Source organism: Mastacembelus armatus, chromosome 9 (assembly GCF_900324485.2).
Source record: "Mastacembelus armatus chromosome 9, fMasArm1.2, whole genome shotgun sequence".
NCBI lineage: Eukaryota > Metazoa > Chordata > Actinopteri > Synbranchiformes > Mastacembelidae > Mastacembelus > Mastacembelus armatus.
In genome coordinates this window covers 5,970,226-6,085,602 of record NC_046641.1, presented here as the reverse complement: position 1 = coordinate 6,085,602, position 115,377 = coordinate 5,970,226, and the positions used below count along the sequence as shown (strand labels likewise).

Sequence of the window (115,377 nt, the reverse complement as noted above, 5' to 3'; positions counted from 1 at the left end):
ACCAACCGGACATAGTAGTGGTGGACAAACAGCAGAAGGTCATAGTGGTAGATGTAGTGATCCCAAGTGACAGCAACATCAGAAAGAAGGAACACGAGAAGCTGGAGAAATACCAAGGGCTTAAAGAAGAGCTAGAAAAGATGTGGAAGGCGAAGGCAACAGTGGTCCCCGTGGTAATCGGCACCCTCGGGGCTGTGACCCCCAAACTGGGAGAGTGGCTCCAACAGATCCCAGGAACAACATCAGCGATCTCAGTCCAGAAGAGCGCAGTGCTAGGAACAGCTAAGATACTGCGAAGAACCCTCAAACTCCCAGGCCTCTGGTAGAGGACCAGAGATTGAGGAAGACACACAGACACCACCCATAGGGGTGAGAAGGGAAATTTTATTTATATATATATATATATATATATATATATATATATATGCATGCAGGGTACTGCTCCTTGGTGGTGGAATGTATTTTGTGGCCAAGCATCTCAAGGATCACTGCTGCCGTGGTGTATATCAGCTTGTTGGTCTCGGTGATGGTCACAGTGGGGATTGTTCGTAATGCTGCATTCACATCTTCTAGTAGACTTTCAGAGAGTACTTCACTTAGTCTTGGTAACCGGCTGCGGAGGTTCCAGGTGTTCATCTTGCCTACGATCTTCACTCTCAGGTCAGCTGCTCTTGTGTTGAGCGTGTCGGGGCTTGTCATTGGGGCTTGGTACCCAATCTCGGGTGGGGATGGTGTTGTATCCCCCCTGACCTGGCGTCCTGGCTCCCCCTTGCCGTAGCATTTGTGTTGTATTTCTTCAATCTCTAGTTGTGATAGCAGCTGCCGTTTGCGGATGTTGGAACACTGAGCTACTAGATGCTTTGGCCCTAGTGTGGATGGTGGGTTTCGGAGTTTCCATGGGTCCCACATCCTCTTCATGTAGCCCCTATGGCTGGGGTTACATGCATGTAATAGCATTCCAACAGTTCTCTGTTATCAGCCCTCGTCCACGAGTGTCTTGTTCCAGTAGCCCATTTCTCATCAGGTTGCCCTGGCCTAGCACCTGACGCGGATGGGATAGGTAGGCTAGTAGCGTTAAGGACCCATAGGGGTGAGAAGGGAATTTTTTTTTTTATATGCCTTTAGGAGCAGGGACAATTTCCTCCAGAGGATGGCAGCAGTCCAGCAGTGAGCAGTGAGACCTTCAGCTACATTAAAAGCCTCAGAGAAGAAGAATGCGCTTCTTCTCCCATAGTCCCGTGCGGTGGTAAAGTGACCTCTGTTGCTAACTGGTAGCCTCCTCTAAAGCAATGGCTCCTCCAGTGGCAGTGTCACCGCTGATTAAGGTTTGTGTTGCTGAGCAAACTGTGGAGATATGGTTGTATTAAGGTTTGTGTTGCCGAATAAACTGTGGAGATATGGGTGTATTAAGGTTTGTGTTGCTGAACAAACTGTGGAGATATGTGCTGCTTGTGTTTTCGTGCTAACTACAGCCTAGCTACCAGCTAACGTTAGCTGTGCCTTGTTAGCTCTACTAAAGCTTTTAGCGCGAACAGGAGCAGCCGAGGTGTCAGGGTTGTGTTTCATGTGGTCCTGCATCAGTGTGGTGTTGTTGAATGTTGTGTTTCAGCGTGCACTGACCAGCATCACACTTGACGTTGCTAATCGCTAAGACAATCCCACTTATCTTAGCGTGATGCTAACGGTCTGTTACAAACATAAGTGGAAACATGGACATTTGTTCAGACATTAAATTATATCGCCTCGAGTATCTCAGTAAGAAAAGGTTAGCTAACATATTGATTAACACACAAGTATCAACAAATTCATGTTTCGTCCTATGTCAATGAGTCTGTCGCCCTCTGCTGGTCGTTTTGGTGACACTTCAACCACCGTGTGGACACAATGTTGAAGTTCAGCTATTGTGTAGTTTGTTTGTCACTGCACAGTAAAACATCTTCAAAGGTTTTGCTGCAAATTTATTTACTTACATTTTTGTATTTTGGACTTGAAGCTATTCTGGACTGTGTTTAGTCTCAGTAGACTAGTTTGAGATATCACGATTGTCACTAATGTACATTCTTTTTCCACTACAGACAGCCAGGTATTCAGCTTTGATTGCTGGCATCATCTATGGCAAAAGGCGATATGGTGAGTTGTACTGAGTAACGTTAGTCATCATGCAGTGTGCAATGAATGAGCTAACTGAACTTCAAAATTACTTCAATATATTTTAAAACATAAAAAATACTATTTTGAAGCATTTTCCTTTTATAAAACAGTAAAACGTGCAGTAACATGAACTAAACGAATTGGCTTAAAAAGCCCAGTGGCTGGATTTAAGGTGTAAAAACGTTAATTGTAATTGTTACCGGAACAGAATTATCTTCATTAAACTCCTGCAGCATGTCTCACAAGGAGGATGAGACAGTTTAGTGATTTAGGCTGATGATAGATGTAGATGTGAAGCACAGCAAGATCCTGTCACTGTTAGATAATGTTACTTGAAAATGCAATGCAGACATTTAATGTAGTTTTTATTTTATTCTTATTATTTTTGAATAAATGTCTTTATTTGCTCAGATCACCTTAAGCCAATTGCAGCTGAGGAGCGGAGGATTGAGGAGGAGGAGAAAAAGGCCCGGGAGGAGCAGGAGCGTATTGCCAAGCAGCTAGCAGAAGGTTATCATCCTTTTTCACCAGTCTGATATTCAGTCTCCAGTTTGCGCACACACACACACACACACAGCAAAGAAAAATGCACAACAAAAATCGACACTTACCCTAATGATTGTGAATCATAATTGTACTGTAAAATCACACATTACTAAAACTCTAATATTTAACTTTCTTCTACAGCAAATGAAGACACCATTCTGAAGTAAAGCAACCAGTCCTGTACAAGGACATCCAGTTTCCAAACCTCTCCCTCCTTTTTCTGGAGTAACGATGGCTAAGTTGTGTTACGACCAGTGACACTCCCATGTTGTGGATGTGTTTGCTGTTATCTTGAATAATAAAAAAACTTGCCAGATTTAGTAATTTAATGTTAATTGCATTGTATGAAATAAGGCTCTTAAACTCAGCTCTGTCATTCTGCAAATCCAAGCGCACTCATAAATTATGTTCATGTTTGTATTGAAGCTGTATCAATATAGAAGTTCACAACATGTGCAGTCTTTGTCTTTGATTACCAGTGTGGGGCATTTTGGTGTAATCTGTGTTCTAGCAAATGTTACAGCACAGATGAGGCAGTTCTAAGATTACAGTGATAAAAATTTTACAATTTAAAATCTAGTTACATACAATGCAAGTTTTTCCTTTGTTGTAATGGGAAAATGCAAATAACACGTCTTATTGTGCTTGGATGATTTTTGTTTCTTGTCAGCACCCTTGTGTGTGTGACAGACCTTATTGTATCAACTTTTTTTTCAAAGCAGGTGCATAAGTATCATATGCATATGCAATGATAATGTATCAATATTTTTATGTTACTGTTACCTTTTATATTACAAATGTTAGTGTATCTGATGAAAAACATAAGATACAGTCATAACACGAGTGTCATTTCCCGTTACTGTTCTTCTTGTGGCTGTTAATTTCATTAACAGTGAATTGGGTTATAAAATGTACACAAACAGTGAAGGATGCTCATTAGAATCTCCACATTTTCAGCCCAAGCATGTTCAACCTGAACTCACATTCAAATAAGCAAGTCTGTTTCTACAGCTGGATTTTGTTTTCAGAATAAAGACATGGAATTGATAGTTCTCAGAACACTGAACAGAGGCCTTTGCCAATTCCCTCAGGATCATTGTTAGGACAATACCAGTGCCAGCTAAAAGCTTAGACCACCACAGCTAGACCTACTGACATGCTACTTATTTTTACTTAGTGTTCACTTACTGTAGTTATTAAAAATCTCTCCTCAGCACTAGGGAGGGAAACCAGAACATTATAGGAGTGATATCCTTTTTATGTGCACCACGACACAGATGACTGTTTAACAACACAGGTGAGTAAAACAGTAACTAAAAATGTTGAAAGCAAACAAGAATTGAAATGATATTAACACAAAAATAGAGTTAAAATAATAGCAAAAGGAGAGCATGAAAACAGCTATACATGTTTTTAAAAGCACAACACAATGGACTGTGTTCAACAAATAAACATCTGATTAATAAACCCAGCCAAATGTCTTAAAGTTGGCCTTTTGGAAAGTCATACATAACCTTTACACTTCTGAAACAGTGCAGCCACACTTTAGTATTGTTGCACCACTCGCTGATGTGGAAATGGTGAAAGCATCCTTTAACATGCCACAGTTGTTTCTTATATGACAGATTTTTCTTGGGATTACAGGTTGAAGCTCTGTCAGTATTTACAGACAAGATAATAATAGGTTACTTAACTGAGGAAGTGACAGCAGATGGGAACATCTGAGTCACTGCTGATATAGCAGGACAGGGGGTTTGTTACTCAGTGATACTGTCTAGACTGTTTTACAATTCAAAATGTAAAATAAATGAATTAAAATTTCCATATCAGTTTCAAAGTGAGAATGCTCCCTTTCCCTTTCTCCAGCTATCCTTAAGACCTTACAAAGCTTACAATGTAGTTCTCTTACACTTTTGCATGAAAAAAATATTTTTGTCTTTCATTCATCAATTCAAAACTTTCATTGGCTAGTCATGATCTACACAGGCTGAAAGATGACGACTTGTGTCAGGCATAATTGATGTACAGACAAATCTCAAAATCATATCATCTGTACCATATGCCCAAAATGCTTTGCTTATGTGAACACCTTTAAAATGGTTGTGTGACTGTAGGCTCAGGCTACCTCCTTCATCATGGACATCTGCTATTATGTATCCCATTACATAGTCCTGCAATTACATAAAAGCCTCTGCTGAATGCGATGGGTTCATCAGCTTACAGTGGGGGATTTCGTTAACTGGATTAGCCGTAGATTTAAAGTCTACATTTAGGTTGAAGCGGTGAATATAATCAGCGAGTCTGTCCGTGCTATAGGTATAAAAAGCTAACGCACCGTCTTCTCACCTCAGCTCAGACACTACAACAGCTCTGCACTGAAAACGTCCTGTGGCTTCACTCTACACTTCAGGTAAGCAGATGCTGCTTTATGGGGACCAGCTGAGTCATTTTTATTGACATTCTGGTGAAGCTGTATAGCCTCTTTAAACAAGTAGAAAAGTAAATGAACAGACTCGTCTTTGGTCCCAGAATGAACCTCCAAATCTTTGCCCTGGTGTTGCTGGTCCTGGTCTGCGTGGAGCAGAGCCTGGCCTCCTGTGTGGTGGAAAGCTTCACAGTCAAAGAGGACTTTGATGCTAAAAGAGTGAGTAGAGAAATGTGCCTTTCATAAATGCATTGTCAGGATGACTATTAGAAACTTAAAAAGAATGATCAACATCCCCCATTTAAACCAGGGAGTCATCCACCTACAGTGAAATTTACTGGTGTGTAATACAATCAGTATGTTCTTCATGGTTGTTTCTTACCCGCAGTATGCAGGAAAATGGTATGCACTGCAGAAGAAAGATCCTGAGGGTTTGTTCCTGCAGGACAACATCTCTGCTGAATACACTGTTGGAGACGATGGAGCCATGGTGGCCTCCTCCAAGGGGAGAGTCACTCTTTTTGGGTGGGGGTCATTTTTAAAACTCTACTTAGTAGTAGTCTGTATGTGGTGTTTAAATGACAATGTTTCCATTCCTACTTGCAAATGTGACTTTTTTTTTTTTTTTTTTTTTTAAATTTGTTTACTTGACTTCTAGATTCTGGGTTGTGTGCGCTGACATGGCTGCTCAGTACTCAGTGCCCGACCCCAGCACCCCCGGCAAGATGTTCATGAACTACCAGGGACTGGCCAGCTACCTGTCCAGTGGTGGTAAGTCTTCTCAGCTGTATTCACACACTCTCCTTCTTCACCTGACTCAGTCACACAATTGGGACTAATGTTTTGTCGTCTGCTCTTGCAGGTGACAACTACTGGGTCATTGACACAGACTATGACAACTACGCCATCACCTATGCCTGTCGTACCCTGAAGGAGGATGGAAGCTGCGAAGACGGTTATGCTCTGGTTTTCTCCCGCAACCCCCGTGGCCTCCCCCCCACCATCCAGAGAGTCGTTCGCCAAAAACAGGAGGAAATCTGCATGGGTGGGCAGTTCCAGCCTGTGCTACAGTCTGGTGTGTACTCAGTTTTTCACATTCTCACACAAACTGTGAAACAGTGCCCATGGGTGACTTGCATTTGATGGTATTTGATGATGCTCTAATGCCAAAAAACTGCTAAGAGGCCAAATGTGTAAGATTACAAGGAAACGCTTACATGTGTCTATGCCAATCCTGTACTCACTGGCTTTTTAAAGAATGTCTGTTCTTAAAATAGGGATGTTTTTTAATATTTTGTATAAACTAAATCTCTAGATTTTTACATACTAGTTTACATTTTAGTCATCTATAAAGTAAGTGTTTTAAGCTCTGTGTCACATTTAAACTAATCTAACACTTTTCTATTTGTAACAGGAGCTTGCTGAGGCTGAGCCTGCGCTGCACCGGACTGAACATCTCACCCAACATGAAGACACAAAGAGGAAAATTATATTTTGATGCTTATGATTTGGTATTTCAATGTTACAGATGAGACTTATTAGATAAATCCAATTCAACACCCAATGTAAAATTTATTTGTAACACTGATAATGGTAAAAAATATGCCAGAATGAAAATGTATTTCCAATCCAAATCCAATGAAAACTGGTCCTGGCTGAATGAATGTGATAATATAACCAACTGCACAGTTTTGTCATAGTGATGGGTAACATCTGCGCTGTGAAATTCTGTGTCTGTGACAATAAATTTTATAAAGAAACTTGTTGTCCTTGTCTTAAATGACACATTTCAAATATAAACATTGTACTTAATAAATGTAAGAATTACAGCTCACAAGATTATTCATGTATCCATTATTGTATTGTATGCATCCATCCATCTGTTGGTCTGATTGTGTAACCATGTTATCAGTTGATCTCACTGCCAGTCTCAATCATAATCTCCTTTGATTATTCCATATTGTGCAACCGTGCAGAAAATATGCAAAGCTGAAGGACAAAATGTGCATTCAGTCAGTGCTGTAAATAACAATCTTAAATAAGAGTTACATGGTTAGGCAAAATTTAAAACAAGAATATAAAAGCTGGCAGTCTTGACGTTGATGGTCTAGTGCTCCTCAGAATACCTCTCAGGCAGTGAGTAGGGCCCAGACCTTCCCCAGTAGTCCACAGCTCGAACTCTATACACACCGCCCACATCCTTGTCCACTGCAGAACACAATGTGACATGTCATAACTTCTCTGGCTGGATGTCACAATGGCAAAATATATTATGAAAATTCTGTTTTGCTGTTCACGACCATCACTCACTATTCAAGTTTTTAAGGAATTTACCACACTCTTACCAGGTGAATAGACATAAGAAGTAAAAATGGTGTCCTGTGTATTAATCCTGCTGAAATTTTCATGGTCTGTGGAGAATTCAACTTCGTATGTTTTGATACATCTGCAAATGCAAAGAAAAGTAAATGAAAATGTACTTTCATGCATACTACATATACATTTCAACATCCTGATACAGGTGTTTAGTGCTGCATTCAATATATTCTGGATAACAAACAATTCAAGCTAATAAATTGATACCTCCTTTCATGACTTAATTTCATGTAGTAACAAAATGCAAAAAGAAATAATCACATGCACTTACTTGGTGTCAACACAGTGATCAGACCAGACAATCAGGACTTGGCCATTGGTGATCCTGATGAAATGCAATCCATTGACCTGGTCATTTGTCAAAGAGAATGTAAAATATAGAGTTGCTTAAAGAGGTCTAGACATAAATATATCATTATTAAGTTAAATATAATACCATATAATAATAATGGAAGTGTTTCGCAGGCTGAATAGACTCAAGGTGGATCATTATGCTTTGTGTGGTGACACAGACCTGGCCTGGCACAGCTTTGGGCTGGGCACAAACATGGATAAGAAGCACAGAAGGCACAGACAGTTTGGCTTTTAGAGTGAGCGTGTCCCCCGCAGGAACGTCCCAGGGTCCATTAACATGAGGGTCCTGACACAGTGAAGGGAAAGGAAAGTTCCAGATAGATCAGACAAACCAGTTGTGGTTTCGGCTGGTAGCACAGGTGGTTTAATCATTCATGTAGATTTTTGTATCTAAATGTGTATATTTTACCTGCACACTCCTGAGGCGTCTGAACTGTTCTGCTGTGGGGTAGTCAGGGCTGCCCATGTCCCGCCACAACTGGTGAGGGTTGGTTACGTTATTGTCCATGTAATATGTGACATACACAACACCTGGATACAGGTAACAGAGCAGGCAGGACTGAAATAAACCACTCTCTAGTGGAAATAGAGGTTAGGATTTCAGATATGCGACAGTATTTTGATCTAGCATTAAACCTAACAGTATTTTGTTAACTCAACCCTTTTGAGCAGCCAGTCCTGTCAGGGACACAGTGACATCATCAGTTTTTGTGGAAGTGCTGTTGTCTTCACTGTTGTAGACCAGCACTGCTGCCTGCCAGCTGTCTGACCCGCCTGGTACAACAGGCTTGTGGATGCTGGCAAGAACGCCCACTGTGCTGCTGTTGGTTGCTGCGGGGCTGAAAACCTGATCCAGGACCTGGGTCTCGCCTAAAGTGAAATAATACACGGGAAAGGCAACAGCAACATTACAATATGACTGAGGAAAATGATCTCTGCTTGTACAAGAGAAATTTTAAAAGATGTACCCATATGAATTACATCAGCTCAATCATACATTTCCACTTAGCCCCCCCAAAAAAAAAAAACCTGAAGTCCGACCCCCTCTACAGTAAAAGTGTCACCTAACAAAACCAGCAGGCCCATGACAGTGAGGACAGGCTTCCTGATCAGCTGGACATGAGGTGGCTGGGTGTTGTTGACCTGGAAACGGGCGGTCAGTGTGCGCTGGGTGAAGGGGTGTGGGTGGTAGCTGAGAAAGGCATTGTCATTGCTCAGCAGGGTGAAGTTGATGGTGCTGTTCGGGTCTGCAATCAGCAGATCCTGGTGCTGGTTTATTATCTGTTGAAGAAAGGCCAGGTTTGGTCATAAATATATTAAATATAATACAAATGTCACCGTTCAAATGGGATGTCAGCTACTATGTGGGTATTATTCATGTTGCTCTTCTCACTGTACCTTAGCCACCATAGCAGCATAGGTCACATCAGCCCTCCACTCCTGCGGCCTGGACCAGCCCACCAGAGGATCAGCCTCGTCGTTGTAAACAGGGAGGCTGCGGAACCGGGGGAAACGCTCCTGGATCTCCCCCAATGTCTGGACCTCCTGCTGCAATATGGGCAACGAGTATCCTCCTCCCTAAAAAGAGCAGGCTAAATTAGGCTTTCCAAAAAGTGATTCTAATACAGCAACGTCACAATTAATTAAGCTAGTGAATGAATACAGTATTACATCACTCAGTACTAATAGGATTTGGTGTGTAAGATCCTTGTGTTTAGGCTGGAAACAGCAATGAAACAACCTTAACCATAATGTTTTAGGTGTTTCTGGGCAAGATCAGTATGAATCAGTAGAATCTTAATGTTTGACCATTTTAATAGCAATTTAAACAACAAGTTTCTTTTTAGTATCTGTATCATTTTTTTTAGGCGGGTTGGCAGCTGAAAGTATTTCAGTCAACAGGCACAAATCTAACATTCTGTATTTATTTTCTATTTCTTCCAGATATGCTTTAAGCCCAGAGAGGCTCACCTTCTTGTGCAGGGCGATGTAGTCGATCCTGACTCCAGTCTCTCCAGTGAAGTAGTTGGTGCCGTTGTAGCAGTGCTGCAGCAGGGCCCAGCAGTATGGGGAGTGTGGGGGAGAATGGCAAGAGTCTCCTGGACCTCCAAACCTGAGGAGGGTACTGGCAGCACGCAGACCCTCTGAACAGGCGTCATAGTAGTTTAAAAACCCTAAAAAAGAACCACAGCATGTAAATAATAAATGTGTACGAACTGAGAATTTAATATTTAAGAAATCCTCAAAAGAACTCAGCTTTCCTAGTTGGTGGTAATAGCCAACAAAGCTGCTGTTACTGATGTGTTTTACCAACTTACTAGACCTTACAGCAACTCATAACAAAATTCACTGGAATAAATTCTTGTACCGCTGACTAAATTTGGCAAAGCTTTCCATTAAAAACACCTGACATGACATTAAAAATGTCATCTGAATGCATCATAGGTTTACCTTGAATTGACATGGTGACATTATCAAAGTCGTGGTTGTTGGGCTCGTTCCACGTTTCAAAGTTCCACTGAGAAACACGTCCCAGGCCGTACTTGTCTGTAATTTAAGCAGATGATGACTGGAGCAAAACATGACGGTAACCACGGTGTGTAACAGCTGATTAGGTTTTAAAGTTTGCTTTAATCTACAGGATGAAATAACAAGCTTGAGTAAAATTACACAAGGAAGCAATTGTTTACAGGTTTACTGAGGATGATCCTGAATGGTCTTGACAGAAACCTGTTTAAAAACTATTCAATTCAAATCTTAGCAAATGGCAAGAATCATTTTTAAACTCTGCCTGCGTCTCACTGACACATTTTGTATTTCTTTAACTATGATTGATGACACATTATGTAGTGCACAGTATGTAATTCACTACATACAATAAGGACAATGCAATGGTATCCTGAACTTACTTACCGATGTACCTCTTGGCTATGACATAAACCAGATTTCTCCACTTGACTACTTGTGATTTGTCCTCAAAATCAGTGAAATAGTTAGAGACGCTGCCCATCAGTTCAAAACCTGAAAACCAGAAATACAGGAAATACTTTCAGACACTTCCGATACTTTACAGGATGTGAAACAGAGATAAGAAACATCACAGCCGATATGATATAAAACATATGATTTCACTGCAGTTTGAGTCCTCTGATTTAGATTGGTGGTAAAAACATTTGGGAAAATTAACTTTTTATCCAGTAAGCACCAAACTGGAAGCAGATGAGACCCTGAAGACTAGTGTGTGATTCCATTGGATAGAAGATGACTATAATGGGTGACTGTACAGTACCTGGTTGGAGTCCATTAACCCATAAGAGTCCTATAAGCTGGTCAAGATGAGTGAAGTTGTACTGGGGTTGTCCTCCAATATCTCTACAACAACAAAATTAGCCAGCTGTAATTTCCTGTAAGAAATACTCCAAAATCTTGACTTAAGTCTTAAATTGTCCTAAACATCGCACCTTCTTCACATGAAGACTTGCTGCTGATTGCCTGTGGAGAGCTCTCCACCAGCTACATCACTTACTGTGCACTGACCAGCTCCAACATCCAGTGTATCCTGACCTGCTGGATCCCCCCATGAGGGACTGAGCCGACGTAGGCCAGGTTCAGCTGCTGGTCCACGCTCAGGTCAAACTGGTGGGCCTGGGTGTGAGGGAGTGGGGGGCTGGACATAAGGAAAATATTCCTGTTTAACTCTGTGGTGATAAAATGCATTTTTATATTTACAGTATGTCTGATATTTCAGCTGGTTCACTGACTTTAAACTGACTTATGCCACATTTAGCCTGGACTGCATATTGTTGTCTCCTGAAAAAAACTAAACCAGCCTCCATTGAAAAAAACTGACATTTTAAAAATGTCTTCGATTTGTTAAAGCTGTGTACATGATGAAACATTACTTAATATCTGTAATTAATCACAAAGTCCTTCTGTTAGTTTCGGTGGAAAATTAAAACAGGTTAATTTTTCTTTTCCAATAATATCTTAACTTTCTGCGTGCTGCCCGTTCATGTGTTTTTGTAGAAAACTGCTTGTATTTTACTTGCCAGAATCCAGTGCTCCTCCAGAAGTGACTAAGTCGTCCAGTTGGCTTCCCTACATCAACTGTGATAAGATATGCACCTGAGGTTGCACAAGTGTTGACGAGAAACATAACGACAGACAAAGTTTTCCACTGCATCTCTGCGACCGAGCATGTCACATAGCCCGCTAACCCACACAGCCACAAGACGATGTGAAAGGAGCCCCGGGGTGCCAGCCTCACCCCAACACCCACTCTGTGGGTGAAATGCGTCCCTCACCACTGAGTCCTACAACATCCAAATTTCCTCTCCAGGGCGGAGCTGCAGGCGGCGTCAGCTCAGCGTGATGACGTTGATTTCACGCGACACCGTCGTAGCGTTTCATGGCTGTGTTTTTGTTTTTGTTATAAATTAAATAAATTATTCACACAAACTCCCGTAGGACAGCTCGCTACATGTGTACAAAAACACCACAAACTGCACTAACGGTAAACTGTACGGATACAAATGAGTTCAGAAAACAGTGAATCATTTAAAATGGGTTTACAGCTTTAAATGCAGTGAGGGTGAGGGGCTGCACTGTGGTCGTTGGTCATGTGTGTACGAGGCAGGACAACCTGTAACACATGTGCTGCAGGTTGAAGTTAATAAACTAGTTTGCGGACGCCATTGCAGTGAAGCCCCTCTGGCTCTCAGCATTAAAATCTCAGCACCAATCGATCTGGCACATCCATCAGAAGCTGCCGCTCCTCTTCCAGATGCCAATTGATTTCTGGGTAACATTTAGCCAGCAGCTGCGCCTGGACACTCACCATGTGCTGTCTGTTTGTAGTTAGGCGCTGGTGCAGAACTGATCTTTGATCTTTGCGTCCTGTCATGTTACACCAGCTTCACACTTCAAGCCACATAAACCATGTGCAGGGTGAAAGTGTCTACAGCAATGCTCAGGCTGACATTTTTAAATAAACTAAACAAGAAGCAGCTGTTAATGGGACATTTATTTAAAAAAAAACAACAAAAAAACAAAGGAGAATAAAGGGGGCATGTAAGGAAAAATTCAGATGTCATTTACAGTTGAACTCAAAGATACTGTTAAACAGCAACAGTTATACACAACCATTTACACAACCTGTACAAATATTTTTCCCGCAAATTTGCAATTTAAATTCAAAATAACTTAAATAGGCTTCTATGTAAAAGTGCAAATCCATAGGTGTGGGATGTCTGTGAGTAAGACCATGGTGACAAAGGGTGCTTTGATGAGTTCACTGGCTATAGGTTGATAACTTGTAAGGCATCACAAGCACATTTCCACATATTCTAACTCCACAGCTTTAAGCAGTCATATATAATGCATTTTATCCACTCCTTGTGTAATTATGATGCCTCACAGTGCACTTCAGCTACTGAGTGAAAACCCTCTCTCATACAAATCAATATCATGCCAATAACATAGTCTCAACTTTAGTGATTTAACAGAGAGCCCTTCCTCAGCCCTGAATAAAACCACTAAAAATCATTTCAGTTCAGTGTCTGTAGTGTTCTTGGGGTCAAAGTTCAGAAACTGTTTACAGCATAGCAACAATGCACTGTGTTACCTGTTTGGTAGTGTTATAAGGTTAGCCTTAAAATCACAGTTACCAGAGGCTGTTCTGTACAGGATCAGCCAGGATATGGTGGTGCAGTAGTCGTCCACAGGTTTCAGGCTTCGACAATGAGACCGTATGTGTGCATGCCGGTGTGTGCGTGTAGAAGTGAGGGGTCGGTGAGTCTCCATAGTCAAAAGGCATGAGCCGACAAAAAGTGGCAAACCGTTAATGCTATAAGTCTCTACAAGCATCCTCCTGATTGGAGGAGGGGGGAGAAGTAACCCACACACGCTATTGGGCCCTACATGCTTCTGTATTAACATGCAGCTGATGCAAAAAAAAGTGTGTCACCACAAATAGAAGAGTATTATACAGCATATTTGCTCATGAAGCACTGGTCACCATGTGTTCTACTGGACAGGAGATTGGAAATGTGTTTGGTAAATAAAAGGTGTTTAGGCATTTGCAGTTCAAAGGAGAAAATAACGTGCATCCAGTCCTTGTGTGTGTGTGTGTGTGTGTGCATGAGAAAAGTAACTACGACTTCTGTTCAGCTCCTGCAGCAGACTGGGCTGCGCTCTCTGGTTTAAGGATCTGATAGGTGATGAGGTACTCTGGGAAGGCCTGGAGGAAAAATACAGCAACAATGAGCACATAGCATAACACAGCAGGAGTTTAATGTACATTTTCTCATGTTGTAGCCCAAATATGATTTAGGAAGAGACAAGCTTTTCACTTGTGGGTATTTTTATTTACCTGCTCTCCTCTGTAGATGACATACTCAGCGTAGGCTAGGCCATTAACGCTCGGCCGCCCAATTACAGAATGATGTCCTGGGGGAGCGTGGGCCATCTTCATGGCGCTGAACTGTAGGAAGGATTTTCCCAGGGTCACTCGGCAGAACAGCATTTGCCTGCAAGTTTGGAGGAACAGAAAAAAGTCAAACAAAAACTTTTACTCTGATAACAAGAAGAGAGAAACGTTTTACAACCAAGACGTTTCTTTACCGTTGTGGCTTAGTTTAAAAAAAGCAGTTAACAGTCAGTTACCTGTGACACAGATAACAGGATCGGTCTTTGTGGGTTGGGCATCCTGTTCCTCCACCAATGCCATAAACATACTGATTGCTCTTTGAGGAGTTCTCTGCAAAGTAGATGCCTGCTCCAAACATCCCACCTATGTAGGCGTGACGCTCATCAAAGCCTTTGTGGATGATAGCGTTGATGAATGGGGACCCTAAAAGAAGACAAGACCCAATTGGCAGATTATATCAAGTATCAGACCTGTAGTGCTTTAAACAAATAAAAAATGCCCTAGAAATAAAAATCTAAAGTTAGTGGTAGTTTTTAAAGCACTAAACTCAAATGAACCAGTAACAATGCCTGATTCAGACACACAAAAACAGCTGATGAGACAGTGGATGTTACCATGGAACAACATTCGCTCATTGTGGTGGTTGTGGTTTTCATCAGCGATCTCCTTCTGCCGATGGGTGTAACGTTCCCTCAGCTTCTTGTTTACCACCTTCTGTATCTGTAGAGCAAAACATGACACACATCAAGGTGTTGGGCATCATGTCTCCTTTACACCAAGGATTAAATATGGAGTCAATTACATTTAGTTAGTTTGCTAAAATCACATTTAACACTGTCTACCAAAAAATAGTCCCTATAGAAGTTCGGTTTTCTGTTCAGTGTTCGGTGGATTATAGAAACGGTATATGTGAAGAGAGATCTTCTGGTTTAGACCTTGATGATGTTGTATCTGCTGAACACCCCACCAGCGTTGCCTCCGTCTCTGTGCTCTCTGATGGTGCTCTGCATCTACAGGTCATATGACAAAAACACTATTTTAACCTCTGCCAAACAGCATACACAATACACAGGAAAGGCTAAATACAAATCTGTGATCATTACAACACAAGGACAGCAAACTCATCTCACCTCCTCCTCCACAGACTGGTACTCCTTGTCATCTGGGGCGAGGTCGATGAGGATGGTACCCTGGTTGGCACAGTGGAATGTCAGGTAGGGGTTGGTACCTGAAAAGTAAACAGTCAAAATTAAAAGTGTGAGGTTTGACAAGGTCTGACGTTATAGTGGTACACAAAATTCCCAGCATGCCTCCTCACCCTGCTGGCCACCCAGCAGCCTCTCGACACCTTTGATAAGCTTATGTCTGTGGCCATAGGCGTTGATTCCAATCTCCTTCAGCTCCTCGTGACCCATGTCAGCCAGCACATCCAGCGTGATCTGAAAAAAGTTAACATAGGAGGTTCAGAAAATCAACTCAAGTGTGTGCTGTTTGTCGGTTTATTAATGTCTGCCAAGCACCCATCAGTAAGCAGGCTTACTTGATGGACCAATGACAAACTTTAAATGTGAAATTAATAGTTAAACTTGTGTACTGGACAAGTATATAAAAGTCTTTTTTGCTGACCTGCTCTCTCTCGAAGATGTCCCTTAGGTGCTCCAGGCCCAGGCTCTTCAGGAATTGACTTATGTTCATGTCCAGCATTGCCACTATGAAAAACAGCATATTTAGAATAAATGAAAAATAATTTCAAACAAGGTTTATGCACATTTTTCTTGTGAAAATCCCACAAATTTTCAACATCCATGTTCACCAGCTTTGACCAATATTCAGACTTACTTTCCCCTTCCTTACGTTCTGCACCTGTGGCTCCATCTGCCACTCCAGAGGTTCCGGCGGCGGCAGCAGCAGCCAGCTCAGTGAGCGGCCCGGCCAGATTGTCTATGCTGCTGGCAGCAGACAGACAGGATGGTGTGGAGGCTGGGGAGATGACTGAGGCGCTGACCACCGTGGCCTGAGGCTTAAAGCAGCTGGGTAGGGCGTCAGGTGGCATGGCGTCCATCAGCAGTGCCCGAATATCGTCAGCCTGCAATGATGGCAAAGAAAACCAACTTTAAAGGAACCTGAACATTCTTTTTTCTGTCAGTGAACAACAGTACAGAAGTCGGAGTTGGAAGCTCATGTAGTCAGAAAAACTACTGAATGAAAACAGACTTTTTCATTTTCTAATGTGTTTTAATATGCATCAGTTGCACACCACTTATCTGGTCATAAAACAGTAATTCACAAGATGCCAATGTGTGTTTGACAGAAGCTATTACCGTGGCCAGGTCCAGAGCAGTCTGTCCCTCTTGGTTCTTCATGGTGGGGTCAGCTCCGTGAGCCAGCAGCAGCGCACAGAGCTGTGTGCGACCCTTCTGGGCGGCCTCATGGAGAGGTGTGAAAGCCCATTTGTCTGTAGCATTCACGCACGTATTGTACTTGATCAGTAGGGCTGCAATGTCCACGTGCTGTGTAGAAGAGAGGGTAAGTCATTCTCAGAACCACGAAACACACAAAGAAAACTTAATCTAAAAATCCAGTTCAGTCTGGTCTTGTTCAATTTTCAGAGTAGATGAAACCACACAGGAGGTGAATCTGATAAGTAAGGTGGATGTGTTTATGCTGAAGAGACCGACCCCATAAGAAGCAGCATTATGAAGAGGGATGAGGCCTCCTTTGTCCTGGGCATTGACATCAGCCCCATGCTCCAGCAGATACTCTGCCACCTCAAGGTTGTTGTAGCCAGCTGAGGAGAAGAAGCAGGAATCAGCGCATTGAAATGTACATTTTCTAAGTACAACATTTAAAATGCTCTTCCTGCAACAAATATATAATCTTTAAATAGCAGGTACAGTATAGCAAAGACAGGTAAAAGCATAAAACAATAATAGAGACATAACTAAAGCACACGAGAGGCAAGAGAAGAGCTTATGACTTCATGGGACCAGACAGAACAAAAAAACCCCAAAAAAAACAAAAACTCCAAGACTTTCGACTTCCCTGTAAATGCCCTATCAGGTGTGTGTTAGTATTTGTATTCTTTAAAAAAGACAAAACTGAAAAGAGAAAGCAACTAGGTCTAATTACCTGCCAGGTGGAGAGGTGTGGAGTTGCGTCCCTGTGTGTCTCTGCAGTTGATATTCTCTGGGGAGCAGAGTTTCTGGACTCGGGCCAGGCAGCCCTTCTTGGCAGCGTCCAGCAGGGCAGCGTCACCCCTCAGCAGGTCCTGGATGTCTGTATCTCCATCTTTCACCATGTCCAGTGGCATGTTGCCGTCGCGGTTCTTCTTGGATGGGTCGGCTCCATGCTGTGAACAAGTTTTTTTATACTGGTTTTTTTTTTTACATAAATGTTTGGTATAAAACCATAAAAGTGATGCATTTTCCCCACATGATCTCCATCATAACAACGACACCAGATAATGTGCAACATCTCTTGTGACAGATGACAATAATGGATCCTTACTTTAAGCAGCAGTTTGCAGATCTCATATTTGCCTTTGGCTGCAGCCTCGTGAAGTGGGGTGAACTTCCACAGATCTGCCACGTTGACTGAAGCTCCATGTCTGACCAGCAGCTCAGCCACTTCATAATGGCCGTAGGAGCATGCGTTGTGAAGAGGAACCAGACCGCTGGAGGAGAAAAAGCAAAGGGAACATTAAAAATCTTCACAACAGAAGGACCCTTTGTTGTTTACCCACTAAATCCTTGTATGAATGTCTGCTGCAAAATAATATATTATAGAAGTGCAGGAATAAATCACCTTTGCATAAATAAAATCAATCATTACATGGTCTAAACATCAAAACATCTGATTCATTCATTAATATAACTTAAAGATGGCTGTGACGGCAGCTAAAGAACTCACCCCTTGTCTTTGGCATGGACGTCAGCTCCATGGTGTAGCAGGTATTCGACGACAGCCACTCTGTTGTAACCAGCAGCAAAGTGTAGAGGTGTGGAGTGGCGGCCCTCCAAGTCCCGGCAGTTCACATTCTGTGGGGTGCACAGTTGCTGCCGTACCAGAGACAATATGCTAATTAGCAACTCAACTGGGTGATGAAAATTGGGCCTTCACTGTACAGTTTACAAACCACTGCTACTAGAGAGCATATGAAATTTTAATGCTACCAATTAAAAAACATACCACCACAGGGAGCACCAAGGATTTTCTTACAACATTGCAAAAATCAGCAAATCAGAATCATCAAACCTAAATAAAAAAGGTATCATATGTGAAAAGAAAAAGTGTAGCCACTGCTGGTACGACAGCTTCAAGTGAGTCAGTGAGCTTACTTGCACTGTGTCCAGATCCCCTGCTTTGGCTGCCTCCAGGAATCTGTAGTCCACGTCAGAATTACGTGTGGGAACATTTTCTGAAAAAATAAATAAATAAATCAAAACAAATGTCTTCTCAAGACAAATTTCTCAAGAGCTTATCATCCAAAAAGAAGCACTTAAAACTCATTCAAGAGAAAAGAATAAAAAACAAACAAAAAGAAAAAAAAAAAAGCTTGGAGGGCATGATTACCATTAAGAATCTGTTGAACTGCCTCGTTGCCCATCTGAGCAGCAGTGAAACCCTGCAGGGACACGATGGAGGGGTCAGCCCCGTAGCTCAGCAGCAGCTTGCAGGTCTGGATGTGACCAGCCAGTGCAGCCCTGTGAAGAGCTGTCTGACCTAGTGTGTCCACAGCATTTACCTGTAGTCACAGGAAGTGACACTAAGTTTCAGCAACACACCTTTAATTCTCCTAGGTGACATTTTCTAATGCAGTGATACACCTGCCAGAACAGGAGTGAAAAATTAAGTGTCACAACAGACCTTTGCTCCATGTTTCTGTAGCACCTCCAGGATATCGTTGTGAGCTCTCTCAGCAGCAACATGCAAGGGAGTCATAAAGCTGAATGAAAAGACAGACCAGAGAGTTAGCATTATTTAAGAATGAGGCAGCGATGCACTACTCCTGCCCTTTTTGCCAGCATATCTTTTCCTAGTATTTCATGTGCCTAAAATACTGTTAATGTGCCAATCTTGACAATTTTATCCCATTGTTCAATGTAGAAGACTTCACTTTGTTGTCTCAGCTTACTGTCTACACAACACACCTAATGTGTAACTAAACAAAATTTCTTCATTGCAATTTCTTGTGCTTTTTGTTAATTTACCCACTATCATACGGTGCACCTCTTAGGAGTAGCTGCTCAATATCTCAGCCAGGTGCTTTGGTTTTGTGGATGCTAAAGCCTGACTGTAATCAAGTTTAGCGTTCTAGTTTTTAACACATCTAAAATATAAAAGACAAATGTTGTGAACTTACTCTTTGTTCTTCTCATTGATGTTAGCACCTTTACGCAGCAACAGCTCAGTCACTTGCTTTCTCTTCGGGTGGGGGGAAGCCACTGCACAGTGCTGAAATAGCAAAATTTGATAAGTGCACTGGACCTGCCAACACTGAACACGTTTGAGTAAACGCACAGCCAGAATTTTATCATTAGCCACACAAAGCAGCTGCCAATTTTAATTCCACAGGAGAATTTTCTTCACAATATGAAATCAGTGAATTTGCTGACGAAAACCTCATTTGTTAGGGAGCTAAGATAAGCAGCTTGATCAGTTTTAACTTTAATTTCCATGTTGCACTCTGATGTGTGAGTGACCCTAAGCTCCAACATAAGCAGTAAGGGTTTGCTTCTGACCAGAGCTGTTTCATTGGTCTGAGGATGTTTGAAGCTGATGATCTCCAGAGCCAGCGTCTTCTTTACTTTGGCCATGTCTGCCTCCCGGGCTGCTTGTAGCAGTGAGTGACCTTTAAACTCATCTACATGAGAGAGAAAGAAGAAAGTAAATATCTTGAGTGATCCCAGGTTGCTGTTGTGAGCATAGTGCTGTGTTTTGCACAGAAAAGGGTTATACTGGTTGCAGCTTTTGAAAGTTAATACTGACATTTTTAAACTGCCCACATCAAGGCCTACAACAATTGCTTATACACTGAACCTCTAATGTGTAGACGAGTGAAAGATGTACTCTGTGTACATTCCTATGTGTTAGCTGTGTGACAAGGAAAACTCACAGGTGAGCCTTTCTTTGAGCTCTGGGGTGGGGGCCATGTCCACGGCGCTCTTGCTATGACAGTTTAGCAGAGTGGGGTCGGCCCCATGGCTCAGCAACAATGAACAGACCTCCACCCGGTTCTTGGACGCGGCCTCATGGAGAGGAGTGAACTGCCACAAGTCCATGGCGTTCACACAGGCTCCATGCTGCAGAGGGAACAGCAGAATATGTCACGGCCAGAGAACTAGAACTTGAAATACCGGTGCTATTTTTTCACCAAAAACTGTGACAAAAAAGATTCGCTGAAGACCTTTTATTCAACGAAAATGAGATTAAAACTATATACAGGGTATCTGCAGGTTTCTAAGAGCTAGATTTAAGACTTTTTAAGACCTTTTTAATACCACGCTGAATGAAATTTAAGACCAATTTTGTAAAAATAAATACAACCAATTACCGTAACATACTTTTTTTGTCCCTGCCAAAATCTGTGTGTTAAATGTGTGCTGACCTAAAGTGCAACTGTTTTACAGATGGATATCTGCACAGATCAAATGCTGTCTAAATTTGATTCATTACTACTACAGTACTTCTTGTTTCAAAGGTTCCAAAAATACAATCTCGTCTAGTTAAGAACAGAAAAGTTTTGAAGGGTCTTACTTTAAGTAGAAGCTCAGTGACCTCATAGTGACCGTAGGAGCAGGCGTTATGAAGAGGAACCAGGCCGCTGAGGGGACAAGACACCCTGGTTATTGTCAAGAAGAGAAACGACAAAAGTAACACCGCAAATGTCCACAGTGACTCACCCTTTGTCTTTGGCGTGAACATCAGCTCCGTGCTGGAGAAGGAGTTGAACAATGCGGACCCGGTTGTAACCTGCAGCCAGGTGGAGGGGTGTCGACTGTAAAGAAGAACAGCCTGTCAGCATGCACACAGATCGCAGGCTGGTTTAGTGTGTACTGCCTTCAATCGCCATGGGAGCAAGCGGCTGATTAGGGCCAGAAGCAATGTGCTACGCCAGGCTATGCTCTGTGAGTTGCAGATGAATGGCGGATGTGATTGTGCAAGGTCAATGAAGTTTGTGGGCAGATCCAGCAACAAAGTATTTTACTGTCGATACTGTGTCTGGCCTGAGGGAGTGACAACAAGCAGCTTCAATCTCATAACTCGTCTACCTCGCCTTCCATTGAATACGATCAGCAAAATAAAATATTCTTTGAGGACTTAAGAGGTTTAAAAATAAGTTTTATGTAGTGAGCCAGCAAGAAAGAATCAACTAGAGTTGGAGTAAATGGCTGGGTATGAATTGCAGCTGGGATACAATAACATGCTCAATTTCTTCAGGGCCTTTGCATTTTCTTTATGAAGGGAAGAAATATTTAGGTAATTTTTTAGCTGAATAAGAATATATAAGCTGGCAAAAATGTCCTTTTTTTTTTTTTTTAAACATGTCAGTCACTGAGGTTTGGTTCTTACTTATTGCCACTGCTACTTCAAACTCCTGAAAAGTCCAGCAAAAAGCTTTCATTATAATTTAGGTTTGTCATGTAGATACTGGACTCGGATTTGATAAAATGCTATTGAACCCCAGCTGTAATAGGATGCAGTGACGCTACAATAAGCAGGGTGAGAAAGGCTCTCTGCAAGCTACTAGAACATCAAATCAAACAGCTTCATTTCAGCCAAGGAAAACAATGTTAGGCTAAGCAAAGCTGCAAATTCGCAATGAGTTGTTCAACCGTCTAGGTCAAGGTCAAGCTTACAATCAGAAAGGAGGGTCATCATTCATTTCAATTCCCGTGCAGTGATTTTAACAGAAAATCCAGACAGCCAACCGTTAGATCTCAAGCCATAGTGGTAAAAATCAGACAGACGAGACAGTCGAATCATGGAGGCATCATTCAGTGTGGGATGGCACAAGCAATCAAAAGTCATTATCATGGAGGGTTGCATAGCACTAGAATGACAGGTGAAATGTAGTTCACTCATTGCTGCATGGCAACTGATCCAACAGGGGACGTGAAGTAGACACAAATTTCACAGACACATATTCGGGATTCCGCTTTACAAAATGCAGTGACACAGACCTTCAGACATGCATGAGTGATCATTGTCAAATAAATAAATAAATAAATAAATAAATAAATGAAAATTACTTAATGATTAAATTAAAAGCCAAAACAGATACTGGCTGTAGAGCAAGTGATTGAAAGTCGGAGAGGTGTGGGTGAGTGTGCAGAGGAGAGGACAGATGCTGAAAAAAGCAGGCAGTGGACATTTTGAGCTCCTCTCCAAATCCAAAAAGATGAGTTGGCACCATGACACCAACCAAACTCACTCACTCACTCACTCACACACAACTACACACACACACTCACACACAGAGGAGCTTTAGGGTAGGATACATGAGTGACCCGTACACCCAGGTCCATGATGTGCAATTAACAGCCAGCTCATTGGTCAAAAATAAAACAATGGATTAAAAAGGAATAAAACAAACAAAAAAAATAAATAAATCACAACAGTGCATCAATCAAGTGGCCGTTATCAAAGTTAACTTACCAGCATTTTTTGGGATGTTGACTGATCGACAAATGTTGCCAGAGTCACACGGAAAACAAAATGAAACAAAAATTACAAAATGACAGCAAATCTTTTGTCCCTTCTTAAGTTAATGAAACACAAGTCTTGGTTATAAAATCACTATTCTGATCTATCAAACATGAGTGGAGATGAAATTCAACACCGGGACAGAGAGGGTAAATAGCAAGAAAGTGAGTAGTGTCGCTTCTCCTCCCTAGATTTCTGTGTGGCTTTGTGGAAAGGCAAGGACTGGTTAATGATGCTCAGACCAAATGTGCACTGGTATACTGGCTTAAATCATGCAAATGTAAAGCATAGAGAGAGCTATAGTTTTAGCTGCTGCTGAGGAAACATGGTTAGAAAAAAATGGAATAAGCCATTGCTGATATACAGTTAGTGACAAATGAAATAATTAATGTCAAGGAAAATTAAATGTAGGTAAAAAAAAATAATTAAAATCACATGCACAAAAACCAATTCAAATAAATACATGACATGGGAATGAAATGTAAGAACAATTCTACTCGTACATTGTTAAATGGTGAGGTTTGAAGTTTGCATCATGTAATTTTGTCTTCATAAAAAGCATTTACATTATAGTCTAGAGGAAAACACAAAATAAATGCCCAAAATACCATATTATGATAAAAAAAATCTGTTGACATTATAAGCAAATTCCACTATAGTGGACTGGGCTCAGAGGAGATGCTAGAAACAGAATAAATAGACTGAAGTCTTGTTTTGTGATCTGAGCGAAAGCCTGTGTATCTTCCAACAGATTTCAAGATCACAAATAGCTTCACTCCAGCATCTGGCACAGAGAAGTGATTATGGGGAAGAATAGACAATATTCCTGTTGAGACACATGCTCCAAGCATAATAGAAAAACAAAATACTGAAGTGTGCATAGAGGGATGTTCTGTGTACTTTAGTTCCAAATAACCTAACTGGCTAGATCAAAATGTTTTATGGTTAAAAAATACAAAAACAAAGAAAAAAACAAAAACAAACACTGGACAACACGCGCGCGCGCGCACACACACACACACACACACACAACAGCTGAAAAATAAAAAGCTGATCCTCCACACACTGTAGAGGATTAATAAGGTTGGTAGAGTGAACATGGTTATGATGGAAGCAAGTAGACTTCAGGAATGGCCTGATGACAACACACATGCATAATTAGAGAAAGAAAAACACCTACAGTCTTTCTTCTTACATTAACACCTTCCCACAATCCAATGACACAGATCCTCTTCATAGCACACAAACTAATCCGGCCATAATCAGACTCTAAGGCTTATTCCTTTACTCATTGTCTGACTCACAGACCTTGCTATCTTTAAAAACACAGTACAACAATTTGCAACCATGCACACGGTGAATCAAAAGTGTTGTGACCTGGTGTAACATCCTGTGGTGCTAGTGGCTCATTTACCTTGCGGCCGTCGCTGGCATGACAGTTGACATTTAATGGAGTCAGCAGTGCCATCAGCTTTTCTTCATTCCCACTCCTGTAATAACATGTTTACAGAAAAATGAAATCCTTTAATGCAAACATCATTCTACAGGCACAGCTGATAAGAAAGCAGTACTCAATGTCGGCCTAGTACTACTTTTTGTTACTTTTTTGGGGTTTTAACCGTTACGACGACACTATCCGTCACTATAGTTTACGTCTGTGGCCAAAAATGTGTGACATTATCGATCTGCTTCTCACCGCACATAACCACTTCATGTTATAGCCACAAACACTGCTCAGAATGCCCATTACAGTGAAGTGAAATGTAAACCTAGTGAGCAGAAACAAAGCATGTGAAATGGCCAGGCAGACCGACTCACCTTGCTGCCTCGAGAAGCTCATCTTTCTTGTATTCACCTAAATGAAAATAAACATTCAAATCAGAGCTGGGCATGCCAAACTCTTATACAGTAAAATAAATGAACAGCTGCAGCTCTGGTTTGAGGCAATTATTTCACAGCAGCACACTATAGGTTTGCTAGTTTTTACATTTGGGTCATCAACAAAGATATAACTCAAGGAGGTGAATGAAAGCTGACCACTGCATTTTGACTACTGGCTACATTTAATGACGAATTTTAGTTAAAAAGTCTAAAGCATAAAGGTGAGAGATAAGAGGCACTGACCGGTGAGAACGGCCTTGGCTGAAGGGTCAGCTAGATCCAGTGCAGATTTGCCATCAGTGTTGCGAATGTTTGGATCAGCTCCATGTTGGAGTAAGACTGAGTGAGAGAGGAGCAGATAAAGAAAATACCATCTAACAGTACAAGAACCAAAGCTAAACTGCAGCTAATGACTAAAAAAAGTCTCAGAAGACATTCATCACAGAATTGCCTGTGCCCTGAACACAATGGACAGGATCCGTACCAATGCACACGTCGATCTTTCCCTTGATGGCAGCCTCATGTAACGGAGTGTAGTTCCAGTTGTCTCTGGCGTTGGGGTCTGCACCCTGACACAGGAGAAGGCTGACAACCTCTGCATGGCCAAAGGAGCAGGCGTTGTGCAGGGGGATGAGTCCTCCATCATCCCTGGCATGAACATTGGCACCAGTCTGCAAGAGGTGCTCCACCACATCTTTCCTGCCAAAGCCTGAAAGAGGATTGGAGAGCATTTCAGTGTATTAATAATAATAATATGATTTCACACAACAAACAACAGTAGCATTGAGACGAAATTCCCTACAAAGTCAGTGAGCTATAATGCTTATTTAGAGGTGTTACACATGCAGCTCTCTATAGTGTTGTTTAGCTACACAGCTACAGACGTCACATCTAGTTTCTATACGAGGTAAACGCGTCGTGTTGAGGGTATCGCTGCATGTTAAACATCGCCTTTGGCTAAATGTGGGGTTGTTTTGTTTCCTGGCTCCGTGTTACGACGCGTTCAACTCGAGAAACGTCGACGATATTGTGCTATAACCAAACCGGAGAGCGTCACACTGGCCGGTTAGCACCGCCGGGCTAATAATCCAGAGGTTATCGTGGCAAATGTCTGAACCAGGACAACAACATTAGCTCGTCGTTACCCGCAGCGAAGTGGAGCGGAGTTGATTTCCGACCCGCCATGTCCTTCGCGTTTACGTTCACCGAGTCCACAAGTCTCTTGACTCGGGACACGTCTCCGTTCCTGCAGGCCTCGAACAGCTCCCTGAACGCCCCCCCGATGCCGCTGCTGCCGTCCGTGGGGCTGCTGGCTCCCGAGCCTGGGCTGGAGACGCTGCTGCCGCCGCCGGAGGTTGTCGTGGTGGAGCTCGCACTGCTCGCCAGGACTGGCGCTGGTAGATCCGGGGAGGCCAGGGCGATCTCGATCCCTCCGCTACATTCCCTCTCGGTCTCCGGGGGTCCGACGGCCGAGGTCAGCAAAGCCATCGGCGGAGAAGCCGGGGGAGCACCCGAAAGAGAGCTGTTTCGCGGCGGAGACTGTAAGCTACTCTGCTGTTGTTGCTGCTGCGAGGAGCGCCGCGACACCGCCATTACAGCAGCTCTCAGCGACAATAGAAGCTGCTGCTCCTCCTTTCCGGTGAAAGTGGCCGCGCTTCCTGTCGGCTGTTTACGCCACTGCAGGGTGCCCCTGAACGCACCACCGAGTTTTATTCCTGTCCAAGCGCTTTAACAGACTTAGGTACATTAGTATCATTGCCTAAAGACAGAGTGCGTTTTGTTATGGTACACCATTAGATTTATGCTTTATGACATCAAGGTTATTTATGCCTGTTTATCCTTTTATCTTTTTCTCTCTTCAATAAATCACTGCTGCTGTATGGACTTTTTATGTGTGGGTCCTGTGTTTTAAAACGGAATTGAAACTCTTTAGGTTGCTGTTACCATGCCATAAACATCCATAAATAATGATTCAAGTGAAATATTCCCTGCTGAGAAACTCACAAATGTCTGATGATGCTGTCGTGGTGTGTGATGTGGTCCGATAGTCGATATCGTAAGGGGCAAATATGGTGACAAAGCGGTGGCATGCCTTTTTATTTTTTATTCTTGCTTATGTATTTTTAACCTGTCTTTTATTTCTGTAAAGCACTTTGCATTACACTGTGTATGAATTGTGCTATATAAATAAACTTGCCTTGCCTGTCAATTGTAAAATGTAGTCATCACGTCACTTATGTCAGTCCACTGTGACATGACCATGACAGCACTGATCACTTTATAATGACTTTAAGGCCCCAGTTTACAGCTCCTGACTATTATACATGACCTTACAACAGCCAAAACGTTATGTTGATTTTATGTCTTCATTTGCGTCTCTCTATTTCATTTGTTACGTGTCTAAGATGCTGTATCATTTTCTTACAGTTTACAAACTAGACTTTATTTTCAGTCTTGTGAAAATGAAAACTTGTGTCCAGTGAATCAAAAGACCTCTAGTTGATTTGTTCATCATGCAATGCAGATGGACAAGGGTTACCGCTGTCCTTACCAGCAAGTCTGTAATGTTAATAGAAATACAGTAATTATTAAAACACTTAGTATAGTACCACTAAGTGGTCACTAAGTCAGTCTTCTAGTCTTATTTCCAGTCATAGTATTATCAGTGTTATCAACACATAATAAACTGCTGCATTTACATTGTTATACTAGATCACCTATGTCACAGCGTTCCCAAAGCACAACATTAAGGTAAAGTCAATTATTTCTGTATAAACAAGTATCTAATAAATGTTAGTAACTGTCAAAAATAATAGGATTGTGAGTATGGTTGTCATTATTCCTATGTGTTATTTTGAGCCATCACATTGCCACTTAACATAGTTAGTCCTTTACTGTACATGAAATACTATATACTACATTCTGTAGTAAGCTACAGTTAAAACACAATTATAAATCTTACAAAGGAACTTGTTTATACATTTTAAAAATTGCTGAGTGACCAATCTATGTGTGTATCTGTGTCCATATTTCATACACTAACCAATAAAGTTTCAAAGATACACTGCTACAAAAACAAAACAGAACAGAACAAAAAAACACTACATGTAAACTCAATGTCTAGTTTTAGTTTCAGTTTCAGTTTAAAAATTAGGGACTTCTTATTCTGTTGTTGATTGTGAAATGGAAAATGAGTTAAGCTATTTATTATCATGCTAAAATAAAACATAATATATCTTATTGATAATCAAAGTGTTTACACACATCAGGAGCTTATCCACCAGTCTGTTGTTCTTTAGCCCTACCACACCAAAAAGCACAAAATTACTGGCTGCAGTGCTCAGTGTAATGAACGTGCTGACTTTAAGTTATTTACCCTTATTAGTCCCACAATGGGGACATTACATTACAAGTGCACACACACAGCAGTGAACACACACCCAGAGCAGTGGCCACTCATTCCTGCAGCGCCCGGGGAGCAGTTGGGAGGTTCGGTGCCTTGCTCAAGGGTCTCACCTCAGTCGTGGTATGAAGGTGGAGAGAGCGCTGGCTATTCACTCCACCCCACCGACAATTCCTGCCTGAGACTCGAACTCGAACCCGCAACTTTCAGGTCACAAGTCCGACTCTCTATCATTAGGCCATGACTGCCCCACACAATGAACGCACCACACAATTTTAATTTTTATTTCACAGAAAAATGCATTTAATTGATACAGCACCTGCCATAGCTGAAATATGGATTTATAACCATTAGATGTAAAATTAACCTCAACAAGTGATGCCACAATAACTCCACACATTATTATCTCACGGCCACGCAGTAAACTATCTTGTTCCACGCGGAGCAGCCTCATGATATGAGCACTGACCCACTTGTCCATGCTCGAACCTCGCACACTTTGTTTGTATTGTATCTGTACATTAGTACATTATTAACACTGAATAGTCACTGCAGTCAGCACTGAAGTTAGACTTCTTTAGACAAAGTCTTATGTTTTACAATGATTGGTTGGGGCTGATGTTATTCAGGAGATAATGAAAGTCAATTGTACAATTATGTTTATAGTAGTTATATAGTTTACTGAGAGACTTCTTGCCTCATTACCAGTTGTAATAACAGTTCATTGTCGACCTCTGAAGAAAATAGTAAATACAATCTGAGTAACCTGCCGACTTATCTACTGATCACCTGACAGCTCATAGCTGTGCTCCCACATCTCAGCACTTAACATGGTGAGTGCAGTTTTATCAAAGCTGAGGGACATGATGACCAACACCAAGAAATCCCACGTTTTAATAAACATGAATTGTCTTAAAGGAGTAAGTACACTACAGATTTATTTGTTTGTGCAATTGAACTTTATTTAAACTTTATCAGGAACTGAATGAGGAAGAGGAGGAAAAATGAAGTGATTTGGGTGCATGTGTGAAAATCTGAGAGCTGCAAGAGTTCACTGACTGCATTCAGCCCCCGCAGGGTTTAGTTCTTTGATATCCTTTTGGAGAGAGGTGTCCTCAAAGATGCACAAAGCTGTCAGTTCCTGCATCAAGTCGTCAAATTTCTGCAAGTTCACACGTATATTTCATTAAATCAAGACAGCAATACGTGACTGAAAAAACACCAAACAACAGTTCCTCCATGATCAATGAAAGACATGCATGAAAACACTTCGAAATGACAGATGCCTAACCATGTGTTTGCGAGGAACGTTGTTCTCCGAAGTCTTCCTGACGCAACTTCTGATCTCACCAGTTGGGAGCCACGTGTCCACAGAGATGTCAAAAGCCTTCACTTTCTTCACCAACTCGTCATACACCTGACAATGACATGTTTAGTTTAACAAAACATGGCAACTGATCAGAAAATGTAAAACAACACCAGCAAATTCTCTCAGATCAAGTAAATAAAAGTATGAAATCACTGAGATAATTGAAGACCAACCTTCAAATCTCGAGATATGTCATCCTTTAAGCCCTTGATAGTGGCGTCTTTGGACACAAATAATTTCTGCAGATGAAAACGCACTTTCTGATTTCTGCTTGTACACCAGCAATACCAGATGACACTCAAGAATTCAAATGTAAATCACAAAGAATGAACAAACCCCACTAGTGACCTTTAGAGGAGGGGTGCCCAACCCTTGGACTTCAGGGGCCACTGTACTGCTTGTTTTTTTTTTTTTCAGCTATGCAGTCAATCAGGAGCTGAAAGATATCAGTTCACTTTGTCCTCCCCCAGTCGACCCTTATCTGTAATGGTGTCTTCCAGCTTCTGATTGGCTGAACAGACCTGATCCAAGTAGTCAGCAGTTGGTAAGGCAGGGATAGTTGGAAAACAAGCAGGACAGAACAAGGGTTTGCCACCCCTCCTCTAGAGGCAACAGCATTACGCCCCATTGTACAAACACCATAGTGATGGATTTCACCTTTTTAAGAATTATAAAATCTGACTGGGTTTAGTTAATGGTGTTCAGTGCTAGAGGAAATGTCACAGGCTGTCTGTCTTTTTATAAAGTTTTGAATAGGTTGAAATAAGGTACAGATATAAAAGCAAACCTTAATGTTTTCTGCAGCTGTGTGGTCTGTCTGTCCACATAAAAGCACCACCCAGAGTTTGAGCTGCTCTTTCTCCTGAATATCTGTCACAGCCTTTATCTGCTTCTCCAGCATTAAAGCCTTCAGGCCACTTTTCTGCTGCACGTCCAGAATGGCCTTGGTCTGCCTCTTCTGCATCTCGTCGTACTCCTGCTGACACTGCAGGACCCATAATTCACAGGTACAGCCACTACCCATATACGACATTCAACCTTTATAAACCAATCAAATTAATACAGTTTTAACTAGTGACATGGCATAAAGATGTGAGCAGTTCACCTGTTCGTGTTTGAGCTCCAACTGCTGGTGCTTTAAATACATGACCGATATTTCCTTGAGTATATGTGCTTTGACTTTCTTTCTCCTCTGTTGGGAATTATCAGAGATTTACCGACTTTCACAGTTTTAGCATTCCCGTCAATTTAAAAGATTTTACTTCCTACTTTCTCCATGACTTTACTGAGGGCTGGAAAGTTTGTGGTATGAGTGCAATTGTCTTTTCAGTGGTACAAATGTCTGAACTGGGGAAAGGGTTGTGTTTCAGGTTTGATCTGGTGAGTTAACTGTTGCAATAACATGAAAAGTGCTGTAAAATGGAGACTAATATTTCACATAACCTTGTCTATTGCCATCACAAAATAGTAGTATTATCACATCTAAAGAATTGATACAACTTAGACTGATGCTTTCTGATGCAGGATAACTATTCAAAATCACTTGAACTAAGCAGAGCAGTGAACCTCCTCCATGCGTTTGACACTGGCATGTCTCAAGACTTCCAGTTTCTCACGGTTCTCATCCATCTTTCGCTCCATTTCCTGCAATGACTCTGTCAGGCATTTGTTCTCCTGTATAGTCTTTGCCATCCTCACATCCATTCGTTTGCCCTTTTCTTCCAAAGCATAAATTCCATTCTACAAAATGATAACATGGAAATTTTAATCAAGAGATACCTGGATAAACAACCAATATATCATATACTTTGAAATTTGTGGAATTCTATTTTCAATTCAATTCAATTCAATTCAATTCAATTTTATTTGTATAGCGCCAAATCACAATACAAATCATCTCAAGGCACTTTACAAAAACTAAAACTAAAAACCCAACAATTCCCTTATGAGCAAGCACTTGGCGACAGTGGAGAGGAAAAAACTCCCTTTAACGGAAGAAAAAAAACCTCCAGCAGAACCGGGCTCAGTTTGGGCGGCCATCTGCCTCGACCGGTTGGGGTGAGTGGATAGAGCAGAGAGAAAAGAACAGCAAAAATAAACAACAAATAGACACTGCAAGTTGGTGGGGCCAGTAACTGCACATCAGCGATAAACAGCTCCAGGACCAGGGACACCTGCAGAAGGTACAGAGAGAGAACAGAGAGAGAGAGAGAGGGAGAGAGCACAAACTAGGGGAGAGAGAGAGCACAAGGTTAGTAACATTCAATGGTGGAATATACATGAGGTGGGAGAGAAGGGGGGGGGGGGGGGGGGTAGGGTAGGGGAGCTCAGTGCACCGATGGTCCTCGGGCAGTCTAGGCCTATAGCAGCATAACTAACTAAGGGATGGTTCAGGGTTGCCTGAAGCCAGCCCTAACTATATGCTTTGTCAAAGAGGAAGGTTTTAAGTCTAGCCTTAAAAGTACAGAGAGTGTCTGCCTCCTGAACCCAGGCTGAGAGCTGGTTCCACAGGAGAGGAGCTTGATAGCTAAAGGCTCTGCCTCCCATTCTGCTTTTGAGAACTCTGGGAACCACAAGTAGGCCTGCACTCTGAGAGCGAAGTGGTCTATTGGGATAATATGGTACTATGAGGTCTTTAAGGTATGAAGGAGCTTGATTATGAAGGGATTTGTATGTGAGAAGAAGGATTTTAAATTCTATTCTATATTTTACAGGGTTTGAATGAAACCAATTGAATGAAACCAATTGAATCTAATATAGAATTAAATGCAATGCTGAGGCTGTTATTTTCAACATCTACATGAATGTTAAAATCTCCCACTATAATGACTTTATCTGATCTAAGCACTAAATCAGACAGGAAGTCAGGGAATTCAGTTAAAAACTCTGAGTAAGGAACAGGTGGACGGTACAAAATGACAAGTAGAACTGGTTTTTGTGTTTTCCAGTTTGTATGTGAGAGACTAAGAGTGAGGCTCTCAAATGAGTTATAACTGTTCTGAGGATGAAAGTTTAATAATAAGTTTGACTGGAAGATTGCAGCTACTCAGTTTTGTTTTTAACAAAACAAACATCTTTACATCCAACTAAATTTTAATTTGCCCAGCACAACAAAAGTTGTTTTTGTATTATTCAAATTCTCAGATCTGAAACAAACAGCAGATCTTTCATGTTATTGCAACAGTTAACTCACCAGATCAAACCTGAAACACAAGACCATATAAACTGTGAGCCTGGAATAGACTCACTGGGAAGGAGCAATGTGTGGACAAATTTACGTCTTGTGTGACAGGTTTGTGGTTTTGCTTTTCCTTTTGCGTGACAGCACTGTGGTGAGTCTTAAAATCTCTTACCTCTAGCTTCCTCATCTTTGACCACATGTTATGTTTATCTTCAAGGGATCTGTTGAACTCATTCCAAGCTTTGTCAAACTCCATTGTAACACTTGTGGTGTGTTTTTTCATGTCCTCGATCACATTGAGGCCAGTTTGTGTAATCAACATGCTGCTCTCTTCAAATATTTTTTGTATTTTGTTGTTATATTGGATCTGCAGATCTATTTAAACAACAGCAAAGAGAATTCAATGTCAACAAATAAAGTTTCTGATAACACTATTTGACTTCAATTCAATTTTCTTTACCTCTGGCTTGCTTCTGATAGCTCCTATTTAGCTGCCTTAATTCTTCCTGTTGTTTCTGTTATGAATAAAAAGTGACAGGTTTGTAGCACAGACACTTAATACTTAAGACATGACTGAAAAAGTGTATAAGTGTATAAAAAATTCCAGATGTTCTGCATTCTCACCTGCTTGAGTACCATAACATGGATTTTGCTGTAGGTCCCTTTCTCTTCCTTGTCCATCTGCAAAAGACGCATTTTCTTCTGAAGCTCAACCTCTGACTGCACATGCTGCTTATGGGTCTTTGAGGTCATGGCAATGGCAGCCATCTTCAGCTCAAAGATCTCACTGTGGTGTGCAGCCTCCAGTTGGTTCAGCTTCTGCTGATGCTCCTTGGTAATAGGATTAGGTAATATGTCAAAGTACTGGATCAACTTTTAGTGGAAGATTATCTTAATGTGATTATACAGTAGTATATACAGAAAGTATCCAGATAAATAGATAGTACTTATCTGGATACTTTATCTGGGAGCACAACTATAAAATATAGTCTATTTATAGTTGTTTTTTGCAAATTTTTAAAAAATCAAAACAAATCTCTTATTTACAAAAATATTCAGATCTTTTGCTGTAGCATTTCAAACTGTGGTCAGGTGTGGACTGATAATAGTCCAGAGTCATAATAACACATGTTTTTCTGAAGAATGATTACATTTACGCCTAAAGTACATTTAGCTGAAAATACTTCTGTACCTTAACCTAAGTAAGAATTCTTAATTGTAATAGAATACTATTGCTATTATTAATTTATAGTAAAATATCTGAGTCCTTCTTCCATGAGGGGATATGTAAAGCAGGAAAATATCCAGTTTAAAGAATAAAGGTCTGCCTATGGACAGTCAAATCAACCTCTGGAGTGTGTTTGAAACCTACTTTATTTTCTGTTCTGTGGCGTTTCTCAGCCTCCTCTTGCAACTGGAGCATTTCTCTCATGCTGGCCTTGCTCTCCTCCAGGTTTCTCTTGGAGTTGCCCCAGGATTTGTGGATCTTGTCAATCTCTATTTTAAAGTGCTTCTTCTGAATCTGTAGCCTGTCGAGCTCTTCTTGTAAGCTTATACACTCTTCCCACAGCTGTTGGTAAAGATAGCTGTGTCACTGTGTCAACTGTAGAATAAAGCACTAAAGTACACTTACTGTTAGGTTGATTATTACATCAGGCCATTTTGGCCACACAACTTACATGCACATGACAGAAGGCGCATGCACCACACAATACATCACTTCTGGTTACAGACATTTACAACTTCAAAGGTTTCAGCAATACACCAGCTAATCCTCGGCAGCTATCAGCTCTGACCTCATCCTTGGACTTCTGTGCCACTGAAGGACCGTCCACCACTGCAGGCTTCTTCTCCTTGATCAAATACTCGGTTCCCTCTTTGGTCTTGGTTGGCAGGACAGACAATAGATTGAACTCAACATAAGTAAAACCTCTTTGCATTAGCTGAGATAGTTGGCTACTGTTTTGTTGATGCTAGGCTAATATTATCTGGTAACCAACTGCCTGATATGCCAGATTTCATTCACTTACCAGTATAAAATTATCATCTAATTTTAATGCTTATCCATTAAATTAATTCATACAGTATTAAAAAATGAAGATAGTGTTAATTAACCCTTCCACATATTTACAGCCACAGTTGTCAGTGTAAGCACATTTATAATTTATGTAGACAATGTAAGTTATCATTTTCTAGCCAGTTCAATATGTTATCTGTCAGCCCTGACCTCAGTGACCTGAGCCTTGGGCATCTCCTCTTTTGGCTGATTGGCCTTTCCCTGCTTCTTCCTTGTTGCCTTCGGTCTTGGGTGGCTGGACTTTAAATAAATGACAAAGTACAAGATTAATATCTTAAAACAGAGCTGATTTCTGACTGATATTTAGATACCTGGTATGCTAATTAATTTAAACCATAACAGTGGGAAAATAAGTCTTCACACCATTGTGAAATCTTGCTCAGACAGGCAGCAAAAATGTAACTTTAACTAACAGATTCAGTCTGGCTAAATGTAAATAAGATGCACTGCCATGGAAACCGTTAAACACTTAATGAATAAATAAATAAATATATAACCAAATTAATTTATGGAGACTAAATCAATGTTTTGAAAACAGAAAAATCTACAGAACAAGAACAAGAACATCAGAGAGGTGTGGAGGGAAATGAACTTCACTGGCTACAAAAAAACAGAACCAGGCATCAGTGGGTGATGTGGGCAGAGCTGATTTAACACTGCTGCAAATGCCCCAACCTGTCCAGCCATACCCCCTCATTCCTCCTGTCTCCTCTTTCAACTGCTTCTCCTCTGTGTCCTCCACTTGTGTGCATCTCCACCAATGCAGCTATGCCCCTTCCTTCACCTAGGCACGCTCCACCATCTGTCACAGGAAAAAGGGTGAGGCTGCAGCAATAGAATATACCATGGGAAGGCAGCTGGTGCAGATGGTGTATGTCCTATGCTGCTCAACGGTGTGGGCCTCTACAGAGGATCTTCAACCTGAGTCTACAGTTGGGAAGGGGTCCCGGTTTCCTGTCTGACAGAATAAACCCCAATCCCTGCTCCCTTCCAGCTTGGGATATGTTACTACAGTAAGAGTCTATATTGGTTTTATCAATACTGCTGTTCAGCAGTCCGACCAAAATAAATTTTATGTGCCTTTCAGACCTGCTTAATACTAAGGCTGTTTAAGCTGTTTTTATTTCTGGTCTAATTCCAAATCTAGGTCTTTAATGGGATATTTTAACAGGATTCCTCATCTCCACACCTGGATCCATTGATCTGTAGCACGTTATCTACAACCTTGACTTGTCCTGGAACCAAACTTCTTTTTGTGCACAGGATTGTCACTCCCAGTATTAAAAGAATTAGTTGGAAATCTCTAATTCTATAAAGAAATGTGATACACTGTCATGATTATTTCAGTTGTGCCTACTGTGGTTGAGCTAAAATGAAATCAGGACACACAGTTCATGGGAAAGTAAGTGAGACATTCATGGTCCCATCACCTGACACATCCTGGCATCATCCCTACAACTTCCACCATGCTCCCTCTGAAAACAAACTGTGTCAAAGGGTGAGCACTTAATGCCCTTCTCCAAGCTCCGAGGACTTGGCCCAGCAAATTAATGATAGCTTAGGAGTGAGTCACACGTGATTTGCATTGCCCTGCATCTTTTAAAAATTAGGGTCTTCCAAGAATAAGAAGAAATAAACACCACATAAAGTGACAAAAGACAAACTAATGGGATCTTCCCAACTTTATTAGATAAAACTTCTATACTTTACATTCTGTGATGTGTGTGAAACAATGTTTACAATGTTTAACTATTCTTATAAACATGAAGAGAACACAGCAAAAATATATAGCTGTCTCACAGAAAATGTAAAGATCTCTTATTTTTAAAGGAAGAACAGCTTGTCTGACAGTTGAATGGCTGGCTCAGAGTGGAGGTACTGGCCAGATAGAAAAGCCAGTTTGTGTGCATACTTGCACGGTGCTGGAACACGAATTGTGCCGGGCCAGTTCCAGTATAAATGGCACATCTTGAAAGTCAGCCTGATTGTGGGACAAAAGCAATAATATTATATCTGTTTTGACCAAACAAATCTTTTTTTCATCTGGCTGAAGATGTATAGTAATAACAATAGACTTGCAAGACACACTAGAAAGTCTGAGATATGTTTTCAGGCTGTATTTTGTGATTTTTAAGTGTTATGATATGATCATATATTATTTTTGTTCTACAGTATTGTTCAAAATAATAGCAGTACAATGTGACTAACCAGAATAATCCAGGTTTTTAGTATAGTTTCTATTACTACATGCCAAACAAGTTACCAGTAGGTGCAGTAGATTCTCAGAAAACAAACAAGACCCAGCATTCATGATATGCACACTCTTAAGGCTGTGCAATTGGGCAACTAGCTGAAAATAGTGTGTTAAAATAGTGTGTTAAAAAAAAAATAGCAGTGTCTGCCGTTGACTGTACAAACTCGAAACTATTTTGTACAAACGTTTTTGTTTCTAGGATTTAGCAGTCCTGTGAATCACTAAACTAATATTTAGTTGTATGACCACAGTTTTTTGTAACTGCTTCACATCTGTGTGGCATGGAGTCAACCAACTTGTGGCACCTTTCAGCTGTTATTCCACTCCCTGATTCTTTAACAACATTCAACAATTCATTTACATTTCTTGGTTTTGCTTCAGAAACAGCATTTTTGATGCTCACAAGTTTTCGATTGGATTAAGGTCCGGGGATTGGGCTGGCCACTGCATAACATTAATTTTGTTGGTTTGGAACCAAGACTTTGCTCGTTTACTAGTGTGTTTGGGGTCATTGTCTTGTTGAAACAACCATTTCAAGGGCATGTCCTCTTCAGCATAAGGCAACATGACCTCTTTAAGTATTTTGACATATGCCAACTGATCCATGATCCCTGGTATGATAAATAGGCCCAACACCATAGTAGGAGAAACATGCCCATATCATGATGCTTGCACCACCATGCTTCACTGTCTTCACTGTGTACTGTGGCTTGAATTCAGAGTTTGGGGGTCGTCTCACAAACTGTCTATGGCCCTTGGACCCAAAAAGAACAATTTTACTCTCATCAGTCCACACAATGTTCCTCCATTTCTCTTTAGGCCAGTTGATGTGTTCTTTGGCAAATTGTAACCTCTTCTGCACATGCATTTTTTTTTTTTTTTTTTCCTTAACAGAGGGACTTTGCGGGGGATTCTTGAAAATAGGTTAGCTTCACACAGACGTCTTCTAACTGTCTCAGTATTTACAGGTAACTCCAGACTGTCTTTGATCATCCTGGAGCTGATCATTGGCTGAGCCTTTGCCATTCTGGTTATTCTTCGATCCATTTTGATGGTCGTCTTCCGTTTTCTTCCATGTCTCTCTGGTTTTGCCCTCCATTTTAAGGCATTGGAGATCATTTTAGCTGAACAGCCTATAATTTTTTGCACCTCTTTATAGGTTTTCCCCTCTCCAATCAACTTTTTAATCAAAGTACGCTGTTCTTCTGAACAATGTCTTGAACGACCCATTTTCCTCAGGCTTCCAAATGCATGCTCAACAAGTGCTGGCTTCCTCCTTAAATAGGGGCCACCTGATTCACACCTGTTTCTTCACAAAATTGATGACCTCACTGATTGAATGCCACACTGCTATTTTTTTTTAACACACCCCTTTCAACTAATTGCCCAATTGCACAGCCTTAAGAGTGTGCATATCATGAATGCTGGGTCTTGTTTGTTTTCTGAGAATCTACTGCACCTACTGGTAACTTGTTTGCCATGTAGCAATAAATAAATATACTAAAAACCTGGATTATTCCCGTTAGTCACATTGTACTGCTATTATTTTGAACAATACTGTATATGTGACAGTCATTCTTTATCATTTATACAGCTTTCCACTGAACATTGTTAGTTTGCAGTTGATTAGATAAATCTAGCTTTAACTAATGCAGTTTAATACAACAGTCCAAAAAAAATAAATTCCAGCTTCATTTAGGTTAGAGGTCAGCTGTTTTGAGTTTATGAGCCTGATGTTCATACTAGACATTAAATTGAACATGCATCCTCTAATACTGTTGCTATTGCTCACTAGGGTTCCAGGGTAAAGTATTTACCAGCTGCCAAAAAGTTATATGCCCATTACTCATTCAGAGAACTTATGCTGAATTAATGTTGTATAAATGTGTACCAGTCACCAGAATAATGTAAAATAAAATAAAAAAAAGATTATCAGTACCTTTGCAAATGGTCTGGTGTCAAGTTTGTAGTGTTGTACAAAGAGATGTAGCGTGTAGGAAGTCCACAGCCCTGGCGAATGTGATGGGCCATGAGGTAGAAATCCACCCTGAATGGGGCAGGGGGAAGACACACTTTAAATTTAGAAACAGCCACCAGCTAATTTGATAGTTTCCTCATCTCAGTGCAATAATTTTCTACTGTTGCCAGGAGAGGGTGCTGCTGCCTCTGGATATATTCAGGGAAACAAGGATTAAAATCAGTACTCTTCTACTAACCTGCTCACAGAAAACATGTAAAAAAAAAAAATAATGATACTTAGCAAAGTATACTCATATGAATTCTGTACCTGTATTACATTTGATTGCATACAAATTGTACCACAGTCAGAGAACTGTCTCTGACCATTGTATTCAGGAGTACCATGGAGGTGTGTTCACATTAACACATAACACATTGAATTGCTGAGAATCATTTGCAAAGTTGGAGTTTTAAAATCCTGTGTATATTTTGCAATTGCACAATAAGATTAAAACTGGAATAAGACGACTTACGACAATCTGCTGACAAATCATTCCCTTGGATAAACTAAGACTGACCATTCTTTTTGAGTCAGGGTGTGGTCCACAACGGTTCCCGGTGGAGGAGACTCAATGCTGTTTGCGTTCCATGCGTAGAGAGTGGTTTTGATGCGCTTTTGAACCACAATGAAGACCAGCTTGGGCTCATAGCTGGGGAAATTCTCAAAGCATTTGATCATCTGTGGTATCTCATACTGCTCCACCACCTTCAGCTGGCCGTCTGACACACCATCACGATACACCACAATCTTCTCTGGCAAATTGTGGTTCACCTGTACAGTGGAACATACATAAATGCTACATCACATGTGCAAAATTAAACTAGTTAGGCAATTTTCATTCAGATCCCAATATTTACTGTGTGCATCTACACCTGCAAAATATTACATAAAATACGATAAATTTTATTAGTCTCTGAGGGAAAAATTCGGGTCAAAAAATCTACCCAAAATACATATATATTCATTATCCAGATAACATGACAGATTGCGTGAACATTTTTATCATGACACTGAACCTGCTGCAAGAACAGAAGGTGAAGGCGAGAAGGTACTAGTCATCTGTAATCATTAACTGTAGGTAAGGAGGGGATTCAACTAGAGAAGTGGGATTGCTGGATGCTGGAAAACCTCCTACTTAACCCTCTGGGGTCGACGCAAGCGCCGGCGCGTTTTGACGCATCTTTTTCTGATAAGGCCGAAACAAACTTAAATTACTCCGTCAATTCTGATCGTACAGATAAAATAAGTATATCATTCAAATCTGTAAAGGGTCTAGTTTTAGTGGTATACCATCATAATAACAACAAAACGTTGTGCTTTTTTTAAATAAAGAAAGCCGACAGGGTGCGCTCTCGGACTTTTCTGTCTCTGCCATTTCTCTTCACAGACGCGTAAATAAAACAACCAGAATCTCAGCGAATACTTGGCTCATAAAAATAAGAATTATATGGCTAGAAAGCTTGAAATGTTTTCTTTTGAGTGAAACAATTCAAGTCAAAAACAAATCATCACTTTTTATTTAATCCGTATGAACGTAAGGAGAAGTCCGTTTTTTCCTGTCTCACCTCATTACAGGTAATGCGGTCCCGCCTTGTACACTGTCCACTGTTCACATGTAAATAATCTCAGGTGAACCAGGTAAATATGTGCACGCCCCCGAGAAATGACAGAAAATATCAAACTTCATCATAGAATTTACTCACTTTTTCGGCGCGTTTGGATGATGGCGCGTTACGCACGTGAAGCGGCGCTCCTTACATTCCACACAGAGACAAATAGTTTAGCTTGTCCTCAGAGTAAAAACACTGATTTTAACTCAAATGAGGATCGTTTGCTCCTCATTGTGTTGTATTGTACAGCACTAATCCGTCCCATCTGCATTGACTGAAAGGCTCATTATGCGCGCCTTTGTCTGGACGTTCAGTGCGTCTTTTGTGTTCTCAGGTAAATCACATGACTATTCATCCTCAGACACACCCTCTTGCATATGGCCTTTCTGGACAAAAAGTGTCTTAGAAAATTTAAATCAGTGTATTGTTTTCTGTGAATGTGTGAACAAGATGATATTCACAGCACTCTGAAGTAAACACTTTAGCCTACAACATGCTGGTCTCCAAAGTATTGTGAACCAATGTTCTGTTTGTGTTTTATGGTCTTATTTCAGTGAGTAAAAAATTGTAGTTTTTCACTAACCATGCATAAACACTTTTTTCTCAAAAACACAATAATGTATAAACTTGATGCCCACATATTATTGTAGCCAATTTTGTGCTGATTACAGTGTTATTAGACTTTAGACATTAAAATGTTTAAAAAACACTGAAAAAAGCACAAATGTCAGGACATGTCAAAATTTGTCCAGGCCCCAAAAACCCCCTCAGACCCCAGAGGGTTAACAACCTTGCTGGCCACTAAAAAGAAGTTTAATTATTGGAAAAGGAGAGTGCTTGGAGCAAAACACACGTATGTCTTAATTTTGCACAAAGGAAAAACTATTAGTTTGAAGACACTAAAAATCGGAAGGGGCTGGAGAAAGCAAAGCACTGTGAATGCAATTCACCTCATAGTACTTTTGTAGTGCAGCCAATAGACAAGCACAGAAGCCACCAATCAGTTCCTCACTGGGAGCCTGGAAAGTTACTCTGGAGTACCAGCGGGTCAGTGAGCTGCAAAAGAAAAAAATGCACATGAATTTCTATTATATGTTGCATACAAATCATGATCTACATGGTTATTTTGTAAAATCTGCCAGTCTCATAATACAAGAAGTGACTCCATTTTGTGCACTGGGCAACACTGGGACAGTTTAACTTAAAGGAATAATGTGCTCCATGTCACTCGATGCAAAAAAATGCAACTAAACTTGCATACTTCAAAAGTACACGAGATAAGTTTACCTGTTCATACTTGCGACAAAACCCATGACTGACTGATGTGCCTTGCTACTGTCATGGTGGACATCAACTCCAACAACCATCAAGTGTTTCTATTCAAGTGAGAGATAGGTTCATTACTCTTCCATTAGTTGCAATAAGCTAGCATTAATGCCTTTTTAGTGCTGAGTGGTATGACCAATATTTTTCAGAATTGTACTGATTTCATGGTATATTACGGTATGTTTTTTCCCAGCATGACCGGATATGCTTGCGGCTAAGGTGGAGGAGCAAATTGCTTGTGTTGCTGCCTCGGGCGACAACTTTAGCCAGACAACATTTCCGACATTTGTCGGATTTTTTACCAAAGTACCTCCAAACAACAGACACAGCTTCTCTTTTTGGGACAAGTTCTTCTGTGTCAGCTGTGTCAGTTTCTGAATTTTTCTTGTCTCACAGTTTTCTCGTCTGTCCTCACCATCTTCACTGTCACACATACAACTATGCCCCCATCATGCGTGTTTAGCAGTGCAACAGTGAAATGGGCCCCCTCTCAAACAGTGTTGTTTCGCGCCGTGTTCCAACCCTTGTGTAAGCAACGTAAACCGGTATTGAGGTATGTTATAAATTTATATCACAAACACCGCCCTGCACTATGCCCTTTTATTTTCAAACAAATCTGTGTAATTGTTGTGTTGTTCTAATATTACAGATGTACCTTTTTTCCTGGAAATATTCTTCTTAAATAATTGTACCCACTACATTTAATACATTTTTAGTAAGTCATACAGTCCCAATAGGTGAGGTGTTGTCTTCTCTTCCCGCGCTTGAAAGACATGATACTCACCAGAGGTACACTGACAGTCCACAGCTCTCCTCCTAACTTGCTGTTTATCTGCAGGAGTATCTTTTGAGCAACACTCCTCAACTTCTGTTGCTGGGCAATTGTCCGGACATTGATAGCCTGATGAGAAACAAAAAAACAAAACAAAAAAACCCCACAAACTTTTTCATTTGAACTACGAGAAAATATTTGACGAAGAAATTATTTTGCCTGGTCAAAAAACACACTATATTTTCTATACTATAAGTCAGTCTAATTATAATATAGTCTAAGTTAGTCTATGATGAATGTAGACTAGGCAGGTCCTCCACTCTCAGGTTGTCTGAATGCAGACATTCACTCCAAACATTGTTTCGACTAAAAACTTTATCTGCACTTTGAAATCTGCAGTATAGCTCTTACTTTTGGTCACTTGTGTTACACAGGAAGTTTAAAGTTTGGGATGAACACAAGGATTTTTACTTTTTCAGTGGCACACTATCTTCAATTGAGTCAAGGGTGCCATCTAACACTAGTGACTCCTCAACAAATTTATTGCAAATATACACGTATAAGTTGTTTTGATATATATGTTGCATGACAAGCCAGAGACAAAAAGTGCGACTTATGATCAGGACAATATGTACCCCCATTTAGTTCTTAAACAGCCATGTACAAACATTACAAACCTGAGACGGAATGGGATCTTTCAGACAGCAGAGCTTCTTGATAGCACTGTAGAGATCGTCTCTGTTGCCAACCATGATGCACACTACAAGCTGCATATTGGGCTGCAAAGAGATAAAAAAAGGAAAGAAAAAAAACAGAACATCACACAGTAAAAAGTGCTGGTTTAGTGGTTCCAGACACAGTCAACATTTCTACATGATCACAAAACTTGTGCAGCTGTTAATTTCTTTGTGCTAAACATCAAATCCTTCAACTTAATGACAAAGAATGATACTGCGTAAAGAATGCTCACAATTTAATAATATTTTGTACTGTTTTTTTCAGGGAGCTGTTATTAGTGGTAAGGTCAAAAAAATTGGTAATAAATTAGCTAAAACATGCAAGCAATTCAGCACCTGACAATTACCATTTGCACAGGTTGCCATAGGCAACCAAACATGAAACATCATTTTGAGGTCTAGTTCCTGCAGCAACATCTGTTACAGAGTTAAACAAAAAGAGGTGAGTTTTTAGATTCCAGCAAGTGCAATTTAGTCAAAAAATCAGATGTTTGTGAATGCATGGAGGAGAGTATTTACATATACAGTGGGTACGGAAAGTATTCAGACCCCTTTAAATTTTTCACTCTTTGTGTCATTGCAGCCATTTGCCAAAATCAAAAAAGTTCATTTTATTTCTCATTAATGTACACTCAGCACCCCATCTTGACAGAAAAAACCAGAAATGTAGAAATTTTTGCAAATTTATTAAAAAAGAAAAACTGAAATATCACATGGTCATAAGTATTCAGACCCTGTGCTCAGTATTGAGTAGAAGCACCCTTTTGAGCTAGTACAGCCATGAGTCTTCTTGGGAATGATGCAACAAGTTTTTCACACCTGGATTTGGGGATCCTCTGCCATTCTTCCTTGCAGATCCTCTCCAGTTCTGTCAGGTTGGACGGTGAACGTTGGTGGACAGCCATTTTCAGGTCTCTCCAGAGATGCTCAATTGGGTTTAGGTCAGGGCTCTGGCTGGGCCAGTCAAGAACGGTCACAGAGTTGTTCCGAAGCCACTCCTTTGTTATTTTAGCTGTGTGCTTAGGGTCGTTGTCCTGTTGAAAGGTGAACCTTCGGCCCAGTCTGAGGTCCTGAGCACCCTGGAAGAGGTTTTCTTCCAGGATATCTCTGTACTTGGCCACATTCATCTTTCCTTCAATTGCAACCAGTCGTCCTGTCCCTGCAGCTGAAAAACACCCCCACAACATGATGCTCCCACCACCATGTTTCACTGTAGGGATTGTATTGGGCAGGTGATGAGCAGTGCCTGGTTTTCTCCACACATACCGCTTAGAATTAACGCCAAAAAGTTCAATCTTGGTCTCATCAGACCAGAGAATCTTATTTCTCATAGTCTGGGAGTCCTTCATGTGTTTTTTGGCAAACTCTATGCAGGCTTTCATGTGTCTTGCACTGAGGAGAGGCTTCCGTCGGGCCACTCTGCCATAAAGCCCAGACTGGTGGAGGGCTGCAGTGATAGTTGACTTTGTGGAACTTTCTCCCATCTCCCTACTGCATCTCTGGAGCTCAGCCACAGTGATCTTTGGGTTCTTCTTTACCTCTCTCACCAAGGCTCTTCTCCCACGATTGCTCAGTTTGGCTGGATGGCCAGGTCTAGGAAGAGTTCTGGTCGTCCCAAACTTTTTCCATTTGAGGATTATGGAGGCCACTGTGCTCTTAGGAACTTTGAGTGCTGCAGAAATTCTTTTGTAACCTTGGCCAGATCTGTGCCTTGCCACAATTCTGTCTCTGAGCTCCTTGGGCAGTTCCTTCGACCTCATGATTCTCATTTGCTCTGACATGCACTGTGAGCTGTAAGGTCTTATATAGACAGGTGTGTGCCTTTCCTAATCAAGTCCAATCAGTTTAATTAAACACAGCTGGACTCCAATGAAGGAGCAGAACCATCTCAAGGAGGATCAGAAGAAATGGACAGCATGTGAGTTAAATATGAGTGTCACTGCAAAGGGTCTGAATACTTATGACCATGTGATATTTCAGTTTTTCTTTTTAAATAAATGTGCAAAAATTTCTACATTTCTGTTTTTTTCTGTCAAGATGGGGTGCTGAGTGTACATTAATGAGAAATAAAATGAACTTTTTTGATTTTGGCAAATGGCTGCAATGACACAACGAATGAAAAATTTAAAGGGGTCTGAATACTTTCCGTACCCACTGTATCTATACACTAATTAACACTAGTTAATCACTTTTCTGTTTTTACAGGAAACTAATTTCTTTATTTCACTGGATGTCATCTATAAACTACACCAGCTACAACTTATCAGACAAGGCCAGAATATCTGTGTAGGCCACAATACACCTTCATCTTGGAGGAAGTTTGGAGGACACAAAAAAAACACGTAAGCTATAAATTCTATATGGCAAGTGGAATTATATTACTTTGCTAAGCCAGTAGTCTAAATTTTAATGCCATACCTTACTACTGAGGTGAGAGTGGATGCTCTTCACATAAGTTTCTGTACGATCATCCCTCAGTTCCACGGTAATGGGTCGGTCCAGTTGTAGCCCCATAGGCCTGGCCACCTTGTTAAAGGTGGAAACCAGCTCTTTAGCCTGCTCAGCACAGCGCTGAGGGTAGAAAATGGCCCAAGTGTTCAAGGGAATCTAAGGAAAGATGGGTCAGTTAGTGAAGAAACAAAGTAATACATCAGTCATTCTTGACACAAGGCAAACTAATGTGGTTACAAACTGATGCTTGAGGAGGGCAGATGGAAACTGCGGCCACCATTATTAAACACACTGTTTCAGAATTAAGCCAACACATATCACTAGCACATCAAGGTGTAAAAACAGCTGCAACTTCTTGACTTTCTAGTGTTGTGTTATACCTTAATTATATGAATCAACCAGAGATTTATCTTCAAAACTCACAGAGCTGATGGAAGCATCTCTGACAATCTCTCTGGACCAGGATGCATCAGCAGTGGTGGCAAAGCATGAAGACTGCAGACAGATGGTTTCAAGGGGCAGAGTTCTACCATTTATCTGCAACAGTAGAAACGAACACACAAAATAAAAGAAACTGTGATAAGAAAAATGGACAAGTCAAATGAAACAAAAATCAGGAGCAAAACAAAAAAATTAACACCACAATATAGTTTCTTCCCATCCACCTCCAGCACAATGCACCTGTCAGACAGTCTGGCAGCACTTAAATATTTGACATACAGTGCAGCTTTTTTCTCCCTCAATAAATGAAATCATCATTTAATAACTGTATTTTCTATTTACTCAAGTTATCTTTGTGTAGTATTACAATTTGCTTGATGATCTGGATTTGTGAGGACTTTCAGGGCATTTGAAATTTGTGATTCTCAGCTTTGACATTTTAATGCATAGAATAAAATAATGGGTGGGGCAACACAAAGAAGATAAGTTTTTTTTAATATATATATTAAATATTGAATTTACAAATAACCTGATCATAAACAACAGGGTCTCACCTTTATGATTTCTAAACCAATCTCCAGACCCCACTGGCTAAGCTCCTTTACACTCTCAGAGTTGGCATTGATGATCTTCAGAAGTTGTTTTACTGACTCAGCATGCTGCTGACCACTCACGTTGATGTGCATTGTCAAGTCCTATAATATATGAGAAAGACACTTTGACTGTGGGTTCAGGGTTTCTGCAGGTTTTTTCCTTACCAATATCTATACACGTTTTTAAAGGTGATTTTTTTTGTTTTATACACTTCCACACTTTGTAAAGATTTTCAGTTGTCTGAGTGAAGTTATGTAGAAGCTAAGTCAGGGCAACTCGACGTAATGTTGAGTGTTTCTAGATGTTTTGACACTTTGCATTTAAGATGGCAGTCTACCTGTTTCTGTGGTTGCAGATGATGCTTTTTCCAACTAAGATTAATTTATCCTTAACTACTACCAGCTAAATTTTAACAATTGTCTCAGAAATGATGATCAGAAAGGCTTGTTTACAAAGAGAAAAAAATAATCATGTTAGCCTTTTTAGGCAGTAAAATGTAGCAGTCCGTCATGCTGTTGGTTGTCCTTTGAGCTAATTCAACAGTGCCTGGTTAGTTTTCACCTCTTTAAACTTGCTCAGATGTTACTGTTAAGACAATAATTAAAACGTACAAACTTAAAAACAGCCATTTTGGTGAGACTTAATAATTCCAGCCCAGTGGATATCGAGTATTACAGAGCAGATCTGACAGTCCATACTGTCACTCTGAGTCTCACTGTGGTGTGAAGCAAACGATCCAAAGTACAGATTGCTCACATTAGTGTGAACCTTGTAGTGTGACTATTGTAGCTGTCTATCATTAAAAACACCCCCTTGCCTGCTTTCAAAATGTACTAGTATATTATTAAAATGTATTGTGTTCCATATTCTAACACCATCTAGTCTTAATAACTGCTTCCTGTGGTTTAAAGGTATAAATTCAGACTAACAGGAAAAGAACCATGGTGACAACACATCAAACTTACCTTCATAGCTTTGAAGTCCCTCCTCATTTTCTCAGGGATACCTGTCATGAAGGACAGCTCTGGCACTAAAAGGATCTCTCCAGTAATTACTTGCTGCAATATATAACAAAATAATGTACACTGTCAAATGTTCACTAGTCATATACAATATTAGTGATGTAATTTCTTCTTGGTATTTTTTGCTTCTTCTGGAGTCTTTCACATTCTACAGCTTTTCTTTGTAAACACAACCAATGCAATTTTTTTCACATCTCTGGCTTGTGCTGCAACTTATATAGCGAAGCAACGTATATGTGTATATTAAGAAAAATTCTGTGGAGTAGTCACTAGTGTTAGATGACACTTGGCTCATCTCTTGAGAGGTTTTACCTTCCCTCCTGGCTTGAGCCTCTCCTTTGGCCGATGCAAGAGCAGAGGTTGGTCCATCTCTTTAATTGTAATCCCATAGTTCTTGCTGTTAAAATATGGAAACCGGTGCAAAGGAATAACAACAAATGTATCTATGTACATTTTTACAGCCTGATATAATAAAGACTTCTAATAAGAATTTGAGAAATTTCCACCATTTCAGTGCAAACACAATAACATATATATATATATATATGAATATATAAATATATGTATGTATGTACCACATGTACTCAGTCATAAAAATAAATGCATAAAAAAAATTCATTAAAAACTCAAATATTTCATGTGACTGTCAAATAGTTCCCAGTGCATGTTGAACAGTATTTTAGTCTGAAATGCCCATGCCTAACACCTGCTATACTTTCATGCTTTGTGCTTACAGAGAGAGCAGTGTCACCTGTAGTAGTCCACAAAGGTGGTAGTTGTGCCATCCATCAAAGTGAAGGTGTCTTTGGGTGATTTTTTCCAGTCTATGTCATCAATGCAGTAGGTGCGGTTGTTGTAGCGAGTGATCACGATGCTGCCTATCAGTTCTTTGGTGCATTCATCTTGGAAGTTCTCCTTGCTCTGCTGGTACAGTATGTTCCTGAAAAACATTAAGGACCAAAGGTCACAGTTTTTGCCTATGGTGTTTAAACACAAAAGGCCAAGCTATAACAAGATTATTTCTGTTCATAAACAATGTATAGACCCAATAATATCACTGCCCTCCAACCCACCTCTCTCTTCCACCTAACACATTTTCAGCTAGTAGATGAGGATTTTCACAGTTCTGTCTCTGGTGAAATCTGGTTTGGTCAATGTATCTTCAATGTTTAAACTTGTATGAGCATGTCCAAGTACCCAGTGTTCAATAGCATCCCCAAACCCAGCATATTTCCTCTCAGTTCACTGCTCAAAATAAGCTTAATAATGAGCTTGGCAGAATTTGTAGGGCACACTAGGGGTCTTTCACATGATATGGATACAAAGACTAAAAAATGATTAGTAAGGAGTGTCCAGCCAAACATGGCACTAATCATTGTAATCACTTACAAAAAATGATTGTGATACCCTCTGTGTAGCATTGACAACTCAGCATCTAATGCTTCAGGAAAATAAAAGTGTAAGGTAAATATTTTTAAAGAAAAATGACACAGTTTTGCATGTAAATATTAGCTTGCAAATAATAAATATCTAAATGCACAACATATAAAAATGATCTATGGCCTTTCCTGTGTGAACTCACATGATATCAAGCACAGAGTCATTTCGCAGGACTTTGTGAGTCACATCTACACACAGATACAAGCCTCCATCTGTGCGCTTGATACTGGTTGAATAGCCTGGCCAGACTTGAAGCCTGTAAAAACAGATGAAAAGGATAATGAATAGACAAAAGTTGTCATTATGCTAGCTGGTACCTGTCCTTGCATGGTAAACTATAACTCACTACTCACCGATGTTTGCCAACAATGACTGCACTTTCTGGATCGAAATGATTTCTCCCCACCAGCTTCAGTCCAATGATTTTCATTACCCTTAAAACAAAACAAAAAACAACAACACTGGGTCATTTTCTACCTTTAAACCAACAGCATAATGAGTAAAAGAGATTTTAGGCATGGATTATATCATTACTTCATTAACCTGACTGGTTAAGTAGAAGATTACCTTACGGCTGCAGCGAACACTCGAAGAAATCGATTAATTAGGTTACAAAAAATCGTTGAGGCAAATTCTTTGCCTTGAGTATTCGTTTAATTACTATCACTTATGTTATCTAACCTGCTTCACCTGGGGATCACTGTTCCATAATTACTGTTGCACAATGCATTTCAAAGTTGGCGCTAAGACAGATAGCGAAACCGTCCGTAAAAGCCAGAAAATGTCCATCATTTCAAAGGTAAAAAAGATGACAACATGGTGCAATGCGTGTATTGTAAAGTAGAACTGGCATAATATAACAACACTTCGTCAATGCTTCAACATCTGAACAGAAAACATCTGGTTGTGAACCAGACCGGCTCACCCAGAGGAGCCATCACAAGGTAGGGTCATTTTAAGGTAACATGTTATTTACACAATAGTATTATTGTTTAAAAAGGCAAAAGGCCAATTTTATCCATTACTCGAGTAATTGCTGAAATGATCAATAGCTGTAGCCCTAGAATATTTTTAATCAAAGTCAGCGACGTCAATTTTTAGTTTAGATTTATGAATCATCTATCTTCATTTTGCATTTTGACAAAGGTGTGTTTCATTTTGTTAATTTATGTACAAACCTTTTTAAAAACTTAAAAAAAAAAATAATAAGAAAAAAATAAAATAAAATACCTTCGGAGCACTACATTGTAGAATGGAATGCATAGATCCGAGTTTGGTGGCAAAATCTTTGTCATCTGGATTTTAATTTGTATTTCTTCATTATCAGTCCGTCTCAAACTCTTGAGAACGACCACCTGCATGTTATCAAAATAATATGGAAAAAATAAAAGATACTCATTTTTTAAATTGTATAGTTCTGCATTAACAACAACAGATTTAAACTGTAGTCCTCAGTTGGTCTGAGAAAACGCTACTCTACATCCATAATTCAGATCAACTAAAAATGACAAAACCACTCTCATTAAATTATAAGGTAACAAATGAGGCTGCTTTCCAGGCAAAGCTTCTACCAAAACCTGTCCTCCAACAGTTAGCAAAGTTTTGTCGATTAGTGACAACTACTGAGTGTGATACCTACGTCATTCAGCTTAACAGGCAGGTAGAGTATGGAGCCATCAAAAGCCACTACTTCGCCTGTGGTCGAGCGGTGCTCCTTCATCATGCCGAAACGCATCCCCATCGATTCAACATTTGGACTACAAGATAATAATTGGACATACACATGACTTCTAAAAATACATACAGTATGTTTCAGACCCAATTACCAGTATCGACTGACAATATTGATTCAACAATCAGCTGCTTTGGAGTTGGCCTTATGGCTGGTGGGAACAGAGGTGGTTCAGGGTAATTTTAGCTGTGGTTCTGCATGTTCACATTTTTCATGTCACGGTTCAAAATTAAATAATTAAATTTATTATAAACATAAGATCATATTAATGAAAGGTGGCTAAAACCTGACACGCTACACTTTATTAATTTACACAAGTATTTTCCATGAAATGGTTGTTGAATATACAACACAACTGAATGATATGATACTTACGTAAATGTAACATGGTACTGATAAACAGCTTCATTCTTGCAGAGAATCTGGATGTGGTTTGAGCTAATAGTTATAGGAGCTCCTTTTGTTCCAGCCTTTTTAGGTGGCTCACTGAGCAGAGAATACATATGCACAAAAAGATCATGCCAGCAAGACACATTCAATCTCAAACTTACACATTCAGACATATTATTGCTGTAAACCTCAAGTGAACGGTGTTCTCGACATAGCCTGCTGTTATCTAGCACAGATCAGAGCTGATGGATTAAACGCAAAGGCCCAATAACAGCTGATGTACACAGACTGTACGCTTGGAGCTTGAGGCAATATATGGTTAGTAATCGCTAGCTCTAGATCAATAAAAGGTCATTTACTTACAAAATATTCTGAAAGTAAGATATTGCTATGAAAATGCAATGAAGAAAAACATATTCACCGGATTTCCTCCATTTCCACCTCTATCTTAGCTGGTGCAACAGTAGAAAGCTCCAGGACGCCTGGGGTGGTGGGCATGGTTCCTTCACATTATTAGCATTTGATCAGACATACAGATTGGGTTGAAATACAAATGCTTTTTGCACATGTCGTATGCAAGAAAGCATCGGAGGCAGCAATAAAATTGGCACAATATTCTAAACTTTGTAATTTTCAAGCTAACATATTTTCAAAACATTCATGAAGCTTAAACATCCACTCCAACCAAGCAATGGGAAGTATTTTGTCTTTTGTAATGTTTCAACAATTGTCTGAATTATTTTCCAAAGTTTCCTTACCTGTATCAGACAGATGAGTGTATGGGGATGGTTGTGTTTCAGAGCCTGGATCCTTAACATGACCTGGAAGAAAAGACGGAAGTAAAGGACGTCCTCTTCCTACACCAAGTTGTGGCATCGATGCTCTTCCAAGCCCCGTCATCATCTGAGCGGACAAACCTTGGCCACGAAAACTGTAACAGGTCAAATTCCACAGTAGCCAAAGTTGCATTTCAGTTTTTGCAAACTGTTGCCTTAATTTTCAATCAACGAAAGTTATGGGATAAGGAGAGTACTATTTATTATCAAACGAGGAAATCCTTTATTGCAAAACATTACATGAAACTGCATATGTTAGTATATCTGTCCACTTGACAAGTCAAACTTGCCCCACATACAAATGCACCACTTCACTTACAGACACCTTGTCTACGTCAGTGCAGTTAAACCAGCACCTCACAGACCAGCATGCAAAGTGGGCATTGCATTTGTAAATCCCAAGACAACAGAACTGAAGCTAAAGAGATGCTACAGGGCTCCAGAGTGTGACTAATTTGGTTGCAAAAAGAGAAAAAAATCTGTTGAGTGCGACTACATTTTTTTCCCCCTTAGTTGCACTGGTATGCCTAACATTTCATAGGTCTGTGTGTGTGATTGCACCATTAGTTTTTTCCCTCGCTGAAGAGCAAATAAAAACTCAGTATAGGTGGGCCTCCTTCTCTGATTGGCCCTGACTTTCATGTTCTGATAAATCGATAATGAGTCTGAAATCAAGACCTAGCTGCTACTCAACGACAGCGCCCATAACCCTGACCCAGAATCGGAAAGGAAATGGTATTAGACTGAGCCAGAGAGAAAGGGAAATAAACAAAAAATGTATTAGTTTCTTAAAGATTGGCTTACACAGCTCCTTTGATTGAGGTATTACAAGGTATTAGCAATGTTAGTGTACTGCATATATTGTGTGGCCAGGCAACAGCCTTTGCATTAAAGTTCTGCACTGAGACACTTAAAAATCAAAAAAAAAAACAAAAAAACCAAAAAAAAAACAAACGTGTCAAAAACGCAAATCTTATGTTTCAAGTGTGTGGACATGACACTCATTTCAGAGCCAGGCAGTGGCAAACCACAGCAATGAAGACAGAGTTCAGAATTAAATTCAACATCACATACAATGTTGCAAAAGAACTGCCTTTTACTAAATTCAAATTCAATAATCCTAATGAAAAATACCTGAACATTAACCTGAACTACAGTAACTATACTGTCTGCGCCCAGTTTGTTGAGGTGACTGCAGACACCATACAAACAAGATGTCTGTTGAAATGTCCAATAACTTGTACATGGCATTTATGATTGATGGGGACACCGACATTTCCACAAAGGAGTGTGTGATCATTTCATTTTGTCAAGCAAAGCACTTCATAATTTTACTGTTGAAATAATTTTGCTTTTTTCAATTTAATATTTATGTCGTTGTTCAAAAAGACAAGCATTTATTTGCACCATTACTATTTTCTATGGAAAATGACAAAAAATGTGTCCATTAAATGTACAACAATTGTGATGCTAAAAGCACTGTGAAAAAAATTTGGGTGCACCAGTGCAACTGGTTAGTCTGGAGCTCTGTCACACGTCCTGCACACAGTTGTCAGTCTATCAGGTGCAGTCAACTCAATATATAGTTTGAGTTTCTTCCAAATACTTACGCAACCACTATCTTTATGAATGACACAATTAAGTAAAAGATTGAGAACATCTAACACAGTTATTTAACACATAATTCTTGCTAACCTGCCCACCACTTCTTCAGATTGACTGATACTCTTTGGGCTGCTGATGACACCCAGTGAGGCACCCTGCAAGGCACCCTGCAACTTCACCTCTCCAATATCTCCCATTGGTCCCCTTCCTGCAACATAAATAATGAATTCTTATAGTTTGTGTCTCACACAATGACACCGGTCAAACCCGTTTTAACAGTTAATCTGAACTGGTCAGTTCTTCAAGGCTGGTTGAAGCACATGCCTTTGTTAAACGTGTAGCTACAGTAAGTTGGAGAAAAACATATTTTCATAATAAACAATCCTCAATAAACTATTAGTCTCCCCCCCCTTTTAGCGATTTCCTATAAAATCCAAGTTATAATCACAGACCCAGTGCTAGTGATCCTCTTCCCCATGAGGTCACTGAAGGCTCAATGCCCATTCCTCGGAACATCGAGACCAGTGCTGATCCTTCGCTGTGGCTAGGCACGTCCACCTGTAAGCAGACAAAACCTTAGCAGCTCTCAATGCATGATAATATTTGTAAACTCAGAACAAGAAAATGGTGCACATGTCTAGACATATTTCTGGTTCCAACCTCTGTCGTCGCTGAGGTTGGCATCTCTTGTATTAGGTCTTGTGCTGTGGTTTCACATGGAGGTGTCTGAACATGCTGTGGCTCTGCACTAGGCAGGACTGTACCTTTTGCCATCCCTAATTTTGGTTCAGCTACTGAAAAGAACAGCCCTCTGGCTCGGCCAACTCCTCCATCACCAGGAAGCGCGTGCAGCCCTCTAGCTCGTCCAACTACAGGTTCAGTAATGGGCAGACTTGCTCCTCGTCCTTGTGGGATATTACCAGGAGTAGGTAAACCCCTGGCTCGTCCTACACCAGGTCCTTCTGTAAAGAGCAGCAGCCCTCTACTACGTCCAACAGGCGGCTCTTCATGTTGTAGTACTCCCCTCCCCATCAAAGGCACGCCGGTCATGCCACTGCGGTCAGGAGGCTGATTTGGATCCATTCAGACAACTTCTGTTATTACCAGCTGACACTGCAAATAGTTAACTGTAGGAAACAACACATGACACAAAGGTTAACAGTACTCCCACTTCTCACCAGACTTATAATGGCACTACCAAAGTTCAGTGTGTCAAACAGCATAAATTGTAGATAACTGTTTTTCTCTGCACGGCACAGATTTAACTTCCCAAACATAAATTAATAAGTGACACTGATCGAGCAGGAGCTTCAGTACATGTTCCTTACAGCAGATTGTTGGAGTTGTTTTAGTGGGAAAAGAAAAAATATAGCTAACATCACTACCAGTGGCTGGGTTTTATTGAGTGTCCACCAAGCTGCATTCAGAATCAGCTTTATTGCCAAGTGTGTGTATGTGGGTGCACATGGGGGGGGGGGGGGGGGGGGGGTACTCCAGTGTAAACAGACAAATACAAATGCTACAAGAATTAAACAGTAAATATAAATGCTACAAAGAGTAAACAGTGCACAGATAATAAGAAGTTAACAATTACAGAAAACTTATGAGTCCAGTGAACTTTTCAAAAGGTGCAACTTAAAAACAGAATGTAAGGAGAACTAATTTAGTGTGCAAAGAGCAAAAAAAGGTTCCAGTGACATAGTGCAAATGCAAATGCCAGGAAACTGGAGAGGACTCTCATATGGCACATGGCACGCATCTAACATGACTGTCATCAATCACAGCTGTGGTTGTACTGCTGTTAAAACATGAAACAATAATAATAATGTCTGCTGTGGAAAAGGTCAAAGGTTATCATTTGAGCTCCCGTTTCCTTTACGTTTCAGTGCACCTAACAAACGGGGAAATATGGTGTATTAAAGGCCAACTTTCACCACAAAGGTTCAACACTGACAAAACTCCTGAACTCTGAGCAGCTGGAATTAAAAAATAAAAAATAAGTTTTGTGCCGAGTCACCGCATGAAGTTCAGGCTGTCTCACGTCAGACGGCGCTAACCTTCATTAGCTAACTGCACCCAGACACCGGCTTTGTCATATCTACATAAAATACTCATAATAACTGCATTTAATTAGTTAACAGTAAACATAAACACAAACAACAGCGTTAAACTTCAAACATGAGTTTATTTTATTCCCAGTAGCTGTATGCTAGCTCGACAGCTAACAGCTAGCTAAAGCTAACAGCTAGCTAACTCAACACGTGTTGAAAAAAACGGCAGAGGCTGAACTGACGACCAACAGCGACAAAAACATATAAATATAACCTGAATATACGCACAGAAAACTCAACACTGTATTGTACATATTCATACACAATGTCTCATGAAACATACTGCCTCGAAACTCACATACAATCACCGATAAGTCTCTGGACTACCGCAAGGACAACTGCGCACTAATCCCATTTACAGCTCCTAAGGCTGGCTGCATAGGATCTTCCCTCCGATACCCCAATTGGATAATCAATAGATTTTCCAGTAAAGCATTGGTTTACTCAACCTGTCAATCTTTTGCTAATGTACGCGATACTGGGGATATTGTGTTGTCGCCCTCTAGCGTTTACCAGACCTGCATGTCCTGACTTTTAATGCAAACTGAAGGTCAGACGGATTAAATCAACTAAATAATGCCGATGTGATGAGTGGAGCTGAAGTCAAGGGCAAAGCAGAGAGCAGGTTATAAACTCAGAAAAAATGTCAGGTGTGATATGTCAGGGGTACACACTGCGTACACGTCTATATTTCTCGGCTGTTATTCAGTATCGCATGCTTCATATCTCCACAGTTCATAAATATTGAACCTGGGAGCTGAACACTGCCACTTTAAGCTGGTGGGTCATTTGCGGCCCACTAAAGTCACTGGGGCATGCACTGTACATATCTGTGTGCTGCTTGGTGGTGCTGAATAATAGCCATGTTTAACAGGCTTAACCACATGGTGCCATTAGCTGTAATCCGCAGATGTTGTAGAGTTATTCACAAATCATTTAGCATCACACACTGATTTATTTGAGATAAAACTCCCTAATTTTCACCATCGCCACACAGATATCACACGTCACATATTTGTGTGCAATACTTATAGAGGTTATCTGAATGAGAGTAATGGTACCCTTTTCTCTTTCAGGAGGGGTTGGCATACATATAAATCATGAAAAATATTTACATTTGCGCTACTTGTGACAAAGCTTTAAATTGTTACTATGTGAGTAGGCTGCTGAAATTACCCGACTTCTATATTTGCTGTGTATATGTGTGGCATTAGGGGAGAAATGAGCACTTATGGATAGCCATATGAACCTTGGCTTTCTCGACGTGCCTAAGTTCAGAGGTGAAATGATCACCTCTAGGAACAGTTATTTTTAATGCAAAATGACAACTAAAGAGATAATCACGATGAAAAGATGCTTCACCACCTGCTCAAGGTCAGCATATGAAATGCACTTAAATTAGTTTATTTGTTGCATGAAAGAAAAAACTGTAATAAAAATGTTAATAGAGGAGGTCTAGCATTCTTTAAAGACCAAAAGTCTGTAGGGCTTTAGTTTTCAGGTCACCGGTCAGGCATATTGGCAATTAGTCTTAGACAATTTTGAAATAATCACAAAAATGCTCCCAGAAGCATTAAGGTGATGACTTTGTGCTTGTACCTGGTCTCTGCAGAAATAAACTAATCACTGTTCCAGAGAGTAACCATTCCTCCTGTTCTTCTGTATTAACTCTAGTTCTTTGGGGAGTGACCAGATGGGATGGTGTATTTAGCTGCTAACAGCTAAACTTTCCTGGAGTCAACTTTGAAGAACTTAAGTTGGATCAATTATTTTGAAATTAATGCAAATGCCTTTTTCTGTTTTTACAAAGTCAGCCATTCACCTTTAATTCTTCAAGAAACAACAGTGAAGAAGTTAACAAGGAACCTGATCCATCCTTCCAATATGTACTGCTTGTCATGGACCATCAGGGGTTGCGGTGGGCTGCAGTCAATCCCAGCTGACACTGGGTGAGAGACGGGGTGCACCCTGGACATAGAGACAGACAAGCTGCAGGCATTTAGAGCCACCAGTTAACCTAACCCGAATGTCTTTGGACTGTTGGAGGAAACCGGACTACCCCTAGAAAACCCATGCATACTCCAAACTCCACACAGAAAGACTCCAGGGTTAAACACGACTTGAACTAAAAGCGAACTTGATGAGACCAGTAAATGATTTTAGTTTTAAGGGATACAATGCCATCTATTGACATGCAAAGGTAACTGCAACAGATATAGGAATCAAACTGAACAATATATGTCTACACTGCCAGTATCTACCAAAACTACCAAATGAAGTGTGATATTATAGGAATATTTATATATATTGTATATTAACTCATTGTTAACATATAACATATATACTCAACATATACAACATATATACTCAATGTAAAATGTAAATATGTGGCTCAAAATTAGTGCCTAAACATAATGTCAATATAAAGCATTCGTGCAGTGCAGCTTGTCAGATAGAAAGCTTTATTCTATTGCTAACTATAGCACGCCTTGCAATCAGCATTAAGTTAGTGTTGAGAACAAACATGTCAAACTAGAAGAGCAATTATCTGAGTTATTTTTCTTAAGAACAATTACTCATATCACTTTGAACGAAGCACTTTATAAAAATCTTATTAAATATATTTCCGCTACCACTTGAGTTACAACCCCTATAGATGCTATGAACTCCAGAACTAATAAATAAATGAAAAATGGTATAGTTCAGGCAGGCACAGATGTCAGGAGTCATTTTTAGTCACATTTTCTATACACACTCCACTCATGCATAAAGCAGCCCTGTGCACTGTCATTGCTACACTGCTGTTTGCTTCATGATAATGGACTCTCTCCACCCTCCACCTATATCGACATGTTCATATTCATTAAATGTTGTGTAGATCAGGCTCTGCCAGAGAGGTTTGTGAGCTCAGGGAGAGTTTGTGCCAAGCTTGCTCAGATTTGTTCCAGAGCATCATGTGTGGCTCACAATGCCAAATCAAAATGCATGTTGTTGCAGTCAGTGGTTGAAATCGTGACATGAGCGTCCTGCCCGAAATTTATGTTGAGTTCATTCAGTTTGAATTACTCTAATTACATCATTAGTTAAACGATTTCTGTGGTCATTAGAATATTATGAAGGCATATAAATGCATGTATGTTTTATGTTATGTTTTTATGCTGTTTATGCAAATGCATTACACTAACTATATCTGAACAGCAATGATATCTATCCTCCCTGGATGGAAGCACCCAGTGCCAGCAGAGTTTTTTAGACATATTGTGACCTAGTAAATTACATAGTGTAAGTTGTCAAAGCAAATCCTATATAACTACATAGAGTAAAATCTGGGTTAGGAAAAGAAAAGCTAAGAAACATTTATTGATATGAAACCTAAAGGCCTCTTGCTGCTATGACTATGACTTTGCAAATAGGGATTTAGCTTTCATTTGTCTGCATGAATATGTATTAACAAATGTTCTTGATAATGTACTTTAGGGAGACCTTTTTCTCTGTTGCATTGCAATGTGTACTTTATGTCTTTTTACTTTCTAAGACATAACCAAAAAATCTTTCACTTATTCACTGTGAATGGGCTTTGTTGACTTGTTTACTTAAGCTCACACTTTCTAACAAGCATTTCCACTTCAAAGATGCAGAGCTTGATTAACTGTGACTATGACAGAAATGCTTCTGACCAATTAGCTGTGACCATTTAATGTTTTGATTTTAAAGTTGTAGTTAAATTGTGAGTCCAAGTAAACAAAGGTTGATAAATATATATGTAGAAGTGATGTGTTAGTGAGGTAAGGGGTTTAAGATATGAGCAACTACATGGTTTCTATGGGTAGCTAGTACATTAGCTTGTTTATAGTAAGTACAATCCAACTCATTTAAGTTACATAAGTTATATTAGTAAAACTTAAATTCATACTTCTAAGAATATCCTTTTTATAGTATTGTTTGCCTGCCAAGTGACCATCCCTTTGAGTTTGGCACTAAATCACACACAAACCCTCACTGTGTTGTTAATGGCTGGATGCTTCTGAAACAAATGTGATTTTCTATTCTGCTTCTCACTTACATTTTGCTGTCATAATGAAATTACCTGCTTGTTGCCCAGCTCCTGCTCCATGCCTGATTGTGTCACTTTATTAAGGTCATGTTCGCAAATCCTCAATTTGCTGCCGAGAAAACAAGATAAACAATGTTTATCTCCCACCATGGCCTGTGAAGAGGGACAATCGTCACCTGCCTGCCTTCAGCTGTAATTTACATTTAAAGAACAGACATCAGGCTTCAGCTGACCAACTGATGGTGTTATGCCAATTTGTGTCACAGACAGGCAGACCCCAAGTCGACATGGTCAATAGCCCTTCCTGTCATGTCTAATACAGCATGTTTATAAGGCCTGAAGGTTTTCTTTTGGCACTACGTTCCGGCATGATCTGATTGACATATTGTTTTAATTACAGGTCAGAATGTAAAACCCAATAGCAGCATGCATTATTCCTGTGAATAGACATGTTTGTTTAATGGTTTGGTTTCATTACTGTCCAATTAGGAGGGATCGAGGTCTTTTGAGTAAATGTCACATGGACTCACACAGGGCTTGTTTAGTGGACAGAGTCTTAGTAACCTGACATCCAAACAGGCCACTGGGGATTAAAGCAGCAAGAGGGATAAAAACAAGTTTTGCATTTTGAAGTTATTTCCTGTGATTGGTTCAAATTATACTTTCACTTCTGACTAACCACACCACAATTTGGTTTGCTCCCATATTTGTCAATGAATGAAATGAACACCATGGACGTAAACTCAAACTCATGGGTGGGACCGAGTGCTCATGCAGGGAAAATGAAGAGTGCAGTTTATCTGCAGGTTATGTGGACTTTGCTGTTAGCGGTTGCATTGGTTTTCATCTATGAATTTAGCTTCTGTGTAGGGGAAATGGGGCATGCTTAGTGGCTCGTTGTCTCATGTCTGTCTGATTGGTTACTTTCACAAAGATGAAACAGCTGTTAATAATTTGCAGCAGTATGAGTTCTTTTTTCATGCTCATAACCATATCCTCATCCTCCCAAAGCTGATGTAAGCCATACCTGTTTAACCCCTCTCATTACGAGACCCTCAGATGTTGATGAAACACCGACATGCTAGCAGGTCTTTTTGCATAAGCCTACAGAGCTCGTCTCAGAGGCTTTCCACTCTGGCAATCTGACCCATCCCACACATCTGTAACATCCCTAGTGTAAATGGGCAAATTTCCCAGACAGCAGAAAGCCTAGGAGAAACTTCCAGTGGTCGCTGACATTAATCTGATGCGACAATCATTACTGGCCTGTCTGTCAGACTGAGTAGTAGGTAATGGTGAGTAAAAGGCTAAGACTCTGTTGGCTTGCATCTGGGGTGGGGGTTGAGGTTGGTGAGCAGCTATGACAAGGCAAAGGGGGATTGTGGGAAACAGCACAGGCCCCTTCAGAGCCAGAGGGGACAAACACACCACAGCTGTTGCTGTCTGGACGATGATGCTAGGAGCCAAAGTCCTGGGAAAATCTTCCATATGTGCTCTCTGTTTCCCAGCATGGTCAGTGGTGCTGGATTCTGTCTGCTTAAATTTGAGAAACCAAGACAACCAAGAAAAACATCAGCACATAACTAGTTACCTTTACAATATAACTATTGAACAAGTGATTTTTTTTTCTTTTGCTTATTGCTTGACATTCAGAGTAGGACATGTGATGTGTGATATTGTGTGGCAATTTGACTCACAGCCAGACATAAAACAGACAACCTTTACAGTCTGTAAATAGAACTACCAACAAGACCTGCACACAAGAAACCTCTTTGCCAAAATGCACAAATATTCACAAAACCATTTGCAGCTTTGTAGCTTTTTGAATTCCCTTTGAAGCATTTGCTGTGTCTTTTAAGTCCCAGTTCAGTTCGGAGGCTGTCTGTGCGTCCTAAGCGATGCGTCACATGGATAGGTGCGGTTTGCACAGAGTAATTCACCAAGAAAGAAGCACTTCTGAAGCAGCTAGATTTAGACTCTGTAACTTTTTATTACATAAGTTTTGGGGAAGTCATTTTTCTCTCTAGGTATGGATCACGCGCAGCACTTCACTAGACGGATCATTCATAAATAGTGGTTTGCGGCTCTGATGCGGTGCAGCTGCATCCCCAGTCTAAAACCGCTGGCCAGGACTCGGGAGCAGGTTACACATACCTAAATATGCGCTTAACTGGAGTGCTGAGGCGAGGCATCCCTTGCAACCCTAGCAGGATAACGTTGTCGTGATGTTCAATACTTCGGGAATTGAGCTCAATTTTAACAAGAAAGAGGATGTTTCTGAAGTTATCAATGGCACTCTGCAGCTTCTGTACAACGTCCTCGTCACCATCAGTCCCACAACAATGTGGAACGAGTCGTGCGGGGAGCAGCTGTTGGATTTCGGGCGTCCGGAGAAAATCATTATCGGGGTAATGTTGGCGATCATCACGGCTGTCACCGTGATGGGAAACACGCTGGTGGTGATCGCTGTGTGCGTGGTGAAGAAACTAAGACAACCTTCAAACTACCTTCTGGTCTCCTTGGCAGTGGCGGACCTCTCAGTGGCCATAGTTGTGATGCCGTTTGTAATAGTGACAGACCTCACCGGGGGCAAGTGGCTCTTTGGGGAGGTGTTCTGCAACATCTTCATCGGCATGGATGTAATGTGCTGCACTGCCTCCATCATGACCCTGTGTGTGATCAGCGTGGACAGGTAAGTTTTCAAAGTTAGCAGCTGGAGTGGAGCTGTGATTGTGTTAGCCCGTACTGAAAGCAATCATTTTACCCGCACCATTTACGCATGCAGTGCGGACTATTGCATTAAAAGGGCCCTGTATAAACTGCCCCACACCATGTGTACACAGACCTGAAGCCAGTGGCAAAAGTAATCATTTGAAATTTGAATCATTTTGTCGTTTTTACTCCAGATGTTGGCATAAATGACTAATCCAGATCAACCGTTTCTCTGGTTGAAACCACTGATCCAGAAAATTAATACGCAGACTGTGATTAATTTATAGCACGCTTAACTAATTAATTCGCTTTACCGGACCATCGGAATTGTTTCCTGTAATTACGCTTTTAGGATCAGCACCAATCGACCTTAGAGCTGTTGTGACTTTGATACATGATTTACCGCTCTCTGTTTACGGCACATGGATCGGACATACTCTTTATTATAACGAAACCTTAACAATTAAAATGAAAGCAAACACCACTGGAATTAACTTGAAGTCAGTGCAATAGGGAACGTTCACTTCAGAGAAAACTAAAACTACAAATACCATTTTTTTTCTGGCTCTATACATAAATAAATAATACCAGGTTTACCCCCTTGTGTTTTGCATCAACACATTGTTGCAAAATTAATCATTAAAGTGCGTTTCCAAAGTCCACAGTCAGCTGCTTTAAATTCTACATTGATAACTGGGAAAGAAAAGCCTGAACCCGTATCCCCACCCATCAAAGTCCACACATCTCAGCTATAGTACAGACCTTTTTGCGTCACTGGTCACCATGCCAGAGCTGAAATGATAGCTTGGGACAAATCAGATGTCTCCACTGCTCTTACTGCAATCCACAATGAAATAAGTCAAGTGATGGGTGACACTGTTTTAGATCAGTAATCATAAGGAGGACAGACTCTTGTAGGGTTGATGATGTCATAATCAGACAGTACCTCAATGCACTGCAGCCAGAATTATGCCTGTTTTGTGTGAAGTACTGAGAATGAGAGACTTCAGTACGCCCGAGGAGTGGATGATATTATGGGAAGAACAGGGTCACAGATACTGTGATACAGAGTGATTTCCAGTCAGCTGAGGTGAAGCTCAAAGTATGTATCAATGTGTTTTGTGCTGGTAAAAAAAGCTTAGTTAATTAGAGGCAGATGAGCACTGACAGAAGTCACAAATATCAGTGAAGATGGACAGTGTGTGATTTACTGTATACTGTATATATTACTGTATATTTTACTGTGTATTTCATCATAAACTGGTCACATCAGTCAATCTGGATTGGTTACACACTCTTCTGTATTACACTCCAGACTTCAGTATTTGTTGTGACCCTGGTGGACATGATGGACGTCACCTAAATGTAATCAAACTAACCAAGTCAATATGTGAAGATCAGGCAAACCAACACTATTACGTTTCACACCCACTGTCTGTGATTAAAGATTTCTCATGGTATATGCTCAGAAAGAACAAAGTGACCCAAGTATGTCTGCACAGAGTGGATTAATGAATGTGTTACTGTGAAATCAGTGTACACACCTACCATATCATCCCACCTCCAAGTTATTTGAGCATTTTGGAGCAGTGACCATGTTCTTCACATGTTCCTGATATGGCCCAAAAAAGCAGTTTTTCCATAGGGAGGATTAAATGTAAAAAAGTAAACGCATTTTTCTAAGCCTCACAAACCAAATTGACTCTTTATTATTCAAATGAAGATCCTTTGGCCCCACGGCCATTAGACTTTTAACATTAACTGTTGATATTGTATATAGTGAAATTTCTGTGTAAAGTAAATATAAGAGCTGCTGGACAATTTGAATCTGAATGAATGAATAAAGTATCTATCTATCTATCTATCTATCTATCTATCTATCTATCTATCTATCTATCTATCTATCTATCTATCTATCTATCTATCTATCTATCTATCTATCTATCTATCTATCTATCTTGATCCACTGGGTCCTATATAATTTGGGAAGTCTAGAGGAGGGGAGCTATTTTTATTTTTTCCTATTCACGTGTGTGGGGAGTCAACAGGTAGTCAGTCAGCTCAGTGACGTGATGCATCCCAAAAACACAGAAGCATTCAGAAAATCCAAACAACTTTTATGGCCAGAATCCTGAGGGATGAAGATTTTTTTGGAGTATGCACCACTAAGCAACAGAGGCATGAACTGGGCACAATTTTTTAACAGTCAGTTGCGTAGCCTGTTTGCGCCAATTTCAGTGGAAAGAGACTAAACAATGCAGAGTATGTTTGGCATATAATTCACAATGGGAGTCAGAGAGATAATTAATTAGACTGGGGAGTGCCAATTAGACACATGATTAACTGTAATTAGGGCGCGCTTGCTGTCATCTGTGATTCCCAAGGACATGTATTGTATAATGTATCTGAATAGTAGAGAGTGCTGCAAATGAGTCTCAGGATTGAACAGGTGTGCATTTAGGGGTTATATAGTTCCTGAAGACCAGGTGCTCCACAGCAGAGGTGGATGGTGAGTGTCTCTCAGAGCCACTTTTGGCCTACAGATAGATGCTGCACTGTATATGCCAAATGCCAGTCTGATCCATGCAGTATAGAGGATTGGTCCCTTGTGTATGAGGCAATGAATTTATGATCTGACAGGAATCATAAGGGCAGACTTCTGTTGTCCTGGTGCAATCCCTGATGTTCACCATTCACTTTAACTTTAATGAGTAATCAACAGAGGGTTAAACCGCATGGGGTGTCCAAATTTTTCTGCGGGAAATATTTGCTGTGGGCCCCCAAAACATAAATATCAATCATAGTTTCTAACTATACTCTTTCACACAGGGCCTGTATACGTTACATGATAGGGTGTCAAGAGATAATAATGGAATAATTCAGTGATGTAGTATTATATTCTATAAAACTGGATCCCCTGCTTGGTAAATGTCTATGTCTTTCAAGTTCCACATTTTGGAAATTTCTCTCTACATGCAAAATTTTCTCCTTTGATAATGCAGGACATGTCTAACAGCTGTTGTCATTTTCATTTAGCTAAGGTTATAATTAAATGGGGCATAATCATAAAGAAAACAACAACCAAAATACCAAATACCATGCACACACTAGCTGCAGACCAAATGTGGTGTGGAAGAATTTGCGCGTGCAGTGTTTATAGACTTTTCGAGCAGTCTGTGTAAACAAGTGACATTTTTTGTTGGCAAAGAAATGTGTGATTCTTTTCTCAGTAAACAATGTGTGAAAGTTATATCCTGGTTAAGGTACTTGAAGCAGTTTTGATCTCACATCAGCATATACTCTAGATTGAGAAAGTGAATGCTATTTGCAACTTATTTTTAAAGGTGAGTAACATGAATAACATTCTCTGTCATATTTTATATAACTTTGTGTTACAGTATCGATGCATATGATTACATAGTACATTTTTGGGAAATTGTTAAGGGATACAATTATCAGATAGGAACATTGTTTGTTTTACCTCATCCATAACATTCAACACCTAGCAAATCCAAGTACTTTGTCACATTGATGCAAAAATCATATAACAATCCTATATTGCCACTAAAAACAACACTATATCATTTTTGTGCTTAAACCTTTTATTATTTATTATGAATTTTATTATGAATCTAATTTAGGTGGGAAATTACCATTTAACTTTTTGAATAATGTTTCACTTAAAAAGAGAATATTCTTACTTCAAAATCTGAAAGTCAATCTAATTGAGTCTTTCTCTCTGCAATATGCTTGAAAAACAATCCACTCTAGCAATAATTTCCCTTATGAAAGTTAATTTAATAATCATTCTGTAAGCTGTTGGCAGACCAGAAGAAAAGGTTACCTGTCCTGTAGCCTCGGTCACAAGAAAATAACAGCCGAATGGTATTCAGTGCTATTGATTTTGTACTTTATGTGCAAATGTCGATTTACAGCTTTGAATGCTGTGCTTATGGACGAGTACCCATTCATTACCTCCAGCCGTTTTAAAGTGGGGATTCAACACTGCAGCCTGAACATGACACACCATAGTATTCATTGACTCAGTCTGAGCAGAAGAGTCCAGACGGAGTGGTGTGACGTGAATAAAAGAGAAATTGTATATCTAAGGCCTCTAGTCTAAACTTATGCCGGTCTATTCTTTCACAAGACATCCCAGCATGCACCTCCAGCACAGGCTTAGCTACTTTTTGTGCCTTTCCCTTAAAAAGTTAGTATCTCATTTGGCTAAAGTCAGTTTTACCTTCACTGAGAGTAATATGTTGTTTGTTCAATAATTCAGAAGTCAAATATGAATGATTTATTCACAACAGTGGAAGTGGAGGGTAGTCCATTTCTCTAGTTCCTCAGACATCTAAGAAAAGACAGTGCTAAAGGAATGAGGGAGCTTGGCATAGCACACGCTAGTTAAATTTGTAAATCAAATACAGCTTAACTATCCTTATAACTTAAGTTACTTACTATGATTTAGGCTTAACTCAGTGGAAAATGCATGGAATGTAGGTCAAAAAAAAAAAATCACATAACTCCAGTTAAGTAAACTTTTGCACCAAGGTTCAGACTGCAACATAGAAACAGACAAAACAGGAAAATACAGTGCATGTCTGATCACACTTGCAATGCTCTGCAGGGGAGCTGAGGAAGGAAATCATTCAATCTCTAGGATTATCCACAGCCTATACGTTCTTTCTGCCAAAGAGCTGAGGTCACACACAGTTCCTACATTGACTTGTTCTCCACATCTGATTATATTTTTGTAAGGTCAGCACCTAAGTTTTTCTCAGGGGAAACAGTGCCTGCTTAGTGCAGCTGGGGCACATCCACCCACTGCAGCAGACATAGATAACTTGATCTAGCTGATGCATCCTCAGATAATGCGATGTGACGCCTAAGCTCCACTCTCTCAGGCACTATTCACGTGCCACCTGTCGGCCACCTCACCAAACTGTGGAGGATTTGGCATCTCGTGCTAGGCCAGCGCTCTATGATCAAGACAGTCCTGCTTGTGAAGGAATTTTAAATCAGGACAGAAAGTGTGTTTCGGTACTAAATAGGATGTTACGCTGAATTTTTAAATCCTGTGATCACAACCAGTTTATGGACAGCGCTGCATTTTAGAGGTTTTAGAAAACACAAGTGACAGATCTAATGTTGCAAGCCACTACAGCTGTTTCATTTTAGAAAGACAAACCACTCTTATCTTTACAGGGGAAACGATATTTAAATTTAAAATCCATCACTGTCAATCTCCTGTAAACAAGCACTTCTTCTAGAGCTGAAACTGTTTCTATATTTCAGGGCACCTTTGAATAAAATGTTGGGAGGAAGCATTTGGCATCTTAATCATTTATAAGTGCTGCTTTTACTATCAACCACAGCTCTAGACACAAATTGACTAGATCATGGGATCAGATCAGTACGTGTTGTGTGGGAATGGACCCAAAAGGGGCCGTGATGATCGAGAACAGAAAATCAGAGGGATGGGGAAAAGCAAAACTGAAGGCAGCAGCTTGTTGTTTTTCTCTTTACCCTGTGGTTGTTCTTTTATCATAATAGTGGTATGAAGAGTCATGAGGTCATGGTGACTCACTAGAGATTTGGACCAGTGTACTGTAGCTTACATAGTGAAAGCAAACAGAGTCTTGGTTCAGTAGAAAAATGAACATATTTAGCTTTGTCTTATTCAATCTGTGGCAGCTACTGACAGTCCCACATGAGTCTATCATGATACGCTGCATTCATGCCATATGGAACCTACTATATTTAGAGTTTCAACTTTCGAGCTTTTTGTTACAGTTATATGAGACGAAGCACCGCAGTGGGTTAAAAAAAAAAAAGCTTGTGCTCTGTCTACCTGGTGACCTGTGAAATGAAAGAGGAAAAGGGAAGAAAAGCACCATGTTTATGCAGCCAAGTGTTTAATACCAGGAATCTCATTATTTTAATAGATATGCATAATTTGAGCCATTTCAAAGTATAAGAAAAACACTTCTGAATGGCTGACAAAAGCTCAAACTGTAACATAGTGTTAATGTGGAAAAGGATGTTCATAGAGGACATGGCCAGTATTGTTGAAGTGCATAAATGCTCAATTTCATGACCAAATTTTTACCATTTTCTACTTCTCACAAGACATATCTTGTTTAACCAGCAACATGCTTGATTCTACTAGCGCACAGGAAACAGATGTAGTGATGTGTCTCTCTTCCCCTCTAGAAGTCTCTTCGACCAAACCACTATGTACACTTTGCATTATCTTTGTTATCATGTAGCCCATTTTCCTGTTGTGCCTTTACTTCAACTTTGTCCTTCCTCTTCTGTCTAATTTCTAATGGTAATTTCTAAAGTGTAATCAGTGAAGGGAAGAAATGCAACTTTAATCTGAATGGGAGCTGATAAGCCAAAAAGAAGCGGTAGAAGAATAAGAGCATACACCCACGATAGCGACTCTGTGAGGCTGTACTTAGAACAGGAGTTTGACCTAAATGCTAAAGTCAGCATGTTAAAATGCTCACACTGACAAAATAATGCTGGTGTTTGCCAGGTATAATGTTTGCCATCTTCACCAACACTGAACAACACTGGTATCCCCAGAGTCACCGCAATAGCATGACTAATGACAAGCATACACCATGTGGTTTTTGAATTGCTATGGACTTCAGCCATATTAAATGTCCCATTCCAAAGCATTGTTTTTTATTATGACCAGTGCCCCTCATAACTCTGTGGAGAGCTTTGGGTGGACACTCCAGGATGAGGGTACTCCAATGTGAGGTCAAGGGTTAAGGGGGGAAACTGAGCCTAAGCTTAATGCAGAGACGATGACCTTTACCCTTTGCAGGGGCCTGGTTAGAATTTATGGTACAGAAAGACAGTATAATATTTGAAAGTGCCTACATGTGTTTCAACAGCATCAAGCTGTTTATTTTGTTGCCTTTGTTGCAAGACACTTAAATCAGATTTGCATATGGAACCAATCAGTGAGCTCTCGGATCAGATCAGCTCTGAATCATATTTTAATAGCAGCCGTGGTATTGAAGGATCAAAGACTGAAATGAAAATATCCAGCCATGATTGAAAATTGGGTTATGAAGGAGGTTGTTTGGGGCTGAACTGTGGATGGTCTGAATAATTTGCATGTCTCCTCCCGGTTGGGTAAAAACCACCTGACCCCAATTTGACATTGTTGTTTCACTTCCTTCAAATGAAGTTCTAAAATAAACATGTACTTGATGATAACTGTTACGAAACATTAATTCCTGAAAAGCTGGGGATACCCATCTTCTATTAGTATTGGTATGTTGCACTTTCCTGTGTAATGTGACATGCAGAATGGAGGATTATTAACCACACCACAGATAGATATTTTTTTTTTCTATTCCCAGCTTGTCACCTTATTTACTCAGCAATCTCCCAGGACAGAAAGCAGAAAAGGGCAAAGTGCTGAGTGACTTTAGTGTGGCATAAATCATGCTTTGTGTTTGGCATAATAAAGGTGGGGTCCATTATTCATCAAGATTGAACAAAGGGACAACCAGCATTTACCAAGTGGTGAGATAATGGGTTTCCTGTTGATGGAACCGAGGAACCGCAAACACACACGCACGCATGCACGCACACACAAACACCATGCTGTGGTTTGCAGATAATATGTTTTAAACATTTAGCATATAGCTGCTCCTGCAGAGTAACTATGCAACTCAAGTTTTGGCATTTGGCTCATCCATGCACATGAAAGTCATTTTTATACGGTCCATTAAAAAGAGCCATTACAAATGATCTTCGAAACAAATAAAAGGAGCTAAATTTTTTAAAAACCAGTACATTCACGTGTATTTATTAGAGTGAGCATAAACTCTCTGTGTCTGCTTGCACATACAGTGTTATGCTTCTGAAGGCAACAGCGTTTAAAAGTAATCCTTTTAGATATGCAGACATTAGACAAATTGCCCTGTACTTACTCTCAGTGGCAGTGTCACTATAAATACATGTTCACCGCTGTGCATTGCTCTACTGTAGTTGTCATTTAATTCTGAACTTAATATCTAAGAGCATAGTATGATGGATATGTTCAGTGTCACTTTGTAGCAGAATGTTTCCTCTGATTCAGGTCAGGTAGATGTTGAGACGTTAGTGATTTAACCCCCAGCACTGAGCTGGGTTTGTTTTCCAGCTGTGAAATAGAAAATTGAGTTATGGTATCCCCATCACTGCCAAACTGCCCTTGAGCAAGACACTGAACTGCAGAAAAGACTACTAACTAGGTCATTGCACTGTACGCAGCCCAGTACTTTTCGAAATGCCTGTGTCTGTGTATGTGATACAAAGGGAATAGGACGTAACTGTAGTCATAAGAAACATCAAATATAATTCAGAGCGTTAACATTGTGAAAACAGCTGTTCATTCTTGACAAAAACAGTTTCATCACATGATCCATGAGTGGCTGTTGTCGAGCCTTTAGTCACAGTTGAAGATCTCAGAAAAATGGAAATCTGAAATACATTCCCATCAGCCTCATCTGCATGTTGTGTTTAGTGGTAATGATCAAATGTTAGCACGTCAACACACTGGACTGACTCTAAATGCACTGAACTCAAACTGTTAAAAATATTATAGAAATTAAGACTTAAGAATTTTACCACTGGACTCCTTCGCCAGAGAGAGACCCGGTCGATGTAAGCCGGCTTAAATCAGGCTCTGACTAAAGACTAACCAGAAACTCAATGTTCCTCTGTTATTTTGCTTTTCTCTCTGTTGTGGGTTGAAATTTGCCTGTTTGGCTTTGTGCTAGATGGGTGAAGTAGTATACCAAATACAATACAACACAATAGTGTAACTGTTGAAGATTTATACACCTTCGTTCCTTTTGTGCATATAAATCTCACTGCGCTGTTATCATCACGACTCGATTGACTGTTTCTCACCCATCATTATTTGTACTTCTACAGCAACACAACAGTGACCTCTATTTCACCAGATCTGCATATATCATTACCCTGTCACAGCTGTGTTTGCTTCCCTACAATAGTATTTTCTTTATGTGATGAATGTTGGAAGCCTCATACTGTACATTTAAATCTGTTTTGCCAGTAGAAATAGGGTGAATAAGAGAAAATTATTTTCTCCTTTTTGGTGCACATAGGCGAGACAAATAGCAGTAGAATTGTTCTTGTAATGAATATTCCTGTCATCAGTCATAGCTTTGTCTGGCTAATGCACAGTGCTCAGACAGGAACACAGATTTCACCTCCATATCTGAGGCTCTGATGTATGTCATCTGTTGCAAAATCAAATTACATTCAATTTAATATCTTCTATCTGCTGAAAAACAGAAAATTAGTCTTGCTGACGTGAGCTGTTAAGCTGTTATCATGCCTTTTGCCCGAATTATTATTTCTGGCATAGCTGAACATAAAGTCTTTTTTTGCACTCTCATTTGCTTTATCTAAAAGTTTCTTTATGAAGCACTAATTAATTGATTGATATTTATATCGCATGTTTTCCATGAAGTTACACACCCAACATCTGGATGTGAATTAAAGACTGTAGATACAATTAAATCACAAATGTCTGTTTGTTAAGAGTATTTACAGAGATATCTATCTAATCTACATCTAGAGTCTACATTATGTTAAGAATTAGTACATAGCTGTCTTTTGCTTGGTTGAGATTATTTACACATAATCCAGGTGAACACCTTCAGGTATCTATTTTTTTTAATGATGGTATATTTCTTTGTCAAGACAAGGTTATTTTCTATTGCACCTCCCAACAACAAGGCAATTCAGGAAACCCATGTCATACTGAATCTGCCTTTTGAAAAGATGTTCAAAAGATTACATTTAACCATTACAGACTACTATATATTTTTGGTTTTCTGGTGATACTGGTGAGCTCTTTGGGCTCCTGGAATCAATTCCTTGAATGTCAGTCTTTTAAGGAAGATTTAGGTAAAAATACATTGCAATTAGGAAGAGTGACAACTCAGGAATGAAAAATAATGACATACTGAAAAATGAATATATTTTTGGAGTGTAGATTTAATTGTAGTAGAGCTACTTTAAAATGAATTGCACAGGTTTGATTTGTTTTTTTTTTCTTTTTCTTTTGTCTGTTTTTGGGTGAGAAACATCTTTCGGTCTTGAATTGTGATGTATCAGAACTACACTCAGTGTACTTAATTTTCTGTATGTGTACAAGATGAATTCTGCTCCACACTGGGAGAAAAAATCTGGGAGCATCTTTTAAAATAATACATAAATCAGTAGCATTACCTTATTCTTAGCTAAAGTTTTTATTTACAGAAAAAGTCTATGATATTTTCATGCTGCAAAAACAAAAGGTCAGTAGGAGAACAGGAGGTGGACAGGATGAGTCCTCTACTGCTGCCTTTATGTTACATGTTAGTGTCTACTGGCTCAAGAACAAGTTGGATCCAGCTCCTCCTCACTGTCTTTTTCCATTTGCAGCGTCAGAAAGTGATGACCTATAATGGGCTCTGCAGCCACTTCAGCTATACTAACTGCTGGCTAGATGCCAAACTGGAAGAAAGTGAGTCGGTTCAAAAGAGGAGCTGCGTGTGGTATCCCTGGTAACTAAAATTATTAAACATTTTTTCTAAAAGGTCAGAATCAAAATGGGAAGAAGCAGAGAATTAGATTCCTCCCCCACATGTGAGACTTCCTCTAAGCCTATAGTTTTTGAGGTGTCCTTAGAGGGAGTGAATGCACTCTGTGATAGAACCGAAAGAAAGGCGTCAAAGATGGAGGGGCTTCTCACACTCGCTCTCTCACGTCATCATGACATATTTATTTACCTTCCCCTAATAGACTTTAGCTATTGTGTAACAATACAGAGAGATTTAGCACACTTGTCAATATTACAGTGAGTGTTATGGGATCTCACTAAAGACTTTGCAGATTTGGGGCTGTTAGTGGTGGTTTGCTCTCCACAGTAGAAAATGTACATTTTAGTGTAATATATCTATATTACGTGGGGCAGGGGTGTATGTGTACAAATCTGATTTTCTTGGGAGAGAGAAAACTCTGTGGAGGCTTTGTAGCTACATCACAAATCTGTTCACCATGGTTACCACCATAATGGAAGTCCATTAAAGAATTGACAGGGAGAAGAAAATGGCTAAATGCATAACAAACAGGGGAAAAAAATCCATTCAGACAGTAAAAGCAATTGGTGTGACAAGGTAAATTGATGTACTAATGTAGACTCCAGTGACACAGAAAACTTCTATTTGTTAGCTCATCTCATCCCTGCTGAAAACATCTGGCCCAGATTCAGAAAAACAGTGCAACACCACCTCAAAGAACAGAGAGTTTTTGTTGACTGACGAGCTTCCTAACAGTGCTGGTCAAAAAAGTAAAACCTCTTTGTTCTTACGCATATGTAAATTTTTGGTTAACCTCATTATGTTGCTTACATAACAGTTATTTATAGGTCAGGCACTGAAAATGAAGGTTGTGACCAATTTGCATCTGCTCCAGAATATTAACAAGGAACAGTGAGACATAAATTATGACCTGTTGTTCTGCAAATTTCTAAAGGAGGCCAAAACCGCAACTAACAGCAGTCTGATGGTTCAACCAGGAGCAACCAAATAGAGACTAAGAGATAGTTGACATTCATTCTACCGAATGAATTGTCAAAAACACAGATAACATCTGAGACAATTTAAGTAAATAATTTAGGCAGTAACTCTCAAAGGTGAATAAGGTCTTGAATGTTTGTGTGCTGGGGAGTTCTCAACCCTTTTTTCACTTTCATGTTAAGAGCAACCTGCTTACAGCATTGTTAAAGTTTTAATGGTTATGTTTAGGCACTTGCAGCTCTTACTGTTCGTTCACAATCTTAGTCTTTGTTTAGAAGTCTGCACTGACTAGAAACAGAATACACCAGATCCATCCATCCATTATCTACTGCTTAAACTTCCAGGGCTGTGGGGGTTGGAGTCAATCCCAGTTGAATCTGGGTAAAGGGCAGGGTACACCCTGGACAGATCACCAGTCTGTCACAGCGCTGACACAGAAACAGACAAACACTATGGGCAATTTAGAGTCACCAGTTCACCTAACGTCAAACTGCAAGTCTTTGGACTGTGGGAGAAAGTTGGAGTAAACCTACGCAAACAACAAGAGAATATGCAAACTCCACAAGGAAAGACCCCAGCTTCAAATGGGATTCAAACCTGGAACCTTCCTGCTGTGAAGCAATTGTGCTAGCCACTGCACTGCCAATGCCAAAATCTTTTATTGCCTAAGCCTAACCACAAATGAGGACCATGAAGCCAAAGTCAAGTCTCTGGACTCAAAGTCCTGTACTTTGCTCACCTGTCATTCATGTGATGATGAGCTTGATGATTCTGGTTCTGACTTCATTTGTTCAGTGCACCACTAGAATCCATCTGGTTATTGTATGAATCGAGCAAAATATATCACTGTTGTCAAATGTAGGCTGGTTTGACCAGTATGCCATGAAACACAGATCAGGTCATACTGTACATGTAAGTTTGAAATACATTAAGAATCAAGAGAACTGAGAGAAGACTTCAGGAGGTGCCATTATCAGACTGCAGAGGGTGAAATGCCAATAAAGGTCAGGGCCAGGTGACCTCAGGTGATCGGGGCCACTGACTGCTGTGCTGAAGCATTTAGAAACAGCAGTAAAAGAGTAAGAAAGTAAAATATACCTTCACCCTAATATGCTGCAATAAAGGAACAGCTGAAGAGAAAATGTCCTTCCTTTTATAATATTATATATTCACCATTTTGTTTCAAGTGCAGTGGTTGCATTTTTGTACTGTGTTCTAAGTATGTGTAATATTGTGCGTATTTCACAAAACTTCATGAGATGTTCCTGCATTTCTTCTTTGCTTAGCCGAGAGTACAATGCTATTTCTCCATTTGTGTTGTTTTTGCATTCAGTAGATGGGGGATGCTTATACTGTAAGGGGGTCAATATATGGACCAGGGGTTGATGTTTTCAGATGGTCTCACAGTCACTGAACCCCCCCCCCCCAATACATGTGCTCCTGCCCCTGCTCAGCTCTGGTGCGTAGAGCCTATAGGGTGTTTGCTTTGTTTTCCAAGGACATCCAGCTCTGACGGGGATGGACACGCTAACTGCTGGAGGTGGGATCTATTTATCACTGTGACACTAATAACTGCCCATCATCTCTACTGCTGTGAGAGCCAGTAAACCACTGATAAGGACAGGTGGTGTGTGTGCTACGAAGGCCATAAAATATCCAAACTACCACTTTATAACAATTACGAGGAAGTGAAACAGACATTCATAAAGGTATCAGGGCTTAAAATCAGAGGAGTGGTTGCACCATGTTAAGCTTTTCTGTGCACACAATAATTCTATAAAACTCTATTTAAAAAGAAAAGCTTAGAAATGCAACATAATTAGCAGCATTAAACAAAGCATGATGTAGATAAAGAGTAGTCAGGGATAAAAATCTGTGGGGGATTAAAAGCCTTCACAGCTTGTCACAGGTCCTGAATCATGCTAATGATCATGATCATTTTTGTGTAAGACATGTCTGTGCTTTATTCAGAGGACTCAAATTTTGTCATGCTGCCTGCCCAAGGGAAGTCACTGTTCATGGTCTTTATACTATAATACACCATCCATCCATCCATCCATTATCTATACCCTCTTATTCCTAACCAGAGTCACAGGGATCTGCTGGAGCCTATCCCAGCTCTCTTTGGGTGAAAGGCAGGGGTCCACCCTGGACAGGTCACCAGTCCATCACAGGGCCACATAGAGACAAACAACCTCACACACTCACACTCACTCCTATGGGCAATTTAGAGTCACCAATCAACCTGACATACATGTTTTTGGACTGTGGGAGGAAACCAGAGTACCTGGAGAAAACCCACACAAGCACAGGGAGAACATGAAGACTCCACACAGAAAGGCCCCTGACGGGTTGTGAACCGTTGCTGTGAGGCAACAGTGCTAAACACTAAGTCACCGTGCTGGCCTATAATACACCAATCACAAATATCTTTTGTTTCGTACAATCAATCTTGTGTGTGGAAGAATAAATACATTTCATCTTGCATTGTCAATTCTGTGTTTATAGTAGTGATGTATGTGTTAATTTGTGCTGCAAAGCTATTTGTTTCCCTGTACTATACCATTGCTTTCTCCTGTTTGTGTTGTTACAGATTCTGAATCCATAACACTGTGAAGGTTCAACAAAGTTGTCCCAGAGCACATACAAAAAGAACTTTTGATTGATTTCAAGATATGCCTTGGAAAGTCAATCAGTAATTTGTCTTCTTCTTCTAAATGGAGGAATAGTATGAAAAGGGAAGAAGGACAGTCACTACATTATTATAAATTTGATCTTGTAACTGCTACTAAATTAAAACTGGACTTACTGAGTGGAAAACACAGCTCTGTAAGACTGTTTTTAGTATTCAGCTCCAATCAGTCCTGTGCCTGATACCAGCATGCTGACATGCCCTGTGAAGACGTTAACAGACTAACAGTGGGTACCATCTTTGTTTAGTGTGTTAGTATGGTAGCATTTGATAATTAATACTCAAGGCAAAGCACAGTTGAGGTTGATGTGAATTTCAGTAGTTTGCAGATAAAGTAAAACTTTGCCTTCCTGGGGGAGTTATGAAAAGTGATCACCCAAGCAATGAAGTTTCCAAGGACTTGAATAGCTGCATTAAAATTCATGGCAATCCATCCAAGAGTTGAGATATTTCAGTGCTGGACTGACGGACCAAGTGACATTACAGTAGAAGCATAGGATGAGCGCTTTCATTTAACCAGTACTAAAGAGGAATGAAATATATTTCTACGCCTTACTTACAGCAGCTCATATAGTGTTATGTCTGCCTGTCATCACAATGCTAAAGCAATTAAAATGTAATTAAAGAATAATTAAGCAAATATCATCTATCATAGCTAAATATTACTATGTCTCCACCACACCATATTATTCAAAAGTTTGTCAGCACAGATATGCATAGTGCTCGTTTGCAAGAGAGCATATACAATCTTGACCATACCCAAGCATCTTTGATTACATGTAGGCTAAAATAAGCATCAAGAATTATTCAAATCAGTCTGACCTAAGCTGGCAGTCCCTCAGATTTGTCTGAGGGAAGAAGTATATCTGTCTAGGGATGACTCAGTTCAGCTTATGTAAGAGTCTAAATGAGATGAAAAGAACTACTGCAGCTATTTTACTCACTCCAACCTTAACCTGAGCATAAGTCAGAGAACAAACAGAACCTGACCTAAAGAGGTGCATGCTGAATTGAACTAAAAAGAGTACGGCTGGAGTCTGTGTAAATCGATAGGGAACAGATGGGCGCACTCCCATCTGGAAATTACAACTCTGTTCATGTTGTGCAGTGTGCTCTGTGAGAGAAGCAGCTAAATTTCTGTCCTACAGAGGTTCCGCAAGTAAAATAGGAGAGCTGATGTTTTTCTGGAGGACAGAGGTTGTTGTGTGATGTTGGAGAAATCCCAGAACCCTTGCTAGACAGATTTGGTGCTCTACAGTCTGTGGGGGCTCAGAATAATACTCTGTGATAATACTTTTGTGGATCTACACACAGTTTTGGTTTTCTTTTCATTCATTTTTAACCTAAAGACTCACCTTACATGGCTTTAAGGTCAGCTCTGCTTGTAAACTCAATTATTACAACATCGTAGACCAAAATAATCAATCAGGAGCCAAACATTTTTTTTATAGATTTGCAGATTTCTGATTTTCCCCCATCAACAGGATTCTGCACTCACCACAGATTAAACAAAGAAGTGGGTGTTTTCAGATTTTAGTGTTTAACAAAGCTTTCATTCACTTTAAGTAAAACAAACCAAGCATGAAAGCACATGAATACACACATTAATACACATCACTGACTGCTGGATACAAAGCAGCCAGGCTGCATGAAGAGACCGTTTGTCGAACAAAAATGGTTTCATTTCTGGCGACATCATGGATCTCTATGCCCACTTCACTCACACGTATAGACTGCAGCAGAAAAAAGATACTGTCCCTAAACTGGGCAACAATTTACTGTTTCACAGGCTAATTTTGGATTGACCTCAAGTGAAATGACATAAGAATAATAAATCCCTCTGTGGTGAGATATATGAGGAATAATTCTCAAGAGGAAACTTCTGTGGGGAAAAAAAAAGGAATTTAAAAGACTTCCTGTTATGTTATGTTCTAAATTTACAACTCTGCCACCCAAACCTAGTGTAACTTAGTAAATATTTCACTGTGTTTCCCCTCTCAGACATAAAATGTTTGAGAAACGCTCCTGGAGATGACTGGTTTCTGTTGCACACCGGGGCCGGTTACAGTGTTTCAGTGCAGAAAATGGTATACTTTAGCTGGTAGCCTTAGTGGAAGTAATGGAATTCTTCATTCGCTTGGACACACTGTTTGTCAGTGGCTGCTCCCCGAGGGCTGCTGTAGATGTGGATTTGCCCCAAATCTTGCAGAGATAAGAAGAAACCCTCTTAAATACCCATGTGTGTTTCTATTGCAACACATACTGTTTTATGGGAGGTGTTTATACTATAATTCCTCTGAGGTGTGAAGTATCCCATGCGGTTTTAAATATGTTACACATTTTGTATACTACGCTGCAGTTTCAGCAGTGTGTTTATGCATTTCACTGTAATTAGTTACATGCTGACTCTGCAGTTCTCATCTCTGCAGATCTTATTGGTGTTGGCTGAACATTTACAACAGAATTTCTCTAAATTTACCTGAATTTCTCTTTGGGGATTAATAGTTTATCTCATCTGATCATCATCTCAATTACTGTAAAAAAGTCATTGTTTGATAATTTGACAATACAGAATGTCAATGCCAAGTTTTGATAACTTCACAGATTATATTATTATGGTATATTGTGAATGTGAATATTGGTACATGTATGTGTAGTGCTGTCATTGTTGCTTGTGTATGCCCATCTAACCTTCATTTTGTAATGTTTCTTATTATATACCTTTCATTTTTGCTGTATCCTGTTATTGCCTCCCTGTGGTCAGTAAAGTCTGATCTCCTCGTGTCAACAAGGCGAGATCTCAGAAATGTTCGAAACAGCTCATCCTGCTAAGGCACATGCAAGACGTTGTGTAATAACCTGTTAAAGTGCGAGCTATCCTTGCAGTTGTTTGTCTCTAAAAGGATGGCAAGAGGATTTTGTAACCACTGTGAGAATGAGTCTGAAAACAACCCTGCCATCTAAACGGCTGAAGATGACTCATAGGTTCATAGGCTGCTGTTACCCCCCCCCCCCCCCACAGACACACAAATATCCCCCCAAATAGGCACCACAACCACCTTCCTCATTACTGAAGAATACATTCAGAGAGGAGTGCTGCATTACTGGGTATCCATTATGTATTCCTAAGAATTCCCACAGCATGGATTGTACCCATCTCAGCATCTGCCTTGTATCTGTTAGACATTGCTGGTCTTTATGTGTTCAGTCCCCCCCGTGACGCTTAATTACACTGTAAGTGAGAGTTGTACGCTAGGCTGAGGTATGGTCGGAGGGACTGGGGGTTAAATAAACAGTGAATGCTGTGTAATATGCACCGAGCTCTAACCTGAGCTAAGAGAACATGAAGGAGGTGCACATGTTGAGTTTTAATAGGAACCACAAAGGTTTTAACTTATGAAATGAGATTTCTCAGGAATGATTATTTATCTTAACTGTAACTTACAGCAATGCAACACACACTTGTGGGTTTATTTTAGACTGAATTGAAGCACGTGTTTTTGGCTTTCTTCCCATCCTTCTGGCTCATGATCTTCTTCAACACCCATCCACAGGAGTTGCCATGGGCAACAACATAATGACACCTGTCTCACGTAAATGATGGACGTTTCACTTGTTGTCATGGTAGCACTGGCAAATTCTCATATGAGTTGCATGTCCTGTGGTCACGTGCCGTAGCTGCCAGTGGAATTACACATGTGATCCTAACACGAGCTGAAGAGAAGTGACTGTGCAGCTTTTTAAGCTGATTAAAAGCATCAGATCTGTGTCAGATGTGTGTGTGCGTGTGTGTGTGTGGGGTGGGAGCATAACTGAGCATTTCTAGCTGCAGTCCTACTGTAGCACTACTGCACTTTCCAGGTGATTCTGATATAAATCAATACCACTTGCAGCATGTGTTGTCAGTTGTTAATAAACTATTGTTAGGTGTCACCAGTGTCTTAAAAAGTACTGGATAGGAGTAAATTCAGAGTAATTTTGGAATTGGTGGGTTTAATAAACACCTATCTCCAGTCTGAATGTGACGCAACATTAAGTCCAATCCTGTCACACTAAACTGTGCTGTAGGAGCAAATGTATAGAGGTAAAATAAGATTTTCAAGCCAAATCTGATGCACAGAAAATTCAGCCCAATATAATAAGTCGCTGATAGAGTGAAGAATCCCAGTCCAGGCTGACTGAGCTGAATTTGATTTCCACACTGGTGATAGCATCACTGGTGCATGATGAGGTGAACTGGCCACTGCTCCCTAAAGCTTTTTATCTTGTGATTAACAATAGTCAGAAACCAGAATAACAGCCTGAAGTCTCAAACATACAGCTTTCATCAGTGACGCATTTGATGTTGATGAAGGCTGCGGGCTGAGATGTACACACAGATCTATCATTTGTGAAAATAGTTTTTTTTCCCCAGTTTTGTACAAATTCTAGCCTTTCACTCTTTGCTTTATCCTTATTTTTCTGACACCTCCAGCTGCTATTTGAAACCACTGAGCTGCCTGTTTGATTGATAGCTCCCTCTTTAACTGCTAAGCTCCTCCAAAGCCAAAGAAAGGCAGCTAATGGCCCTCCAGGCAGTGACGGAGCTTATGACCTCCCACTGAAATGTCTGTCTTTGAAATGTGTGGACATGTAGACCTATGTCACTGCAATTTCATCTTAATGAAACAGGCAGCAGATTTTTGTGCTTCAGCAGAATGTCTGGGTGCATTATATGTGACGGGTGAGCATCCATCTTTGTTTTTGAGATGATAAAGGACTGGGCAGGGTCTTCCAGGCTTTTGGAGGAAAACACAAGTAGTGTGATGTTGAAAAGCTGCCTGGGAGTCAGTACTGATACTTCCTTTGTCTGGTTTCTGCGCAGGTATCTGGGGATCACTAGGCCTCTCACCTACCCAGCCCGGCAAAATGGTCAGCTGATGGCGAAGATGATCCTGGGAGTGTGGCTGGTTTCAGCGTCCATCACCCTGCCACCTTTCTGCGGCTGGGCCAAAAATGTCCACACAGCCGGCGTGTGCCTCATTAGCCAAGATTTTGGCTACACCATCTACTCCACAGCCGTAGCCTTTTATATCCCTATGCTGGTCATGCTGGTCATGTACTACAAGATCTTCAAGGCGGCTCGCAAGAGCGGCGCCAAGCACCGCTTCACCGACCTTTCTCGACGCGACCGCCTTGAAACAGTGGCCAATGAGGCGCTGCGCATGCAGGGCCTGAAGCCGCCCGGCGTGGCGGAGGACTGTGCCGCCTTGTCGCGTCTGCTGAGCCGTGAGCGCAAAAACATCTCCATCTTCAAGCGGGAGCAGAAAGCAGCTACAACTCTCGGGGTGATCGTGGGGGTGTTCGCCGTGTGCTGGCTGCCGTTCTTCATCCTGTCCACCGCCAGGCCATTTATCTGTGGGGTGGAGTGCAGCTGTGTGCCCATCTGGCTGGAGCGCACGCTGCTGTGGTTAGGCTACGCCAACTCTCTCATGAACCCCTTCATTTACGCCTTCTTCAACCGAGACCTGCGCTCCACTTATCGTGACCTTCTCCGCTGTCGGTACCGCAACATCAACCGCCGACTGTCTGCCGTGGGCGTGCATGAGGCTCTCAAGGTGTAAAGCAGCTTACTTCAGCAGCGTGTGTTGACTCTGGGTAGAGTGGGGTATGGTGGCCCTTTGCCTGTAGGCCTGGGGTTTAAAGGGCGACAGGTACACAGTAAGCCTGTAGATACGACACAGACTGACAGAGTGGGAGTCACTGTTGGCTCCTCCGCAAAGGTAGAGACAGCACCATCACTGAAGCACACGCGCGTGCACGTGCGTGTGTGTGTGTGTGTGTGTGATTCAAGTCCTTCTATTTTAGGAAAGAAAATCATGGAGCCTGCCTGTTGGCCTTTTGTGCACAACCACAATTTGGTCGTGGCTGTTGATTGATGGTGGGATAATGTAGTGACACGTAAACACTGTCAATCATCCCCTTGTATAGTAACAAAGTCAATGTTTGATAAAGAGAAACATGATTTTTGGTTCATTTCCAGCAGGTGAACACATTTGAGTTGTGTTGTGCTTTATGCCAGTATAATTATGAATTATTGAGACTAGAGTTTGGTCCTCTCACTAACAGGAGCACCTTACATGTTTGACCAATGTTTCAAGTGCGGCGATGCCAAAGGAAAAGAGGTGAGTGGTGTAAAAATGCAACATGAGGGAACCATTTTCCATTGATGAAATCTCAGCATTATTGGCTATAAAAGAAACTGAAATAGTTTAGTGTCTGCATGAAACCCATGTGTCTTACCACTGGCATACCACTGTATACATAAATCTTCTGAATACTGAATGACAATTTGGCAGAAGTGTTTTTATGTTTCACCCAAACACTTTATTAGACACTTGAGTTTGATATGAACTCAGTACTGTGTGACAGACACCAGGATACTGTGGACTTTTCCCCCACTTTTGTTATTTTGGCCTCGATCAGCTGCATTTCTCATTTTACTGTTGACTTTCTCGGCTGAGACTATTTTGTTCCACTGGTTGTCGACATTGTTTCTATCTCCCCTCTGAATGAGGATGCGGTCACTTCCCTCATTGACTACGCCCCTGTCTTTGGTGACCTGTCAGCATCTGTGTCAAATTTCATCATTCGAACAGTGTGTGCTTTTCTACCTCGATTTTTTTCAGAATACTGTACATTTCCTCCAAACAGATTTACCGCTGTCTTGCATCATTTTGTAATTAACAGCTATTTTATATTGTGTGAGATCAGTCTGTCTACAACTGCTCTATGACTGCTGTTTGACTGCTTCCTCTTTACCTTCAGAAAGGTGAACTGGCAAATCATTTCATCACTTTGTAAATAAAAAAAACACAAAAATGGCCTACATTGCATATCATACATTTATGAATACAAAACCTTTAAATTGAGACTAAAACGTTTTTTTTTTCTCCACAGTTTCATATAACACAGGTCCCTTTTGCCTTCCTGCCCCACAGAACATATTCTTGGCTGATGCACATAATTTGTTGTACAAAATTCATGGTCTTTGTTGACAAGATTGACAGGTCTATCAGGAGAAATAAAAGCATCTTAATGCCTGCTAGAAGCCTTTGAAACATTCACGGCGTTCCTTAAAGACTATGTGTTTTATTACAAAGACTGTCATGCTACTGCAGGGACTCTGGAGATGTACTTGAGGATGGTGACCCAGGCTGACTTTATTCTCCATCTAGTTGGAGCAACAACTTCTATTCAGAGTCTGGGTGACAGCTGTCTGCTTGCTTCCATGTGTGAAACTGTCCTCTATAGGCACAAGGATGATGTTGAGTCTGACATGTGTGAAGTGTCTCATGGTTACAAGCTGCGCATTAAAAATGTTCGAACCATTGGGGAACAAGTTGCACATAACCTCAAAAACATATAAATGCTTGTAGTCTCCACCTGCTCCTGAGGGAAATGCTGGACACTGCTGGATATATGCTCCGCTGTGTTCATTCCCTAGTCGATGTGTCACTGATGTTTGGTGTTAACTAGATAGTAGTGGTGGGCCATACTGACTGACTGACATTATCATCCCCGGACATGAAAGGTCATTGGTGGTATTCTTTATTGGGAAAACAATTCCTAAGTAATTATAAGTTGAAACAAACCAACAAACAACAACTAAAATAAATTTCTGTACTTGCTGCTTCATGTATTAGGTTGTTACACCGGGGCCTAAATAGTTTCTACTATCAGTTTAAAATTAGAAGTTCCTGTTGCAATATTTTCACTGTGTTATACATATTATTCCAAAAATCATCTGCTTGTTTGGGTTGGCGCTACACTTGGCCAATTACGGCATACTGCCGTCTGTCAGATGATTTCATGGGACAGTTCCCAATTACAGCATAAGGACTTTTCTAATTTTACTTTTGATTCTCACTATGAGTATCTCTCCAAATCCTCACTGTTACGTGATTCAGCACTAATTCAACAATAAAAACCCATATCAGAGTCCCAGTCTGTATACATGGGGATTTGTGGCCTAATGTGCATCAATTTGGGACACAACTACATAAAAGTGTTTGAAATTCCCCCAAGAAAAGAGCAGAAACATGGCCTCAGCCAGCATGTTGACATTTTGTTTACACTCATGAAATAGCAGGCAGTCCGAGTGACCCCCATGCATCTCCCCTAAGACGTCCAGTGTCCCAGCAGCCATGTCAACAGGCGTTAGTCTCAGGGAATGAGCAGCACCCTGCCTGAGAGGAGTGACTGTTCTGGCAGTCAGTGTGATTCGCCTCCTGAGCTGGCTGCCGATGTGTGTCATCACTACCAATGAATGGGAAAACAGGGTGAAATGTTTATATGTAATGTAGCATATTCATCAAAGGGAAAAAGGATAGTAGCAGATGAGTCTTTCACATATGCTGCCCACAGACCCAGTTGCCAGCTCTGCCAGACTTCGGGGCTGATGTGATGAGGGAACATACACTCTCCCTTAGCTATTTTTAATCTGCCCCAGTAATTAAGTGGGAAAGCTTTGATTAAGCATGAGGAAAAAGATCTAAAGCACAATGATTTTACTATCTCACGATGTGTCTCTCACACCTACACATGTAAACACTTTCTGAGTAGGGGGCAGCCAACAGCAAAGACTATAGTACCATATTATAACTATTATAATTTGAATAGTTTGCTTAGGAACACAGTGAATTTGTGTATCTTATGATTTATAATTATCAACCACTAGCATAAGATACAACTTTCACACAAATCTCATTCAAGTTTGTTTCTTAGCTGTGTATTTGTATGGTAGGTTAATATATTGTGTATTACATATGTGTACAAACACATACTGACCATGTATTTAATGCCATGTCACGTCAGGTGTAATGTATATAAAACATGAGACACTTAACACCATATCTGTTATGTATGAAATCTGTATGAAAAAGTGTATGCACTATCATTAAGAATATATTCAGTATGTACAACACATACTCTGGAGAACACAGAATTTATTCTATACTGGTAATTTTGAAGCATGCAGCTGTGGTTGCCAACCCAGATCTTGAGATTAATCTGTTGGACTGAGATAATTACCCATTTAGGAAATAACAGAATTAATTAATTTTTTTTAAATACTTATTTTTGGTTGTTGTTGAAATAATATTTTATTCTTTCTTAAGAAATCCTGCAGTTTGCCTTTTAAAGTTTGGTCTAAAAATGATTCAAATGAAACTGAGGGTTCTCACACATATTGATTTGCAATTTAATCTATGCTATCTATGGCATGTTTATCAATCCTGGAAGTGGAATCAAACCTCTGTTGTTGTACTTGAAGTTTCTTCCATTTTTGTCTCCTGTACAGATTTTAAAGCCCCTAAGCCAAACTTGCTGCCAGTGGTCAGTCAGAATGAAACCATAGACAGGAATGTGTCACTTCGCTAGCGTGATACAAAACCGGTACCCATAAATAAAAAAGTTGTGCCATAGTGATGCTTGTAGTGACAGGCTCCTCAAAGAACCTTTAAAAATGCCAAAATAATGAAAAGCTTTGGTATTTGTTGTGCACTTCTGAACTCTTTGGAAAAACTAGAGGTACAACTGGGCAGATGGCACAAGCTGTAACAGATAAGACAGACAACCTTTAAATGCAGACAGAAAATCCATGTGCATGCTGTTTGACTGATAAGTGACTGACAGGACAGAAACACAAAAGCAACAGCTACTTAGCTACAAAGGTGACAAACAAAGTGCACACAGCATCCTCATATTTACTACTGGCTGATCTGTGTCAAAAGAGATGACAAAAGCTTAGTAGAAGCTAGTAGGAAGCTTAGAGAGCTCCTTTTTTTCTATTTAAAAGTCATTTGTGTTTTACTGGGAAATTTTAAATCTATTACTTCCTGACACAAGAAAGACAAATAGACGAAGTGAAGGCCCACTGTTTGACTATTTATAACATGGCTGTATATTTGCACAATTTCCTATGAATTATCAGTGTTACACTCAATTAATTTCAAGCACAGTGCAATGTAAATCACATTTATAAGGTAGTGTGGGCACATGTGTGCCCAGCAGTCGTCAGACGTAATTGGTCCATGAATGTAGCCTTGTTCCCCAGTTTCCAATCAAATGGAAGCTATAAATACTCCAGTAAACATGTCAATTACGTGTTAATCCGATTTGGTGTGACCTGAAATATCAACGTCCTCCCACGCCCACCACCAGTGGCCAATCAGAGCACAAGCGTCTGCTGTTTGTGTACGGCACTTCCTGCGGGGATGGCCGTGTAGCAAATGAAGATGAAGAGAAGTTATCTGTAAACTGCCCCCCCTCCATTTTATTTTCTGGAGGCAGTTTCTGTAATTAGGTTCTGTCATACTGTTAGAAGGGTAAATGCATGATTTCTAATGTTGCCAGCATCAGAGGAACTGTACATGAAGGCACCCGCCTGTGTACACTTCAAAGTGGACACAGTAGATATCTCTCTGCTTATGTTGTATTGATTTTACTGGCATGTATATTGTGTTTTATTCCAGCTGTGGCTCATCTGGGTGTTGACTCATCCTCTTGTATTTTCACACATGTTCACAAAGCTGACTGCCAAGAATCAGAGCCCATATATGGGTGTATGGGAGGAGTCCAAAAAGTCCTCCAACCTAAACAATATATGTCACATGTCACTTGTCCCTACACTCTAATAAAACCCTCAGGACTGTACCAGGGGTTGTCATGGAAACAGTCGTGGTTATGGAACAGTGATGGTTTCATTAGGAAACGAACAAAAACTTCTTAGCCTAATAATCATAAACATCTCAACTAACAAATAGCCAACAAGGCCATACACACTATTACATGCTACTGCCACAGGTGTGTTTTTTCACAGTTTCCCACTGAAATTTTATATTTATATTAAGTGAAAACTTTAAAGTAGCACATCTCTTTCCTTTTTGAAATTATGTTGCAGTCAGGAAATGTGCAGTATAAAGTATCTTGTGAACTGGACCGGTAATAAGCTCCTCGGGTTAGATTTTCCAGAATTTAAAACTCCTGCATAATAAAACTGCCTTGCTCAGAAAATTAGGCGTTAATATTGTTTACAACATAATATAGGCTATGTTTAAATATATGATCATTTGCCAAATCTACTAAAATACCTCAGCCTAAAACTAGAAATTATTTTGAAGAAATATCATACAATAATAATAATATATTTGCTAGATTTTTTTTTAGTAACCTGGTAAATCTAATCATTGTTTTCATTTTCTCAAGATGACTGAAATCTTGTCTAACAGTATATGTCCATTATCGTGTCAGTACACCTCACTCACCGTCACCATGGAAGGTCAGCAACTTGAAGTCTGCTCAGCTACATTGATCATCTCTTTTCTGTCTTTTGAGAAGAGTGGGAGCAGACAGCAGCAGGCTGGTGAGACTGAGGATAATGGGCTGCCTTTTGCACACAGCAGCCTGCTTATGAAATGACAGTAAATACCTCAGCCTGTAAAGAATGTCTTCTGATGTGATTCAATTCTCAGTCAACAGACTGCTACACTCCGATGTAAATTGCACTACCATTTATCCTGCTGAGGGACATTAAGTAGAAGGCCTTTTATGTAGGAGATAACAATGTTCAAAACATTAGTTTGAGAGCCACGATGTTTAGAATTATTATGTGATTGTTGGATCTTTTGAACTACTTTGAAATTCAAAACTGTGACTTTGACATTCACTTAACTCGATAGTGTTCTCAATTTAAGAGTATAGTGCAGTCGGTTTAAAACTACAGAAGACACCTTCACAATGGAGGACAGTAAGAACTGCCTGAACTTCAAACGCCCAGAGTGCTTTCTGCAGTTGTGGGGGCAGCTTGTACTGCAGATGATTGCTATGATTTTGATATGGTCTGTGTATTTTTGCAGCTTTAATTTCATTTGTGTCAGGAATATAGGGTAGACAAACACTGAACCATTTCCACCTCCTCCTACTCTTTCACCGTCATGTTTTTTTCACTGGAATGCTAAAAATTCACATAGACTACTCTCTGCAGGCTTCATAGGGTCATTTATGTAAACAGAGCACAGTATCCTGTGGACTCATCCACATTATATAAACCCTTTTATCATATCTACTTATCATATCAACTTTGGTTCTGTGCAACACTACTCAATATACTGAGTCAAATTGAGTTTGTATCAGTGTTTAAAATAATGAACAAAAGTAGGTTTATAACCTGGTAAATAAAAGCTACACTGTGTGTGTCTGTGTGTGTGTGTGTGTGTGTGTGTGTGTGTGCATCTTCTTTGTGGCAATACTTTGTCCAGACCAGATTGGGTTTTATACTACGTCTTTGAGATAGAGGTCCACCTCCAGTAAAAAGGAGGAAGCATAGAAATCCAGTACTGAGAACACTTGAGCCAGACTCTGGTGCTGCCAGTACACCTGAAGAGAAGAAACTAAACCTCTTCAGCTTGGTCCAATCCATTTCTAACCAGCTCACTTTAGTAACGTTCCAGGAGGACATTGTTCAGCAGACTGAGGAGAATCTGAACAGAGCCATGCACCCTGATTTTGAAAATGCCAGTGAATACCTGAAGGCTGAAGACTCCTGCCGCACTCTAGAGCTGAGGTCAACAGTGGACAGAGGAAAGTCAGGACACCAGTGGCAGCGGTGTCTCCTGTGCTCCTTTCACAATCAGAATCAGCTTTATTGGCCAAGTTTGTGCACACGAACAAGGAATTTGACTCTGGTTGCCTGTCATTTAGTAACGACTGACTGAAATACAGTAGGTGATTGTTTACCATGAGGTTTTGCATGAATGAAGCTTTGCCTTGAGCTTTTGTTTCTCAGTTCTTGGTAAGCTCAAGTTTCAGTAGGTTTTCTACATTTTCATCAAGTTTATCACAGCAGCAAAACTTGTTCAGGACTCCTGATGTTACATGAAGGTCATAAAGGTCTTTTCCACATACTGTACAGTACTGTGCTAAAGTTTTGGGCACTAAAAACACACAGGTGATGTTTTTAACATAAATGACATAAATAGTTTTTCATTTATCAGGTAACTTCATACCAAACCTAAATCTAATCAGTATTTGCAGCTCTCCCCTTTGCCCTTATACAAGCAGCAGTTGTCTCTGGTTTGACCTGCACACAGTTTCTCCTGGTACTTTGCAGCACTTTGGAGAAGCTGCTGCAGTTCTTCTGTAGATTCAGACTGTCCCAGTGTTTCTGTGTCTTCATGTGATCCCAGACTGACTCCACACTGCCCAGGTCCGGGCTCTGTGGGGGTCAGACCACCTGCTTTTGGAATGCTGGTTCTTCTTGCCCCTGAAAATAGTTCTTCATGAACTGTAATGGGTACTTTATGGGCTCGTTGTCGTGCACAGTGGGATGCACTATGAATCAGGGATCAATCTGACACCTGATGGTGTGATAAGAATCTAAAACATCTAAAGTGCCTAAAACTTCTGCACAGTACTGTATTTGTAGCAAAATAATTTTAATTCAATCAGCCACAAAGAGTTCAGTGTTCGACAAGTTGTGTAGGTTTTAGCATAATTTATCTTTACATCTTTACAAATACCATCATAAATGTTCCAATTATATTCAAATGTTCGCAGTATGGCTGCTGAAATACATCAGGACGGAGTCAAAGATGTGAATTTTACTATGGATGGAGTAGGAAGAGTAGTAGACTGAAATGATTCATTGTTATCTATTAAAGGTGGCAATTTATATTAACAAAACATAATACATTCGTTTAAATCTGAAAACAAAACAACATGTAATTTACGTTGTGTTTTTTCCAAGTACCAACAAATATATATCTGTGAATATGTGCAAGTTGAACAAGATTAGCAGATTCATATACAATTGTGGACTGGTCCAGGGAGTTTGCCCAGTCCACATGTGTTTTGTGGACTTGGAGAAGGCATTCGACCGGGTCCCTCGTGACATCCTGTGGGAGGTGCTCCAGGAGTATGAGGTCCGGGGCCCTTTGCTGAGAGCTATCCGGTCTCTGTACAAACGGAGCAGGAGCTTGGTTCGCATTGCTGGTAGTAAGTCAGACCTGTTTCCAGTGCACGTTGGACTTGGCAGGGCTGCCCTTTGTCACCGGTTCTGTTCATTACTTTTATGGACAGAATTTCTAGGCGCAACCAGGGGCCGGAGGGAGTCCAGTTCAGGGACCACAGGATCTCATCTCTGCTTTTTGCAGATGATGTTGTCCTGTTGGCTCCATCGAGCTAGGACCTTCAGCATGCACTGGGGCGGTTTGCAACCGAGTGTGAAGCGGCTGGGATGAGAATCAGCACCTCCAAGTCCGAGGCCATGGTACTCAACCAGAAAAAGGTGGTTTGCCATCTGCAGGCCAGGGGAGAGACCCTGCCTCAGGTGGAGGAGTTTAAGTATCTCGGGGTCTTCTTCACGAGTGAGGGAAGGACGGAGCGTGAGATTGACAGACGGATTGGGGCATCGGCAGCAGTAATGTGGTCGGTGTACCGGTCCGTTGTGGTGAAGAAGGAGCTAAGCCGGAAGGTGGAGCTCTCGATTTACCGGTCAATCTACGTTCCTACTCTCACCCGAAAGGACAAGATCGTGGATACAAGTGGCTGAAATGAGCTTCCTCCACAGAGTGGCTGTGTGCTCCCTTAGAGATAGGGTGAGGAGCTCGTTCACCCGGGAGGAGCTCGGAGTAGAGCCGCTGCTCCTCCACATCGAGAGGAGTCAGTTGAGGTGGCTCGGGCATCTGTTTCGGATGCCTCCTGGGCTCCTCCCTGGGGAGGTGTTCCGGGCATGTCCCATTGGGAGGAGGCCCCGGGGAAGACCCAGGACACGCTGGAGGGACTATGTCTCCCGCCTCGGTGGGATATAGATTTGTCACATATATATGTGCATATAGTTTGAGGTCTTGGCACTCTGCCTACTAGAAATTCACTCTCCTACATATTTATATACACATATCACTAAACTACTACTGTTTTTCCACTTTCACTATGGCAACCTAATCGCTGACTGGAGATGGTTGTGGTGGATGTACAGCTGCTATAGCAGGCCTGTCTGTGGTCAGCTGTGAGCAACAAAAACACCTTGGTTATGTAAAGTATGTTTCTTTCTGCATATAAATAAATATGAATCATTTCTATTATTAAACAGGCCAGAATGTTTTCTTAATGTTAATCACATGCTCCAGAGGGGAAAGACTGCAGCACACTGATTGATGACTCACTAGTTTGGAAATTTTAGTCCCTTTGCACAAGTAAAGGCTGCAAATCAGAGTGAAAAAAAAAACCCTGTGAAGTTTGCTGTTCCTCCTGTCTTGAAAAGCACCTGATTTAGCTGCTTATTACTGGAAGATACACAGAGGACCACTTTCTACTTAACTAAATGCTGCAGGGGCCTCAACAGAAAAGTTTCAAAATGCTTGTCAAAACAGTGGATATTGCACTGCAAGATGAGATGTTTAGATGGAAAACAAATATGTTGTCTGTTTTTTGTGTGTAAACTAAGCAAACCATAACCATCATGGTGACTGATCAGAAAATCCATTTATTTTTCCAGCTCTAATTTGTAATGGTTTTAGACATAGACATATTATATTCTGTCATCAGAGCTGTTGGATCAGGCAATGCTTATGTGTCATCCTGGAGGGCAACTAGATAACAGGTATTTTGTATAATAAGCATATTCCAACCACTCATTTGCCAGTACAACAAGCTGCCAGATACAAAATGTCCAGAAAAGCTTTGGAGCTTTGAGCAGCCAATGGCACAACACAGAAACTGTGTAGACAGTTGGTGTGTTTGGCCAAGCAGTGGTTGTGCAGAGGCTTTAAAAGTAATGTCTAGTGTATAACAGCTATTGTATGTCATTGTGATATAGCTAAAGCTTTCTGTCATACATCAGGATTGAATTAAAAATTCTATTTATTTATCAGTAAGCCTTAAGCCTTTATAGCCAACCTTTCATTATTTGGTTCTTTTCAGAAGAGGCCTTTACAGAAACTAGCAGAAAAAAAGCCATAAAAAAATTATACATAAAAAAACCCACAGCACTACATTAACTTAATGTATCGTTTCTAGCCCTGTATGATATTCTTATAATATTTGTATTGGGACAGAGTCTATCTGGAAGTATTGCATTTATACACATCAAGTCACACTTCATTTATGTCAAAATGTGTCTGCTTTGAGCATATTTAGCTGCAATGTCAAAAAGAAATCTAGGATTGTGTTTATTCCTACTGGTTAAATAAGAGAAACATGCTGCTCTAACAGCAGGCAGAGCACACTTGGAATTCAGTACACACTCATGCCATTGGAGGTAGAAAGCTTCCACTTCAACGTTTTGCCTTTTGCCCTCCAATCTCCTGTACACCTGCTTAAGATGCATGCGCGTAGGGCTGCTCGACCGTCTGCTTTTGGTAGTAAAAGCTGCACCTCTAGAAGTCTAGCAGACATGACATTGCTGTGTTTAAGTAACTGCTACAGGGACTCGTGGGCTAGTGAAAGGATCCTGGACCACCAGCAATCACTCATGAAGTGCTGTCCAAGTTGATAGACCAGTTTGTTGAGCAGTAAATCTATTTCCTCCAACATTACAACGCCAGGCCAGTATCACTTGTGTGATACGACATAATGGATGTGGGTGGGGAGACTGTCAGAACAGAAACTATTAGCCCACAGCATGGAATCAGATCCGATCAAGACTATTACCCTGACATGGCTCATGCACAAACTATCAAGTGCCAATAATCAAGTCCTATGAATAATAAATGACATATCATTATAATTTCATCTGAATGTGCACATATAACATTCAAAATTTAAGACTAAGGCCCAGGTTGTGTACAATAACATAAAGTGAAATGGTCAAAGTCTGTTAGCCAGGACAGAAGATAAGTGACATTAGAAGGAGGAGAGATGAAGAATGAAGAGAAAGGAAAGAGATTAGAAAGGAGCAGGAGAAGGAACAGACACACACTTGTAAGTGTCATGGAAAAATCACAATGTGCGTCACAGAAAGTAGTGTCACAGAACAGAGCCAGGCTCGCTTCTTTATTTTTATCATATAGTAGCGTAAGGTGTAGATGCAAATGCTTTCCCTCTTGATTGTCTTACTCATCGGCCTTGAATTTCTTTGTCAAATTTCACGGCCCAGAACTGTAGGACTTGAAAGGGAGCAACATTTTTATGCACATACTGTACCAGAAAGCAAACAGTGAGGGTTTTGTGGTACTTTCAAATCTTGCTAATGCAAAGTGTGAAAACTGAGGGTGTCAAACAGAGAGGTGTTAGTTTTTTTTTCATGCGTGTGATTCATTCGGTTTAGCATTTAAACACTTTGCTCCATATCGTTGAAAGCAGGTAGTGAGAGATCAAGGTTTGTAGCACCTTTCTTTAAAGCGATAACATCGTTTTTTTTTTTCTATTAATAAACATCAGCTTTGCTCCTCTCTATCACCTATTTTTCAGTCAGAATTCAATTTGTATGTTTCCATTAAGAGTTTAAACTGAGTTTAAAAGGATCTCTGCAGCACAGAAAATTCTGCATTTTACATTCACAAAGTTAAGAGTCATGTTATACAATACATTAGAGGAAAGCTCTATGCTTACATTTATTTGCTTACACCAGAGCCCCTAAATCTTTCCTTCTTAACATGAATATTCCTCTTTTATAAACACTTTGCAAGAAACATGCATTTTGCAGGATGTTTGGGGACAAACTGACTTAACTAAGAATTTTGAAACATTTACTTGGTACTTTTCAAAAGATCTCATAAAGCACAGAACAGCAATAAATACAACATCAGGCATATTTTCTTCTCATGAAATTTTATCCTTCATTGGATCTTTCTGTAATATAGTTCAATACAAGTTAATCCTACTAAATAAACGAGCTTCCTTATGACTCTCTCCATAATCTGGATGGCTTCTACAGGGACAATACATTTTTTTTTTTTTACTAATAAAAACTAACTTTAATTCCTTTCCTCATGTTGCCTAAAAATTGTTGCTGCATTGGATGTTGGATTGGATGTTGTAGGAAGGAAGTGTGATAAATGCGAATGCAGATCCTACTGTTCTGATTGAATAAAAAATTAATTTTACTCAGACTGTATACATGGTGGTTTGTTCTATGTAGAATGACAGTGTTCCTAAAATTAGATTTTAATTGCAATACATCACTTTGCTTACAGTATTCCTATATATGGTTAGAAACTGAATTGTGACTCCAGTATCATGGTATGTATTGTATCAAAAGCTTTGGTCTTTTTGTGCTATACCATGTAACTGGAACTCACTTAAAGTCAACAGTCAGCATGGGTGGCTCATCGTGCTGGTAAGCACAGGGCACATGTGGTGGTTAAAGTAAATCTAAATCTGAAGCCTTAAAAAGTATTAAAACAACTCAAATCTCTGGTTATTACAATGCAATGAATGTTGTCTGGGCAAGTTCATTTTTAGATCAGACAGAACACACAGTGCACACACAATCACACTCTCTGTCTCGCTAAACAGAATTCATCTAACTTCATCCCTCTACTCGTGATGTAACTCAAACAAGTCTAAACGTTTGAGCTCTGCTGTGTCTTTCCATCAGAAGATGAGCATCTCTTCACTGAGCTGCTGTTAGCATTTTATTTCTGCCCTGTTGTCAAGTGTCTCTGGAGAGCTGAAGGCAAAGAACAATACCATGAAGCCATGGATCCATATTTTGTCCTTTGTAAATCATACTGTCAAATAATTTATACATGAATTTTCATTTATAGTTTGACAGTTAACTAGTATTTTTGCTATGCTGGCTCTGTACTCATGTTGGGTAAATACTTACACACAGGAATTATAACTTTTTTTTTTTTTTACATCCTTTTTCATTTTTGGTTTGTGGGCTGTTGCCTCTGGTCTTGTGACACATTTTCTCAGTTGGATTAAGGTCATGTAACTTCTGTTGTTGGGCTTTTCCTTTTTAATCAATGTCCCGATTTATCTGGGGACATATACAAAGGGTCCTACGATGTAACTAGGGGTGTATGATCCTATCATGGCATTTGCAATACAAAATCAGGACGGAGCTAAAAACCGATTCCTTTGTCAATTCCTGTTCATCTTCTTATCTGATAGGGTGAGCGGAGCATCATTCGTGTCCTCTCTCACTTCAAGATAACAAGCAAGCAGCATTCAGATAGAGAGTTACATAAATATCTCCCTTGGATACTGTATCTGGAGTGTTTTTTTTTTCTTCCAGTGTGTGACCTTTGGCCACAAGCAGTCAATAAATAAGTGCCCTGACAGGCAATTGCTGTAACAAGTCTGCAGTTTCTTATTATTCCATACCTTAAAAAATAAATACATTTACTGCATCACTCTAAAATACACATCAGAGGGTACTATCAATAATACAACATCATTAAACCTCAATGTAGTTAATCCAGTGTTTCTTGCTAGTCTGTGTGCTGTTCTATATAATATGATATAATTTGGTAGAAAATGTGCAGGACTGTCTCATGGCACAAATGCTGACTTTGCAAAGTCATCAACACACCCCTTACCATCTGTGATGATGAGGTACAGCATTTCTTTCCATGTTGTCTCAGACTGTATGTATTAGACAAATACTACTGGAATATTAATAGAAAGAAAGTCCCTTAGTTCAGAGATATAGACAGGCAGAAGTGGTGCAGGAGGCACAGGAGGGACCACCCCTATTCTATCAACACTTGGAGATTGAAACATGATATGAGGTGAGTGAAGCAGTCAGAGCTACTGCTAACTTGACATATTTGGTCCTCAGACCTTCCGAATCCAATCTCTGGTCAGGTCAGTGTAGACAGCTGAGATTTGTGCATGTCCAGGAGAGGATTATGATAAGGATACCCTCATTATTACTTAAAATTGACCAGATCAAATTTTTGCTTTTAGATATTGTTGAAATACAGACAAGTGCCCAGTGACGCAGCACATGAACTCTGTCCAACACCTTTGGATGAAGTAATAAGCCCCTAGCATAGATTTCTGGTCACTGCTGTGAATGGAGCCCAACTGTGTAAGACAAAAAACAACAGATTTTGTTCAAAGTGCAATTTTCAAATTTGATGGTTCTGAATAAACTTCAAAGTGGAAAGCCCAGTGGTTCAGTGGTTTGTGCTTTTGCCTTACAGCAAAAGGTTGTGGGTTCAAATCTGCCAGGGCTAAGGTTCCTCCACATGGGGTTTACATGCTCTATCTCTGCCTGTGTGTGTTTCCTTTAAGCACCAGCTTCCTTCCACAGCCAGGTGTGAATGGCTGTCTGCTTCAGTGTGTCAGCCCTGTGAGAAACTGCTTACCTGACAAACAAGGGTGCCAGACAGGCCTTTAGGGACAGCTCTATAATCTGTGGTATGTAGGCTAATCACGGCAGAAAATGTTTTGTAGTAAGGAAACAAACATGTTAGCATGACATCAAATAAAAGTGATGGATAGTGGTATCCATGGTATCTATGGTTAATTCCTCCCACATACAACATGCACACTAGCTGATTTGAGAGCATTGATGTCTATCAAAAATACATTATGCACAAGTCAGCTGACCCTTTGCAGGGAGAATAATATAACCTGAGCTATCAGCAGAAAAAAACATCTACTAAATCTCCTACTCCGTGCATGCAAACAAGGTCACAAATGAGATGACTCCAACCTAAATAAATCCTGATTGCAGAGCACACGGTGCACAGCTCATCCAGGCTTACTGACTTTCTAGTGCGCCCAATAACCTTGACCAAAATAAGAATGGCCGCTGACCAAACCAGGAAGCTCTCACTTCTGATGATATCGTGGGTAATGGATGTCAACGATTCCAGCTCACACTTTCCAGCTTTAGAAAAATTGAAAGGGACTGAAACCTCGCTAAAAGAACAGGCTGCAAGTTAACAGGCCAGATGGAGCACATGATTCATTAGCAAAGAGAGTTTGATTTCTTTGGTCCTCTGAAAGAGGACGTGTTGTAGTGGCCACAGTGTTGGTCAGGTTTCTGGAAAACAGCAATAAGTTATCCACTGAAAAAAAATATTGCTTTACTAATTACTCATCAGCAAAAACAACACATATTAGTTAGTCTAAACTTGTTACTCTTCTCAGCTACGTCAGGTGCCCTTAATCAACTCCACATCCTCCACACTATCTGACGGTGCATTGAACACATGCCGAAACAGAAAACCAGCCAGCTTGCTTAGCTTTGGAGACTGCACACAGTTCTCCAGAAGTGCCAACTTCAGCGGCATGGTTCACACCCCTTTTCGGTTCTAAACAGAACTAGGTGACACTTGTATGGACAGGCAAATTTACAGGCAAACTGTCCAAAATCCAAACAACGAGTCTGAGGGTAGATGACATAAGGCAAATTCCAAGACAGAGTGAAGTCCAAGCACAGGTAATCCAATATAACAGGTGAAATGCAGGGAAGCAGACAAGAGGCAGAATCAATAAAGCAAACAAAATCCAAACACAGGACGATGCAGAACTAAAGAGGTGAGAGGAAGAGAAAGGTAGCAAGAATGCTGAAGCTGGAGACATAAATGCTATAGCAAGCACATCAGACAATTTGGCAAAGAAACAAAAGAACCAGGAGAATATATACAGCAAGGAAGCTGATCAGGTAAGTATCAACAGGTGTGGTGGGTGTGGCAGTCAGAGGCAGGTGTGCAGAGGGAGACACCTGCACTGGGACTGATAGATCACAGAAAGGTGCAGAAGTGACAGGATCAGGAAAACATGGAGCAGAGACAAGGACGAGGGTTCTGTGTATGAAAGAATGTATGTATGTATGTATGTATGTATGTATGTATTATTATTATTATCATATGGGCCGTCTATTCTACGTGGGCTAATATCACACAATGATATTGCGTGCTGTTTAAATAAATACTTTGGGCAGTTGCCATTCATGTTCAGTAGAAAAATAAATCATTGCTGCATGTCACATAAGGTAGGTAGACCAGCCCTCCATAAAACATATGAAACTATACACAGAAACAAAATACAATAGAAACACACTGTAAAAGCAATGCACAATACAGTATTGTACAGTTTGTTAAACTATTTAACATCTTCCACCAAGTTTCATTAAATCCACACACAGTGTTTGAAGAAATGTCTCTGCTCACACAGTAACTTACCTTATGGCTTTATTTTAACCTGTTGAGGTACCTTGTAAATTTTAATTCCCTACATCCCAGAACAGTCAGGGCAGACACAGGCTTGGTAGAATTAAGTGTAGTTTTATCTCTGACTCCAACTAGACCCAAATGAGCAGATTTAGAGAGCAATGTAAGAAAAACCATATATTTCTCAAGCTAAAATCCAAGACTCTTATATGATTTTTTTGTAATTAATCCTCATCACCATTGTGATGTCAAATGTACTGTAAATGGGTATGGTTAATAAAACTGCAAAGAAAAAAGCTTCACAGTCAAAAGGAAACTCTGCTACTGATAATAGACTTCAGCTCTATTGATTTTGAGGCAGACTAGACTCTCAGTTTAAAAACCACAGTCACCTTGCAGGTTATGTTCTGCACTTAAACAAGGAGGCAGTCTGTTATTTCTGGCCATGGCTGTGATTCTGTATGCATCCAAGTAATTTTCCAAACAAAAAAAAAAACAAACTTCACTGTCAGTCAATGTGTCATGTAATAAAGAATTAGTTGAGATTTTAATTTTCTACAATCTAGTCTATTCTAAAACCCCAAATCCTCTTTATTACAATGACTGGATCTGTTCCCCAATGGTTTCGACATGTTGTCAGTGAACACTGAAATCTCAAGATGAAAGTGGTAACCAATGCTGTCCTTTGAAAGTTGTGTTTTGAAGGTCATCTGGGCTCCCTGAGTTGTGTTCAGCCTCTACAAAGCACTGCTGCCCACGCAAAGGTCATAACTGTTATACCAATATCACAAAGCCAGTGTGTCATTACTGGTATCTACGCACACACAGTGCAGGCTTTTCCCCAGGAAAGATCTGCCTGCAAATATACAGTAGCTTTCATAAACTATCATGCAATGTTTAAGCCATGACTTGGATTTCGCCAGGTAGTAGTCAAAAGAAACAAACCAATTAAGCTGAAAACATGAAATAATTTCTTCAGGCTTTAATTTCATGGACTCAACGAAGAAGAAAAAAGAGAAAGAAGAGAAAGGTCTTCGACTTGTCTTTTTTTTTTTTTGCTCTTTGTCACTTCACCAAACCTGAGTGACCATGCAGCAGTTCACTGTGGGCGCTAACAGGAGCAGACAGAGGTGAGATTTGAGAGCAGTCAGACAAAGTGTCAGGATTAGAAATCCTCGCACTGTCTCGGCTCCACAGATCAGCAACAATGTGTAGTGACAAGAGGCAGGTGCAGATTGACTGCTGCTGTAACTGCCTTAGACAGCACAGGTACACCTGAGTGTACTTGAGTCTACACTCACAAAGCTACTGCTGTCAGTCCTCATTCGGCACCCTGCTGCACCACTACAGCCTTAACAAACTGGCATAGGCAAGCAATTATGTCCTGCACACACACACACACACACACACACACACACACACACACACACACACACACACACACACACACACACACACACACACACACACACACACACACTTTTGTACAGCTCTTGTGAGGATGCACTGATATAATGTATTCCCAAGGTCCTTAAACCCACTCGGTTGAAATGTTGTCATGCTATTCAATAGCTTGTTTGGGCTTCTTATCACGCTATAGTTATGGGTCCGTAGGTCTCCACTCACCTACTGGAACCTACTGGAAGGTGCAGATGGTTGTTTTCATTCCATAGGTCCTCATTGCTGTCATTTTGCAAGTCATGTGATTGTTTAGGCATAAAATGCTGACGCAATAGGAGTAGTAGGGGCCCTACTGACACATATATATGGAACTGATGTATGCTGATAACATTTATTCAATAGCATGGCTACTTATTCTAACGTTACCATTGCAACTAAGTCTTATTTTTCAAATAGCCTTTTGGAGTTTTATGGACTGACCGAAATATCCTTAGTTTTCCAAAATATCCCAGAAGTTTCCCAAAGTGCTGTACTAGCCAAAACCTATTCATAAAAAAGGTCTATCACACTTCCGTTGCAAGAACAGATATTGCCAGGGAAACTAATAAAATGATATTGCTAGTGAACTGTGATACATAAGTAATCAGGTTATATTACCGGATTATATACAAGAAATATTATTTACAAGCAACTTATATGTTTGCTCTTCCAACTTCTGAGTTAATCCTATTGTTACAAAAGCCAGAATCTGTATTTCTGACAGTGTGCTGACAAGATATGTGGGATTCAGACACTTGTTGTGGGTTGATGCTGTGAGTGTGAGCGGTCAACTCGAGCCACTTCATACTGAGCATTATGACAAATTTAATCCTGTACACAGCACCCAGCAGGAAGAGTTTTGTACTGTACATGAAAAACTCACACCCGATCTCACCAGTTTCAAAGCGCAAGAAAACAACTTTTGAAAAACTGTATTTATACTGAGTCTTTCCTCTTTTCTAGAAAAATGCTTATCATTGAACCACAGACGTCAAAACAGATATGCAGGAAATGTTTTGGAAATAAGCATGTCAATTCAATTTCCAGAGAGAAGCTCTCTCAGTAGCTTGGACCCTCGTCTTTGCATGCTTAGTGCTGACGCTAATTCACATTTACATCGAAGTCATTTTGCAAGGTTCTTATGCAGAGCAACTTATAATCAGTGCTACTCAAGTAGGAGAGCAGCTGTAATCACAATCACCATAAGCCTTTATTAAAAGATGAGCCAAGGAAAATAATAAAATAACAGCATGGCTATGCTTCTCCAATCGCAGCGCACGTCAAAGCTCAAGCAGATTCGCATATTACACAGATTCCTCCCCTTTAGTTCCATGTGTTTTTGTTGAAATAATTCATGTTATTTCCTGACTTGATAAGGGTTATTGTCTGAGCAGTGAGACATGCACATCCTTCTCCCAATTGTCCTATTCATTTTCCAAGCATGATTATATTCTACTTACTCATAAATATTCCACTGAAGTCCTGCAGCACAATCAGAAAACATGATTGAGGTGCCCAGGAGAGGTGGCATAAGTGACTGGAGAAATTGATTTTCACCAATTCCATCTTCTAATCATTGCTGGATGTTGCATTTCAATACTTTAGGTATGAGATGCTGTAGACACAGTGTCAAAAGATGTAGGTACAATAAATAAGATAAACTTCATTCATTCCCAAATCAAAATTGAGGATGTCAATGTAAAAAACTAAATTCAGTGTGTGTTCAATCTAGTCATGGTGTATGTTTCATTTCATGATGTACAAAAATAAATGTACCAGAACTCTTTATGTTATAGAAACCAATCTGATTTCAGATAATCAAATCATATGACAATAGCTGTTGAAGTATCTCCACTTTAAATGTGACAATTTTCACACACACACGCACGCACGCACACGCACGCACGCACACACACACATTTAAAATATGCAGATTAAAAGGAAAAATCTCTCATGTATGAGGATATATGGCTTATTTCACTAGGTAACATACATTCACCAAATTGCCTAATACATTTTGGAGGAATCACATTTGAGCCCTGGATTACACTCATAGTAATGTTGTTTTCCATTTCATTACTGTACCATGCACAAGTTGCAGGGAGTTGTTTGGAGGGGGAGGGGGGGATCAGGGTGGGTGAGCAAACTGCACCTTTAGGCTATAAAACAATTTAATAAAATTATGATAGGCTGTGGAATTGGTGAAATATCGAAAAAGTCATTAAAGTCAGACTAATAGCAGCCCCACAAGAAGCTGTGGCCTTTAAAAATGAGCATTAATTTTCCATCTATATTTTTTTCCTGCTGCTTAGGATAAGCCACACTTTCAGACCCTCCATGTCTCCATCTTTTCCTCCAGGATCCCGAGGGGCAGGTACGATATTATTGTAATATCCCTGCAGTGTGCTCCAGATAGGCCCTAGGGCGTCTTTCCAGTCAGATATGTCCAGAATTCTACTACAGGATGGTATCTAGCAGACATCTGATGTAGAATCATCTCAGCTGGATCAGTGTGAACATTGTCAACCATGCATCAATCTGCCTGTCAGTCCCCTGCTCGAGCTTGGCTTTATGTGAATGTCTGAAAGACTTGAATATGAAACAAAACTTATTCCCAAAATATCCCTAAATTCTCTCCCACAGATCCATGGTCCATCAGAAAACTGGTAATGAATTTTTTTTAAACTAATGTAACAAATTGGCTGCCTTTGTCCCCTTGCTTTTCATCCTATTATTACAGAGACTGATAACCTCAGCCTAAGGCTACATCCAGGGAGGTTAGCTCATCAGGATGACTCAAGTGTTGAGACATCTCAACATACTGTAGTTTCACAATAAAAAGGAATATTCCACTTAGTTGTAAAGACAATATTACAGAGCTGCAGGGGTCACAGCATTCACTACAACCTTTTTAATGATTTGTGTGACATGATAGGACACGTAACCCCTGACCCCCTGACCTGGAACTGCTAACTTCAGGCAGAAGCAGTCAAGTTAGCAAACTGGACTCTCAAAAACAAGGTTGTAAAGGCCAAACATGAATATAAAAATAGACTGGAAAATGAATTCAGCTGCATGAATCCAGGCAGGCTTTCCAGATGGTGAAGATACTAACAGGAAGCAAACCTAAGCTTACCTCAAACAGTAACTCTAGAGATGGGAAATAACCTGAATTCTTTTTTCAACCATTTTGATATTAATGACTGTACCCATGAGTGCCTTGGCGAACTGAGGGATCTGCCCCCACTGGATCCTGAAGATACCATCACCCTTTCAGAGGAGGATGCACAGCATCAGTTGTGTAAATGCAAGCCAGGTTGGTCTGGCTGGGTTGGTCCTGGTCCGGGACCAGATTGCATCTGAGGAAAAGTGCTGAAGATCTGTGCCTTAGAACTTACTCCAGTAATGCACTCATTCTACTGTGAAATATATGATATGTACAAAATTCCCACCGTGTCGAAAAAAGCAACAATAATCCCTGTTCCCAAAAAACCTCTATCAACAGAATTCAAAGATTTGCAACCCGTTGCCCTTACATCAGTAATTATGAAATGTTTCAAACACATGTTGCCATTTGTCAGCACACGATAGGACCCCTTTCAGGTTGCCAATAAGGCTAAGAGAGGAACAGAGGATGCTGTGGCCTCCCTCCTCCATCTCCTCTGCAACATCTGGACTCCCCAGGAACTTCTGCCTGGATACTTTTCGCTGATTTCAGCTCTGCTTTTAACACCATCAGAGACACAAATTAATTAATTCAAAAACTAATTCACCTCAGCATCCCTACCTGGTTGATACACATCATACACAACTTCCTCACAAACAGTCAAACTGTACGGGTTCAGTCACAGCTCCACTTACTACCAACAGCACTGAGCACTTTTCTTTACACCTTATACACACTCTAATGACTGCACCAGCCGCTCACCTATTATAACATTGCTCAAATATGCAGATGATACCGCACTTCTGGGCCTTCTCATGGACAATTATTCACTCCAGGAATATCACAGCTCTGTCCTGCAGTTTAAGCAGTGGTGCAAGCAAAACCATCTTCACTTGAATCTTAATAAAACAAAAGAAATGGCTTTTGGGACACACACACATCATCATCATCATCCAACCATCAATGATCATAGTGGATCATTTAAACACCTTGGACTGAAAATAGACAATAAATTCAGTTTTGATCAACACACACGGGAGATTCAAAGACTATCAGTCATCTGCAAATTAAAAGGACTAAATGCTAAACAAATGTTCTCCTTCTGCTTTATAAAAGCCGCCAGTTCTCATGTATTGTTCTACATGTTTTTACAGTATACTCACAATCAAAAACCGGAATATCCTCACAAAAACAATCAATATTGCCTCAAATATCATAGGCCTCCACACTCCTAATCTCACTCAGTTAAATACAAAAGCCACTACACACCACAAACACAATTATACAAGATCACACCTACCCACTACACCAGTACTTTACTTTACTGCCCTCTGGATGTAACAGAGCATGGTTTAAAATCAGTTTCATACCCTCAGCCATCACCGTACTAAATCAGTCTGTCTTCGATATACGATGTCATTACACGTTACACCGTGTTGGAGGTCTATTGCCATGTAACACTCGAAAACGAAGTTTGCCATGATTTGCTAATTTATCACTGTTGAAGTAAATGTGTTTGTGAATGTTCTCTATTACGTACCAATGTATGTAAGGCGTTTCATACTTATGTATACAGAATTTGTGAAAATGAATTTCCCGGTAAGGGACAATAAAACTAACTAACTGACTAACTAACTAATACCTTGGTTTTACGTGCATTATCTTTCAATAAGAAGCAGGCATCTAGCTTTGGTTTATTATTTAAAAAGGTAATGATCAAGTAAAACAATAGATAGAATTTTTGTTTATCTCACCTCAGCCTTTTGTACACTGTTTATTCTGCAGATCAACTGTGGCACACAAGATGTATACAATTAACATTTGGGTATTCCCCAAAGGTGAGTCTTAAATACACTCCATAAGTGACTCTAAATTCACACGGCACACACTGCACATTAATTATCCAAGTGCATGAGTAAACACAGCTGCAGACAGCGTGGAGGATCCACTGAAGATAGTTGTAAGTTGTAGTAATAAATAGAGCTGTGAGAACAGATTAAAAATTACCAGAATATAGTCCCACCTGGGAGACCCTGTGTGAACAAATGTCTCGGAGGCGTGCGAATGTCTGATTTGCATACTGCTCCTCCCTCCTCCCCAACCTCCTTACTCTCCACAAGAAGAATGGAGCAGATACACGACAGAAGAAAGAGTTAGGAGACAAGGAGGAAAAGGATTTATCACTGTGTGCTGATTTGCTATATCTAACCACGAGAAAATAAAAGCTCTGGGTGTCTAATCTAAGCTTTAATATTAGATTTAGTCACATTTAGACAGTAGGATGTTTAATCATAAACAGCATCTTGGATTCATCAGAAATGCTAGTGAGCTTTACTTCTATATATTCTCTTATCCACACAATATGCTGCATACCAGCTGCTTGTTTTGCATGTTTTCTTTGTCTAGATTTAGAGTTTCCCATCTGCTGTTCTGTGTACTGCTTGTGCATGTGAACAGCTGCACTGGAGAGGTTGCTGATGGACTGCTGTGTGTTAGGAGTTGCTGACGGAGTGTGTGTGTGTGTGTGTTGGGGGGGGCTCGTGTTCTTTTCCCACGCAGTTTTTCAGTTGGACTGAGAATTCAAACTTGGACGTTGCCAGTTCCAATAAAAAGTAACAGATATTATATCTCCTGCAGCTTTCCAAGAACCTGCTATTCTTTTGTTTAAATGGGTGCTGGGAATTTAAAGCAGTGAAGTTGTTGAGAGAAGACTGATCTCCATCTGATATTGGTACAGTAAATATGAAGCTAAAGACAGCTTAGCACAAAGACTGTAAACGGGGACATTTACAGTTAGAACATTAACATTATACGTCTCATTTGTTTAATACACACAAAAACAGAAGAGTAAAAAACAAGTCATGCCTCATTAGCTAGACTAGCTGTTTTCTCCTGCTTCTAGCTCCACTAAGCCTGTCTCATAGCTTCGTATTTACTGCACAGATGATACGCGAGAAACTATTTTGTTACTGAGTTTTTTTATTGCATATGTCTCGATACAGAAAGGAAGTGGTGTTTAGATTTTTATTTAGATTAGCATAGCAGCTAAATGACTTTTATCATTGATTAGGTTGTTTGATAATTTTCTAAATGTAATAAAATAGTTTTTTTCTATCACAATTTCCTAAACATCAGGGAGACTGATATTGCCTTATGACTCCAGTCAAAAGTCCAAAATCCAAATATATGTATCCTCCAATAATATAAAACAGAGAGGAGCATAAGATACCCAAAACTGGGAAGCTGGGATTGGGTTGAAATGATTTAACACATGAACTCAGTAATGAAACCAGTTGGCAATACATTTCCTGGTTAATCATGTCAGCTCAAGTCAAGAAAGTCAAGAGAATGAAATGTTTTTTTGTTATATTTCATCTGCATTCAGAGCTTAAACAACGTACCACTTCGCTAAGAAAGATGGTATTTCTTATATCTATTACATCTGGGCATCAACAGAATAAAACAAAAGCAACAACAAACCAGGCTTTGTTTAACTGACAGCTCTAAATCACTTAGAAACAAGCAAGAGGACCCAGTTTCATGGTGCTTACACATCAGTGCACATAAGGCTCAGCACATGTTGTCAGGTTGAGCATATGGTGGATTATTAGATGTGTGCCCTCTGTCTGTTCACCATCAAAGCTGAACCAAGAGGTTGAACTTTATTTGCATAAATACACACAATTAGACAAGGCAGTGCCACTACTAAGGAAAGTGATTGGATAAGCACTTATCGTAATTTGCATACAAAAAAATGATTGGACAAGCATTAACTTCTCGCCTAGAAGCTATAAGTGAGCAAGAGACAACAGTTTCCAACAGGAAAATGCAGGGCGGCAGTCTGCAGAACTGTGGGCAAAAGCTAAAAAGTGCTCCAACATTATTTTCCAGCAGTAGTTTGATTTCTGCACTGCGTGAATGGCCAGCGAATATAGATACCATTTGGTTGCACAGAGCTCAATAATGGCACATCATGTTGTTGTTTGACCACAAACAATGATATCGAGTCTCTTGTGTTGTGTGTTATTTTCTGCATATTGACTGAAGAATCAATTAAAAAGAGGGAAGCACAAAAAAAGATAAAATTGTTTATAACGTATTTGAAGCACCACTTGATGCAATCTGTCAACATTAACATGAGGAAACTATATAAGTAGTTGCAATAAGAGGAATGTGTTTGCATTTTGAGATTCTTTTTATTAAAATGTAATTGTATGCTCACCTGGACTCCTCACAGGGAAGTGGCTTTTATTCAAAAGGTCGTCTCTGCAGTGGCATGACCCTCCACCCACACTTCTCTCGGAGGGGCCTCGCCTCAGGCTTTATCTGAGCTGCCAGCCCCACTTTCCTCACACTTACTGTACAAATAAGCAGGAGCACATACACACTCACTCTCAGAGCTGTAATTACTGTCAAGGCAGGCTGTGCAGAGAAAACGAGCTGCAGCCAAGACGTTCTACAGTCCTTCCAGCTGGCTTGATGTCCATATATGTTCACTTTATTCTGGCTGTTTTGAGAACAACAGGGGGATGACAAATCAGAGAAAGTCTATTATGAACGTTAATGAACCCATTTATTCGTGCTATTTGTATTCTATTATTAACAGTTTTTTAGTGACAGCTGTATTATTATCACATTTCCAAACTCTGCAGTAGTCAAACTCCCATATGTTTTCGCGGTATGCTGAACCGCAGCATGGTGATTGACAAAAGTGGACTGATACTGCTAAGTCTGGAGAGTCCCATGACATAGAAACTAACATGGTTGGTTGACATGAAAACAAATGACAAAACTGTCAAAGCATTAACATAGACGTTACCCTTTTTGGAGGTTTGAATGCTGGTATAACATTTTATCACACAAAGCCACATACACACTGTTTTACTTGAGCTCATGTGTCTCCTTCCCGTTCTAGTTTGCACTTATTATCATTATCAAAAGCTTTGCAGAGTGCTGGTGGTGACTTCCAAGTTCATTTCTGTATCTGCGACACCTGCATCACAATGACTGCCATGACTACTTCAATCTTCTAACTTGGTGGTCAATTGCTGATACTGAAACTTTTTTGTCCTTCTCTGTGTGTGCATAGTTATTTAATCCAGTATGCAATTTAATAAGCTAGTCTGCAAAAGCTTGCGTATTTGGGGCAACATTGTGCAGAAAAGGCTGGTCTATTGCCAGGCAGATTTGCAGCCAGCAATCTCAGCTAGTCCATGTAGCAATGTTTTTGCATAGTCTGGTATGAAGAACCATTGAAACCATTGAATGAGCCAATCAGACTGAAAGGTATTTGGCTCATAGCTTCTTGTGGAGAGGTGACACTAGCTGTCCCACATTAGGATGCCTGCACAGAAAAAGGTTGTGTTTAACATCATTCTCTTGTTTACTCTATCTTTAAATTAGACGTGCAATAGCTCACTCTATAATGAGCACTAAATTTGATATGTCTTACTACTCCACTAAACTTTTTGTAACGAAATGGTGAACGGTAATTGTAATGCACTACAGAAAAAGGAGAGCTTAATGAATGTCTTAAGACAAAAACAGAACAAAATACATTTAGCTCAATATTCATCTTCCTGTAGTACAACTTTTTGAGTACTACAATAACATCTGCATTTAATACTATAACAGAATATCAAGTTTCCTTGTCTTTACAGCTTTTGTTCAAGTCAGCATCTTATCTGACCTTACCTGAGACATTTATCAATGAATTTGATGTAATGTATTTAATTGTAAATATGAAAAAAGGCAAAAATAATTGTTTAATTAGGCAAAATGACCAACATTGATGGGGAACAAATATTTTTAGGGGAATTTCTTTTTTTATGTTGTAGTTGGGAGCAGCATGGTGGATTAGTGGTTAGCACTGTTGCCTCATAGCCAGAAGATTCCTGGTTTGAAACCCATCAGGGACCTTCCTGTGTGGAGTTTGTATGTTCTCCCTGTGCTTGTGTGGGTTTTCTCCAGGTACTCTGGTTTCCTCCCACAGTCCAAAAACATGTATGTCAGGTTGATTGGTGACTCTAAATTGTCCATAGGAGTGAGTGTGAGTGTGTGAGGTTGTTTGTCTCTATGTGGCCCTGTGATGGACTGACCCTGGTTAGGAATTCAATTCAATTTATTTGTATAGCACCAAATCACAATACAAATCATCTCAAGGCACTTTACAAAAACTAAAAACCCAAAAAATCCCTTGTGAGCAAGCACTTGGCGACAGTAGAGAGGAAAAACTCCCCTTAACAGAAGAAAAAACCTCTAGCAGAACCGGGCTCAGTTGTGCCTCGACCGGTTGGGGTGAGTGGATAGAGGATAGAGGAATAAGTGGGTATAGATGATGGATGGATGGCTGTTGTAGAGGAGCATAACTAATGTTTTAATGTGGCACTGTTTCTGCTTCTGTGCCACATGCTTCGCTTCAGCTTCTATGGAGAGCAGGCAGTAGATTGGAACAGATTTTGTCAGCAAAACAAAGTGAAGTACTGTGGGGTAATATTTTCCTCAACTGGACTTGAATGTTCATTATGCATGATGCAGCCATCTTTCTATGGTTCTACAACAATACCACAAAAGACAAATTGAAGGACCAAAAAGGGTTGGATTTGTTGCAGCTAAATGTTCATGTGACAGCAAACAACAGGAACAGGAATTTTATGACTAATTGAATAATTGGCTTAAATTGGATAGACAAATTACAATGCTCATCCCTAGCAAATAAACACATAAGTGCCTCTCCATTGTACTGTAGGTTATATCTGCACTTCCCTATGTGGTGCTGCAGGGTTTAAGAAGGAAGATGCAAAAAGGAGGCAGAATATACCTTGAGTAAAAGAGACCTCTTTGAAACGTGCAGTTATTGCTTTGTGAAGAATGTAGCACGTTAGGCTGTGAACAAGAAGCTGTGATAAGGCTTCAGTATCTTCACACCACAAACCACAGAAAGAAACAGCTACCGAAGGTCATTTCCAGAGGCAGAGGCACATTTACTGATGTGTGATGTACACCTTGATTCTCTGTTCAGCAGTGTGTGAACATTGTAAAACTGAACTTTCAGCTGAGCAGCCAGCAGCAGCAAATGATATCTGTTTACTGCATGTCCTGGCTATTGCTGCATCACCACTGGCTGTACAGCTGGTTCAAATCAGCTCGTCCAACAGCATGTGGCAATGAGGCTGTGGGAGGTGTGAATGTTGTCACTCTTCATCGAGTCCAGAGACATAGAGATTTTTTTCTGACTTCTTTATCCCAGTCTTTCCGTTGAGTGGCTCATCAATCAGGCTCAACTTATATCGATCCTACTTTCGTACAGTAGCTCACAAAAACAGTGAGCGGCAAAACTGGCGAAAAAGTACAAAAGTCTGAATTAGTTGACATTGCTGCTGATAGATCCCAAAGGGCTCAGATCATTGACAGGCTAAATCAGTATCTGTCCCCTGACCCCTGACACAGGACCACAAAAAAAGATCTCCAAGACATGGCCTAACATAACACTTGTAAGACAGATATACAAAGACATATATTTTAAAAGGTGCAACATGTAAAATATGAAAGATTTAGTGGCATCTTGTGGTGAGATTGCAGAATGCAACTTTTTGAGCACCCCTCACACCACACCAACATTTCCAGGTTTGAGGGAGGGTATGGTGGCTGTCACCTTTAAAACAAAACAGAATTCCCTGTCTAGAGCCAGTGATGGATTTGTCCATTCTGGGCTACCATAAACATGGTGCAACATGGCTGCCTCAGTGAAAGGAGACCCGCTCCCTATGTAGATTTAAAAGCTCATTGGACTGGTGACCTGTCCAGGGTGTACCTCTGCCTTTCACCCAAAGAGACCTGGGATAGGCTCCAGCAGATCCCTGTGACCCTTAATAGAAATAAACGGGTATAGATAATGAATGGATGGATGGACAGTAATCCTTCAAAGCAGAACAGAAACAAGACTAGCCTATGGCCATTCTAGCATCTCTTTAAGGTTACTGACATTTTTGGGATAGCAGAACTAAATTCTGACAAGTTCAAAGACAATGATAACATGTTGACGATTAGCATTTTCAGGATATAAGTTTTATTGCTTACCAGTTAACCTGCTGACATTTGTGAATTAACACTAAACACAAAGTACAGATGAGGCTCATGATCATCATTAGTTTTTGTTTGGGGGAGAGGGGAGTATACAAGCTGCTAAAATAGCAGATGGTGACGAAGAGAACTTATTAATATGAAAACAGAATAACAGAGATATCTAACGAAAATAAATGAAGTAAACAAAGTCAAACAATTCAGGAAATGGAAATGTACAGAGAAACCGTCATTTCTGTAGCTGATTACTTATTAGCATTATGCATTATTATTATTATGCATTATCCCAAAATGTATTGCTGCTTAGTTTAATCCTCATATAGGGCTTTGAAAGGATGAGTGTGGTTGATTCACAGACAGGAAATTAATGGTGATGGTCTTTTGTTCTCTGCTCATCGTATACATGGCAGCTAAAGTGTGAGTGCTTGGCCCAAATCTTCTGAAGGAAAGCTTTTGGCTTTTATTTGCCTTTCCAGCCCTGAGCTTAGCATTTGACAAAGTGCCACCTCAGCAAAGGGCATGATTAATTCTAAATTTTCCCTGCAATATGATTACATTACTTCAAAGAACAGGTTTCCATTAGTAAGTAAAAATGTGAACTTTTCAAAGCAAAATGTAGACAACTGCATGTTTCACCTTTTAATAAATCATTCTTCCTCATATGAAATGTGCATATGAAACTGAAAACAAAATTGATATATAACTGTGAATTCACACAGAATATGAAGTACTAAAAATCTGCTTGATATTTTTGCGCTGGTTAAAATAGTGTAGCAGCACCAGGGTTACATTTTCACATTTTTTGTGAAACGAACTGGGAATATATCGATCATTGTCAGCACAATGGAGAGCACTGATAAGTTGGTGCCAAAACAAGCCCTCACAGATTCAGTTTAGACTGACAGGGTGCTGACAGGGTGCTGATAAGAATTTAGGCTTTAGGCCAAAGACACTTTATTACAAAGTACAGTATGTGAACAGGAGTTTAAAAACTGGGTAATACATATCAATATTTAGTGACTCAAAACAGCTTCAGTTTATGAAACCTTGGCCTTTTGTTGTTCAAAATGTGAATCGTTCAAAAAGTTTTTAATTGGGAAAAACCTCTACAGCCCAGATGTATTTTATGTTTCTTTAAATTGAATAAACAATAGAAGACCTGGGTTGTGTTAGAGTGACCACAGCTGAACAGACAACAAACAGCTAGAGGCAAGCATCACAACAGAAAATCAGGGGCAGTGATGAGTAAAAAATCTTAATTTAATGATTTAAAGCCGTTACTGTCATATAATCACAATGTACACATTTATATATGCATTTAATGTAGTGCTGATATGAATACTATGGTTTTTAGGCCACACTAGCAGCATGGCTAAGGGCATGGCAATGTAGATCTGTCGCTTGTTCCGCCAACCACTTCAGCTCACACACATGTATCTCCACAACCACTGAACAATGTGAGTTATGTATTGTAACCCAAGATTCTGTGAATTGGGCGCAGCCCTCTGGGCTGTTGCTAATGGGTCATAGCCCTTCTTCACAGCTGTGCACTAAAGAGAAATTAGTCTATGCCCACCGGGCGTGGGCCCCTTAAGAACTGTACTAAGCTCTTTTCTTCAGTTGGCTCGCGTGACCAGTGGGAATCTTGAGTTACAATATATAACCTAAGTTCTGTCTCACTGGGATGCAGCCCTCTAAGCTGTCACTAATGGGTTAAAGTGAAATGCTCCACACCTCACTGGGCCTGGGAACCCAGGAGAAGAGCCAGAAAAAAGATCACACCTCCATGAGCACCAGGTGGTATGCACAAGCACCGGAAAAATAAAGAACTGCCTGTCTAGCATCCATGTGACAAATTCCCATGATTTGCCAGTCAGATTATAACTAGGAAGCCCGCAGGACAGCATGAGAAAGAGATGAACTTGCGACATCTCGCAAGTAGAAATGTACAAAGGAACACGGGGAGGCCCACGCATGGGGAGGAGCAAAGAAACCCTCCAGTGTGATTGCTCTAGATCTTAATGAGCTAGTGATGCATTTAGGCATTTATGCATTTATGTAGCGGGGCCACAGTGTTCTCCCCGTGCTTGCGTGGGTTTTCTCCAGGTACTCTGGTTTTCTTCCCACAGTCCAAAAACATGTACAGTGGGTACGGAAAGTATTCAGACCCCTTTAAATTTTTCACTCTTTGTGTCATTGCAGCCATTTGCCAAAATCAAAAAAGTTCATTTTATTTCTCATTAATGTACACTCAGCACCCCATCTTGACAGAAAAAAACAGAAATGTAGAAATTTTTGCAAATTTATTAAAAAAGTAAAACTGAAATATCACATGGTCATAAGTATTCAGACCCTGTGCTCAGTATTGAGTAGAAGCACCCTTTTGAGCTAGTACAGCCATGAGTCTTCTTGAGAATGATGCAACAAGTTTTTCACACCTGGATTTGGGGATCCTCTGCCATTCTTCCTTGCAGATCCTCTCCAGTTCTGTCAGGTTGGATGGTGAACGTTGGTGGGCAGCCATTTTCAGGTCTCTCCAGAGAAGCTCAATTGGGTTTAGGTCAGAGCTCTGGCTGGGCCAGTCAAGAACGGTCACAGAGTTGTTCCGAAGCCACTCCTTTGTTATTTTAGCTGTGTGCTTAGGGTCATTGTCCTGTTGAAAGGTGAACCTTCAGCCCAGTCTGAGGTCCTGAGCACTCTGGAAGAGGTTTTCTTCCAGGATATCTCTGTACTTGGCCGCATTCATCTTTCCTTCAATTGCAACCAGTCGTCCTGTCCCTGCAGCTGAAAAACACCCCCACAACATGATGCTCCCACCACCATGTTTCACTGTAGGGATTGTATTGGGCAGGTGATGAGCAGTGCCTGGTTTTCTCCACACATACCGCTTAGAATTAACGCCAAAAAGTTCAATCTTGGTCTCATCAGACCAGAGAATCTTATTTCTCATAGTCTGGGAGTCCTTCATGTGTTTTTTGGCAAACTCTATGCGGGCTTTCATATGTCTTGCACTGAGGAGAGGCTTCCGTCGGGCCACTCTGCCATAAAGCCCAGACTGGTGGAGGGCTGCAGTGATAGTTGACTTTGTGGAACTTTCTCCCATCTCCCCACTGCATCTCTGGAGCTCAGCCACAGTGATCTTTGGGTTCTTCTTTACCTCTCTCACCAAGGCTCTTCTCCCACGATTGCTCAGTTTGGCTGGACGGCCAGGTCTAGGAAGAGTTCTGGTCGTCCCAAACTTTTTCCATTTGAGGATTATGGAGGCCACTGTGC

General features: G+C 40.3%; 6 protein-coding genes across 10 annotated transcripts; 2 read left to right on the top strand and 4 right to left on the bottom strand.

Moving 5' to 3' along the window:
- Positions 1-4,763: 4,763 nt before the first annotated feature.
- Positions 4,764-6,602, top strand: LOC113139037 (purpurin-like). Of its 3 annotated transcripts, none has more exons than XM_026321985.1 (5): positions 4,764-5,341; positions 5,511-5,647; positions 5,781-5,893; positions 5,985-6,197; positions 6,537-6,602. In XM_026321985.1, the coding sequence occupies exons 1-5, from the start codon at positions 5,201-5,203 to the stop codon at positions 6,545-6,547; spliced, it is 615 nt and encodes a 204-aa protein (XP_026177770.1). In that variant the 5' UTR covers positions 4,764-5,200; the 3' UTR covers positions 6,548-6,602. The 3 variants fall into 3 exon arrangements, with proteins under 3 accessions (XP_026177770.1, XP_026177769.1, XP_026177768.1); XM_026321984.1 differs by lacking the exon at positions 6,537-6,602 and having other exon boundaries at positions 4,764-5,107; positions 5,227-5,341; positions 5,985-6,449; XM_026321983.1 differs by lacking the exon at positions 6,537-6,602 and having other exon boundaries at positions 5,985-6,449.
- Positions 6,603-6,671: 69 nt separating this feature from the next.
- idua (alpha-L-iduronidase) lies at positions 6,672-12,166 on the bottom strand. The gene is made up of 14 exons (XM_026321982.1): positions 11,902-12,166; positions 11,379-11,519; positions 11,142-11,224; positions 10,766-10,873; positions 10,304-10,399; positions 9,824-10,026; positions 9,251-9,430; positions 8,917-9,133; positions 8,513-8,722; positions 8,262-8,383; positions 8,013-8,138; positions 7,770-7,846; positions 7,468-7,568; positions 6,672-7,330 (listed from the first exon to the last, which is right to left on the bottom strand). The coding sequence occupies exons 1-14, from the start codon at positions 12,033-12,035 to the stop codon at positions 7,230-7,232; spliced, it is 1,899 nt and encodes a 632-aa protein (XP_026177767.1). The 5' UTR covers positions 12,036-12,166; the 3' UTR covers positions 6,672-7,229.
- A 1,016-nt stretch (positions 12,167-13,182) lies between these two features.
- On the bottom strand, positions 13,183-26,491 carry LOC113138697 (poly [ADP-ribose] polymerase tankyrase-1). 3 transcript variants are annotated; one of them, XM_026321346.2, is made up of 28 exons: positions 26,012-26,491; positions 25,351-25,575; positions 25,110-25,205; positions 24,804-24,840; positions 24,400-24,475; positions 22,938-22,958; positions 21,182-21,276; positions 21,036-21,102; positions 20,395-20,581; positions 20,021-20,142; positions 19,642-19,733; positions 19,146-19,224; positions 18,852-19,023; positions 18,617-18,696; positions 18,189-18,334; positions 17,787-17,952; positions 17,409-17,628; positions 16,958-17,067; positions 16,601-16,789; positions 16,119-16,365; positions 15,906-15,988; positions 15,598-15,718; positions 15,410-15,507; positions 15,215-15,289; positions 14,894-14,999; positions 14,516-14,702; positions 14,223-14,379; positions 13,183-14,090 (listed from the first exon to the last, which is right to left on the bottom strand). In XM_026321346.2, exons 1-28 carry the CDS (start codon positions 26,457-26,459, stop codon positions 14,004-14,006), a joined length of 3,789 nt encoding a protein of 1,262 aa, XP_026177131.1. In that variant the 5' UTR covers positions 26,460-26,491; the 3' UTR covers positions 13,183-14,003. The 3 variants fall into 3 exon arrangements, with proteins under 3 accessions (XP_026177131.1, XP_026177133.1, XP_026177132.1); XM_026321348.2 differs by having other exon boundaries at positions 15,628-15,718; XM_026321347.2 differs by lacking the exon at positions 22,938-22,958.
- Positions 26,492-29,320: 2,829 nt separating this feature from the next.
- LOC113138539 (dynein regulatory complex subunit 4-like) lies at positions 29,321-35,583 on the bottom strand. Its single transcript, XM_026321075.1, has 12 exons — positions 35,572-35,583; positions 35,047-35,136; positions 34,616-34,702; positions 34,192-34,389; positions 33,444-33,650; positions 33,280-33,334; positions 32,992-33,194; positions 31,205-31,378; positions 30,426-30,623; positions 29,812-29,877; positions 29,561-29,686; positions 29,321-29,431 (listed from the first exon to the last, which is right to left on the bottom strand). Exons 1-12 carry the CDS (start codon positions 35,581-35,583, stop codon positions 29,321-29,323), a joined length of 1,527 nt encoding a protein of 508 aa, XP_026176860.1.
- A 1,137-nt stretch (positions 35,584-36,720) lies between these two features.
- piwil2 (piwi-like RNA-mediated gene silencing 2) lies at positions 36,721-55,209 on the bottom strand. Its single transcript, XM_026321677.1, has 24 exons — positions 54,787-55,209; positions 54,579-54,684; positions 54,217-54,334; positions 52,734-52,742; positions 52,444-52,616; positions 52,107-52,188; positions 51,671-51,781; positions 51,203-51,320; positions 50,794-50,918; positions 49,917-49,997; positions 49,706-49,819; positions 48,875-49,063; positions 48,436-48,520; positions 48,067-48,159; positions 47,062-47,202; positions 46,490-46,603; positions 46,034-46,222; positions 43,556-43,657; positions 42,891-43,007; positions 42,068-42,156; positions 41,731-41,836; positions 39,688-39,941; positions 39,090-39,197; positions 36,721-36,877 (listed from the first exon to the last, which is right to left on the bottom strand). The coding sequence occupies exons 1-24, from the start codon at positions 55,207-55,209 to the stop codon at positions 36,721-36,723; spliced, it is 3,204 nt and encodes a 1,067-aa protein (XP_026177462.1).
- A 7,057-nt stretch (positions 55,210-62,266) lies between these two features.
- htr7c (5-hydroxytryptamine (serotonin) receptor 7c) lies at positions 62,267-83,068 on the top strand. Its single transcript, XM_026321918.1, has 2 exons — positions 62,267-62,983; positions 82,166-83,068. The coding sequence occupies exons 1-2, from the start codon at positions 62,517-62,519 to the stop codon at positions 82,902-82,904; spliced, it is 1,206 nt and encodes a 401-aa protein (XP_026177703.1). The 5' UTR covers positions 62,267-62,516; the 3' UTR covers positions 82,905-83,068.
- The last annotated feature ends 32,309 nt before the right edge of the window (positions 83,069-115,377 follow it).

What these genes read in the sequence shown, in the direction of transcription:
- LOC113139037 (XM_026321983.1), top strand. Translation starts at nt 5,201, where the DNA reads ATGAACAGACTCGTCTTTGGTCCCAGAATGAACCTCCAAATCTTTGCC. An exon ending in GGGAGAGTCACTCTTTTTGG is followed by an intron (nt 5,648 to 5,780) that starts GTGGGGGTCATT and finishes CTTGACTTCTAG; the next exon opens with ATTCTGGGTTGTGTGCGCTG. An exon ending in CAGCTACCTGTCCAGTGGTG is followed by an intron (nt 5,894 to 5,984) that starts GTAAGTCTTCTC and finishes CTGCTCTTGCAG; the next exon opens with GTGACAACTACTGGGTCATT.
- idua (XM_026321982.1), bottom strand. Translation starts at nt 12,035, where the DNA reads ATGCAGTGGAAAACTTTGTCTGTCGTTATGTTTCTCGTCAACACTTGT. An exon ending in TTGGAGCTGGTCAGTGCACA is followed by an intron (nt 11,225 to 11,378) that starts GTAAGTGATGTA and finishes TTGTTGTTGTAG; the next exon opens with AGATATTGGAGGACAACCCC. An exon ending in CCAAAGCTGTGCCAGGCCAG is followed by an intron (nt 7,847 to 8,012) that starts GTCTGTGTCACC and finishes ACAAATGACCAG; the next exon opens with GTCAATGGATTGCATTTCAT.
- LOC113138697 (XM_026321346.2), bottom strand. Translation starts at nt 26,459, where the DNA reads ATGGCGGTGTCGCGGCGCTCCTCGCAGCAGCAACAACAGCAGAGTAGC. An exon ending in AGACCAATGAAACAGCTCTG is followed by an intron (nt 19,734 to 20,020) that starts GTCAGAAGCAAA and finishes TTGCTATTTCAG; the next exon opens with CACTGTGCAGTGGCTTCCCC. An exon ending in ACCAGTCTGTGGAGGAGGAG is followed by an intron (nt 15,290 to 15,409) that starts GTGAGATGAGTT and finishes TATGACCTGTAG; the next exon opens with ATGCAGAGCACCATCAGAGA.
- LOC113138539 (XM_026321075.1), bottom strand. An exon ending in CTATCAGAAGCAAGCCAGAG is followed by an intron (nt 33,195 to 33,279) that starts GTAAAGAAAATT and finishes TTGTTTAAATAG; the next exon opens with ATCTGCAGATCCAATATAAC. An exon ending in CAGCTGCAGAAAACATTAAG is followed by an intron (nt 29,878 to 30,425) that starts GTTTGCTTTTAT and finishes TTTCATCTGCAG; the next exon opens with AAATTATTTGTGTCCAAAGA.
- piwil2 (XM_026321677.1), bottom strand. Translation starts at nt 55,209, where the DNA reads ATGGATCCAAATCAGCCTCCTGACCGCAGTGGCATGACCGGCGTGCCT. An exon ending in TTGGTTTAGAAATCATAAAG is followed by an intron (nt 46,604 to 47,061) that starts GTGAGACCCTGT and finishes CTACTGTTGCAG; the next exon opens with ATAAATGGTAGAACTCTGCC. An exon ending in CACTACAAAAGTACTATGAG is followed by an intron (nt 39,942 to 41,730) that starts GTGAATTGCATT and finishes TCCACTGTACAG; the next exon opens with GTGAACCACAATTTGCCAGA.
- htr7c (XM_026321918.1), top strand. Translation starts at nt 62,517, where the DNA reads ATGTTCAATACTTCGGGAATTGAGCTCAATTTTAACAAGAAAGAGGAT. An exon ending in TGTGTGATCAGCGTGGACAG is followed by an intron (nt 62,984 to 82,165) that starts GTAAGTTTTCAA and finishes GTTTCTGCGCAG; the next exon opens with GTATCTGGGGATCACTAGGC.